This window comes from Medicago sativa, chromosome 3, assembly GCF_051527215.1.
Source record: "Medicago sativa cultivar Bolivia chromosome 3, Bolivia_mono, whole genome shotgun sequence".
NCBI lineage: Eukaryota > Viridiplantae > Streptophyta > Magnoliopsida > Fabales > Fabaceae > Medicago > Medicago sativa.
Genome location: NC_140751.1, coordinates 56,625,522 through 56,736,284, shown reverse-complemented (window position 1 = coordinate 56,736,284; position 110,763 = coordinate 56,625,522). Strand labels below are relative to the sequence as shown.

General features: G+C 34.3%; 13 protein-coding genes, 1 long non-coding RNA gene and 1 pseudogene across 15 annotated transcripts; 9 read left to right on the top strand and 6 right to left on the bottom strand.

Moving 5' to 3' along the window:
* Positions 1-18,769: 18,769 nt before the first annotated feature.
* On the bottom strand, positions 18,770-19,254 carry LOC146938571 (uncharacterized). The gene is made up of 2 exons (XR_015033391.1): positions 19,202-19,254; positions 18,770-19,107 (listed from the first exon to the last, which is right to left on the bottom strand). It is a non-coding gene; the product is annotated as an uncharacterized LOC146938571 (long non-coding RNA).
* A 4,931-nt stretch (positions 19,255-24,185) lies between these two features.
* On the top strand, positions 24,186-28,061 carry LOC146938570 (truncated FRIGIDA-like protein 1). 2 transcript variants are annotated; one of them, XM_085752513.1, is made up of 4 exons: positions 24,223-25,025; positions 26,168-26,331; positions 26,406-26,884; positions 27,953-28,061. In XM_085752513.1, exons 1-3 carry the CDS (start codon positions 24,290-24,292, stop codon positions 26,835-26,837), a joined length of 1,332 nt encoding a protein of 443 aa, XP_085608639.1. In that variant the 5' UTR covers positions 24,223-24,289; the 3' UTR covers positions 26,838-26,884; positions 27,953-28,061. The 2 variants fall into 2 exon arrangements, with proteins under 2 accessions (XP_085608640.1, XP_085608639.1); XM_085752514.1 differs by having other exon boundaries at positions 24,186-25,025; positions 26,406-28,061.
* A 465-nt stretch (positions 28,062-28,526) lies between these two features.
* Positions 28,527-30,416, top strand: LOC146938569 (cytochrome P450 71D11-like). Its single transcript, XM_085752512.1, has 2 exons — positions 28,527-29,440; positions 29,643-30,416. The coding sequence occupies exons 1-2, from the start codon at positions 28,541-28,543 to the stop codon at positions 30,255-30,257; spliced, it is 1,515 nt and encodes a 504-aa protein (XP_085608638.1). The 5' UTR covers positions 28,527-28,540; the 3' UTR covers positions 30,258-30,416.
* Positions 30,417-39,977: 9,561 nt separating this feature from the next.
* Positions 39,978-41,925, top strand: LOC146938568 (cytochrome P450 71D11-like). The gene is made up of 2 exons (XM_085752511.1): positions 39,978-40,916; positions 41,112-41,925. The coding sequence occupies exons 1-2, from the start codon at positions 39,996-39,998 to the stop codon at positions 41,754-41,756; spliced, it is 1,566 nt and encodes a 521-aa protein (XP_085608637.1). The 5' UTR covers positions 39,978-39,995; the 3' UTR covers positions 41,757-41,925.
* A 2,932-nt stretch (positions 41,926-44,857) lies between these two features.
* LOC146938567 (cytochrome P450 71D11-like) lies at positions 44,858-47,232 on the top strand (annotated as a pseudogene).
* Positions 47,233-50,870: 3,638 nt separating this feature from the next.
* LOC146938566 (cytochrome P450 71D11-like) lies at positions 50,871-52,786 on the top strand. Its single transcript, XM_085752509.1, has 2 exons — positions 50,871-51,800; positions 52,033-52,786. Exons 1-2 carry the CDS (start codon positions 50,898-50,900, stop codon positions 52,648-52,650), a joined length of 1,521 nt encoding a protein of 506 aa, XP_085608635.1. The 5' UTR covers positions 50,871-50,897; the 3' UTR covers positions 52,651-52,786.
* A 2,800-nt stretch (positions 52,787-55,586) lies between these two features.
* LOC146938565 (cytochrome P450 71D11-like) lies at positions 55,587-57,901 on the top strand. The gene is made up of 2 exons (XM_085752508.1): positions 55,587-56,579; positions 57,048-57,901. The coding sequence occupies exons 1-2, from the start codon at positions 55,656-55,658 to the stop codon at positions 57,669-57,671; spliced, it is 1,548 nt and encodes a 515-aa protein (XP_085608634.1). The 5' UTR covers positions 55,587-55,655; the 3' UTR covers positions 57,672-57,901.
* A 9,471-nt stretch (positions 57,902-67,372) lies between these two features.
* On the top strand, positions 67,373-72,179 carry LOC146938564 (cytochrome P450 71D11-like). Its single transcript, XM_085752507.1, has 2 exons — positions 67,373-71,053; positions 71,403-72,179. The coding sequence occupies exons 1-2, from the start codon at positions 70,154-70,156 to the stop codon at positions 72,024-72,026; spliced, it is 1,524 nt and encodes a 507-aa protein (XP_085608633.1). The 5' UTR covers positions 67,373-70,153; the 3' UTR covers positions 72,027-72,179.
* A 2,524-nt stretch (positions 72,180-74,703) lies between these two features.
* LOC146938563 (cytochrome P450 71D11-like) lies at positions 74,704-76,835 on the top strand. Its single transcript, XM_085752506.1, has 2 exons — positions 74,704-75,668; positions 76,031-76,835. The coding sequence occupies exons 1-2, from the start codon at positions 74,757-74,759 to the stop codon at positions 76,646-76,648; spliced, it is 1,530 nt and encodes a 509-aa protein (XP_085608632.1). The 5' UTR covers positions 74,704-74,756; the 3' UTR covers positions 76,649-76,835.
* Positions 76,836-79,070: 2,235 nt separating this feature from the next.
* Positions 79,071-81,508, top strand: LOC146938562 (cytochrome P450 71D11-like). Its single transcript, XM_085752505.1, has 2 exons — positions 79,071-80,097; positions 80,579-81,508. The coding sequence occupies exons 1-2, from the start codon at positions 79,186-79,188 to the stop codon at positions 81,194-81,196; spliced, it is 1,530 nt and encodes a 509-aa protein (XP_085608631.1). The 5' UTR covers positions 79,071-79,185; the 3' UTR covers positions 81,197-81,508.
* A 9,131-nt stretch (positions 81,509-90,639) lies between these two features.
* On the bottom strand, positions 90,640-91,353 carry LOC146938561 (uncharacterized). The gene has a single exon (XM_085749652.1). It carries the CDS (start codon positions 91,351-91,353, stop codon positions 90,640-90,642), a length of 714 nt encoding a protein of 237 aa, XP_085605778.1.
* Positions 91,354-91,647: 294 nt separating this feature from the next.
* On the bottom strand, positions 91,648-93,664 carry LOC146938560 (uncharacterized). The gene is made up of 3 exons (XM_085749651.1): positions 93,436-93,664; positions 92,769-93,319; positions 91,648-92,673 (listed from the first exon to the last, which is right to left on the bottom strand). Exons 1-3 carry the CDS (start codon positions 93,662-93,664, stop codon positions 91,648-91,650), a joined length of 1,806 nt encoding a protein of 601 aa, XP_085605777.1.
* Positions 93,665-93,751: 87 nt separating this feature from the next.
* LOC146938559 (uncharacterized) lies at positions 93,752-94,741 on the bottom strand. Its single transcript, XM_085749650.1, has one exon. It carries the CDS (start codon positions 94,739-94,741, stop codon positions 93,752-93,754), a length of 990 nt encoding a protein of 329 aa, XP_085605776.1.
* A 2,274-nt stretch (positions 94,742-97,015) lies between these two features.
* Positions 97,016-99,188, bottom strand: LOC146938558 (cytochrome P450 71D11-like). The gene is made up of 2 exons (XM_085752504.1): positions 98,236-99,188; positions 97,016-97,822 (listed from the first exon to the last, which is right to left on the bottom strand). Exons 1-2 carry the CDS (start codon positions 99,145-99,147, stop codon positions 97,214-97,216), a joined length of 1,521 nt encoding a protein of 506 aa, XP_085608630.1. The 5' UTR covers positions 99,148-99,188; the 3' UTR covers positions 97,016-97,213.
* A 1,223-nt stretch (positions 99,189-100,411) lies between these two features.
* Positions 100,412-107,532, bottom strand: LOC146938557 (ent-kaurene synthase-like 1). Its single transcript, XM_085752503.1, has 14 exons — positions 107,464-107,532; positions 106,750-106,805; positions 106,374-106,659; positions 105,908-106,088; positions 103,788-104,005; positions 103,576-103,696; positions 103,380-103,477; positions 103,048-103,271; positions 102,697-102,809; positions 102,534-102,632; positions 102,025-102,240; positions 101,776-101,917; positions 101,399-101,644; positions 100,412-101,141 (listed from the first exon to the last, which is right to left on the bottom strand). The coding sequence occupies exons 1-14, from the start codon at positions 107,513-107,515 to the stop codon at positions 100,812-100,814; spliced, it is 2,382 nt and encodes a 793-aa protein (XP_085608629.1). The 5' UTR covers positions 107,516-107,532; the 3' UTR covers positions 100,412-100,811.
* Between the last annotated feature and the right edge of the window lie 3,231 nt (positions 107,533-110,763).

Here is a 110,763-nt window from a genome sequence, read left to right as displayed (position 1 = left end):
TGTTATCACGCGCCTTCCAATGTAGACCTTTAGATCTAGGGTTTTCATGGGACTGGATCAATCCAACGCTCCCAGTGCGTTTGGATAGTCCAGGATCCATCAAAACTTTAGGCCTGGGTTTGAGCTTCTGCAGATTTCGTTTCCTCATGCATTTTTGCTATTTCCTGACACTGTTTTGCTTTTTACACCTCTGTTCGTGATCAAATTACTTGAAAAACTCTATAAATTTTTGTACATGTTCTTGTTAATTTTTGTGATATTTTTATGCATTTTGTTTACTCAAAATCTTGATGAAAAATGTTAGTGTATATTTCTTGCTTCATTTCTTGTTTTTTTTTATGCAAAATTCATGAAAAATTGTTTAGTTCTACTTCAAGTTCTTGATAACTGTGGGTGATACATGTCACTTGAATTTTTATGCATTTGTTGCTACTGTTTGTATTTGGTTTTGACTGCATGTGTGGGAATGTTTCTTAATTGCTTAGCTTACAAGTCATTAAGAAATTAAATAATGTAAATATGTTTCAAAACTTGTTCTAAAATGTCAAGTAGATCAAGTAGCCTTAATTCCCATTCCAAAACCTGTTTCTAAACCATTAAAATGTAATTGGAATGTGAGAATTATAGGTCACTTAGTTCTTGCATTTTGTGAACAAATTTTAGCCATGTTTGCACTTATTTTCTACCTTTTACATTCTAATATTTCTCTTACTTCACTTCTTTGATATTGCTTTATGCTACTAACCTTTTCCTTTCATGTCTCATATTCACCATAAGCATCATCATTGCATCCCATTTTCATCTCTATTTTCTTTTCTTGCAACTTAATTTGTACCAAAGTTAGAATGTAAACGCTTAGGAAATTTTGTAATATTCTTTCATATTTCTTGGCAAAGAGGCCATAGAATGTATCTAGGGTATGATGTAAAGGACAATGGACTCTAAAAATGTACACCGACACAAGCACCGACACGTGCACACACATCACTAAGTAGCTAGAATATGCATGTTTAGATGTATGTTTAGGATTGTATGTTAGATGAATGCCTAGGACTCATACTTAGAAAAAACCAATTTTCCTAACAAATGTGAACAACTTCACACAAATCTTTTCCAAATAAACTTTGGGATCCAATATCCCATTGAATTTTCCTTTCGTTTTCTTAATCAAAAATTCAATGAAAATAATCAAACTTTGACTTCTTTTGCAAATCACTAATCCAACCTCACTATTTTCCAATCTCATGCCCTTGAGGCCTCCTTCTATTCTTCAAAACTCCATTTTTCAAACTTAAAATCAACCAACAAAAACAAAAACCTTTTTGAAAGAGAACTACGGTGGATTTGATCCCTTAATCGGGTACGTAGGCAAGGAACAAAATTCCTTCAATTCAACTAAAATAAAAATTCAAACACATTCTTCTCCCTCCAATTCTTCACTTAGAACATTCTTAGGTTTAATAAACATTTTCAAAATAGCATTTAAAAATAAAAGCGCGCGCGTAGAAATTAAAGACGGTTCCTATAGGTTACTATAGTCGTTATGGGTGCCTAACACCTTCCCGTAGCGAAAACAACTCCCGGACCTCGATTCTCAAGGGTTTTGCTTACTTTTTCCCTTCCCAAGAAAAAATAAGATATCACCGGTTTAAAAGGTTCAAACGTAATCAATGTTTGACACCCGAAAACCAAGATAAAACAGCTGGCGACTTCACTGGGGAGATTCGAGAGTTACGCCTAGTCTTTATTTCCACGCTTGCGCTTGTATTTTTACTTGCTTCCTTTACTTGTTTTCCTTATGTGAATAAATGTTTAAGTTCTTGCAAACGTGTGGGGTGAGAATATCAAAAGTCCTGCACCCGGGCTGAGTGAACTTAGGATTTAGGAGGGATATAATCGACAATTCATTCCGGGGGTTGCCTCGTGTTTTGGATTACGCGATCAATCCCACATAGCTGAGGCATTTTGGAGGTGATGTTGTCGGCGCGGGTTGTCGCGTTTAGGCACTTTACTTCTAATTGTTCTATGACGCTATGAACCGTAGATAACCAAACCCATCCATGGCCATTTTCTAGGACGTAGTGCGGAGGCTAAACCGAGTGTCGTCTCGAGTTTTAGTCGTCACGCGATACTACACTCAAGTTAGACCTTCCACGTATAATCATGGAGCGAGAGTTGTCTCGTGACACCATGAGATACGTCGGAGAGGTTGCAACTTGGGAACCTTCTTAGAACCCGGTTACTATTATCCTAAAGCCCTAGATTCACCGGACGCCGTGTCCACCCATGACTCCTCGACTTTGAACTTCAACCCACCATGTTTTCTCCGAACTTGAACATAATCATGCATTCATGCATACATGCATACTTGCATAAACTTTTTTCCATACATTTATCGGAGGACTTAGACAAGTCATCTTTTGAATATCACGGATGTGAACACCAAGTGATACTATCTCAACTAAACTTTTAGTTTTACTCAAGATCTTCAAATAAAACCGTGTTTCTCCGTGATGTTCACAACCACTTTGACAAAGTCCTCTGACAAAAAGAGTCTTTTCGCATTTGCATATCATGCATCATATGCATCATTCATCGGTCACAAATGGCTTCTCGTGCTCATTGCCTCCTGGTTTTGTCCGCCGCAGTCTGAAAAGTGGCCCGTGCTCGTAAAGTTTACCAACCAGATAGAGTTTATCAGACAAGATTGTACAAGAGAAGAAACATGGCTAACCTTGAGGAAGAGAATGCCAGCCCCTCGGGCCAGCCCATTAAAGAGTCTAACTTGGACGAAATTCTGAGGCTTATCAAGAAAAGTGACTATAAGATTGTTGACCAGCTGCTGCAAACCCCATCAAAGATATCCATCCTGTCTCTGCTCATGAGCTCGGAAGCTCACAGGAAGGTGTTAATGAAAATACTTGAGCAAGCTTATGTTGACCACGAAGTCTCTGTGGATCAGTTTGATGGGATAGTGAGCAATATTACTGCCTGCAACAACTTGGGTTTTGGTGATGATGAGCTCCCCGAGGCAGGGAAACGTCACAACTTGGCTCTACATATCTCGGTGCATTGTGGGTCTGACCTGATATCCAACGTATTGGTAGACACTGGATCATCTCTAAATGTAATGCCCGAATCCACGCTAAGGCAATTGAGCCATCATGGAATTTCTCTGAGGGGTAGCAGCTATCTGGTTAAAGCTTTTGATGGATCCCGCAAAGATGTTCTCGGGGAGGTGGACTTGCCCATTACCATTGGTCCTGAGACCTTTCAAATTACTTTCCAAGTCATGGATATCAACGCCTCTTACAGCTGTCTCCTCGGAAGACCATGGATCCACGACGCTGGAGCAGTCACATCCACTTTGCATCAGAAGCTCAAGTTCATGAGGAACGGTAAGGTTGTCACTGTATATGGTGAGGAGGCATTTCTGGTTAGCCAAATATCATCATTCTCTTGTGTTGAAGCAGGGTCCGCTGAAGGGACGTCGTTTCAAGGATTGACTGTTGAGGGTGCAGAGCCCCGGAGGGCTGGTGCTAGCATGGCCTCACTGAAAGATGCCCAGAAGGCTGTCCAAGCAGGGCAAGCTGCTGGCTGGGGCAAGGTGATTCAGATCTTAGAAAACAAGCGTAAAGAGGGCCTTGGATTCTCCCCGACATCTGCCGTTTCAAAGGGAACTTTCTACAGTGCTGGGTTCATCAATGCTATTACTGAAGATGCTGCTGGAGGTGGTTACGTGCCTACCTTTGTTATACCAGGAGGCACTGTGAGAAATTGGGAAGCCATTGATGTTCCTTTAGTCATGCATGCTTCCATGTAATGTGTTTTGTTGCTCATGTCTTTTGTTTTCAAAATAACAATCCTTTCGCTCTGCCCAAGGCGAAAGTGATACCTTTGTAAGGGCTTGTTTGTTTCGGCATTGCCGTTAATCAATAAAAAGTTGTCGTTTTTCTCACGACTCTTTGTTTTTTTACCTTTTTAGTGCCTTTTTCTTGGAAATAATGGTAATGCCAGAAAAAACCAAAACATCTGTATTTTTCTTATTAATTTCAAAAATCTGCATGAAAAACTTTTTCTAAAATCATCCCAATCATATTATGCAGATTGAACCATAATAAACCCGTTGAACACAGTGACCCTATGGTTCCTCCAAATTTTGAATTCCCTGTATATGAAGCTGAAGATGAGGATGATGATTATGAAGAGATACCGTATGAGATCACTCGACTGCTTGAGCAAGAAAGAAGAGCCATTCAGCCTCACCAGGAAGAAATTGAGCTTATCAACCTGGGTACTGAAGAAAACAAGCGAAAGATCAAGATTGGTGCTGCACTTGAGCCAGAAGTGAAAAAGAAGATCATTCAGCTTCTCCATGATTATCCAGATGTCTTTGCATGGTCCTATGAAGATATGCCGGGTCTAGATCCCAAGATTGTGGAACATCGGATACCGACAAGGCCTGAATGTCCTCCTGTCAAACAGAAATTGAGAAGGTCTCGTCCAGACATGGCTCTTAAGATCAAGGCTGAGGTACAAAAGCAAATTGATGCGGGTTTCCTCATGACAGCTGAATATCCTGAGTGGATTGCCAACATCGTGCCAGTACCAAAGAAAGATGGGAAAGTTCGAATGTGTGTTGATTACAGAGATTTGAATAAAGCTAGTCCAAAAGATAACTTTCCATTGCCTCATATTGATGTGCTTGTTGACAGTACTGCTCAATCCAAAGTGTTCTCTTTCATGGATGGTTTCTCTGGTTATAATCAGATACGAATGTCTCCTGAGGATAGAGAAAAGACGTCCTTCATCACTCCGTGGGGAACGTTCTGTTATAAAGTAATGCCGTTTGGCTTGATAAATGCTGGTGCTACCTATCAAAGAGGTATGACAACTCTGTTTCATGATATGATTCACAAAGAGATTGAAGTGTATGTTGATGATATGATTGTGAAGTCAAGTGATGAAGAGCAGCATATTGTGTATTTGAAAAAGATGTTTGAAAGACTGAGAAAGTACAAGCTGCGGTTAAATCCTAACAAGTGCACATTCGGTGTAAGATCTGGAAAGTTGCTAGGCTTCATTGTCAGCCAGAGAGGCATTGAAGTTGATCTTGACAAAGTCCGAGCCATCAGAGAGATGCCGGCCCCTCAAACTGAAAAGCAAGTCAGAGGTTTCCTCGGACGTCTGAATTATATTTCAAGATTCATATCTCACATGACTACTACCTGTGGACCAATTTTCAAATTGCTCAGAAAGAATCAGCCTGTTGTATGGAATGATGAATGTCAGGAAGCTTTTGATAGCATCAAAGAGTACCTGTTGGAGCCACCTATCCTTGTCCCGCCAGTGGAAGGAAGGCCTCTGATTATGTATCTGTCAGTGTTAGATGATTCAGTGGGTTGTGTTCTCGGTCAACAAGATGAGACTGGTAAGAAAGAGCATGCTATCTACTATCTGAGCAAGAAGTTCACCGACTGCGAGACTCGGTATACAATGCTTGAAAAGACTTGTTGTGCTTTAGCCTGGGCTGCCAAACGCCTGCGTCATTATATGGTGAATCATACAACTTGGTTGATATCCCGAATGGATCCAATCAAGTACATCTTTGAAAAGCCTGCGGTTACTGGAAGGATCGCACGTTGGCAGATGTTGTTGTCTGAATATGACATTGTATACAAAGCTCAGAAAGCAATCAAGGGAAGCGTCCTTGCTGAGCATCTTGCTTGTCAGCCTCTTGATGATTACCAGCCAATCAAGTTTGATTTCCCTGATGAAGAGATTATGTATTTGAAAGCGAAAGACTGTGAAGAGCCACTGATCAATGAAGGGCCGGACCCCAATAGCAAATGGGGATTGGTGTTTGATGGAGCTGTTAATGCTTACGGTAAAGGAATTGGAGCCATCATTGTAACTCCACAGGGGCACCACATTCCTTTCACCGCTCGAATAACTTTTGAATGCACAAACAACATAGCTGAGTATGAAGCATGCATCTTGGGTATTGAAGAAGCCCTTGACCTGAGAATCAAACACCTTGACATCTATGGAGATTCTGCACTTGTCATCAATCAGATAAAAGGTGAATGGGAGACTCATCATGAGAAGCTGATCCCGTACCGTGACTATGCAAGACGTCTGTTGACATACTTTACAAAAGTTGAGCTGCACCACATCCCTAGGGATGAAAACCAGATGGCTGATGCTCTTGCTACTTTGTCCTCCATGTTCCGTGTCAATCACTGGAATGATGTGCCCGTGATCAAAGTACAGCGTCTTGATAGACCCGCTCATGTGTTTACTATTGAAAATATGCCAGATCAAGCTGATGAAGGTATGAATAATGGAAAGCCTTGGTATTACAACATCAAACAGTTCTTGCAGAATCATGAATATCCACCTGGTGCTTCCAACAGGGATAAAAAGACTTTGAGACGATGGGCTAGCAGATTCTTTCTGGACGGAGAAACCCTATACAAGAGGAACTATGACATGGTCTTGTTGAGATGTGTTGATAAACAAGAAGCTGAGAAATTAATGCATGATGTACATGACGGTACCTTCGGGACCCATGCTTCGGGCCACGCTATGTCAAGAAAACTGTTAAGAGCCGGCTATTACTGGATAACCATGGAGCGTGACTGCAACAAACATGCTAAAAGATGCCACAAATGTCAAGTTTATGCTGATAAGATTCATGTGCCTCCACATGCTCTCAATGTTATCTCTTCCCCATGGCCTTTCTCTATGTGGGGCATTGACATGATCGGAAGAATCGAACCAAAAGCATCCAATGGACATCGTTTCATTCTAGTGGCAATTGACTACTTCACCAAGTGGGTTGAAGCTGCTTCCTATGCAAATGTGACCAAGCAAGTGGTTGTCAAGTTTATCAAGAATAACATCATCTGTCGATATGGTGTTCCCAACAAGATCATCACTGACAATGGTTCCAATCTGAACAATAGTATGATGCAAGCTTTATGTGAAGAATTCAAGATTGAACATCACAACTCTTCTCCTTACAGACCTCAGATGAATGGTGCAGTTGAGGCCGCTAACAAGAACATCAAGAAGATTGTTCAGAAGATGGTCACTACTTACAAAGACTGGCATGAAATGCTACCTTTTGCCCTGCATGGTTACCGTACTACAGTGCGCAGTTCAACCGGGGCAACTCCTTTCTCTCTTGTATATGGTATGGAAGCAGTTCTCCCTCTGGAAGTGGAGATTCCATCTCTTCGAGTAATCATGGAAGCAAAATTAACTGAGGCTGAATGGTGTCAAAGTCGTTATGATCAATTGAATCTGATTGAAGAGAAACGTATGGATGCTATGGCTCATGGACAGTTGTATCAAGTGCGAATGAAAAATGCTTTTGACAAGAAAGTCCGACCTCGAGAATTCAAGGAAGGCGAACTTGTATTGAAAAGAAGGATAAGTCAACAACCTGACCCAAGGGGCAAGTGGACACCTAACTATGAAGGTCCTTATGTTGTCAAGAAGGCTTTCTCTGGTGGTGCTTTGATTCTTACACACATGGATGGTGTTGAGCTTCCAAATCCTGTTAATGCCGATATAGTCAAGAAATACTTTGTCTAAAAAGAAAAGAACAGCGTGGTAGGTCGAAAACCCGAAAGGGCGGCCTAGGCAAAAATGCGCTTCCCGGTGGATCGAAAACCCGAAAGGGCGATCCAGGCAAAAGTTAGGGACAAAAAAAAATGAATATGAAAGAGCTCGCTGAGATTGTATGCAACTCAGGCAAGAATGAGCGCCTCGATGAGCCGAAAACCCGAAAGGGCGGTTCATGCAAAAATGAGGTTGACAATAAAAGACAAGTAACTATATCTGGCAAATCACCATCACCCCTTGGGGCATCTGCAACTGTCAATGGTCGTCTTCATCAGAAGCTTATGTACTTGTGAATTCAAAATTTCTAGGAAATGTAGCGGTCATCGTGTTCAATGTATCACCAACCAATAAAATTACCATTTTCCAAGCTTTGTAAATCCGTGGGGTCGTGCCCTTGGCTGACTTTCACTCTTCTACATCAATTTGAGCCTTTCTGATTTTTGAAATTCTATTTTTCTTTCTACTCTCAATGCTATATACAAAATATTTTCCTTCTATTTGATAATGTCAATGTCTGAAACAAACATCTTTGAAAATTGAAAAATCTTTTTCTGTCTATTTTGAAAGCAAACCTGAGCAATAGGGTACATTTCAATGAAACATGCATGAATAAATGAATGTCAATGTCTCTTTCAATACATGTTACAAGCAGGTTACCCCCCGGGATGATCTGTGGTCAATGGCAAGAATGAAAAACAGAATGAAAATGAAAAAATGAAAAAAATGAAAATAAAAAGCTCGCTAAGTTGAAAACCCGAAAGGGCGGCTTAGGCAAAAATGAGCACCCCGCTGATTGACAACCTATGAAGGCAATTCAGGCAAAAATGGGGCAATGAAAAGAATATTACTCCCCGGTGAATCGAAAACCCGAAAGGGCGGTTCAGGCAAAAATGGGGTTTTGAAAATGAAAAATGAAAAGAATGAAATATTGAAAAGCATTGACCACAGATGCGAATATCCAATGTTTACCCAGCACTGACACGCCTAGCAACGGCGACCTGTATCCACGGACTTTCCGAAGGTCCCTCTTCTACCAGTTTTATTGCCCTCAGCCATGGTTTCGATACGTCTCCCAACGACGGTATCTCCAAAGAGGTTTTTCCCCTGTGAATATGTTGCAGCACGAGCCACTACGTGCCCAATCTTCCAATGTTTCATCTGCCTTTGTGAAACTTCTCTGTCAAACTGCCAATCAATCATGCATTTCAAGCATCCATACATGCATAATCATGCATTTTATGTGCTCATGCATCCAATGATCTTGCTATACCATACATACATGTTGCACATCCAACTTTCAACTGCCAAATTCAATGCAAGTTTCAACTCTCCAACTTCAATTCCAATCATGTCAACTGTCAAATTCGAAGTAATTTCCAATCTCCAATGTCAATTCCAATCTCAATTTCAATGTCAAACTGTCAAATTCAACTCAATTTCAATTGTCAAAATTCAAAGCAATCTCAACTTCAATAACAATTCCAGTGTTGACATACAATGACAATGTCAATGTCAATCTCCAATTCCAATGTTGACATCCAATGACAATGTCAATGTCAATCTTCAATTCCAATTTCAATCCAATTCCAATGTCAATTTCCAATTTCAATTCCAATGACTATGTCAACGTCAATCTCATATTCCAGTATTGACATCCAATGACAATGTCAATGTCAATCTTTCAATTCCAGTATTGACATCCGATGACAATGTCAATGTCAATCTTTCAATTCCAGTATTGACATCCGATGACAATGTCAATGTCAATCTTTCAATTCCAGTATTGACATCCAATGACAATGTCAATGTCGATCTTTCAATTCCAATGTTGACATCCAATGACAACGTCAATGTCAATTTTCAATCCAATTTCAATGTCAAATTCCAATTTCAATCCAATCTCAATGTCAATTGCAACTTTCCAATATCCAATGTCAAATTCAATTCCAATTTCCATGTCAATGTCAATTTCGATTCCAATTTCAATGTCTATGTCTATGTCTCTGCCAATGTCAATTTTCAATTCAAATCAATGTCAATTTACTCTTGGGCCAACAAAAATGGTCATGTCAATTTTTCAACTCAAATCAATGTCAATTTACTCTCAATTTACTCTTGGGCCAACAAAAATGGTCATGTCTATTTTTCAAATCAAGTCAATAACAATTTACCCTCAATTGGTATCTTGTTAAGCCAGACTTTCAATTGGTATCTCATTGCTGGTCAAGTGCCGGGTTCAATCCAAAAAAGAACCACTTGTACCTGCTTGTATGCCTGTGCTTCCGGACAAACGGCAAGTTCGATAGAACAGTTTGTACCCAGCTTATGCTTTGTTATCGGTCAAACGGCAAGTTCGATAAGAACAGTTTGTACCCAGCTTATGCTTTGTTACCAGTCAGACGGCAAGTTCAATCTGAAGAACAGTTTGTACCCAGCTTATGCTTTGTTATCGGTCAAACGACAAGTTCGATCTAAGAGAACAGTCTGTACTCTCCCACATGATGTGGTGATAACCCAACAAGCAAGTTCGATCCGAAGAAACAGCTTGTATCAACCCTTTTGTCTATGTCTCCAGCCAAACAGCCAGTTCAATCCAAAAGAACAGTTTGTGTCTGCCTATCTGTTTGTATCTTCAACCAAGTGTCAAGTTCGATCCAAAGGACCACTTGTATCTGCCTATATGTCTATGTTTCCGGTCAAGTGCCAAGTTCAATCCCAAGAACAGCTTGCACCTATCTCTTGTTTTGTATTCCTTGGTCAAGTGACTAGTTCGACCCAAAGAACAACTTGTACCTTACTTTCTATCCCTGGTTTGTCTACCCTGCCAATGTTTATCTGAATCCCCAGTAACATGACAGGTTCCATAGACTCCAGTTGTTTGTCTTGCATTCATAATCAAATATTGCATAACATTCATATCTTTGAAACTCTGAAAGTGTATTTTTATGTCCAAAAGCAGTGCAAATGTTAATATTTAAGTATCTTCGTCCCGTCAACTCTAAGACTTCGTCTCTTGACTCTCCGGACAAAGAAACTTAAATAGGGGCAGCTGTTATACCCTAATTTTGGACCTAAAAATACTAATCAAATTCTTCTTTTCTTGCATTATAAGTCATTTGAATTGTCTCTGATCAATTGCACCTTTCTCTGCATTCTATTTCAATGTTATTTGCAAAATTCACATGTAAGGGTATTTTAGTCATTTCCTATGTCAAATTTCTCTCAGTCTTTCAAAATTTTGTTTGAGTCTTTTCAAATAGTGTGAATAAGTCTTTGTTTCATTCTATGTCAAAATCCATTTTAAAATTTGCATTTGAAGTCATTATTGAGTCAGTTTTGCCCCTAGGGGCATTTTAGTCATTTCAAGTGTCAAGTCACTGCTTTAATCCTAAAAATTGTCTCTGAGTCTGTTAATTTTGCCTGTATGAGTCTTTGATTCAATTTCTGTTAAAAATCCATTTTTAAATTTGCATCTGAGTCATTTTCAGTCGTTTTAGCCCTAGGGGCATTTTGGTCATTTCACACGAAATTTCGGCAGAGAGGTACTTTAAAGTACCTCATTTAGGCCATTGGTTCGTTTTAGTCCGTTTTGTCAATTTTATTTGTTTCACTTTACGTTTTTTCCAATTTACCAAGTTTATTCCAATTTTATTATTATTTTCATTTTGGTCCCTAAGTCTTTTCAAAATTGCACTTTGGTCCTTTTTCTTTTATTCTCTTTTTTCAATTTACATTTTTCAGTCCTTTAGAGATTTTAATCATGTTTTAGTCCTTGTATAGTCTTTGCAGTTTGGTCCTTGGTGTTAAAATAATTGCAGGTCAGTCCCTCAAGTGTTGGAAATTGCAGAAAGGTCCTCAAGTGCAAAACTCAGCAAGGCCGAGTTTGTTAAGGGTTCAAATCCAGGTGTCCTTATTTCATTGGTCCAGGAAGCCATGTGTCAGCTTATAAATAGCCAAACAGTGCCAGTGCCATAGAGATTACGCCAACTCACACAAACACAATTCCAATTTCTCTCTCTGATCTCAAGGATCAAAACTCAACAATTTTCCAGAATCCATCAAGAACTTCATCCCCAAACTAAGAACCCTAATTTTCCAGAACAACAAATTCAACTAATTCGACATGAATTCACAACGGTTCTCAGAGATTCATTGAAGAATCTTCATCACTGAACCTTCGTTTCTGCAATTCAAGCTCCAATTCATCACTGAAGTGAGAATCAGAACGATCACAGAGAGAGAAGAGAAGACGAAGAATCAAAGCGAACCGGTACCGTTTTGAACAATCTCACAAAAACGAAGCAAGAGAAGAGGAATACGAAGCTTTTCACCGATTTATTTTCGGTGAAAATACAAAGATCCAAAAACTCACCGATTCAAAGAAGATTTCGAACTCTCCGACGTGATTCTTGCTCCAAATCTCCGATCAAAACTGAGGTATCATCGTTCTCCTCTCTCTCTTTCTTTTGAAAAAGTTTTCGTCGATCCAAAAAAATGTAGATCTAGGTTTTATTTGAGAGTTCTTAAGAAAAAGAGTTTCATATTCTAAGAGAGGAGAGAGAGACGAAGAGAACGATGTGAAAAAATGCAAGATCGGTCAAGTTCTGACTCTCCGATGACGGAAACCGCCACCGGCAACCGTACCAGAGAATTTGTTCTCGTCGGAGAAGAAGAGAAGCATTGCAGAGCTTCTCTCTCTAAGAGAGGTTTAGTGAGAGAAAGAGAAGTGAGTTGTGATGTTTGAACCGGTCTATAGGTATATATAAGAGGTGAACCGGACCGGTTCACATAAACCAGTCTGGTTCACCCTTGGTTCAACCTATCCTTTAATCCTGACCGTTTGATTTACTAGGTAGTGACGTGTATGGCCTGGATTCGTTCCTTTTGTGTACCTAGTCTGTGTTATCACGCGCCTTCCAATGTAGACCTTTAGATCTAGGGTTTTCATGGGACTGGATCAATCCAACGCTCCCAGTGCGTTTGGATAGTCCAGGATCCATCAAAACTTTAGGCCTGGGTTTGAGCTTCTGCAGATTTCGTTTCCTCATGCATTTTTGCTATTTCCTGACACTGTTTTGCTTTTTACACCTCTGTTCGTGATCAAATTACTTGAAAAACTCTATAAATTTTTGTACATGTTCTTGTTAATTTTTGTGATATTTTTATGCATTTTGTTTACTCAAAATCTTGATGAAAAATGTTAGTGTATATTTCTTGCTTCATTTCTTGTTTTTTTTTATGCAAAATTCATGAAAAATTGTTTAGTTCTACTTCAAGTTCTTGATAACTGTGGGTGATACATGTCACTTGAATTTTTATGCATTTGTTGCTACTGTTTGTATTTGGTTTTGACTGCATGTGTGGGAATGTTTCTTAATTGCTTAGCTTACAAGTCATTAAGAAATTAAATAATGTAAATATGTTTCAAAACTTGTTCTAAAATGTCAAGTAGATCAAGTAGCCTTAATTCCCATTCCAAAACCTGTTTCTAAACCATTAAAATGTAATTGGAATGTGAGAATTATAGGTCACTTAGTTCTTGCATTTTGTGAACAAATTTTAGCCATGTTTGCACTTATTTTCTACCTTTTACATTCTAATATTTCTCTTACTTCACTTCTTTGATATTGCTTTATGCTACTAACCTTTTCCTTTCATGTCTCATATTCACCATAAGCATCATCATTGCATCCCATTTTCATCTCTATTTTCTTTTCTTGCAACTTAATTTGTACCAAAGTTAGAATGTAAACGCTTAGGAAATTTTGTAATATTCTTTCATATTTCTTGGCAAAGAGGCCATAGAATGTATCTAGGGTATGATGTAAAGGACAATGGACTCTAAAAATGTACACCGACACAAGCACCGACACGTGCACACACATCACTAAGTAGCTAGAATATGCATGTTTAGATGTATGTTTAGGATTGTATGTTAGATGAATGCCTAGGACTCATACTTAGAAAAAACCAATTTTCCTAACAAATGTGAACAACTTCACACAAATCTTTTCCAAATAAACTTTGGGATCCAATATCCCATTGAATTTTCCTTTCGTTTTCTTAATCAAAAATTCAATGAAAATAATCAAACTTTGACTTCTTTTGCAAATCACTAATCCAACCTCACTATTTTCCAATCTCATGCCCTTGAGGCCTCCTTCTATTCTTCAAAACTCCATTTTTCAAACTTAAAATCAACCAACAAAAACAAAAACCTTTTTGAAAGAGAACTACGGTGGATTTGATCCCTTAATCGGGTACGTAGGCAAGGAACAAAATTCCTTCAATTCAACTAAAATAAAAATTCAAACACATTCTTCTCCCTCCAATTCTTCACTTAGAACATTCTTAGGTTTAATAAACATTTTCAAAATAGCATTTAAAAATAAAAGCGCGCGCGTAGAAATTAAAGACGGTTCCTATAGGTTACTATAGTCGTTATGGGTGCCTAACACCTTCCCGTAGCGAAAACAACTCCCGGACCTCGATTCTCAAGGGTTTTGCTTACTTTTTCCCTTCCCAAGAAAAAATAAGATATCACCGGTTTAAAAGGTTCAAACGTAATCAATGTTTGACACCCGAAAACCAAGATAAAACAATCCCAAGGCATAGTTATTGTCACCCTTGTATAGATCAATATTTATATTTCTTGATTCCAAAATATACTGAATAACGAATAAGTCCAATATCTTATATTGACTTAGTTCGGCATGGCCATGCAATTTTACAGTCATATTTCATCAAGAGGCCTAAAGATATATCTCCTGTTTATGAGGAGGGACAAATCCCATCTAGGACACTCATGTCCCTCAGCATGATTCATCAAGTACCCATCAACCAACGTTATGGTTATCCTTTTACAGACAACGTTAGAATGGCAACAAAGCACTTGAGTCCACATCTAGGGATCATAGTGGTTTCAGGTCTAAGAGCGATATACATTATTATCATTGTGAGAATATCTTATGACATTTTCATAACATACTATGTAGTATTCTCACGGTGGGTCAATCCAGTATAAATATTACCCCTAATATTTATACCTATGTATAGACTTAATATCTCAATATCAATGACCCATGAGATGCGGTCATCAGTCTACATACATAATAGTCTTTATGCTTTATTATTATCCCAATTCATATTAAAGCTTGACTATGGATATGTTTAAGAATAGCGTTCTTTACGTAATGTAATCTCATGATTAAGTCACACTTAATATTCCATTACATGAACTATCTATTCTAGGGACTTTATTATTTTGAAACATAACAAAATCAACAAAGAAATGCCTTATTATTATATATATATATATATATATATATATTCACAATATATATTTATATCAATATCATGATACAAAGCCAAACCCAATCAATATTGATTGGATATTAGGGCTTACTCCAACAAATGTATCAAGTGTGAGTTGACGTTCTACATTGGATAAAATAGTAGATTTTGAACAACATATAATTGAGATGACACATATACTTAATGACTTAAGATTTTTTGTGAAGATGTGGTGTGGCAATCTCACTTATATGACTGCTTTTGACCTAATATGGTGATCTAACTCAATGTAGGCTCATCTGAAAGTCTGAACATTATCCCAAAATTATGATAAACTACTTTGTTAGGTATTGGATGACATTTGTAAATTTTTTATCTTAAATTTTAGTTATTGGTTGTTATTCACTTTCATGCAATATCTTTTATTTAACCTCTATTATTTAAAATTCATTCACTTTTGATCTTTGGTTGGATTTGACAATGAAAAATTGCATGTGTTTTGCTAATTTGACAAAATAAAGGGTTGTTGTATTTATTATTAAAACAATGTGACATTTTTTATTTAGTTTAATTTTTTGGTAAAATATATACTAAAAAATTTCGAACTCCTTCAACAAACTCGTAAATCACCAGGAATTCACTATATTCTATATACTCTCATAGACAAAGCACAAACATTTCTTTTTTCCTTATCATCTCTCTCATGTTTGAATTGCTTTTTTGTCTTCTATCTTTTTCTAATTTACTTTCTCTCTTCTCATGAATGAAAAGAATAAAAACATTCATCCATTAAATCACCACCAACCCTCTTTTATAGCAGTTTATGTTTTCTCTAATCTTATTTGGTTATGTTACCAGATTACAAATGTACAAAGTCTCACACGTAAAGGAGATATGTTAATATGTCATATATGAGTTAAAACTTCATATTGGATGCAAGAGTATGTGGTGAGAAACATATAAATGAGATGACTTATATACCTAGTGCGTTAAAGATTAGGACGGAGATGTGGTGTCAATTTCATCTTTGTGGTTACTCTTAGCCTAATGTGATTATCCATGAGAAGACTTTTGGTATTTGCTGGAAAGTAACCATGGAAAAATATTGATGTGTTACTTGAGCTGATAAATTACATATTTATTTAACATTTTAAATGATGTGATATTTTTTTAATTAAGTAAAAAAGAAATGGTAAAAAGAAACGTCATATTAAACATTCCCTTAATTAAGGGGTGTGATCGTAAAAAGAAGTGGTATACTTATTCAGTCATTTAAATTGAAAATAAATCATATTTATATCAAACTGAAGAAAATATCTATATTTACGATGATGTGTATTATTTTTTTTTATATGAAAGATGATGTATATATACTTGTTAGTAAGCATTCCATTAAAATTCACCAAAAGAAAAATATGCTTGTTGGTGGACATATTCAAAACTACCAAATACATTTGAAAAAAAATAAAAGAATATATTTTGCATTGCGGATGTTTTTCTCACAAAGAAAACTTGTTATTTTTAATTTATTTATTTTTTATAAGTGAAAGTTTAGTGAGTCAAACTCCAAGGGCTCATCTGAATTAGGATTGATTTTGAGATTTATCAAGCTCTAATCGAGATACTTACGTACCACCCATCAAGAAGTTTTCACGTTAGCAGTAAAAGCTAAACTCACGACAATTGAACCAAATCTTCATTGAGCAAGAATATATGTTTTTGATACTAAATGGGAGAAATCCATAAATTGAAAGTTGAATTAGGAAAACATGTTAGTACCACTTGAAAGACATTTATTTAACAAATTAATAAACACCCCCAATTAACATATATCGGCATAACTTGACCCAAAAAAAAAACAAATATAGACATAATTGATTTTTTGTGTAAATGCTGATATAAAAACATTAAATTTAGAATGGTACCATAATCATCATGGACAATTTTAAATATTTATTTGAATATTTTGTTTTATAAAAATGAAATATCATAGCATGAAATGAGGTAGGAAATGAGAGACCGTCATGTGTACTTTATATGTAATGTAAGACAAATGTTTATTATAAAGATAAAGATAAAAATATAAAGATCTGTAGTGTGATTGAGAATGTGCTTATATTGTCGATATATGTTGATTTAGTTGATAATAAATTGACTCCAGCCTCCATTAAAGTGTGAGTACAATTCTCAATACCAGTGTTAGGACATCCTCGATGGATAATACATTGTAATCTCTTTTTGATTCCTGAGGTTTTCTCTTTGGACTCAACTCACCTAAATAAAGAGAGATATTGACAAAAAAAAAATCTCACCTAAATAAAATTATTAAAAAAAAATGTATGTTTTTTTAGGGGAAAAGATAGTATGTTTATATGAGTAAAAAAAGGAACATACTTGTATGGTGCGTTTTTTTCTTGTGCTATTTTTTATTGTTATAAAAACATTAAAATATATTAATTTCCAACTTTTATTCTAATGATATAATTCAATGCAAGGTTTTTCCTAAATAATTCCTTTCCATTTGGAAAATACGTACACTTGATTTTATCAATGTCTATGATTGGCAAAAAAAATGTGAAGACCAAATGTTGATTGCAATTAAATTGAAGAAATCAAATAAGAAAAAGGGGACAATAACCTTTACCGGTTTTCATGGAAAATAATTTCATTTTTTTTGCATAATGAGGAATGCTAGTAACACACATTTTAATATACATTTTTTAACACACTCTTTTGATTGGTTAAAACTCACTTGAGTTCCACCAAATTTATATGGGTCTCACATGATTTGGTGGAACCCGTGCGAATTGCAACCAATAAAAAAGGTATGTTGAAAAGTGTGTGTTGTTATCATTTCTCTTTTTATAATACTACCTTTATAGAGGTTTTGAAAACTCATTTCATTCATTTTTATAGATAGTATACAATTTTTTTCTTAAATGTCTAAGCCTTTCATATTCTATACTACTTTTTGGGGTTTAAACATGCATATACATTCGTTAGCAGTAACAAAAAACAAAATAAAAATTTCGTTAACAAAAAAAAAAAATGCATATTCATTCAATAATAATAAATGGTTTTAGCAAAGAGCATATACATTAATATGCACGGTTTTGATTATATATTTTTTTTTTTGCATTTACTATTATTTTGTTGCATACATTGATATACCATAAAAAAAACTTGTAATATTTGGAAAAAAAAAGAAGAAAAGAATATTGTAGATAAATGCTAATTTTTTTTTACATCTTGTTCCTTTTTAAAGTGTTTGAATCTGTTTGGCTTGGAAATTATCATTGACATATGTTAACATTTGAATGACTTATAATATAAGTGATGACACATATAAACTACAAATGTCTTTTTCTATTATTCATAACACATTCATAATAATATCCTTCATTTATTTGGTCAAACAAATAGCTTCCATATTTATCTTGCATGATTGATGCATTTATGTGTATCATTAATCATTTAGTAACAAAAGACATTTATCTTGCATGATTGATACATTTATGTGTATCATTTATCTTGTTATTCATAGACTTGTTTAAAAATATAGTTGAAAAAATTTAATATGTTTTTTTGTTGTACCCTCTGGTCCCAGAGGAAAAGGACCCGGGTAATTCGAGCAAAGAGGAAATTAAAGTCTTAACAAAAATTATTTTTCTTAAATAATTCATCTTTTAGTAGAACTCATTAACCACTTTGAGTCCAATTAAATGTTTCAAATTTACAATTGTTTAAAACAATATTGGAGTTTTCTAAAAATGGTTGCTTTTTTGTGCTTGTGTAAATAACAAATGATCAAGTTTATCAAAGCCTCATTCTTTAAAAAAAAAAGTTTATCAAAGCCTCCAAATAGATTGTACTACCTCTTTAAGATCGAAAATAATGTTGTGATGAAAAAACTAATCCGAACAAAATAAAACTATTATACATATAAATGACATAATAAGAAACACCAAATCAATATCTGAACTGAAATATCTGAAGGGACACTATTCACTCCGCATAATTTCATTTTTGTGTTAAGCTAAAAATTTTGTTTGTAGTCATGTTTCGTTGTTTGATAAGATCCAAGATTTGTAGCGCAACACCAAAGTAGACCTTTCCTTCCTTCAAATCCTTCTCAAATTTATAGATCATATTTCTTCATACAATAGCATGAATTTTGTTACCCTGAAAATGCAAATAGTTATTTAGAATAAGAAAAAAAAAAGGAATTGTATAAAAAAAAATGAAGGAAAACTAAATACAGAATTTTCACACCTACATGCTATAACAAAAAGCACATAAATACAACCACAATGAAAAACAATCACAAAAAGTATACTCGAAACCTAAATTATGGACAAAAAATGTCTTTTATTTTATGAGAGGAAGATGGTAGATGAAGATAATGAAAAACAAATTGTCTATATATAGGAAAAAAATCATGTCAAGATCAATTTTGATTGGCTCATAAAAAATAAATGAGTCATGATCTATTTTGATTGGTTAAGGAAAAAAATTATGAGTCATGATTCATTCTAATTGGTTGATAAAAATATTAAATGCAATGGATACATAATACATAATTAAGTCAACTTTCTTGATCAAAGGTCTAATGCATTGCAAAAAATTTGTTTGAGGAGCATTAAATGCTAGAAGCAAAATGAGGCGCCACGTGTACTTATGCTCATAGAAGTATCCTTTTGTATTATATAAAGATTTGAATACTGTAATGGAGTGTATCTTGTACCTTTCTAATATAATTTTTATAAGTCATTCAAAAAATACACATGCTAAAATTAATTTCTTATATTTAGTTTACGGGTGATGCTATTTATAGCAAAAATATTTATAACGAAGGCATTGCGAATTGTATATGACCATTAGATCTTGGAACGGAGCGGAATTCATGGGTGGAAGTTTCAATATTGGGAAATGATAGAGACAATACAATTATCCATCGTGATTGTCTCACGTGAGCATTTTTTTTCGCTCAAAGTAGCATTATCCTTAGTTTACATGTGAATTTTTTCATTTCAAAATGTTCAACGCTAGATGAAGAACCCGGGCAATTTATAAAACTTAATTAGAAATTGTTATCCATACTTTGTAAGATATTATGGAAATCAACAACAAATGGTCATCCATTTCAATTCCTTAAAGTTTAATTTTATATCGGACCGGACCTTAGGTACACAATAACATAATTTCAAAACCACACTTTAAATACTCATTTGGGCGTCAGAGCATGTTTGTCGTTTTGCAGGTGCAACCATCCCTCACCGTAACAGTCACTGAAAAACTCATCCGAGCATCTTCTCCACCCTACCGATCTACCATCGAATGGGCATCGCAACTAAATCATCCTTAATAATCTCTGTTCTCGAACATATCATTGGTGTTGGAAGGAGGGGCGATTAGTGATTCTCAACAAATTTCTTCAAATCCTTCGTTGCAACCATCTTGTATCCACCAATAACTAAAGGTTAAGACTATCTAATCTCAATTGAGATCATTCTTGAACTTGTTCGAGTCATTGATAGAGGTGAGCATCCTCACCTACCCTAAGTGTCACGAAATTGTGACATTGTCTTCATCAGTTGGAAGAGACCACATGGAGAATGGGTGAGACTGAATTATGATGGAGCTTATAAGGAGTCATTGGTCAGTGTCTAAAAGGTTATGCTCGAAAGATTGGAACATGTGATGCTCTTTATGCTGTGATATGAGGCATGTATGAGGGCTTAAAGATAGCAAGAAGACAAGGTTTTTCGCAACATCATGGAAAGCGACTCTAAACTGGCAGTGGACATGCTAACAGGTAATTCCAAGATTAATGGGGCTATCCCCTGTTCTGATTTGTTGAATCTAAGATCTCATTGAACTTTCACAGAGGTGCAAATAAACCACACCTTATGTGAAGGAAACAAAAGTTCGAATTGATTAGCGTATAGTCTTACACAATATTCTTTTGTGTCCATTTTTTAAAGTCCCTCCAAAGGAATTACTGAAATGTTTGTTTAATTTTGCTTTTTTTTTTCCTTTGAGCGTTGCCTTTTTTCTTACAAAAAAAAAAAGCATTTTCTTACCACACAATGAAGGATCATTTTAAAATGACTATCGTGACACCTTAACGAATTAAAAGACTTTATTTCACTTGTTCATGTTTAAAACGAGTAAACTATCAATTTGATCCCTGTCTTTGCAAGTAATCTCAAATTAGTTCTTGACTCTATTAATATTTCTAAATAATTTTCGTCTTTGTCAAAAATTTCTCAATTAGTCCTTCGTCATATAAGAAAAACATAGAATTATGAGTCTAATTGAAAAACTTCTGTCAATATTTCAAAATAATCTCTGTCTTTGTCAAAAGTTTTTCAATTAAACCTTCGTTTCTATATTTTTTTTCACATGACGAGTGAATTAATTGAAAAACTTTTGACAAATACTAAGATAGAAATTAATTTAAAGGAAATGTTAATGAGTGCCCCGTGGCACTCTTTAAGCACTTTAAATAGGAAGTTTTTAATGAAAAGTTGTGTTTTGAATGCATTGAAAATTGTAATAGTTGACTTTTTACAAGAATAATTACTAAATTTGGGTTGATTAAAGAGTGCTCCGGGCACTCGTTAACAGGACCCTTAATTTAAAAACCAATTTAATGGTTTAATCCATTTAAAACGGAGTCCTCCTCCAATTTAATCGTTGACTAATATGATAATATTAACGAAGACCTGAAGACCTATGATGCAAGGTTCTTCATAGTAAGTATGGAAGAGGCAAAAATCTTTGAAGTGCTATGGGTTTTCAGCCTTATGACACACCTTTATAGAAACCCCTTGCTGGCATTTGGGAGCAATTCTACAACCACATTTTGTGGTATATTTGAGATGGGAATCATGTAAATTTCTGGTTGGACAAATGAGTTCATTGTAGTTCATCTCTTTTTTCAAATGCTACTAATCAGTTACTTGATATAACTCTCTATGTGAAAGATGTTCTGACGGTTGATGGGTCGTGGAATATTTACTTTCTAAATTCCCGTCTTCCTCCAGACAAGGCTAATCAGGTTTTGGCCCTTCCAGCTCCCATGGACGCTGGTGGTCCAGACACAATTAGATGGAAATGCACAAATACTTGCCACTTCATGGTCCAGAGTGCGTACATTCTTCAACGGGGAAATTATCATCTTATTGATGGGGATTGGAAGAAGATATGAGATTGGAAAGGTCCTCATAAAATACAGACCTTCATGTGGATAGCGGCACTTGAACGTCTTTTAAGAAACTACTATCGAAGTAGATGGGGAATAAGAGTTTCACCCATTTACACTATTTGTGGAAATGGAGACGAAACAATCATCCATGTTTAGTGTGATTGTGTTTACGCAACCCAGGTTTGGATTATGTTAATGGCGTCAAATCATATTACTAATTTCTTTTCTTTGAATTGAAGGGATTGGATCTTCAATAACCTCATCTTTGAAAAAAATAGAGTGTACAAGGAGGACTATTGATCTATCATTCGAGTGACATGTTGGAATCTTTGGAAGTGGATGAACAAATCTATCTTTGTGGAGGACTTTCATCAGTCTATTGATCCTATTCATATCATTCTTGAACTTATTCGAGCTATTCATAAAAGTGAGCATCCTCACATACCACAAGTGTCGCGAAATTATGACATTATCTTCATCAGCTGGAAAAGACCATATGGAGAATGGGTGAAACTGAATTGTGTTGGAGCTTATAAGGAGTCATTGGACATCGCAGGCTGTGGGGGCCTTCTTCGAGACTCTAATGGTCAGTGGCTAAAAGGTTATGCTCGAAAGATTGGAACACGTGATGTTCTTTATGCTGTGATGTCGGGCATGCATGAGGGCTTAAAGATAGCAAAAAGACAAGGTTTTTCACAACTCATCATGGAAAGCGACTCTAAACTGATAGTGGACATGGTAACAAGTAATTCCAAAATTAATGAGGCTATCCTCGCTCTGATTCGCTAAGGCTTTGTTTGGGAGTTAGGAGGGGAAGGGAGGGTAGGGCTTTGGGGGGTTGGAAATATATAGAAAAATGGACAAAAAATTCACATTTTTTGAAAGAACAGTTTTTTAGAGAATGATAAACTAATACTTATGATTAATATACTTTTAACTTTAAGAATATAATAACAACATAGATTGGATTTGAAAAATTCATATAAACCCTCCATAACCCCCCAAAACCCTCCCCCAATACAATTTTTGAGTTCCCCCAAATGAGGGGGATTTTTTATTATGAGTCAAAAATTAACCTCCAAAGCCCTCTCCTCCCAATGTCTTCTATTTCTTCCACTTGCTCCTTCCTTTTTTCCAAAACCCTTCCCTCCCCTCCAAACTCCCAAACAAAGCCTAAATCTGAGATCTCATTAAACTTCCGCGGGAGGTTCAAATAAACCACACCTTATGTGAAGAAAATGGAAGTGCGGATTGATTAACTGCACATTGTCTTACACTAAGATTCTTTTGTGTCCATTTTTTAGAAGTCCTCCAAATGAATTACATTGTATTTTGTTTGAGAACATTTGGGGAATTTACATGACTTAAAAAATTTGTTTAATTTCATAAATTTAGGGTTAATTATGTTTCTAGTTCCTATAAAATAGCGACCTTGTAAGTTTAGTCCCTACTTAATTTTAATAGCATTTTTAGTCCCTATAAAAAAAAATTACTTATAATTTTAGTCCCTGCTAAAACAAAGTTTGATTAATTATCCTTAAACTCTTAAATTTTTGAACGATTTTTTTGAGACAAGATTAAAACACTATGAAAGGTTCGTTTACTAAAATTTAGAATTTTCTGACATGAAATGAATTAAATATGAATTTTTTAAAACGACAAAAGTTAAAGATAAAAAATAATAAAATCTGGATGTAGAAATCAAATTTTGCGATAATTTTTTGCGGACGAACTTTTAGTAATGTTCTAAACATGTCTGCAAAAAATTGTTCAAAAATTTAAGAGTTTAAGCATAAATTAAACAAATTTGAATTGAGTAGGGACTAATACTCAGTGCAGAAAAACAAAATTAGGGACTAAAAATGCTATTAAAATTAAGTAGGGACTAAACTTACAAGGTCGCTATTTTATAGGGACTAGAAACATAATTAACGCTTTGTTTTTTCCTTTGAGCTTTGCCCTTTTTTTCTTAAAAAAAAAAAGCGAAGCATTTTTTTTACCACACAATCAAAGGATCATTTTAAAATGACTACCGTGACTGACACCGTTCAGTTGTTCACGTTTAAAACGGAGTCCTCCTACAGCGGTCTATTCCTTCGCTCGGGGTTATGATTCTTTCCATTATTATCTCAAATTCCCAATTCAAAACCAACAATGGATACACCATTGAACACAATTTCATCAGCATTAAACCTAATCGATTCCAAGAAACAAAATCTCAAAAACGCATTCGAAATTCTTCAATCCCAATCTTCACTTCCTCTCTCATGGCTTCAACTCGATTCCCACTTCACCTCTCTCCAACACTCTCTCATTCACCGCTTCCAATTTCTCCAATCACTCCAACAACAATCCCAATCCAAAACCCTAATTTTAAACCCAAACGACGAAAACTCGAATAAATTGAGGGTCCTGTGCGAGAAGATGGATGGTATAGGGTTAAAGAATTACGTTACCTACAATTTCAAGCATAAACTTAGGGTTCAGGCGGAACTTCGCGATGCGTTAAAGTTTTCACCGGATGCAGGGATGATGATTCTGCAATCGTTGGAAGGGTTTTATGGAGTGAATGGAAGTTTCAAGCATAAGGGAATGAGAGAAATGGGGAGGGTTTGTGTATTGTTGTTGAGGGTTTTGAGTGTTTCTGGTGGGAATGTGAGTGGTAAGGCGAGAGAGAGAGCGTTGAAGGTGGCGATTGGTTGGAAAGTGAGGTTGATGGGTGATTGTGCGAATATTTTGGGGGCGTTGGGGTTTTTGTATTTGGTTTATGCATTTGGTATTGTTGAAGAATTTAGTGTGGATGAGCTTGTTGGGTTTGGTGCCGTGGCTGCGGTTAATGGAGAGTTCATGCAGCTTTGTCGGGATATTGGTTTGACGGATAGAATTCCTGGTAAGGCTGTTGAGTTAGTCTAAAGAGTTGGTGTTGTTTGAGATGTTAATTCTTAGGATAACTCTTGTCTGTGTGTGTTTATGTTAGAATAGGAATTAGGATACAGGTATGAAGCACGGTCACTACTTGGATTAGCCGTGTCCACGACATAGACACTGGTAATTACACTGCATTAAGTGATTTTTTAAAATTATTAGCTGTGTCGGCGTGTTCGTGTCATGTCCGGTGTCTGTGTCCGTATCCGTGCTTCACAGGGATACAGTTGTGTAGCACCAATGCTTATCACCAAAGGCGTGTTTGGTCTCCAACACGTCCCAATGTTTGACACCGACACATGTTTTTTTTTTGGTAGTGGCCGGGGTTTGAACCCCGGACCTTGCATATATTATGCATTGTCCAAACCAACTTAGCTAAGCTCACGAGGACTGACACCGACACGTGTGATTACATTCAGTTTTTTCATTTACACATACTGTTACTATTCTCAATGTGTCATATTGTGTCCGGTGTCTAATTGAAGTTTATGTCAAATGTGCCAATGTTGGGCACATACCTCTTTATAGGCTAGGGGTATTTAATTGTAACCATTGATACTGATCGGTGAAAGAGAGAAAGAAAGACAGAAGAAAAGAAGTGAATTGTAATTGAAGTTTATGTCAAATGTTTTTATGTGCAACTGAGATGACTTACTTTTAAGCAAGTTTAGTAAGATTGACTGGGGAAGGTTTTCCTTATTTCTCTCCCTGCTGATGAAATTTGTTGTGTAATTGAATATACAAAGAACCAAGAGAGAGTACACAGCCAAGAATAATTAAAGGATATAAAATTAGCATGGTATTCATCTCAATGTAAAATTGCTCGCTATTAGTATTAGTCTTTGTCAAATATGTGTATTTTGGATTTCCAAATCGAGTGGTTTTTATCCCATTGAAAACATAGAGGTTAACCAGCTTATAAAAATACATGAAGAGTTACTAGGCTACTAGCAAATTAAGTAATATTTAAAAAGAGTAAATATGAGTATTTGTGATCCGACAGTTTTATGCAACTCCAACGGTATATGTATGCTCACATGTCTAGTATCTAATGTTACCCTTTTAAGTATTTTTATTTATAAGGCAGTGCTTGTTTGTGGTCTGCAGAGATTGTTCAGAAACTTGTTAATAGGGGCAAACACGTTCTTGCTGTTAAGTATGTTTTTGAGTTTAATCTTGCTCATAAGATTCCACCTGTTCCTATTTTAAAAGCATACGTGGAGGATTCTAAGGAACTTGCTAGAAGACTTCACCAGGAAGGAAAGTCAAAGGTAAGTGCGTATCACCTTGATTGATAACATAATGCATGGTGCCACCTCCTTTATTCATTGATGCATTTTTGCAGAGGGAAATTACTGATAGAGAAATGCATGCACTGAAATTGGTAATTGAGATTATTGAGAATCATATGCTGGAATCTGAATATCCACTAGCTAGCCTTGAGCAGCGTGTAGAGCAATTGAAGGGGTCAGATGCAAATATGAAAAACAGAACGCCGGCTTCTTTTCTAACTCAACGTCGTCTGCAACGACGGAAACAAAAAAGAAGTATAAAGAAGCAGCAGCAAATTGGGATGAAGGTTCCTCGAACAGCCACTTCAGTTGGTCCAGCAGACGACACAACAATATGCCAGCCAAACTCATACACGAGGTCGCCAGCCACTCCCTCTGGCATGGTGGCCCTTGCCCCAGCTATGCCTTCTTACACAGGTCTTTCATCTGGGGCATATGGTATTAATCTGCGACATCATTGCCAAGCATCTTATTATCCTCAGTAGATCAATAAATCGCTTCGCTTGTCAATACTATCTCATGCGCTACGCCGGTATTCCAGCTTCTCCCTGACTTTGCACCTTGACTGTTTAGTTTTTTAAAGTGTAGTTTGCTACTTTGTTTTATTGTCTATGATTGAAGGAATGCTTAGTTTCACTTTTTTAATTACTTGAGTTTTTGTGTTTATATAAATTACTTCTAGCTTTTGGTTGATTATGGTCTTTCCTCTCTCGATTTGTCTAGAATAGGATCATATACATAGTTGCATTGCATTTCAATTCAGAATCATGATTTTACTTAACAAATCTATTGTTATTCTTTTTTTTTTCAGAAGATCCATATAGATTAAAGTCTTTTTTGAAGGTTTCTCTTAATGGGCTCTTAGTTATTCTTTTTCCCAAATTAATTGTTTTTTAAATTGTTCCTTTTCATAAAAGATTCAACAAAATTTTATGCTGGTTTATTAATTGCCTTATGCAAATTTATCCAAACATGGTTAGAGTTATATCAGATATGGAAAATTATTCGTTATCATTCTCGGTCTAAAAACTTATAGGACTCAACAATATATTTTCTTCCTGAAAGAGTCATATTTTTTAATAAAAAGTCATGTTGCTACAGATAAGCTAAATAAATCACATGATTAACAACTTGCTTTTGCAATAATGACAAAGATAAACTATTGAAAAATGACGAAAGGAAACTGAAAGTCTTCCACCGTGGAATTTTTGCTATACGTTTTTTGAAAGAATCATAATAATTAAGAACAATAATAGTAATCATGATAATAATAATAAAAAAAGTAAGTAATATAAAATTTAATCCTGAGAAATACTTTTTTTTGGAAAGATTCCTAAGAAATACTTTTAAGATATTTTATAATCTAAACCATATTACAAGATATTTTATAATATTCTAACAGTTTCCACCGCCTAACAATCTTCACAACTCTGCATAACTGCATGGAATAAGGATTATGTTTGACAATCGCATTATATTAGCCTATTTTGCAAGGGATTGGAATGTTTGAATATGGTAAATGTTTGTTCCTGTTTTCTTCCAACTCAATCCTTTACAAAAGGTGGCCAATTATGTTGATCATCAAGTTCTGGATGTATAGGGTCAGCCGGATAGGGAGGCATTGGAATCAGAGGAATAGGTGTGACCAAATACATACTTGTCCATAAACATTATTTAATATTATTAGTTCTTCATTACTCCAACATTATTTTATATATACATGTCATGCATTTGTTTCTTTGGCCGGCTGTATGGTGATGTCAAAATAATATTGTAGAAAGTAGGTATATAAAAAATAGCCATTTTGAAAACTATCTTGTCCCTTTCAATTTTGTCAGTCTTATTGATGGACAAGGTCATCAATTTCAATTTTGTCAAATGGTGCTGTACGATGATGTCAAATTCTTATTTATAAGAAAATGATTTTCATTGGACACAACAGAACCTTTGCATCTGCACTAATAAATCAAGTTCAACCGTTTAAATATCAGATATAGATCCATTTTGGAAAAGAAACCAAACATAGAGAAAAATCTTATCAAACATAGGACAAACTAAAGATAATGACGGATCATAAAACAAACAGAAAATGTACTAGGACGCTGTGGTACTGGAGAGTGCTCAATAGTGTATATGCTGTATATATAAGGACACTAGCTAGTAGGATATAGTTCAAACTATCCTATCCATGGCTCTACTAATCCTCTACTTGCCATATCTTTTCTCCTTTGTCCTCTTAACCCTTATAGTACAAAAGATAAGAAAGAAGAAAAGTTACTTGATTTATAACATGCCACCAGGGCCTAGAAAGTTACCAATTATAGGAAATATACACAATCTGTTAAGCTCTCAACCCCATCGAAAACTAAGAGACTTGGCCAAAAAATATGGACCTCTGATGCATCTTCAACTTGGAGAGGTTTGTGCTATGGTCATTTCATCGCCCGAGTGTGCTAGCGAGGTGATGAAAACCCATGATATTCACTTTGCATCAAGGCCTCAAATTCTAGCTACAGAAATAATGTCTTACAATTCTACAAATATAGCTTTTGCTCCATATGGTAATTATTGGAGACAGCTACGGAAAATCTGCACATTGGAGCTTTTAAGCCTGAAAAGGGTCAACTCATACCAACCAATTAGAGAAGAAGTGTTTTTCAATCTTGTCAAATGGATTGCTTCACAGAACGGAATTCCAATCAACATTACTGAAGCTGTACGTTCTTCAATATACACAATTGTTTCGAGGGCTGCCTTTGGTAATGAATGCAAAGACCAAGACAAATTTATATCAGTGGTAAAACAATCAATAAAGGTTGCAGGGGGTTTTGACTTGGGAGATTTGTTTCCCTCAGCTAAATGGCTACAGCGTATTACTGGTTTGAGGCCTAAGCTTGAAAGGTTTCATCAACAAACTGATCAAATATTAGAAAACATCATCAATGACCATAAAGAGGAAAAGTGCACAAAAGCCAAAGATGATCAAGGTAGAGTTGAAGAAGATCTGGTAGACGTTCTCTTAAAATACGAGGATGGTAACAACCAGGAGTTTACCTTAACAAAAAGCAATATCAAGGCCATAATCCTGGTAAGCGAATTAACCTCCTCCAAACACATTCAAGAAGAAAAACTTGTTTACTCCAGTAAAATTTAAATGAATATTGAAAACCTTCCCACATATTATATGTATTGTTTGTAGCATTGGATGCTATATGCATGTTGTCTTTTTATATATAACTTTAGAGATTCTTGGATTAGCTTGCTTGACCTTATTGATAGCTACTTTTCAGGACATTTTTGGTGCTGGAGGTGAGACATCAGCAAGCACCATAGATTGGGCAATGATAGAAATGATAAGGGATCCAAGAATAATGAAGAAAGCACAAGATGAGGTGAGAGAGGTTTTCAAAATGAAAGGAAGGGTTGATGAAAATTGCATCAACGAGCTCCATTATTTGAAATCAATCATCAAAGAAACCTTGAGGTTACACCCTCCAACACCTCTTTTGCTGCCAAGAGAATGTCGTCAAACATGTGAGATAAATGGTTATCATGTACCTATTAAAAGTAAGGTGATAGTCAATGCTTGGGCAATTGCAAGAGATCCAAATTACTGGACTGAACCAGAGAGATTTTATCCAGAGAGATTCATTGACAGTAGTATTGACTATAAAGGGAGCAATTTTGAGTACATTCCTTTTGGCGCCGGAAGAAGAATATGCCCAGGGAGCACATTTGGTTTGAGAAGTATTGAGCTGGCCCTTGCAATGTTGTTGTATCATTTTGACTGGAAGCTTCCCAGTGGAATCAGAAGTGAAGACTTGGACATGACTGACGAATTCGGAGCCACGATGAGAAGAAAAGATGATCTTTTATTGTTTTCTTTTGTTTATCTTCCTTTGTAAGTCATATGAGCCACAATAATTGATTATTTTTGCAGATAGTTGAAATGTTTTGGATCAGCAATCACTTAGTTAATTACCTACGACTACGAGCCATCTATCTTTCATTCATGCTTTCATGTACTACACATTCTTATAAGTACCTCAGCCTTTCTTTGCAGATATCTTTTATTCATCCTTTTTATGATATTTATTATTTATTTTTTACATCTTTTATGGCCACGAGCGCTTAGATGAGATGACACAAATCTCTTCTAGTTAACCAATATTTCAAATTCGAACTTGAGTTTGGGCATGCAACAACGTGAGAATTCATGGAAAGAATTTATTGCCTAGCTGGGTCCCACAAAACTTAAGAGATTAGTCTCCACAGTCGGACGCAGAGATATATAGTGTACAACAAAAAATAAATGCAAATTACTCATTAGTCTCTATAGTTGGACGAACGTTGACATAAATGTAATTATATTAGTTTATAATTCAAGTGTTTTTAATTTTCAAGTCTTTATTTATGTTTATATCTATTTAAGTGTTTTAATTTGAATATCAAAGCCACGAACATGTACTCGATGGATTGTGCTTGGGAAGAAGATAGACACTCAACTAAGCATCTGAATTGGTTATGGAATCCATTTATGGCTTCCCATCTTGCTCCGGTGCTTGCAAATGTGGGTCATGCCATGCTTACAACTTTGTCTGAGAGGTGGCATGAGGAGATTAGAAACTTTCATCTTTCTATTGGGGAAATGACCATCGCGCCGGATAATGTGACATGTTTTCTACACATTCAAATCGAAGGGAAGATGATGACTCACATGGAAAATATCTCCCAAGACCAAGGTGTTGAGGCGATGATTGACTTGCTTCGTATTTCCCACAATTCCGCGGTAATGGAATGCGAAAAACTGTTTGATGTTCATATTAGTTTCGCATGGCTAAAGTCCATATTCGAGGAGCACCTCACGGAGGCATGCCACTTGGGAAATGAAGCTGGGAGGGAGAGATAATCAGGATTGGTGATCAGTGACGGATCCAGAAATTTCAATAAGTGGGGTCAAGGTCTATTATTATAAATACACAAAAAAAAATACACAAGCGATAAACGGATGACATCATATAACCAAAATGTTAAGATATTATAAAAGATAAACTTACTTGATTATTAATTTTTTCTTAACTCAAGTTTAATGAGGGAAAAACAATGATGTTGCAGTAAAAATGATTATTATATGTTCCTGTGAGCTTAACTCAGTTGGTAGGAACAATGCGTAATATATGCAAGAGTCGGGGTTCAAACGCTGAATACTCCACTTCTCCACATCTAAAATGCATGAGCTTCAATAAAAAAAATTATTACTATGTTTTTCATACTTTATGTATTGTGGCTCAACTCATGCCTTTCCATTTGCCTTTTTCAAGTTATATGAAGTGTGTGGGGGACATCTGTAACACCCCGTTCTCCCAACAACATAATATTAATTAAAATGATCAGAGTAAACAACACAACGGAGTGTCACACTGCTTTTCAAAATTTCATAAATAGAAAATAGCTATTTATTTAAACCAATATTTAAAATATCTTACAAATTGCAGCGGAATAGTTCTTTTAGAAAATATAATTTCAACCAAATCCTACGTCAACGAAATTAATGGCACAAAGGCCTCAACGTAATAGACATTATCCTCAACAATAATAAATCCAACAACGTGGTCTTTTCAAAATATGATACATAAAAGAAATGAAGAAGACATTCGCGACAATCCCCATCCTAATATGTATCAGAGCCCTAGACACTTGAGCCAATCAACCTACAAGTCATCATTACCTGCAAGTTACCCATACGAAGGACAACATTTTCAAGCAGACAGGGTGAGAAACTTATCCAATAATAATAATATATATTTCATCAAATTAATGAAAACAACAAAGCACATCACAACAGGCACCATTAATAATGTATATAAATAAATACATAAGCAACAACATAATTAATTTCAGCAACAAGGTACAACAACAATAACAACAACATTATCCACAACGACACCGATAACTCGACAATTCGACAACGACAACAACTCGACAATGCTACAACGACAACAACAACCCAACAATGCTACAACGACAACAACAACCCAACAATGCTACGACAATAACAACTAATGCATCATGCAGGTGGTACCAATCTACGCGCGTTGAATGCTAAGCATTCCAGGGCATAAGCCCCCAACAAATTGGATGGTTAAAGCATCCCAGGGCATAAGCCCCCAACAGATGAATGATAAACATTCCAGGGCATAAGCCCCCAACGATTGAATGATAAACATTCCAGGGCATGAGCCCCCAACAGATGTGAGTATGCAAATGGACTCAACTTGTGTATATCAACATACAACTTCAACAACGACAACAACAACAACAACGTATGTGCCTAAAACAATTATGACACACTCCCCAACTTCGACAATGGAATGATACAACAACGTCAACGACGGAAAGGAAACAAGATAGCATAATAGAATGCATTAACATCATTTAAGGAATGAATTACATCAACATAATTGTCATAAAACATCATAATATTACTCATAATCAATTATCATCATATATTTAACCACTTCAGACATCATAAACATCAGTATTAATAATCATTTAGAATCATACTATTATCATCATCAATCATAAACAACATCATTATCAAAACATCATCATCAAGACATCATCATCAATAATCATTTATCATCATAACAACTACAACAACATCTACGACAACGACAATGTGCATAATTTACTATGACTCAACGACACAATAATTTTCAACAATGGAACAACAACTTTTATTATACAAAAGTGTTTACACATACATTTCATATAGTACAACCTTCAATAATAATATCCACTTCATAAACATGGCTTAATGAATCAAGGGAACCTATTAAAATAGTTAGAATAGACCCCTAGTGCTCTAAACAAAATTCAGAAAATGGCCGTACAGGACCAGGGACGCTTTCGCGACAGAAGGACGCTTTCGCGTCCTCTACAAAAAGGGACAGGACGCTTTCGCGAGAGAAGCACGCTTTCGCGTCCAAAATGTCGTAACTCAGGATGAGGACGCTTTCTGCACGCTAATGGGACGCTTTAGCGTCCTCAGCAAATGGGTAGGACGCGTTGACGCTTTCGCGTCCTCCACAAAAATTTATGGGTAGCTACAAGGTGTGGACGCTTTCTGGACGCTAATGCGACGCTTTCGCGTCCTGCTTCAGGTTTCAGAAAAATTGCGATTTCAACATAGTTTCACCCCAAAAATCCTAGCTTTGATCCCTTAATCACCCAAATTGGTTTACAAACATGTTTACAGGTTTAGTATACAACATAGGGAGCAAAACAACATACAATTATGCAATTCAACAACATAATTCATCATCTAACATAACTTCTCAAACCCTAAAAACCAAGAACAACAAATTCATCAATTTTCAAATTATATATCAAGATTATTGAAAGGAATCCCACCCTTACCTTATCTCAGCAAATTCTACAGCAAAACAGTTGGATTCTCTCTTCCTAGCTCTTCTCCTAGCTTTCTCTTGGTTCTTCTCCTCTTTCTCTCCAAAAACCAGTTTTTCTCAATTGTACGTGAAAAATGTTTCTGTTCTCACTTTTCTTTCTTTTACTCCCAAAAATATAACTCTTTTCTTTTCTCACTTTACTCCCTTAATTTCTATTTAATTTCTACTTAATTCCCATTAACCAAAAATAAATATTATTTCTACCTATTATTTCCACAAATAATAAAACAATATTCATCAAATAAAACACAACTCCATAAATCATATAATAAAATAGCATCACAACATATATCACATAAAAATCATATAAAAATATTCACACATCTACTAAAAATAATAGAATTAAAATGGGGCGTTACAACATCCATATACTTGTAGTGGGGTCAAGATATATAGATTTATCAATTCACCCACAAATATATCTAAATTACCATTAAATTGTTCAAAAAATATACCAAGTGGGGTCAATTGCCCCCTTTTGTATATATGTGCATTCGTGGCTGTTGGTGACTAAAATATTGGATCTTGTAATTAACACCTCCTTTTTATTAGAAAAATTCATTCTTAAACTCTTTCGATTGTTAATTACAATTTAGAAATTACTTTGTATCAGGGCCGTTCCTAACTTTTTATGGACCCTATGTCAAGGTTGAGAAAATGACCTCTTACACAATACATCGTAATTTTTTTTTTATAAACGATGAATTTGATATGCATTCATTTTGGGGGTAGATATCCAAACTATTTTGACACCAAGTTATTGTAATACGATGTTTAGAAATTTTAGTTATGCTGACATTCCAAATCCTCGCTTGCCGAATGCACCTCATCGTATATATTATTAATAAAAAAGAATAACAACAGAAATAGTTGGGGGGAAAAACAAAACCGAACAAATATAAGTAAAATAATATGTAGGCGTTTCAAATGTATCTCAAAAAAAATCAGTCATAATAAAACTAGGTATATAGACCACCGTTGATAATCTAAACTTGTTTTACAAAAAAAAAAACATCACTTTTATCTGGAAGTCATAAGATTGCATTTCTTAAAGCATTTTGAGATGTAAAATCATTTCAAATGTCATTAACTCCTCAAATAAATTTTTCAAAGAAGTAATTGTCATATCAACAACAATAAGAAAATAGTCGATTATTATGAATTCTTGATCAAATAATTTGCTATAATAAACATTATGTTAATGTAAATGTATTATGAATTTTTTATCAAATAATAAAATGTGTTCAATTCTTGACAATTTGTATTTTGTCTCTGTAAATTGTCACTTTCATTTAAATCATTTTAATAATTTATGTCATTGTTTTGAAAAAAATTTTGTTAATCACAATTCAGATTATAAAATACGAAATTCACAAAATATGCTTCGAATCATAATATCCGAACATGATAAAATGGTCAATTTGGAGGGTGCTTGAGAACTGAGTAGGGTGAGAAAAAAAATTTCAAAAAAAAAAAAGTTGAAGGATTGTTATTGTTTGGGGGCTTTTGAATTAGCCTTGCAAAAAATTGTGAATGGCTGATGGGACTTTTTCATACACTTTACTATGTATACCCCCTTGAAATGTAGCCTTGCTATATACACCCGCACATACAATTTTTTTTGAGCCCCCCACAGGGCTGGGCCCTAGGCCGTCGCACCCTCGGCCTATGCCTATGGCCGGCCCTGCTTTGTATTTATTTAAACGTAGTTTAAAATGTTCAATATTTTATTTATTTGGGTTGATTTGGTCCAACTCTTTTTTTCATGTGCTGACAGTGGAAGGAAGAACCATATTTTCTCCAAGTGGTGTAGAAGATGAATCTACTGTGTACTGTTGAACAATATAGAAATGATTTTGAAATAAGGATAATCTAGTGTTAAGGGTAATTTTGTTAACTTAAGAGTGTACAAATGCATATTTTTAGCAACCGAATAATAATTAATGAATTTAAGAGAAAAACTGATTGAAGGTAAGTTAGATATATCCTTATCTTTATTGTATAATCCTAGCAAACATTCAACCTTAATGCTAACCCTTTAATCCTAATTTTTTTTTTTGAGGGGAACACGCACAACAACCCTTACCTCCGCCAACATTTGATACACCATTTTGACAATATAAGTTTTATCAACAGTTAACTGCCATCTCCAAATATCATCGCTATGAACATGCAAAACAACGTTATACAAAATCGCAAATTTCCCCCCACATTTCCTCCTCCCATGCGAAAAGCCTACAACGCCATCTTCACCCGCCACCCCCTAGACTCCAACCTAAAGAATACATTTCATCCACAACTAATTCTTTATTCTCTGCTAAGTCAAAAAGCCTCCCAAACATCACGCGAAATGCTATCTTCCCCTTCACACATCCGACCAAAAGAATGTGTTGGCTCCATTCCCCACCTTTTGCACCAGATTGTTATCAAACCAACTCCCCACCTCCAACCCATCTCCATGCCTAACTGCTCCCATTTGCTTCCACCAAGCATATGCAAGACAACTACCTTCACCCACCTTACCTCCAACAATCCTGTATCTAGTTGTCAAAACTCTAAACCAAAAACTATCATATTCCACCTGCGTTCTCCAACATCATTTTCATAATAATGCCAAATTAAACTCCCTAATGTTATACACCCCCAAACGCCCACTCTCCTTTGAAAAATAAATGCAATCCCAAGAAATCCAAGGTATTTTCCTAATTTCCTCACCCCTCCCACCCCACCACCCACAAAAAAACTTATCTTAATAAAAATTCAATAGAGGAAATTATACATGTTGGATCCTTGAAAAAGGAGAAAAAAATAAACGATTAACGATTTATGCATTTTTATTGAACACCATTCATCTTGATGTGCCGCGATAACATATCAAATTATTTTAGATTTGTGTAAAATTCTACATGGTTGATCTACGCGTTATAAACTTACGGTCCAACGGTCAAATTTAAAAAATATGTAAAAAGTAAAATGTTATTGTGGAGAGTGTAACGTTAAATCAATATAATTTGATCTCTCCCTCTATATATACACCAACACCCAGGATGCCATTTTCTCGGTTTTGATAATCAAGCAAAGATGCGATTTTAAATTTTGTCAGATAGTTTGTTGTGCAAGTTGAGATTTGTCATTTTCATCTTTAAATTTTGTCTTACGAAAACAAGTTGTTAACCATGTTCCTGTTAAAAAATATTAACTTCTATGTTCAAGTATTTAAAAATGCCTAAAAAAGTATTCTATAATGCTTGAGCGATAGTTGATAGCAACGCAACTTTTTCTTTTTGTTTTTTTAACTAAAACCATTCCTTCTGATATCAAATATCCGAATAATTGTCCTCGTGAGTTTAGCTCAGTTGATAGCAACACTGCATGATATATGTAAGATCCGAGGTTCAAATTCCGTCCACCACAAAAAAAAAATCCGAATAATTTGGGCCTAAGCTTGTGAAGGTGCATCGACGGTAGATTGATCAGATATTATATCATTATTATCCATTTGTTTCTATTTATAAGAATATTCTATCACCATTCATGCATGTTAGAAACACGTAGTGTAATTAATAAGTATAGTTTATAACAAAATTTATATCTTTGTGTACATGTGCATTCAGTGTTAACCTTTTTTTTCTTTCTAAATTTCAAGAGAAATAAATAGTAATACCATCATAGTATTTATAAGAATATTTTTAAAGTGTTACATGTTTTATCATTAGAAGATGCGGCTTTGTTTTGTTGTGTGCTATGGAATATTTGAAAACAAAGAAATAATAAAGTGTGAAAGGAGGTTATTGATGCTCAAGCATATGTAGTAGAACGAGCAAAGTCCATGCTCCATGATTGGCAAGTTGAGTTGTAGAACGAACAAAGTCCATACTCCATGATTGGCAAGCTGCTCGTTTGATACGCAACACATCATGCACATTGCCGCAACCATCAAATAATGTGACGTGGGACAAATCAGCTACGGGGAGATTTAATTGTAATATTGATGTTTCTTTATCCAAATAGATCAATAGAGTTGGAATAAGAGTATGTATAAGCGATGATACAAGTACTTTTGTTTTGCCTAAAACTTAATGGTTTAGTCCAATTTGTGAGGTACACATTGACGAAGCTATGGGATTATTATCAGCATTAGAACCGGTTCATGGTTTTCAGTTAGGACCTACTGACTTTGAGCTTGACGCTAAAATCGAGCTGGATAATACTAGACGGGGGGGGGGGGGGGGTTCAAAGTTTTTCTAAGTGTTTTCACAAGTTTGAGTGCAGCGGATAAGGTCAAACACAAACATAGATAGAGAGAGAGAGAGAGAGAGAGAGAGAGAGAGAGAGAGAGAGAGAGAGAGAGAGAGAGAGAGATTATACTGGTTCCTCCTACAATCCAGGAGTAGTCCAGTCCCCTTGCACTTGCAAGGGATTTTTACTATAATCATTAAAGATTACATATGCTCAAGCACAGAAGCAAGAGAGTTCAAATGCTCGATCACAACTGAAAGAGACTTCTACAATCTAACTTAATCAAATAAAAGATTGTTTGGTTTTGACACTTGATATACAATCAAAGGTGTAAATATTCACAAAACACAGTAAGACTCTTAAGACTTAGAATTTCTAAGATATGAACGTAGTAAGAAATTCTTAATTGTTTATGCGCGTTTGAGTTTGAGAGAGAGTAAGGGCATAATTAATGATTGTTGAGTCTTGTTGATTTCTTCAAGTCTTCAGCTTCTTATATAGGCAAGGATTTGAGAGACGTTGGAGAGGTGCTAGCACATTATTTGAGTCTTTGAGAAGCTTGATCAAGAACGTTGAAATGTTACTTGATATGGATAATGTCTTTGATGGAACATTTGAAATTCCTTTGCTACAACTGGAATTATCCGTTCATTCCTTTTGTCCTTGACGTTCTTTGTTTTTAATTGCACGTGATCAGAAAAAGACAAGTTGTACTATCTGAGTCTGATAGAGACAACTTCATAAGAAGACAAAGTCTGACGTACCTTCAGAGTCTTCTGTTCTTTAGGGTCTGATGACCTTCAGAGTCTAGTAGTCTTCAGGTTCTGGTTGTCTTCTGAGTCTGATGCAGAATTTCATTTTCGCTAGTTTTCAAATGCTCTTGTATATATTCTTCTAGGATCAAAACTAGATTTTATACTATGAATTTTAATTTGTGGTCTTGTGATCAAAACTAGATATTCTTCTAGTTTTCAAATGTCTTCTTGAATATATATTAGCATATCCAATTGTTCTTCAATACTTAGTTATCATCGAAACTTTAGAGATATTTTACAAATTCAATTTTGTTCCAACACACATCATGCACACTGCTGCAACCATCAGGCAATGTAAAGTGGGGAATATCAGCTACGGGAATATTTAAGTGTAATATTGATGTTTCTTTTTTCAAATAGACCAGTAGAGTCGGAATAAAAGTATGTATAAAGGATGATACAAGTACTTCTGTTTATGTTAAAACTGAATGGTTTAATCCAATTTATGCGGTACACATTGATGAAGCTATGGGATTCTTATCAACATTAGAACTAGTTCATGGTTTTCACTTAGGACCTATTGACTTTGAGCTTGACGCTAAAAGGGTGGTGGATAATTTCTCATCTACAAACCATGATTTCACAAAGTTTGGGGTGATCTTATTCAAAATTGTAAAACTATCATCGAACAATACTATGTTAACTCCGTTGTTGAGTTTGTGAGGAGACAAACAAATGAACAGACTATAGGTTGGTTATGTTGGCTACATCTTCAGTTGGTTTCCAGGTTTTGATAGAAATACCAAATCGTATTGAATACATTTTGATTAATGAAATGCTTCAAGCTTCTTTCCTTAAAAAAATAAGATGTATATCATTTGAAGAAAAAATAATGTATCTAAATTTGATCCTTTCACTTACGCCAATCTTATTGATGGACAAGTACATCAATTTCAAACTATTTTATTGAGACAGTTTAATGATTCCATTGAACACAACGGATCTTTTACATCGTACTAATAAATTAGGTTCAACCTTTAAATAGAATATTGGACAACCCAAGATGATGACATAACATAAAACAAACAGCAAATGTGTAAGGACATTATGGTAATGGAGTGTCCTCAACAATGTATACAGTGTGTATATAAATATATCTATAGACACTAGCTAGTAGGATATGCTTCATACTATCCTATCCATGGCTCTACTAATCCTCTACTTGCCATATCTTTTCTTCTTTGTCCTCTTAACCCTTATAGTACAAAAGATAAGAAAGAATAAAAGCTACTCGATTTATAACAAGCCACCAGGGCCTATAAAGCTACCTATTATAGGAAATATACACAATCTGTTAACCTCTCAACCCCATAGGAAATTAAGAGACTTGGCCAAAAAATATGGACCAGTGATGCATCTTCAACTTGGAGAGGTTTCTAATATGGTCATTTCGTCACCCGAGTGTGCTAGCGAGGTGATGAAAACCCATGATATTCACTTTTCATCAAGGCCTTCAATTCTAGTAACAGAAATAATCTCTTACAATTCCACAAGTATAGCTTTTGCTCCTTACGGTAATTATTGGAGACAGATACGAAAAATCTGCACGTTGGAACTTTTAAGCCTGAAAAGGGTCAACTCATACCAACTGATTAGAGAAGAAGTGCTTTCCAATCTTGTCAAATGGATTGCTTCAAAGAAAGGATCTCCAATCAATATATCTGAAGCTGTACTTTCTACAATGTACACAATTGTTTCGAGGTCTGCATTTGGCAATGAATGCAAAGACCAAGAAAAATTTATATCATTGGTAAGACAAACAATAAAGGTTGCCGGGGGTTTTAACTTGGGAGATTTGTTTCCCTCAGCTAAATGGCTACAACATATTACTGGTTTGAGGCCTAAGCTTGAGTGGATTCATCGACAAACTGATCAGATATTAGAAAACATCATCAATGAGCATAAAGAGAAAAAGTACACAAAAGCCAAAGATGATCAAGCTAAAGTAGAAGAAGATCTGGTAGACGTTCTCTTAAATTACGAGGATGGTAGAAACCAAGAATTTTCCTTAACAAAAAACAATATCAAGGCCATAATCATGGTAAGCGAATTAACCTCTTCCAAATACTTCAAAGAAGAAAAATTTGTTTACTACAGAAAAATTTAGATGAATATTAAAAACCTGCTCACATCTTGTATCTCTAATATGTAGCATTGAATACTATCTAAAAGTTGTCTTTTTATATATCGCTTTAAACATTCTTGGATTAGCTTGAACTTGATAGCTACTTTTCAGGACATTTTTGGTGCCGGAGGTGAGACATCATCAAGCACAATAGATTGGGCAATGGCAGAAATGGTAAGGAATCCAAGAATAATGAAAAAAGCACAAGCTGAGGTGAGAGAGGTTTTCAATATGAAAGGAAAGGTTGAAGAGAATTGCATCAACGAACTCAGTTATTTGAAATCAGTCGTCAAAGAAACCCTGAGGTTACACCCTCCAACACCTCTTTTGCTACCAAGAGAGTGTGTTCAAGCATGTGTGATAAATGGTTATCACATACCTATTAAGAGTAAGGTAACAATAAATGCTTGGGCAATTGCAAGAGATCCAAAATACTGGCCTGAACCAGAGAGATTTTATCCTGAGAGATTCATTGACAGCGCCGTTGACCATAAAGGGAGTAATTTTGAGTACATTCCTTTCGGTGCCGGAAGAAGAATATGCCCAGGGAGCACATTTGGTTTGAGAAATATCGAGATGGCCCTTGCGATGTTGTTGTATCATTTTGATTGGAAGCTTCCAAGTGGAATCAAAAGCGAAGAATTGGACATGACTGACGAATTTGGAGCCACAATGAGAAGAAAGGATGAACTTTTATTGTTTTCTTCTGTTTATCATCCTCTGAAAGTCATACGAGCTTCATTAGAAGAAAATTAAACCTCTTGCAGTTTACTTGTAATATTTTTAGCAGAGTACCGAACAGATATCTTCCTTCGGTAGAAATAAGTAGGCTATGTTTGGCTATAAGAGTTAAAATAAATGAAGATTGTGTAACTTATCCATGTTTCCTAGAATCCAAATAAATGAAGATTGTGTAACTTAACCATGTTTGGCTAATATTCGGCAAAACCCTATATTAGTTTACTGGTTCACAGGTAAACTTCTTCTCAGGGTGGTAATATTTTATGAGAGTCCAAGAGAACTACTTCGTACATGTGTGACATGATAAATGAAGTGTTTAAAGATACCTTGGAAATACTTAAACCTTGGAAAAGGGCTAAAACTGAATCCAAGGTTAAATTGAATGGAAAAACGTGGTAAAAAATCCACTCAGCCGTACAAGAATAATTTTTCTCTTAACTAAACTGTATGATCAAGATATTAGGAGGACATATATATTTGATACAACTCCGCCAATAAGGCGAGTTTAGGTTGTAACTTAGCCTACGGGGTAGTTACTTACGTTAGTGATGTTAGTTATGACTCTACACGATGCAATATGGTAGATAGTGGGCCAGAAACGTTACAAGCAACGTTAATGTAGGTTGCTTAGTTATTCTATGTCTATAAATACCTCATTGTAAAGATTATTCAAGTTACACACATCAAATCAAACAAATCTTTACCTATCTTTTTATCTTTTCTTGATCGCTTTTCTTTACTTCATTTTCATGTCTTCTTAGGTAGCAGTTCACCCATCGACACTATACGCTCTTTGGAATGATGTAGGAACATGTAGCAGAGAAACAAAGTCCATTTCTTAGCGTCGTCCCTTGATAAAAAAATAGGATCATCGTCTCAAATGCGAAATCCGCCTACATAACATCTTATTAACTTAGGCATCCATAAATAAAACCAACTGTCATGAACTCGGCTAAACATACATCCACTCGACTGAGCACCAAATTTTGCAGGACAACAACAATAACTACATAAAATTTTGCATGTGTGTATTAAGGAGGAACATAATCATAAACATAATGTCTAGCTTTGAAAATGATGACTTGTGCAATAGTATGAACAACCATAATTGCTTGTGGTTGAATAAACTTATAACCTCAAAGTTGTAATTTGAATTTAAAATACTTATAATCTTAGCTATGATATAATCGCTTGTGGTTGAATAAACTTGCAACCTCAAAGTTGTAATTTGAATTTTAAAATACTTATAATCTTGGCTATGATATAATCGCTTGTGGTTGAATAAACTTAACCTCAAAGGTGTAATTTGAATTTAAAATACTTATAATCTTGGCTATGATATAATCGCTTGTGGTTGAATAAACTTAACCTCGAAGGTGTAATTTGAATTTAAAATACTTATAATCTTAGCTATGATAACGTGCAACTCAGAAATACAATCTGCTCTAGAACAATAGCATCTGCCAGTATTTTTGAATCAATTTTGAATGACACACTTTGCTCTTCCAATTCGACCGCCCACTTCATTGTCTTCCATTAACCAAGAGCTTCGCTTTCGTGAGTTGCAACCATTGGATTTATCTAACCAGTAAGTGTTGAAACAAAGTTACCTTGAGCATCACGGACTCAACATCTTAAACAAGTAGCATTTTTTGCTCGATGAAATTTAGCATCCACGTTACATTTCAATTTTCGGGATCTGGATGATGCCATGCAAATCTGTCACCTGCATTACTCGTGTCATTTTCCCTGTTACGACGTCTACCATTCATGCCAAACACATTCGAGCATTAGAGGTAATCTCTTGAGCATTCAATTGTGTATCATTCCATATCGAGTCATTCCTGCTATTCCAAATGCCATATAAAATCATCATGAATTTATGGTCTGTGACCGTCATCTCTGTTGAGTATGAATTTATGGATACGGACACGGACACCGGACACGACACGGACACCGACTCGCCGACACAGTTAAATTTTTAAAAAAATCACAAAATACAGTGTAATTATATGTGTCGGTGTCGTGTCGGTGTCGGACACGACACGTGTCTGACACGGGGACACGCCTTATCCAAGGAGTGTCTGTGCTTCATAGGTAGATACCAAGTATTACTTCTGGAACCGTAGTATGTTGCTGCCGAAAGACCTCCTTGCTCCCAACACTGTAAACTTGTGGTGCAGTTGAAGAATATATGTCATTCCGACTGTACACCCCCCATACAAAGCGCACAATCTAACGGGTAAGCCACATGTTTTCCATACAACCATTGGCACATAGACAAACAACCACGACACACTCTCCAAACTAGATTCCTAACCTTCCGTGGCACTCTTACTTTCATGTTAATTAATTTTTGTCTTTAATAATTTTTTTAGCAAGTTGAGATTTGTCTTTTTAGTCTTTTAATTTTTTATTACAAGAGCAAGTTGTATTTTTTTTTTATTAGACAAACAAGAGCAAGTTGTTAATCATGTTACTTAACTAATAAGTTCCTAATAAAAAATATTAGTTTGTATGTTCAAGTGTTTAAAAATGCTTGAGTGATAAGTGATAGCTACGCAACTGTTTTATTCATTTTTTAAATTATTATACTCCATTTGTCTCTATAGGTTCATTCAAGACTTTTTATATTCCAAGAGAAATAAATAGTAATACTATCATAGTGTTAATAAGGTGTATACTTGAAGAGAAAATGATGTATCTAAACTTTTGCAAAGGATCTTAAATTTAGGTACAAACAAATATTACTAAAACATCTAATAATTAGGGACTAAGGGAGTGCTAAAGTATATTATATACATGGAAATATGGCAGACATTTGTTTCTTTGGCTGGCTGTATGGTAAGGATAACAAGGGTTCAACTACAGTCTATGATATTGTAGAAAGTAAGGAAAACAACAAAAAAAAAAAAAAAGGCTTTTAAAAATATCTTGTTCCTTTCAATTACGCCAGTCTTATTGATGGACAAGTACATCAATTTCAAACTATTTTATTGAGAAAATTTAATGATTCCATTGAACACAAAGGAACCTTTACATCCGTACTAATAAGTTAGGTTCAACCGTTAAATAGAATATATACATCTAATTTAGATAAGAAAGCACATGGAAGTTAAGTTAATCTTGTCAAATATTGGACAACCCAAAATGATGAAACAAACAAAAATTGTAAAAGGACACTATGGTCATAGAGTGTGCTCAATAATGTGTATGTTGTGCATATACACATTAGCTAGCAGGATATGGTTCATTCTATGTTTCTTTTCCATGGCTCTACTAGTCCTATACTTGCCATATCTTTTCTCCTTTGTTCTCTTAACCCTTATAGTACAAAAGATACGAAAAAAGAAAAGTTACTCAACTTATAACATATCACCTGGGCCTAGAAAGCTACCTATTATAGGAAATATACACAATCTGTTAAGCTCTCAACCCCATAGGAAATTAAGAGACTTGGCCAAAGAATATGGATCCTTGATGCATCTTCAACTTGGAGAGGTTTCGACTATTGTCATTTCATCGCCTGAGTTTGCTAGGGAGGTGATGACAATCCATGATATTCACTTTGCAACAAGGCCTCAAATCCTAGCTACGGAAATAATGTCTTACAACTCCACGAATATAGCTTTTGCTCCGTATGGTAATTATTGGAGACAGTTACGAAAAATCTGCACATTGGAGCTTTTAAGCCTAAAAAGGGTCAACTCGTACCAACCAATAAGAGAAGAGGTGTTCTCCAATCTTGTCAAAACGATTGCTTCGCAGAATGGATCACCCTTCAACCTCACTGAAGCTCTACTTTCTTCAATATACACAATTGTTTCAAGGGCCGCCTTTGGCAATGAATGCTGAGGCCAAGAAAAATTTATATCAGCGGTAAAACAAACAGTAAAGATTGCAGGAGGTTTTAACTTGGGAGATTTGTTTCCATCTTCTAAATGGATTCAACATGTTACTGGTATTAGGCCTAAGCTTGAGAAGTTTCATCGACAAAATGATGAGATGTTTGAAAACATCATCGATGAGCATAAAAAAGCAAAGTACACAAAATCCCAAGGTAAGGTAGTAGAAGATCTGGTAAACATTCTCTTAAAATATGAGGATGGTAGCGACCAAGATTTCTCCTTAACAAAAGACAATATCAAGGCCATAATCTTGGTAAGTGTGTTATAACCTCTTCCAAATACTTTGAAGAATAAAAACTTATTTACTACTGTAAAATTTAAATGAGTATTTAAAACCTTCCCATCTTACATATTCAATATGAAATCATTGAAACTGTGAAATATTTTCCACGTGATTTCCATACTTTTTAGTAATGGATCCTATCTACAAGTTATCTTTTTGAGTGACAGGTTACTTTCCATGTTTCATGTTTTCGTAAACTTCATAAAATATAGATTCAATGTTTCTCTCACCATTTTCTTTTACAAGTTTTAAAAATAGATTCAGTATTTAAAATTTTTTGAAAACATAGAAATAACGTTTTCATTGCTCTGAAAATTTATCATTCTATCTCCTCCCTATCGCTACTAGTTGAGTCTCTTATTAAACATCCTTGGATTAGGTTGACCTTATTGATAGCTACTTTTCAGGACATTTTTGGAGCTGGAGGTGAGACATCAGCAAGCACCATAGTTTGGGCGATGACAGAGATGATAAAAGATCAACGAATAATGAAGAAAGCACAAGCTGAGGTGAGAGAGGTTTTCAAAATGAAAGGAAAGGTTGATGAAAATTACATCCACGAACTCAATTATTTGAAATCAGTTGTCAAAGAAACCCTTCGATTCCACCCTACAGTACCTCTTTTGCTACCAAGAGAATGTGGTCAAGCATGTGAGATAAATGGTTATCACATACCGTTTAAGACTAAGGTGGTCGTCAATGCTTGGGCAATTGCAAGAGATCCAAACTACTGGACTGAACCAGAGAGATTTTAGCCCGAGAGATTCATCGACAACGATATTGACTATAAAGGAAGTAATTTTGAGTACATTCCTTTTGGTGCCGGAAGAAGAATATGCCCAGGGAGTACATTTGGTTTGAGAAATATTGAGCTGGCCCTAGCGATGTTGTTGTATCATTTTGACTGGAAGCTTCCCGATGGAATCAAAAGTGCAGAATTAGACATGACTGAGGAATTTGGAATCGCAATGAGAAGAAAAGATGATCTTTTACTGATTCCACTTGTTTATCAACCTTTGAATGTCACATGATCAGCTTCGCAAATGAAACCTTTGGCAGTGAATAGCTTCACATGATCTTTTATTTTAGGGATTCAAACATCTAAGCCTTGTTGACCATGAAAATCAACATTGTATGGCTTGTAAGTTTCTATAAATCTAAACCATGTTTATATTATCTCCTTTCAGGCTTGAGGAGTTAACATGCCGCGTTATTATAACTTATAAGTATAATATTCACCCAATATTTTGCATCTTGTGTGATGATGGACAATTTATTTTTTAAAACGATATTCGAATAAGTTGTTGTATTTTCATACAGTTAAAATGTTTTGGATCTAAAATCACTTAGTTTTGACTTGATAAGTTAATTACCTACCAGCCAGCCGGCCAGCCATCTATCTTTCTTGCAATTTTGTAAATCTATTCGTATAATCAGTTAATTACCTAATCCATCTTAATTATCTGTAAGCACGCTTCTTTTCCATTTGAAAAGCAAATGGATGAAAAAAAAAGGTGGGTGATACAATCCCTCTTAATGTATTATGCTTTCTTATAAGATTTTCAAAACAAGGATTTGGACGTGATCTATCTTTGAACTGTATTTTATTTATCATGTTACGATCATATTCAAAAGGCTTTGTTTAAATTACGATTTAAAAGTGCACTTCTATGGCTTAAATTTGAAAATGAAAACTTCTAGCTACGGATACAGTGTATTGGAAAGAAAACTCAAGATCAAATATGTATATTTTCTGTATGATATATAACAAGAATTTAATTTTGATACACTTTCAATATAAAAGAATATTCATTGTCAAAACATCACAACCACTCATACTTAGAAGTAATTATGATTAAAGTGAAACATTTTTAAATATTTGACGATTATGATTGATTGTATATGAAATAAATAAGGACTCACGAAAGCACCAGAGGCCATAGCATCTCTTGCATGATTTGATTCTCTGCTTTTCTCGAAATCATCTCAATGCTCTGTTCAATCATGCAATTTTGCTACTCAATGTATGAAAACAGTTCTAAAATATGTGCATCAGAGAAAAATGAGTCACTTTTCATCATCCTCAGACAAAAATACACAATAGGTATAATTCAAATCTAAATCAGCATCATTTCAAATACCCTTTTATACCCAAGAATGATGAGATGACACCGGTCTCTTCTTGCTTAACCAAGTTCCCGAATTCAAACTCTAGCTTGGACATGCAAGAATGTTAAAACTTAAAACTATTAGGGAGAGTTTGCCGTCCATTTGGGTTTCAAAAAACTCAGACATTAATCTTCAGAGTTGGACACAGAGATATCGAAGATATAAACACGATCGTTCATAATTACAATGAACACAAATACCGAAAGCACAATGAAATTGATGAGAACAAAAAATGTTACAAGGTCTACTTACATAAACACATCCTTCATGATTCGTTCAACTGGTGCATTTCTTCGAACACATCAAAAGCAGATTTGTGAAGAACGAGTTCGAGGAATAATGGATAATGCGTGCTTTCACTACACATTACTACTATAATAAAGAAATCTTTGTCTTATGGGGTGTTTGTTTTCACCCAAAAATATTTATGGGATATGTAATTTCTAACAACTCATTAGCGATTTTTGTTTAAACTCGATATTCGACTTAAAATCTGACTAATCCGAGAGATATAATCACACCGTCCACTTTTTAGTATTAGAAAGTTAATTTAGTTTGTTAGTTAGCATAAATTTAGGAGTTAAGAGGGATTACTTATTCAGCAAGTAAACTCAGTTCTTGACAATAATACGATGTTTTGAAATCTCAATCATGCTGACACTCCAAAATATTATGTGTTAAATGCATCTCGTCCTATATATTATTAATAAAAAAGAATAACAAAACAAAAAATATTAATTGGGAAGGCCGAACCAAACCAAACAAAGTTAAGTAAATCGATATAGACATACCAAACTTTATATAAGTTTCATTATCTGATTTGATGATTCAATTGATTTTCTACCTCAAAATTCCTCAAAGGGCTTCATCATCATTTGTCACCCTAAATCCATAATATTATAAAATACACTTCTCTCATACCCACATAAGAAACTTTCACTCAAGTCATATTATATTATGAAATCTAAATACAAATTCAAATTAGCTTCAATCTAAATCACCAAAAAGCATCGTAAAAATTAGCTTTTCTCATATGTGATTTACGTTTTACTTCTAAATTTTGCGCTTTGACTAGTGAAATGTTTGGGTGAAAATGAAGCGTTTGGGGGGGGGGGGGGGGGGGGGGGGGGGTTGAAAATGGAATGCTGCTGGGTTGTATAGAAAAGGATGAAACAGCTGATGGGTTGAAGTTTGGTAATGGTTTGGGCCTCTTTGTACTTAGTTCTATATATACCTCTTATCAACCAATTATATTTCTATAACACCCCCACATAAAAAAATTTAGGCTCCCTACAGACATGGACCCTAGGCCACCGCACCCCCGACCTGTACCTTGAGCCGGCCCTATATGACTCGTAATATACAACTTTCTTCTTTTCATTGAGCTCAATAATGTCCTGATGAAATATATTGATCTCAATAATGTCATGATGAATTAGAAGCAGAAAGTGGTATGATATGACTCATAATAATACTTTCTTCCTTTTATCATGCTCCTTATAGTAATTATTTGAGACCGCTAAGAAAACTTGCACTTTTGAGCCTAAAACGCGTCAACTCTTAGACTTTCACTTGGACGACATTATTTTAGGTGACAATAGTGCATTTTAAATGAAAGAGAATGTTGGATGAATGATTAAAATAAAATATTTAAATGAGAGAGAATGATTGATTAAGAGAGAGATAAAAACAATATATTGACAAAAAAAAAACAATATCATTATTGTACCAAAAAAAAAATATCATTAATGTCACCCAAGGGCAATCCCAACTCATACCAGCCAATTAGAGAAGAAGAGTTCTCCAATCTTGTCAAAAGGATTGCTTCAGAGAAAGGATCACCCATCAACCTTACTCATGCTGTACTATTTTTTATTTTTAGTCTTCCTAAATATTTTCTTCAAACAGTTGTCCCCTAATATTTTTCGTCAAGAAATTTAGTCCTCGTTAAAATCTACATATGTGTCGGTGTACAATGGGATTAAAAGTGAAAGATGAAATATTTGTAGGGACAATATGTCTATATCATCCACTAAAAAAACATATTTATTTCATGTTTCATTTTTAGTTCCTCTATATACAATGTTACTTTAACAATTCCTCTAAAAAAAACATATTTATTTCATGTTTCATTTTAGTTCCTCTATATAAACTATTACTTTAACAAGGATGATCAAAATTGTTGACGAAAAATATTTATTGAACAATTGTTTGAAGAAATTTTTTATAGGGATCAAAAGTACAAAATTATATGTTTATAGGAAACAATGATATTTGGACATCTCAATTTTTCCAACATTTATTTAAGATTTCAATTTCTCTCTATCTATATCTTCACATCACATCATTTCTCTATTTATTTTTCCCTCAAGATGTTGATTAAGTGTTTTGATGTCCACAAAACATTTTCCTTTAAAAATGTTCCTCTCATTTTCTTTAGCAAAATGTTTGGTGGACATTCCATCAAGTGTATACACCTTAACAGAGAGTAATGTGATAAATTGGTGGTGTGGTTGGAAGTGTAAAATAGAGAGAAAAAGGATACTTTGAATGATTGTTGAGAAATATGTGTTGTGCCCACATCATTGTCGTTTTCTTTTGTCTTGTCATGGAAAAGGGTATCAACTTTACTTATACCTTGGTACAAGAGATAAGGGAAAATTTTATTGAGCACGAGGGAAGCATTCTCATCATACAACTTTCTTGTTTTTATTGTGCTCAATAATGTCCTTATGAAATATATAAACAGAAAGTGGTAGGATATGACTCATAATAATACAACTATCTTTCTTTTCCATGGCTTTACTAGTCCTACACTGGTCATATATTTTCTTCTTTGTTCTCTTGGCCATTGTTGTACAAAAAGTAGGAAAGAAGCTCAAGAACACAGACTCAATTTATAAACTTCCTAAAGGGCCTAGAAAGCTACCTATTATAGGAAACATATACAATCTGTTAAGCTCTCAACCACATCGAAAACTACGAGACTTGGCAAGAGAATATGGACCCTTGATGCATCTCCAACTTGGAGAGATTTCCTTTATTGTCATTTCATCACCTGACTGTGCTAGGGAGGTGATGAAAACTCTTGATATTAACTTTGCATCCAGGCCTATAGGCCTATCTTCAAATTTAATTGCTTACAATTCCACAGGTATAGTTTCTTCTCCTTATGGTAATTATTGGAGACAACTAAGAAAAATTTGCACATTGGAGCTTTTGAGCCTAAAACGCGTCAACTCTTACCAGCCAATTAGAGAAGAAGAGTTCTCCAATCTTGTCAAATGGATTGTTTCGAAGGAAGGATCGCCCATCAACCTCACTCAAGCTGTACTTTCTTCAATATATACGATTGTTTCAAAATCTGCCTTTGGCAAGAAATTCAAAGACCAAGAAAAATTTATATCAGCAGAAAAAGAGATATTAAAGATTGCAGCAGGTTTTGACTTAGAAGAGTTATTTCCTTCCATGACATGGATGCATTATTTTACTGGTTTAAGGCCTAAGCTTGAAAGGGTGCATAGAGTGGTGGATCAGATAATGGAAAACATCATCAATGAGCACAAAGAGGCTAAGTCAAAAGGAAAACATGACCAAGGTGAATCAGATGAAGATCTGGTAGATGTTCTCTTAAAATATCAAGATGGCAATAACAAGGAATTTTTATTAACTACAGACAATATCAAGGCCATAATCATGGTAAGAATAATTATTAATCAAATGAATATTTAGAATGTTGAACAATATCCATTACTTTTATTTAATTATATTTCTATTATTTTATATCTGAACTATCCTACATTAGGTTAGGGACATTGCAATATGCAGGGGTTGGGGTTTGATACCCGGATTCCCTACTTATTCATCTTAAGAAGTAAATTTCTAGCCACTAGACTAATTGACGTTATTGATATATATATTTATTGTTCAGGACATTTTTGGTGCTGGAGGTGAGACATCGGCAAATACAATAGACTGGGCAATGGCAGAAATGGTAAGGAATCCAAGAATAATGAAGAAAGCACAAACTGAGGTGAGAGAAGTTTTCAAAATGAAAGGAAGGGTTGAAGAGAATTGCATCAATGAACTCAATTATTTGAAATCAATTGTCAAAGAAACCCTGAGGTTACATCCTCCGGCACCACTTTTAATACCGAGAGAAAATGCTCAAGCATGTAAGATACACGGTTATGACATTCCCATTAAGACTAAGGTGATAGTCAATGCTTGGGCAATTGCAAGAGATCCAAACTACTGGACCGAACCCGAGAGGTTTTATCCAGAGAGATTCATTGATAGTGATATTGACTATAAAGGGAGAAACTTTGAGTATATTCCTTTTGGTGCGGGACGAAGAATATGTCCAGGGAGCATATTTGGTTTGAGAAGTGTTGAGCTAGCACTTGCAAAGTTGTTGTATCATTTTGATTGGAAGCTTCCAAGCGGAATCAAAAGTGAAGACTTGGACATGACTGAGAAATTTGGAATCACAGTCTGTAGAAAAGATGATATTTTATTGTTACCTTTTGTTTATCATCCTGTCAACTGAGATTAACTAGAAGATACTATAGGCAAGATGCCTCTTGGGGCACAATTTGTTTAAGCATGTGCCTGAAAATGTAGAGTCACATGAATATTCAAAACTAAATAATTTACTCCCAACAGATAAATAATTGATCTGACAAGCAGGGCCATTTTGTTTTGTTTTTTTTTAAATTGTTCAATAAACCCTGCTTATCCGGTGGACCCATTGTCTCTGATGAGATGTTTTATTTTCTGGCCCATATCTGCTTATGTGTTTAAGTTTTGGTGAGTATAGTTCACAGGCACTGGTCACAAGTAATGTTCATCAGGAGTCTACAACTCACGGTTATTGCTCGTGTACTGCTCAAGGTTCCTTTTCATTTTCATCGGCACAACTGTTCATTGCGTGTTATTGTTCACAATTACCGCTAATCGCAATTTTTGTATGCCTCTTTCGGTATCTTTTCGCCCTTGTTTTAGTTTTCTATTTACGGATTATGGCTGGTTCGACTTCTCAAGCACAACCATCCACCTGTAGACCTCGTTTCAAATGTAAGTATTGTCATCATTTGGGATATAATACTGTTTATTGATTGGGTACTTCCAAGAGATCCAATTAAACTAGAGGATTGTTTATCATTCTTTGCATGTCACATGAGTCATGACGTTTTCAACAAGAAATTGAAACCTTTGGCAGTATACAAATAATATTTTAAGCAGAGTGCTGAAAAGATACCTTCTGTCGATAGATATAAATGGCTATGCTAAGCTATAAGAGTTAAAATAAATGATGATTATTCAACTTAACCATTTTTTAATTTAATCTCTAATTTATAAAATTCAACTTCGTCTCGGAATTTTCAATAACTTGGAAAGATATCTACACCCTACAAAGGATTGAAACTTACCTTTCCATCTTCTTTCAATAAAAACAAAATATTAACCTTTGCATTGTGCAGGTCTTTTGATTTTTTAACCTATGATGAATTTCCGTCTTTCATTTATAAACAACTAATTTATTTGGTCAGCCCTTTTTGTGAAAGTATCCACAATGTCATGGCAATATGAAAAACATAATTATCCATTCCTTGAATATCTATGATTTAAGGAAACAATAATAAATAGACTAATCATGTAACTTTTTTTACCTTGAGAGTAACTTCAAAAGCATTAAGTTTGAACTGAATGACATGTTGCCTTCAATTCATAAGTTGCTACTCAAGCAATAACTATTGTGAATTCGGACTCAAATCTCACACCAATAAACTCAGAAGTCAGATATGTGGAGCAAAAGGGAAGTAGTAACCAATATCAAAGTTGCCTCAAGAGACAACAGAAATAACAGACCGAGAACTAACAAATTCACAAGAGGGGTTTCAAGCCAGCTATTTCTCCAAAAGAGGATAGATTGATCATCTCCAATTTTCCAAATTGAGTTGTCCTTGATCACTCTAATGTATTTCCATACCATGCCAAATTGAAGACTTTGACAAGATAAGAAATTGAATTGTACTTTATTATCCTAGAGAAATCTTCTAATGCACATTGTAGCCCATTGATCCTTAGATGTAATAAATTTCCGACAGAGTTGAAGCACTACGCCCTCATTGGCATCTTTAACAAATCTGATCATAAGGCCTCCCTTCTCCACTACATGAATTTACCACATTGCTAGAAATACATGCTCTAGTTAATTTATTGTCCATTAGTTGTTCTTTTTCCGCAACGAAAATAACAGTGTAGTGGAACCTCTGCACAAATGCTGAGTTCAAATTTAAAATCATATTCTCGTTTGCAAGTAGTGGAACTGCAAGTTCCATGATCTTTCATCTCCTCCGCCGGTAATTCTCTTAGCTAAAAATTGATTTTACTGACGATAATCAGGTGAACGGTCAATGTTATTATTATTAATCAGAATTTCTATTAGTAATATCGATGGTTAAAGTTTTCAATTCATGGAATAATCACTTTATGATCTGAAAAGTGAAGGGAATTTGTGAATTCGAATTTTAACATTTTATAAATTATCATGGTTGAGAGAATATTCTGCTAAAAAACTTGACACTATGAACGATTTGTTTATTTGTTATTTTTTTTTTTTTTTTTTTTTTTTTTTGTATTAGACTTGATTAGGTTCTTATTCAAACACTCCTAATTGTTGGTAATAGTAGAGTGGAGGATAAAGCATTGATGACACATCATGAACATTTGAGTTAGTTCTAACCATACAATTACAATGGATTATCAGGATTGTTAGATGTAATCAAAACAAATCTTGACAATCCGTATATGATTGTGTTGTTAAATGTAAGCATCTGAGTGTTTGCAGGTACAACGCCATCCTATCGAGTAGCTTCGTTATGGTCCTACGCCGCGCTTCCAAACTACAAGAAAAATACATATTGAGTGCCGACGTCAGAAAATATATTGGCGGCCACCAGGCCTCAGTAAAAGTGTGTAAACTAAATTTGCAGACGGAAAAACCCTTCAAAACGGAAAATAAATTTGCAGATATTCTTGGCAAATTTTGGAAACACAAAACTGTGATGGCCTTTTCTGCTAATAATACCTGTCTGAATAATCATCTTCATACTCCTAACTTTTTCATCATTTATCACTTTTATATTTTCTCTAAATTTCCTCTGCAATTTCTCATTATTATATTCTTTACGTATTCTTATTCTCTCCTTGTTGAGTTTTGATAAGGCTTTCATATATGTTTTATTTTGAATTAATAGAGTAGTGCTAGTTGCTAGCATTATTCTGAATTAGTAACTTCAGTACGTATACGTTCTAATTAAATAACTTTTTTCTTTTGTAATTTTTGACACGTATTATGCTTCCAAAATGTTCCTCTCGTTTACTTTCCATTGAAAAGGACATAACAGAATTTTTTATTGACCTCGAGGGAAGCATTGGATTTGTATAAGTATCTCAGATTCAACCCTTTATTTTTTAACTATATCAATGATGTCTTGATTGTATAACATATCATATGTATTAAGTATATAAACCAGAATGTGGTAGCACATGGCTCATAATACAACTTTCTTTTCCATGGCTCTACTAGTCCTCTACTTGTCATATCTTTTCTCCTTTGTCCTCTTAGCCCTTGTTGTACAAAAAGTAGGAAAGAAGCTCAAGAACACAGACTCAATTTATAACCTTCCTAAAGGGCCTATAAAGCTACCTATAATAGGAAATATACACAATCTGCTAAGCTCTCAACCCCATAGAAAATTAAGTGACTTGGCCAAAAAATATGGACCCTTAATGCATCTTCAACTTGGAGAGGTTTCCACTATTGTCATTTCATCAGCTGAGTTTGCTAGGGAGGTTATGAAAACCCATGATATTCACTTTGCAACAAGGCCTAAAGTCCTAGCTATCGAAATCATGTCTTACAATTCCACAAGTATAGCTTTTTCTCCTTATGGTAATTATTGGAGACAGTTACGTAAAATCTGCACATTGGAGCTTTTAAGCCTAAAAAGGGTGAACTCATACCAACCAATAAGAGAAGATGTTTTTTCGAATCTTATCAAGTCGATTGCTTCAGAGAATGGATCGCCAATCAACTTCTCTGAAGCTGTACTTTCTTCAATATACACAATTGTTTCAAGGGCTGCCTTTGGCAAAGAATGCAAAGACCAAGAAAAATTTATATCAGTGGTAAAAGAATCAGTAAAGATTGCAGGAGGTTTTGACTTGGGAGATTTGTTTCCTTCTTCTAAATGGCTTCAATATGTTACCGGTTTGAGGCCTAAGATTGAGAAGTTTCATCGACAAACCGATGAGATATTTGAGAACATCATTGATGAACATAAAAGGGCAAAGAACACAAAATTCAAAGGTGAGGTAGCAGAAGATCTGGTAGACGTTCTCTTAAAATATGAGGATGGTAGCAACCAAGATTTCTCATTAACAAAAGACAATGTCAAGGCTATAATCTTGGTAAGCGTAGTAGCCTCTTCCAAATACTTAATTACTATTGTAAAATTTAAATGAAATCTTTGAAGCTGTGAAATATTTTCTTTCAAGATTTGTATATTATATTATTAAATGAACCTTAGAAGCTGTGAAATATTTTCTTCATGATTTGTATATTATATTATATAGTAATGGATGCTGACTTGTCTTTCGAAGGGTCCATTTACTTTCCATTTCGAAGGGTCCATTTACTTTCCATGTTTCATGTTTTAGAAAACTTCATAGAATATAATTCAATATTTCTCTCACCATTTTCTATTACAACTTTTAAAAATAGATTCAGCATTTTAAGAAATATCAAAAACGTCAAAATCGAGGTTTATATATTTCTGAAAATATATCATTATATGAATCTTCTCCTTATCACTGCCACATGAATATCTCTTTAAACATCCTTGGATTTGCTTGACCTTATTGATAGCTACTTTTCAGGACATTTTCGGTGGTGGAGGTGAGACATCAGCGAGCACCATAGATTGGGCAATGGTAGAAATGATAAGAGATCCAAGAATAATGAAGAAAGCACAAGATGAGGTGAGAGAGGTTTTCAAAATGAAAGGAAGGGTTGATGAAAATTACATCAATGAACTCAATTATTTGAAATCTGTTGTCAAAGAAACCCTTAGGTTACATCCTTCAGTGCCTCTTTTGCTACCAAGAGAATGTGGTAAAGCATGTGAGATAAAAGGTTATCACATACCAATTAAGACTAAGGTGGTAGTCAATGCTTGGGCAATTGCAAGAGATCCAAACTACTGGACTGAACCAGAGAGATTTTATCCTGAGAGATTCATTGACAGCACTATTGACTACAAAGGGAGTAACTTCGAGTACATTCCTTTTGGTGCTGGAAGAAGAATATGCCCTGGGAGCACATTCGGTTTGAGAAATGTTGAGCTGGCCCTTGCAATGTTGTTGTATCATTTTGACTGGAAGCTTCCCGGTGGAATCAAAAGTGAAGAACTGGACATGACTGAGCAATTTGGAGCCACAATGAGAAGAAAAGATGATCTTTTATTGTTGCCTTTTGTTCACCATCCTTTAAATGTCGCATGAGCTTCAGAAGAAGAAAATGAAACCTTGATAGTGCTAATAATATTTTTAGCAGAGTGCCAATAAGATACCCTCTATCGGTAGAGAGAAATGGTATATGGATTGGTATAAGAGTTATAAAAAATGATGATTATGCAACTTAAACAATGTTTTCTAGATTGTATTTAGTCTGTATTGTTTTCATTCATGCTTAATTTTAATCTCAAATTAAAAAAACCAAATTAGTCCCTCAATTTAATCTGTATCTTTTTCATTCATCCTTAAGCCCTATTATAAACTAAATGCTAACCCTTGTGTTGCACATGTTATCTTTTGAATTTTTAACTGATGACGAATTATTTGATACGAAAAATATAATAGAAAAATATAATAGTATGTATCTTTTAACTGATTTTTTATAAGTTAGAGTAACCCTAAAATAATCAAGCTTGAACTTAATGACATGTTGCCATCCCTTTAAATTTCTTCTCAAGCAATAACTATAACTACAGGATCAAACGCCTAAATTTCTCTAAATCTGGGGGATGTGGAAACAAAACCGAAGAGCATGGGAGGCTTAGGCTTGAGAAATCCCGATGGATTGATGATGGTGATAATAATAATAATAGAATCTAGTCATGTATTTGGAAGTTTAGAGTCGCATGAAAGAGTTAGAAGCTTTATTTTGTTGGTAGTTCATGGTCAGTTACTCATTAATCAAAGGAAATGCTAAACTGAAGTTGGGTGATTCGATGTGCCGTCGTTGTGCGCTGGAGGACGAAACGATTCTTCATGAGTTGAGGGATTGTCTGTCTATTGGTGAACCTATAATTTGGATTCATATGGTTCCAAGATGATAAGAGAGGCTATTTTTCTCCTCAAATATTCATCAATGCATATATTTAACTTGAAGCGAAATGATCCTGCCGAAACGAAGTTTCATGGAATGCTTTGTGCTTGTCAATTGATTTGGACTTTGAAAAATAAAGATATTCATGAAGAACAGTTTGTGCGACATCTTTATCCTTGGTTCGTATTTGAAGAATGGTGACAGAATATGTTAATGCAATGTGTAGTGAGGATTTGGTTCATCATCATTGTTCAGGTACACACCTTAAAGTTATATGTTGTTTGAGAATCGAGGCCAACGATAGTTTATATATATACAATATCCACATTCCTCAATCTGTTCTGCACTTTGCTGCGCGAATACAGCTTTTTTGGGGCATTATTTTCTATTTTTGTTGTGCCGTTCAGTGATGCTTCTTCTGTTGTATTTCTTAACCTAATCCTTCTCGACTTGAGTGGATATAGGGTGTTATCAATAAAAGTTTAGCTGTTAAAAAAAAAATGAGGCACCTTTTATAAAGCACAACCGCGAGGGCTCATTGAACGACCCAAAGCGGACAATACCTTAGAACGTAGAGTGGCAAACTTGAGCGTGGAACGGAACAATCATCATCAAAGAATTATGCAAGTTATGATTCTATGGAATTCTCCATCCATTGGTTGGGTAAAACTAAATACTGATGAAGTTGTGGGAGCTTAATTCGCGGAATGAAAGGAGAGTGTTGGCTGGCTTCACGAAAAAAGTGGGCTATTGCAAATTGCAATGCATATATGGCTAAAATTGTGGGAAATATTGAAGGTTTGAAGTTTGAAAATAATAAGGGTATCAATTTAATGGTGTTGGAGGTTGATTCTAATGTAACGGATCAACCAAATTCTTCTTGATTGGAAGGTGAAGCAAATTGAAATAAATTTGTGAAGCAAATCCTTCCAAATTACTCACATGTATTGTGAAGCAAATTTGTGTGTTGAAAAGCCAGTTAATATGGGGATGGACTTGCATGATGGCTTTGTGGTTTTTAACTCTTGTTTGGATCAGCTGAGATCATTTTATTTTGCTTATATTATTGGAGTTGTGACTATTACAGACTGAAGAGAATGATTAGTTTTATGATGAGAATGATTAAGTTTAGACAATAACTTGCTGCACAAGTAATAGAAGCTAGGGCTTGGTTATGATATTGCATGCACATACTATGATATGATGCTCCTTAGTTTGTCTATATAAACCTATTGTAATCATTCAATGATTAATGAGAATTCACTTTCATTCATTTTATCTTGCTTCCTGATATGGTATCACACGCCTTCTCTCAATAGGAGAAAGGTTGTTACGATCCATAACGGTTTTGTAACCGTTTTCTCCGCTGCACTTTCTTCTTCTCCGATCATCATTTTGATCGTTGATTCTTGCTTTTCCGGTGTTGATTCTTGTTTATCCACTGTGATTCTTGCTTTTTGTGGTTGTCTCAACCTTGCTACGCCATTGTTTTTCACTATTTCACTTTTTCTTCATCTTCTTCCTTGAAGATTTTCCTACTCTGTTTTTCTGAATTTTGAAGCTTTCTCTGCATTTCCATGGCGCCTCGTAATTCCTCTCCAGATACTGAGTCTGTATACTTTGTTCATCCTAGTGAGAATCCTAATTCTCTTTCTATTACTCCCAAACTCACTGGTTCCAACTATATTGCATGGAGTCGCACAGTTGAACGTTCTTTGGGAACAAAGAACAAGCTAGGGTTTATCAATGGATCTATCCCTATGCCTGATGAAGATGATCTGAACCGTGCAGCTTGGGAACGTTGTAATCATTTGGTGCAATCTTGGCTCATCAATTCAGTTTCAGAATCAATTGCACCAACTGTTGTTTTTTGTGACACAGCTCTTGAGGTTTGGCTTGACTTGAAAGAACGTTTTTCCAAAATAGATCGTATTCGAATTGCAAATTTGCTTTCATCTATTAACACTTTGAAACAAGGTGATAAAAGTGTTTTGGATTACATCACTGAAATGAAATCCCTTTGGGAAGAACTTTCTTCACATAGACCTATACCAAACTGTATATGTGTTCATCAATGTCGTTGTGTTGCTTCTAGAACTGCAAAGATTCATAGGAATGAAGATCAAATCATGCAGTTCCTTACTGGCTTGAATGATCAATTCTCAGTTGTTAGAACTCAAGTGTTGCTTCTTGATCCTCTTCCTTCTTTGAACAAGGTTTATTCTTTAGTTGTTCAAGAGGAGAGTAATCATGCCTCTATTCCTTCTCTGAGTGTTACTGATGATACATCTATTCAAGTTAATGCTTCTGATACTAGAAGACCTCAAGGGCGTGGCAAGAGTTATTCACAAAGCAAACCTTCTAGATTTTGTACCTTTTGCAATCGTACAAATCACACTGTTGATTTCTGCTATATGAAACATGGATATCCCAATGTTAATAGGGGACAGCCTCGTGCCAATGCTGCTTCTCATGAGGATTCAGATGCTGGTGCTTCTTCTTCAACTGGTTCTAGTGCTTCTTCAAGTTCCAATCTCAGTTTTTCTCAAGAACAGCTGTCTCAACTTGTATCTCTGCTGCAACAATCAAACTTAGTTGTCTCTGCATCACCCACCCCTCAAGCAACTTCTAACCATATTGCAGCCAATCCTACTCTTTCTACCAGCATCTCTGCTACTGAATCCTCTGCAGGTATACCTGTATCTATCCCTCTTTCCTCTTCATTGAAACCTTCTTTTTGGCTTGTTGATTCAGGTGCTAATGAGCACATATGTTGTGATTCCACTTGTTTTACTTCATTCTATAAAATTAAGCCTGTCCATGTTTTTTTGCCCAATGGTAATATTGTTCTTGTTCATTATGCTGGAACTGTTGAATTTAACTCTAAATTTTACCTTAACCATGTTCTCTATTCACCACATTTCTTACTCAATCTCATTTCTGTTGCCAAGTTGTGTGAATCCTTGACTTGTTTCTTTCACTTTTCCATTGACAAATGTCTCATACAGGACCAACAATCTTTGAAGATGATTGGTTTGGCTAAGCAAATGGATGGCCTCTACAAATTTTATCCTTCTAGCAAAGACTGCAATTTAGAATTGTCTAGTTCCAAAAACATTTCTTGTAATGCTGTATTACCTCCTCATTGTAATAAATCCCATACTTTTGTTCCCAATAATGCCTTATGGAACTTCAGATTAGGGCATTTGTCTTCTCAAAGACAACAAACTATGTCTCTTTTGTATCCCTCTATCAAAGCTATAAATAACAAAGATGCTTGTGATTTGTGTCATTTTGCAAAACATAAACATTTACCTTTTAATACTAGTACTTCTCATTCTTCAAATTGTTTTGATCTCATTCACCTTGACATTTGGGGACCTATATCTACTGCATCTGTTCATGGACACAGATATTTCTTAACTATTCTTGATGATCACAGTAGATTTCTTTGGATCATTCTTCTTAAAACCAAATCTGAAGTATCATCTCATGTTAAAAACTTCATTACTATGATTCAGAACCATTTTCATATTACTCCTAAAGTTTTGAGAACTGATAATGGTCCTGAATTCATGTTGTCTTCTTTTTATTCTTCTCATGGCATTGTTCATCAAAGGTCATGTGTAGAAACTCCACAACAAAATGGTCGTGTTGAAAGAAAACATCAACACATTCTCAATGTTGGTAGAGCATTGCTTTATCAATCCAAGTTACCTCCTTCATATTGGTCTTATGCTTTACAACATGCTGTCTTTCTCATTAATAGAGTTCCTACACCTATTCTTCAAAATCAATCCCCATATTTTGTTCTTCATCACAAAATCCCTGATGTTTCTTTGTTCAAAGTGTTTGGCTGTTTATGTTATGCTTCAACTTTACATTCTCACAGAACCAAACTAAACCCTAGAGCCAGGAAATCTGTCTTCATTGGCTATCAGTCAGGTTATAAGGGTTTTACACTCTATGACCTCAATTCTAGAGAAATTTTTATCTCTAGACATGTTACCTTTCATGAAAACTTCCTTCCATATCCTCATACTTCTTCTTCCACCTCTCCTTCTTGGCAATACTTCTCTCATTTTCATTCTTCACCTGCATCTCCTGATTTCCATTCTCCACCTATTATTGATGACATTATCACTCCCTCTCCCTCATTACCTGAATCTCCATCCTCTCCACCACATATTCCACCTATTACTTCTAGACATTCATCTAGAAATATCCATACTCCTGCATATCTTCAAGATTATATCTGCAATAATATTGCTGCATCTACATACCCTATTTCTAATTACATTTCTCATCATCATTTATCTAACAATCATTCTTCTTTTGTCATGTCTTTACATACTCAACCTGAGCCCAAGACCTATGCAGAGGCTAGTAAGCTTGATTGTTGGAAACAGGCCATGCAAGTTGAACTCCAAGCTCTTGAGAAAACTGGGACTTGGAAACTGGTGGATCTGCCACAAAATGTGAAGCCTATTGGTTGCAGGTGGATTTATAAAGTGAAATTTCATGCTGATGGGACTGTTGAAAGATACAAGGCAAGATTGGTTGCTAAAGGCTACAATCAAATTGATGGCTTGGACTATTTTGATACTTACTCTCCAGTTGCCAAGCTCACTACTGTGAGACTTGTTATTGCCTTGTCATCTATCCATAATTGGCATATACATCAACTTGATGTTAACAATGCCTTTTTACATGGAGATTTACAGGAAGATGTGTACATGGTGCTCCCTCCTGGTATCAAATCCACCAAACCAAATCAAGTCTTCAAATTAACCAAATCTCTTTATGGTTTGAAGCAAGCTAGCAGAAAGTGGTATGAAAAATTGACATCTGTACTGTATGATCAACACTACACTCAAGCTACCTCTGATCATTCCCTTTTTGTTAAGAAAACTCCCACTTCCTTCACCATTCTTCTGGTATATGTTGATGATATCATCCTTGCAGGCAACTCTCTTACTGAGTTTGCTCACATCAAGTCTATTCTGGATTCTTTATTCAAAATCCAAGACTTAGGTGTTTTGAAATATTTTCTGGGCATTGAAGTTGCACATTCAAAGCTGGGCATTTCACTTTGCCAAAGAAAATACTGCCTGGATTTACTTGAAGATACTGAGAGTTTGGGATCTAAACCTCTATCCACACCTTCTGATTCCTCTCTTAAGCTTCATTCAGATTCAAGTGCACCATTTGAAGATGTTCCTGCCTACAGAAGATTAGTTGGGAGACTGCTTTATCTTAACAATACCAGACCTGACATTACATTCATCACTCAACAATTGAGTCAATTTTTATCTAAACCTACACAATCACATCATGCAGCAGCTCTTAGGGTTCTCAAGTATCTCAAAGGCTGTCCTGGTAAAGGCTTGTTCTTTCCCAGAAGTTCTTCCATCACATTACAAGGGTTTTCAGATGCAGACTGGGCTGGTTGCCTATACACTAGAAGGTCCATATCTGGACAATGTTTCTTTTTGGGCAGTTCTTTGATCTCTTGGAGAACCAAGAAGCAAATCACTATGTCAAGATCTTCTTCAGAGGCTGAGTATAGGGCTTTAGCATCTGCTACTTGTGAACTTCAGTGGATCTTATACATTCTCAAAGATTTGCACATCAATTGTTCCAAATATTGCCAGTATTATATTGTGACAATCACAGTGCTATTCATATAGCAGCTAACCCTGTCTTTCATGAACGCACTAAGCATCTTGAGATTGACTGTCACCTCATTAGAGAAAAGTTACAAGCAGGGATCCTTAAGCTTCTGCCCATCTCTTCCCAGGATCAAGTGGCTGATTTCTTTACCAAAGCTTTGCTTCCCAAGACTTTTCAGGCCTTTTTATCCAAGTTAGGGTTGATCAACATTTATCAACCTCCAACTTGTGGGGGGCTATTACAGACTGAAGAGAATGATTAGTTTTATGATGAGAATGATTAAGTTTAGACAATAACTTGCTGCGCAAGTAATAGAAGCTAGGGCTTGGTTATGATATTGCATGCACATACTATGATATGATGCTCCTTAGTTTGTCTATATAAACCTATTGTAATCATTCAATGATTAATGAGAATTCACTTTCATTCATTTTATCTTGCTTCCTGATAGTGACTCCATGTTTAGTTATTTTGTAGTTTTTTTTTTTTTGAGCTTAGACTCTCTTGTATTCCAAAAATAATAATTTAGATCAAATACATAAAAAAATTATCCATTTTTATTTATAACTAGGGGCAAATGGAGTGAATCTATTACAATTGCTATTATAAAATCAGCCTGCAAAATTATTGGAATTTAAATTACCTAAATAGAAAGCTACAACTTCAAGATTTATTTTCTCAAAAAAAAAAAAAAAACTTCAAGATTTATATATAGTGCCAAAATCAAAGATGCTGTTTTTTTCATTTTTCATAGTCAAGCTAAGATGCGATTTTCAATTTTGTCGTTAATACTTTTTTGAGTAGATTGAGAAGGTTTTTTTTTTTTATTTTTTTGAAAGGTTGGAGTAGATTGAGATTTGTCTTTTCTATTTCTTTAAATTTGTCTTACATGATCAAGTTGTTAATATGACCGACTTTTGTCTTACTCTAAATTGACTCATAAACTATGCCAAAAACACTACATGACTGACTTCTAAGTGTGACATACTTAAAACAACTTATAATTTAAAACAAAAGGAGTATTTTAAAAAGAGCCAGCATAATTATTGGGATATAGAATTTCAAGTAAGAAAGCTACTACTTAATTGGGTGGATTCTAGGGTGAGGGTTCAATCAAGTCCCTCACCGGTGGAGCACTAAAAACTCACCATTAGATTGAATCAATGGTTTAGATTATTTAAAAATAAAAGAGAGAACATCTATTTCTTTTCACACACAATTATGCCCATATCTCTATTCTCTCCAACTTCTTTTTTTCTTTTCACGCATATCCTCTCCATGTTGAGAAGTTGCAGCCTTGCAGATCTAGTGTGTGGTTTTCTTTCTTCTCGGTGAGACCAAGTGAGAACCATTATCATCAAACAATAATACATGATTATAATTGAATTGAGGGTGAAGAACAAAACAAATTCATGTCGATAGCCACTTATAAAAACAAATCTTAGTCAAAAGCCCGATCGCATAATCATCCACAATCATTCAAATTAACTGCATCATTCAATTAATTAGTGATCATTTTCTTCTCTAGTCATGGTGGTAATGATTGAAATTTAGTTGAAGCAGTTGGTCCAATTTAAACCTATATTCTACCTTGGCTATTAAACCCGATCAAAGTAAAAAAATAAAAACAGAAAAACAAAAAACAATAATCATCATTCAATTGAACCATGGGAGGGCTAATTTTTAATCATCACGGGTTCCATTTAACTTTCAACAAGCATCTGCATTTTATGGTGAATTGAAAATGATGCAAATGAGAAAGAAATAGGGTTGTGTGTGGAATTGAATAAATGTTCTTATATTTATTTTCTAATAATCTGGACCATTGATTCAATCTAATGATGATTTTTTGGTGCTCCACTGGTGAGGGACTTGATTGAGCCCTCACCCTAGAATCCACCACTTAATTGATCTATTTTTCCAAAAAAACAAAAATTCATGATCTATATGTTCAGAAATCTAAGATGGTTCTCGTGAGCTTAGCTCAGTTGGTATGAACAATGTATAAAATATGCAAGGTCTGTGGTTCAAATCTCATTTCTTTTTCTTTTTTTATAAGCGAAGATGCGATTTTGTCCTTAGCGTTTTTTTTGAGCAAGTTGAGTTTATCATGTTTGTCTTTAAATTGTGTTAATCATGTGATTTAATTGTACTATAAGTTCCGAATAAAAAAGGTTCGAACCCCGATCCTTGTATGAGCTATCACATACTCAACTAATATTAATTTTCCTTTATTTTATGAGAAGTAAGATATCGATACACTTCTATTTTCAAGTAGGACAACTATATATGCCGTTAGTATTTTTCGAATGACTATCAAATATATTCACCATAGACTACTATCGAAGTGATCCACGGTATAACCTGCCATAGTCATTTCATTAAATTTTGAGTATTTAATTTGTTTTATTTTTTATATTTGTTAAGGGGTTAAAATATAAGATTAATTTATACGCACTAAGGATGTAATAATTTTTATCAAATCACACATTGTAGGCTAAGTCCTAAAATATCTCACCATACATATATATATATATATATATATATATATATATATATATGTGTATATATATATATATGTGTATATATATATATATATATGTGTGTATATATATATATATGTGTATATATATATATATATGTGTATATATATATATATGTATATATATATATATATGTATATATATCTGTGTGTATATATATGTGTGTATGAATGTATATGTATGTATATGATTTCTATTCCTTATAAAATTTCAGTGTTAGTCCATCTAACATTACTTTTTCATCTCTGTCATACCCCAATTTTGGACCAGTTATTTCTTTCTAGTCGTATTTTTTTAAACGTCTCAAACTATTTTTCGCTTTAATTATTTAAAGTCATTTAGTCGTCTTTTTTAAAATTTGGAGGCTTTATTTTAAGTTCAAAGTGAATTTCTTTTTGTCCAAGTTTCGTGTAATTATTTCTTTTGCGCGTCAGCTTTTTAAAATATTTTACGCGCTCTTTTTAAGTATTTAGCGTCCTATTTTTAATTTCCTTCAAAAGGCTTTTAATTCAAAATTTCTGCTTCGCTCGTTCTTAAACCGCTTTAAAAGAATTTTGGTCGCACTTTAAAACGCCGCTTTATTTCAGACATTTCAGTCAAAATTTCGGCAGAGAGGTATTTTAAAATACCTCATTTAAGATAAAGTTTTTAGTCTTAACTTTCTTTATTATTTACCTTTATTATTATTATTAATTTTTTTTATTTATTATTATTATTTAATTAGAAAGGTCACGTGAGTTTTGAAGACTCACATTTTATTTTTATTTTCTTTTTTGTTTTATTATTAATATTTCTTTTAGTTTTTGTTTTAATTTTGAGTCTTAAGTCAGGTCCAGGTGTCAGTCTGCCATTGGTCATTCAAATGACTTGGTCCCCAATTATCAGATGAGATGCTGGCATTTGGTATCAGACCCAATTGAGGGTATTTGCGTCCTTTGTATCTGTCAGCCTCAACCCTAATTTTCTGTCAGTATAAATAGTGCATTTATTGCACTGTAGAGGGAGCCCCAATCATTTCTGTAGCCGCCGCATAGGAATTATCACAAACACAAAATTCCTTCTCTCTCTTCACTTTACCAGATCAAAAACTCAAAGAAATTGAAAACCATATGAACACATCATAAGAACACCAACAACTTCAATTTTTTCCAGGATCGTTCTTCATACACACAAACCACAAATCATCCATTAATCACTAAAATCAATACTCAGTTTCATCATTTAAGGCTTCTAACCGTTCAAAATTAACAAAAAAATCAAATCTGATCCATTAGCTACGTCAGATCGAATTTTAGCAAGAGGAAAGAAAGAGTAAAGGCCGAACTCAAATCAACCTTAACTTACAACAACAAGCAACAAAGGATCGGTTTGCAGCAAGAAGTTTTCCCGTCTATAGCTATTTCTCCGACTTACAAGAGGTAACCGATTCATATACCTCACTCATCTGGCTTTAATTTAGTGTGAACATGTAGTTGTTGTTTGAGCTCTTTAAAAAGGATTTGTTAAGTTTGAAACCGAATTTAAAACGTAGATCTGGACATTTTTACTTTGATTTTGAAAAAACTAAGGTTGGATTCGAACTCTACGTGAAAAAGTATGCCCAGATCTATGCTTGAAATTTAAAAAGGGTAAAAAAAAAAAAAAAAACCGACGCGGCGGCGCCGCCCGTTTGGGCTGAGCACCACCGCGTCGGAGGAAGAAGACTGGTCGGAGAAGAAGGCTGCATAATTGCAGACCTTCTCTCACTAGAATGGTTGTAGAGAGAGAGAGGGGAGTAGTACAAATGAAAGAAAACCGGCCTTATGGCCTTTTATAACTCCAGCGAACCGATTTGGTTCAGTTGAACCGAACCGGTTCACTTTTGATTCTCCTCCTTCTCTCCTGACCTTCAGATCAGTATATTCTTTTAATCCAATGGCTCTTGTTCATGTTTTACTGTGTGCTTTCATGTATTGGGTGCATGCTCCATTGTTGTGGACCGTCAGATCTATCATTCTGATGGATCTGACGGTTCCTGAAACACACCATATATTCTGTGGTTTTACTTGTCTTTTGCTTGTTGTACATGCTCATTTTTCAGCCTTGTGATCAAACAATCCAAAGGCCAGGATCAAATCCTAAGCCAATGGATCAAGTGAAGGCCCAATCCTAATTTTCTCTACTTTTTTACTACTGGAACCCCCCTGTTGCATTATTTACACCCCTGTTTCATCCAAAACTTCTCTAAAAAAATTTCTAAAAAAATATGTGTTTATTTTATCTTTTTATTTACTGTTTTTACTGTTGATATTAATATTTTCACTATATTTCATAATTTCATATTTTAAATTTCTTTCATGCATTTTTATCCCTTTCCATTTAATATTGTCTCATCTATTTTAAGACTTTGATCCCCATATTTTATCTTTTTTATGTTCTTGGCTTTAAAACTTTATGTCATGCATTCTTTCTAATGTCTTGTGCATTTTTTCACATGTGCACCTTGCTTTATTTTATGCCTTGTTAAAATTCTCTCAATATCCTTGCATTGCATTTTAGTACATGATGCCTTTAATTTTCTCTATATCTTATTTGATCATGTTTGCTTTAATTTTTGGTATCTATTCATTTTTTTCCTATTGCAAAGCCTCATAATTTTTTAGTGTGTATAATTAGGGGAATGATGTAATTTGTTGTGGGCTTTGCATTTAGGAAGGGTATGTAATAGCGTAGTAATTGCACCCACCGACTCAAGCACCGACACTTCACCATTTTATTCGTTGCTTTATGCTTTATTATTCGCATCGTTACGTTAGTTTACCGTTAGTTTAGTAAAACCTTTTTTTACCTCAAAAATCAAAATAAGCAAAAGTCAAATTATTTTTCTTAATAAACCTTGGATCCAAATCCAAGTTGTTTTCCCTTTTTATTTTCTTAATCAAATTCCTAAATGAATCTTAATTAAACTTAGACCAAATTTCTTAAATAAAAGGAAACAACCTCACTTCTATTTTATTCTTCTATACCTTGAGGTCTCGCAACCCTTCTTAAAACCATTTTCAAAAGCAAATTAAAATCAACCTAACCAACAAAAATATTTTTATAAGAATGAACTACGGCGGTTTTGATCCCTTTTAAGGGTACGTAGGCAAGGATTTATTCCTTCCAAATCGATCAAATAAAAATAACAAAAACTCCTACTTCTTCTCCCTCCATTTTTTCACTTAGCTTTAAGCAACAAATTTTTCAAATAAAAATAAAGTTAGAAAGAGGTTCCCACGGAGTACCGTGGACGATGCGGGTGCCTAACACCTACCCCAATCGTAACCAACCCCCGGATCCAAAAAGGGTTTTAAATTCATCTTTTCCCTTCCCACGAGTAAAGATCGAAAAGTCCAATCGATTGAAGGTTCAAAACCAATTAATGGATTGACACCCGAAAATCATGGTCTACAATCTCCATGGCTCTTCAGATCACACTTTTCACCATTTTTATGTTCATGATCATTGCATTAAAAATTAGGAGTTATTACAAAAAATATGATTCAAGTACTAAAAATATACCTCCAGGGCCATGGAAGCTACCCATTATAGGAAATATTCTCAATCTTGTTACAACAAACCCACCTAGAAAATTAAGAGATCTTGCCAAAAAATATGGACCCTTGATGCATCTACAACTTGGTGAGATCTTCTTGGTTGTTGTTTCCTCACCAGAAGTTGCTAGGGAGGTCCTGAAAACCCATGATATTATCTTTGCATCAAGGCCTCATCTTCTGGTCCTAGAGATAGTATCTTATAATTCAACCGATATAGCTTTTTCGCCTTATGGTGATTACTGGAGACAACTTAGAAAGATTTGTTCTATTGAGCTTTTGAGCACAAGAAGAGTCAAATCTCTTTGGCCAGTCAGGCAGAAAGAGATTAATTTTCTCTTAACAAGTCTTGTTGCAAATGAAGGTTCAGAGTTCAATCTTTCTCAAGCTGTTATTTCATTGATATATACATTCACATCAAAGGCTGCATTTGGTAAGAAATATGCAGAACAAGAAGAGTTTATATCAATTGTAAAACAACTTATTAAAGTCGCTGCAGGTTTCTACATCGGTGACTTGTTTCCGTCATCTAAATGGATTCAAAATCTCTCTGGAATAAGGCCTAAGCTTGAGAAGTTAGGCCAACAAGTAGACAGGATACTAGAACATTTCATCAATGACCATAAAGAGGCAAGGTCAACAAGAGCTAAAGAAGGTGTGACTAATACAGACGAAGATCTGATATATTGTCTCTTAAAATACGAGGAAAGTGGAAGTGACATGGACTTCCATTTAACTTCTGATAATATCAAGGCCATAATCTTGGTATGAAATTAATGTTTCTGTAGAAAAAATTCAAGCAATTATTTTTGGCGTGTTATTATATCAAGAGATGTTAGTTTTGAAGGCATAAATAAATTTTGTTGCTGAAATATGGTGGAATTTTTATCAAGTAATGTGTTTTCTGAATTGCTCAATATTTTTTTGATACTTCATCAAGAGTGAAATATAGGAAAAGTGATGGTTAATAGGTCACTATATGTGGCTAAAAATTTAGTTCACATACATCAACTTTTCAAATTCCCTTTTTGCTTATATTTCATTACGGCAGGAGTATATACTATTCGTCTTTGAAGTTTGAGGTAAGTTAGATGACAAGTTTTTAAATTTTCAGGATGTCTTCAGTGCTGGAAGCGAAACTGCAGCAACTACCATTAATTGGACAATGGCGGAGATGATAAAAGATCAAAGAGTTTTGAAGAAAGTACAAGCTGAAGTAAGAGATGGATTTAATAAAATAGGAAGGGTTGATGAAGCTGCAATTGATGAGTTCAAATATTTAAAAGCAGTAATCAAAGAGACACTAAGATTACACCCTGCTATTCCTCTCCTTCTTCCAAGGGAATGTGGACAAGCTTGTGAGATCAATGGCTATAAAATACCTCTCAAAAGTAGAGTCCTAGTAAATGCTTGGGCCATTGGAAGGGATCCTAAATATTGGAATGACCCCGATAAGTTTTATCCTGAAAGGTTTATTGATAGTTCTTTTGATTTCAAAGGAACTAATTTTGAGTATATTCCATTTGGTGCTGGAAAGAGAATTTGTCCAGGTATCAACTATGGTTTGGCAAATGTTGAGCAGGTTCTTGCACTTTTATTGTATCATTTTGATTGGAAACTTCCCAATGGAATGAAAAATGAGGAATTAGAGTTGATAGAGGAGTTTGGAGTTGCTATGTCAAGAAAAGGTGATCTTTCCTTGATTCCCATCACTTCTCATCCTTTATTTGTAACATAAAAGTTGATGTTCTATCTAATACTACGTGGAAGTGTGTTCCACAACTCTTAATATTATATATTTGATATTATAAGCTTCTGTCTGCTACTTCTTGTTTCAAGTTAAATTGTATGTTATTTCACTTTAGTTAATCATTATAGATTCCACTTTTATGAATATTCTTCATGTTTTATTAATTTCAATGTATTCTCTTTATACAAAGGGGACCATAATATATAAAACTTGAATTTCTCTAACATCATATGGGTTGTATATGTCTTAAAATCATGATTTAGAGATATGCCCAGGTGAGCCTGTTTATAAATATGTGATTTTCTAGTTAATTTTGAAGCAGAGGTGTGACACAAATTAGAGTTCATCGAAAGGGGGAATACTTAGGGTTTCAAAGCTAATAATTGAGTACTTGTGGATTATATTCTAGAGTGGGTAACAACTAAAACACCGTGTTGAGTGAAATCATCGTGTCCCTTGATCACGGGAATAGATTCAGGAAAAGGGTAGAAATTTGGGTTTATCGTCGGAAGCTAATTTCTTGTAATATGTACATCTCTTTGTAAAAACTCTTTGATAGCGGATTGGAGATCTGGTCTCTTCCTCAGGAGTAGAACAACTTTGGGGTGAATTGGGTAAAAAAAATATTGTTGTACTCCTCTCATGATTCTAAGATGTTGAGTTTCTACTAGTTGCGCGATCGGCAGAGCAACTTGCACGATGAGTGGGAAACACGTATTTTTAGTACCATCGATATTGTGTCTTGTGCAATCGTCAAACATGTACCCTTGTGTGATTTGTAGGTATGTGGCTTATTTATAAAAATGTGTTTTTCATGTAAGTTTTGAATCAAAGTTATGAGGAAAACTCATCAAAATGGGGAATCTTAGGGGATTGATAGCTAAGAACTGCATATTTTTGGGTTTATATTCTAAGGATGGAAAACAATCAAAACATTTTGGTGAGTGGAATCATTGAGTAGCTTGATCACGAGAAAAGATCTGGAAAAAAGTAGAAATTAAGGTTTATCGTCAAAAGATAGTTTGGTAATTTATATATCTCTTTGTAAATTGCAAAGCTACTCTCCGTCCAAGATGTAGGTCAAATTTGGACGAAACTAGGTTAGCAAATATCTTGTGTTACTCTTCTTTTTTATCTATTTTATTTTTTGTGATAACTTTGGTTTGGTTGTAGTTTATTTTTTCCACGCATCAAAGTATAGGTGTGAATTTTGATTTAAATTTACAACAATATGTTTAACACATAGAACGTGTTGCATGGTCATTTTACCAAGATGTTTTAGTTGAGTTTTGTTATAATTCAAAGAAATGATCATCAAAAGAAAAAAAATCATAATAAAAGACCTTGAAACCATGTCAGATCACCCAAATCAGACAACCATGTGGACGCGTTTTGCTTTTTTCAAGATGTATCAAGTGATGTCTTGGGGCTAGAGGTTCTTGGGAGAGATGTTATGATATTTCTATTAATACATGGAACAATGTTTTATATGTGGAACTTGCATCATTACGTGGTAGGTTACTTAATACTGACGAAGTAACGCTAAATAATGATAGAATGGATTATGATCATTTGTTGGTTTCTACTACTATTTTGAAAGAATGAATGTGGTTGAAGATGTTTGGATTGAAGAGCGGAAAGACGGATACATAGTAGTAATAAAATAAATTCTAATTAATGTGTTAGAGGATATTATTTGATTATTGGTTAGAGCAAATAATTTCATATTCAATTGCACGATCATAGTTAAATACTTGGAAATGGTAGGTATATAAAATTCAAATTCTTTGCAATTGTGCATATACATGAGTAGAAGATTATTTATTTATTTTATTTGAAAGAAGATGAGTAAAGTTATATTCTTATAAAGAAAGTACAGGAATATTCTTTTATTTCATGACTCATTTTGGGATATCCATAAGGAATCTAGCTTTTAAATTGACATATAACTCAGAGCTCCAAAGTTGACATATAATTGTTTAAAAAAAAAAATAGTTGACCAATAACATAACTGCCGGCTTCATAAAAGAAAAACATATAACTGCAACAATACAATACTCTTTAACGTACTTTTTAATTTTGTTTATTAACATCATCATACTTCTTAATTCACTTCCTATTAGTAGAAATTTAAATGATGTTCGCACATAAGTGCAACAATATAATGTAGAAAGCAACCGATCAGAAAGAGTAAGTCTTGTATGGAAGCAAGATTTAGTCACAACATATAGATACACATAAAAAAAATAAAAAGGTAGAGAAAAAAAAAACTTAAATAATGTGTAAGTTTTTTTTTTTTTTTTGACAAGAAAATAATGTGTAAGTTTAAAATAGTTAAATGATGTGTATTTTATGTGTGCGAGTGCTAAAATAATGTTTATTTGGGGTTGTGACCAAAGTATTTCTCACATAGGAATAACTTGTTTCAATACTCTGTCCCCGTGAGCATAGCAAAATTGGCAGGGACAATGCATTATAATATGTAGGGGTCGGAGTTTGAACCTCGGACACCCCACTTATTCACTTTAAAAGGTGAGTTCTAGCCACTAGACTACTTGACCCAAAAAAACTTGTTTCAATACTCCACAATGTGTCTATACATTTTCTTTGAGAGAAATGTTTCTATATATATGTGTACATAGAATTGATGTTCTTCACTAAACAAGAAAACAAAATAACAATTATTCCATCTTATTTCCCTGTTTCTTTTTCATCAACATGGATCTTCAAACAATTTACCCTTTAACCATTTTTTTCATTTTCCTCCTCTCCATCATTGTGACACTAAAACATAAGAAAAAAATCAAGAAAATTGACCTAATTCCAAATATACCACCAGGGCCATGGAAGCTACCTATCATAGGAAACATACATAATCTTGTTGGCTCTCCACCACATAGAAAATTAAGAGAGTTGTCAAAAAAATATGGCCCTTTAATGCATCTTCAACTTGGTGAAGTTTTCTGTACTATTGTTTCCTCAGCAGAATATGCTAAGGAAATAATGAATACTCATGATATTATATTTGCATCAAGGCCTTTAACTCTAACCTCAGAGATAATATTTTATGATTCGACTGATATAGCTTTTGCACCATATGGTGATTATTGGAGACAACTTAGAAAGATTTGTACCGTTGAACTTTTAAGTATAAAACGTGTTCAATCTCTTTCGCCAATCAGGGAACAAGAGATGAATAATCTCGTTAAAAGGATTGCTTCAGAAGAAGGAAGCGTCATCAATCTCTCTCGACAAGTTGTGTCATTGATATATTCAATCACTTCAAGGGCTGCATTTGGCAAAAAATACATAGAGCAAGATGAGTTCATATCATTGGTAAGAGAAGTGATGCAAGTATCTGGAGGCTTCTCTATTGGTGACTTGTTTCCTTCGGTGAATTGGCTTCAAAACCTTACAGGGAGGAGGCATAGGCTTGAGAAGTTGCATAAAAATGCTGACAGAATACTTGAGAAGATCATCAATGACCATAAAGAAACTAAGTCTGGAACTAAAGAATGTTCAGTTGAAGGAAAGGAAGATTTGATTGATGTTCTCTTGAAATTTGAGGAAGGTAGCAGCAATGATCTTGATTTTTGCTTAACTAAGAGAAACATCAAGGCTATAATCTTTGTAAGCATTATAACTCCTTTTCAAAATTGTATGCTTGTGAATAATTATGTTTCTATGTGTGAATATTTCATAAACGGTTTATATTAATTAAATTATAACATATCTTTTATAGCTTATTTCGATAAGCTTGATCTCTAGGTTAGCTTATGAAAATAGCTTATAGCTTATGTGAAAATAATTTGACTTTACTTTATCTTTTGTTCACAAAATAACTTTTACATTAAGCTTTAATTAAGTTGTTTATCCAAACAAAGCTTTGTAGTCCATAGCATGAAATTGAGTAGACCTTTTGTTATATGTGCTTTGGATGTATTTGAAGTTTGCACCAGTTTAATTTTATATGGTTTTAATTTATTTTTTAGGATATTTTCATTGCTGGAAGTGACACATCTGCAACTACAATTAACTGGACAATGGCTGAAATGATAAAGAATCCAAGAGTTTTGAAGAAAGCACAAGCTGAAGTTAGAGAGATATTCAAAAAAAGAGGAAAAGTTGATGAAACATGCATTGATGAGTTAAAATACTTGAAAGCAATCATAAAAGAGATATTAAGATTACACCCTGCTGTTCCTCTTTTAATTCCAAGGGAATGTGGACAAAATTCTGAGGTTGATGGTTATCACATTCCAATCAAAAGTAAGGTGATAATCAATGCTTGGGCTATTGGAATGGATTCCAAATATTGGACTGATCCTGAGAGGTTTTACCCTGAAAGGTTTATTGATAGCTCTATTGATTACAAAGGAACTAATTTTGAGTACATTCCATTTGGTGCTGGAAGAAGAATTTGTCCAGGCATCAACTATGGTATGGCAAATGTTGAGCTGACTCTTGCTTTGTTATTGTGTCACTTCGATTGGAAGCTTCCAAATGGAATGAAAAATGAGGATTTGGATATGACTGAGCTATTTGGAGCTTCTGTTATACGAAAAGAAGACCTATATTTGATTCCAATTACTTATCCTCTATTGAAGTAGTTATGAAAAATGAAAAGTTTCCATTGCATGGAAAGGTTTGAGAATTAAATTTGTATAACTTGTTTGTGGGAGCGGTGGCCCAAATTTCATGTTAACGCCGATATATGTAGCAAATATGTTAATAATAATTTGCTCTCTTTTATGGTTCTTCAAAAAATTATTGGCTTAAATGCACTTTTGATACCCCTATTTTAAAATTCAGCTTTTTGGTCCCCTATTTCAATCTTTAATGACTGTTGATTCCCCACCCCCTCTACAAGAGGCTTTACTTTAGAGACAGTAAATTTCCGTAGGTAAACATTCTTTTGCCGGTATATTCCTATGTACTTTTAATATCTATACCTATGGTTCAAATCCGTAGGTAAATCAAATAGATAGTTTTGTCCAATGATTAAAATCCGTCACTGTTCAAGCTCCGTCACTCTTTTATTCCAAAAAAAAAAAAAGATAGTCGTCCTTCTAGAGTATAGCAACGGACAAACATCCATGGGTATAGGTAGTTGCGGCTAAACCTACAACAAAAGGATTTTTATCTACAGAAATTTACTGTCACACTAAAAGTCAAGTTTTTTTGTAGTGGGGGACGGGGGTGGGGATAAAAAGTTAGAAAGAATTGAAATAGTTGGACCAAAAAGCTAATTTTAAGATAGGGATGGGGTACCAAAACATTAGAAAAATGAAAGTAGTGGGAGTCCGCCCCCGCTATAACATTTGCTGCTCAACAGGTGAGCCAATTCATGGCAGCACCAACAAAAATCACCATCTTGTAACTTAGTACCAAGGTTTCGTAAGAGGTCACCAAGCCATGGTTTGTTCTTTCCCAAATCGTCTAATTTACAAATATTTCGCCTCAGTGATGCATATTGAGGAGGGTGTGTTGATACTAGAAGATCCATTTCATAATATCATTTTTTCATTAGATGTTTAGTAGTAACATGGATATCAAAGACCTAAACAATTTCATGTTCATCTGCAACAACAAAATATACAGCCTTACCCTCAACAACTAGGGAATTAAAATGGATTTATTTCTTGCTTCACGATTTAAAACAAAATCGTTCAAGATTTCCAACTCTATTGTAATTAATAATCAAAGTGCATTATTCGTCTATCAATCCTGTTTCACAAGTGAACCAAGCATCTAGACATTGTTTGTCTTCTTGTTCGTGAGAAAGTCCAATCCGGAGTCACGTGCTTGTTTCCTATTTCTTCTCAAAATCAAATTGCATATGTGTTCACTAAAGCTACTTGGCCTCGATCATTTCATGATTGTATTCTCAAACTTGAGATGTTAAACATCTACCAACCTTCAGCTCGTGAAGGGGAATTAGAATTAAGTGAAGCATGGACTTAACATAGTTAGCTTGCACTAGAAGTTAGCTTATATTTTACAATTCATTTGGAATTTGAGTTTCATTTTGCGCTCTTATAGTTGGTTAAGTAGATATGATGAGCTGATATGAATATAAACACAAACAATGTAGTTCATCAAAATCATTAAAAAATCATCCATTTTTCTAGTTCTAGAAGTTTCTTCAATGTGTGATTAAGAGAGTATTGACAAAAAAAATTGGCGAGATTCAACCATATCTCAAAGTGTATATACTGTCGAGTTGGAATCTATAGTAATAAAAATAACTTCTAATTAACCTTTCACATGCTGTTATTTAATTATTAGTTAGAAGAAATAACTTCATTTTCAATTGCACGATCATAGTTGAATAATTGGAAATGGTAGGTATGTTTTGTAAAATTCAAATTCTTTGCAAGTGATCATACATAAGTCATAAGACCTTTTTCATGAATTATTTTTGGATATCCATAACGAATCTAACTTTATCTCAACTCAAAATATGTAAGTTTTGATTTAATACTCTTTTTTTGTATGTCATGCTTGCTTACACCCTAATATAAAAATTACATAGAAGGACAGAGCTCATAAGTTAACATATAATATAATTGCCGGCTTCATAAAAACAGTCTATGTACTGCCGAAATAATACTCTTCAATACTATTTCTCATATTTATTTTTTTTGACATCATCAAACTTTTTAATTCACTTTCTCCTATTAGAAATGTAAATGCGACACCCAAGAGCGCTTAGATGAGATGTCGCGGGTCTCTTCTAGCTCAACCAAGATCAGTTCGAATTCAATATTGCCACCCATTTGGGTCCCACAAGGCTCGAAGGATTAGTCTCGCAGTTGCACGCGGAAGATACTTGATTTACGCAAAAAAATTAAATGCAACCACCAAAAAGGTTCTCACATAAGTTCGGTGCAATTCATATGAATTTTAACCAGTTAAAAATAATATTATGTAAAACATTCATGAAATATAATTGAAAATATGTCACAACATAGTTGAAGTACAGAAAATATCACCACACAATATAAAATACATGAAACCAAGGAGTCACTTGTTTCAATGCGCTACAATTTGTCTATATGTATGTGTACATAGAGTTGATGCTATTCCCTAAATTAGTAAATCAGAAGTTATTCCACCTTGTTCTCTTGTTTCTTTTTTTATCTACATGGATCTTCAAACAATTTTTTTTTTCACCCTCTTTCCCATTTTCCTCCTTTCCATCATTGTGACACTAAAACTGAGGAAAAAGATCAAGAAAATTGAATCAATTCCAAATATACCACCAGGGCCAAGGAAGCTACCAATCATAGGAAACATTCATAATCTTATTGGCTCTCCACCACATAGAAAATTAAGAGAATTGTCAAAAAAATATGGCACTTTAATGCATCTTCAACTTGGTGAAGTTTTCTTTACTATTGTTTCCTCAGCAGAGTATGCTAAGGAAATAATGAAAACTCATGATGTAATATTTGCATCAAGGCCTTTAACTCTAACCTCAGAGATAATGTTTTATAATTCAACAGATATAGCTTTCTCACCCTTTGGTGATTACTGGAGACAACTTAGAAAGATTTGTACCGTAGAACTTTTAAGTATAAAGCGTGTTCAATCTCTTTGGCCAATCAGAGAACAAGAGATGAATAATCTCATTGAAAGGATTGCTTCCGATGAAGGAAGAGTCTTTAATCTTTCTCAAGAAGTTATATCAATGATGTATACATTTACTTCAAGGGCTGCATTTGGCAAAAAATATATGGAGCAAGATGAGTTCATATCATTGGTAAGAGAAGTGTTGATAATAAATGGAGGTTTCTATATTGGTGACTTGTTTCCTTTGGCAAAGTTCCTTCAAAACATCACTGGGAGGAGGCCTAGGCTTGAAATGTTACATCAAAAAGTTGACAGAATTCTTGAGAAGATCATCAATGACCATAAAGAAACAAAGTCTACAACCAAACAAGGTTTAGTTGAAGGAGAGGAAGATTTGATTGATGTTCTCTTAAAATTTGAGGAAACTAGCAGCAATGATTTGGATTTTTGCTTAACCAAGAGAAACATCAAGGCTATAATCTTGGTAAGCTTTATAACTCTCTTCCAAAATTATATGCTTGTGAATAATTATGCACATGTGAAATTGCTTGGAAGAGCTTATCGAAAATTATATGAAAATTGCATATATCTTATATGAAAATAATTTGACTTGACTTTATTTTTTGTAACAGAAAATAACTTTTACATAAACACATGATAGGCGTTTATGCTGTAAATTTAACGAAGTTGTTCATCTAAACAAAGCTTTGTAGTCTATAGCATGAAATTGAGTAGACCTTTGTTTGATATGGTTTGGATATATTTGGATAGAGATTACTTGAAAAATTATTTGCAAAAATAAAGATCAAAATTAATTTTAAATTACGGGTGGTAAAACAAATCAAAGTCATCAAACCAACCCGTACAACCAAAATGGGTTGTCTATGATGGCTCTGATTCATTTTTATCACCCAAGTCTATTTACTAAAAAAGTTTGCACCAATTTATTTTTACATGCTTTTCAGGATGTTTTCATTGCTGGTAGTGACACAGCAGCACATACAATTAACTGGACAATGGCTGAAATGCTAAAGGATCCAAGAGTTTTGAAGAAAGCACAAGCTGAAGTTAGAGGGATATTCCAAAACAGAGGAAAAGTTGATGAAACAAGCATTAATGAGTTAAAATACTTGAAAGCCATCACCAAAGAGGTATTAAGATTACACCCTCCTGCTCCTCTTTTAATTCCAAGGGTATGTGGACAAGATTGTGAGGTTGATGGTTATCATATACCAATCAAAAGTAAGGTGATAATCAATGCTTGGGCAATTGGAAGGGATCCAAAATATTGGACTCATCCAGATAAGTTTTATCCTGAAAGGTTTATTGATAGTTCTATTGATTATAAAGGAACTAATTTTGAGTACATTCCATTTGGTGCTGGAAGGAGAATTTGCCCTGGTTTAAACTATGGTATGGCAAATGTTGAATTGGCTATTGCTTTGTTATTGTGTCACTTTGATTGGAAACTTCCTGGTGGAATGAAAAATGAGGATTTGGATATGACTGAGCTGTTTGGTGCTTCTGTAATAAGAAAATATGACCTATACTTGATTCCAATGACTTATCCTCTATTGAAGTAAGTGATTCCAATGACTTGTTGCTTTAACCATTTTGTTGGTTATACCGCTTTTTTATTGAAATCTCATGTCGTTCGAAGAAAAAAAAAAGTAGTGCGGAAAAATGAAAAGTTTTCATTGCATGGAAAGGTTTGGGAATTAAGTTTTTATAATCTTGTTGGTGGGAGTGGTGACCCAAACATGATGTTAATGGCATTATATGTATATGTAAGGCAAGAAAACGGTGCCTTTATGATTATTTAAGTATGAGGACTGCTATATGTCCCGATAGAATTATTCAAGAAAGGATCACGAAAAGCATTTTGTCCAATAAAAGCTTATGCTGGCCGGAATAAAAGGCATTATTGGTGTGATTTAGTTTTCAATAAAATCTGATTGTTATTTAATCATGATGAAGCGGTGGAAAATTAGTTTTGGATGAAGTGGTCAATCATTTACAACAAAATCTGACGGATGATAATTGCCAAATCTCTCGGGAAGCTTTCGGGAAGTTCCGGTTCGGGACATTCAGCATTATTCTTTAAGTATTGTCTGCTTAACCTTTACATTTTGCAAAAATGTTAATAATAATTCGTTCTTTATTATGTTTTTTTTAAATATTGGTTTAAATGCACTTTTAATTTTTCTGAAATTTTGTTACGAATATATTAAAATTCAGCTTTTTAGCCCCTCTTTTCAGTTTTTTATGACTTTTGATCCCCCACCCCCTACTACAAGAAACTTAATTTCTAGTGAAAGTAAAATTTTCTAGATTAAAGTCATCTTATTGTAGGTATTGCCCAAAATTTTTATAAGCTCTATACCTACGGTTACCGTTTGTAGGTCAAACAAAAAGTTTTGGCTCGTCACTGTTCGGGCTTTGGAGCTCTAGTATTAAAAAATAAAAAAAAATTCCGTCGTGGTAGACTATAGCAACGGCCAGAATCTGTGGGTATAGGTAGTTAGAGATATATCTACGGCAAAATGACTTTTTACTACGATAATTAAACTGCCATTAAAAGTTAAGTTTCTTAGTAGTCAAATGGGGATCTAAAATCTAATTTTGAGATAGGAGTACCAAAACTTTAGAAAAATGAAAATAGGACTACCAAAAGTGTGTTTAAACCAAAATTGTTTTGGGTGGAAATAAAAACAAAATATTTAATATTAATTAATAATATTATATAAGTTATCTATAAGAGAAAAAAAAATAAGTTTCTCCAAAGAATTGTCATATTTTGGTAGAAATATATTGCAAATAAGATTTTAACCAGTTTAGAAAATTTCTTAAAAAAAACTGTTTAGAAAAGTCTTTTAACAAGTACAAATACAACATTAACAAGAATAATTAATATTATTATATAAGTTATCGAACAACAAGAGAAACAATTAAATTTCTGCAAAGAAATGTCATGTTTTCAAAGATATAAAAACTATAAAGTAGTTGTGTTTGTTAAGAGGAATTTATATCATAGTATTTTATTTTTTTTTTGGACAGATTTGCCGTTTTTGAATTAACACACATTCAATCAATATTTAAATGCAATTTGTGTTGAATTGGCTTAGCTTATGTTACTATGACGCATGTCCGACACCGAGATACGCCTAATATGAGTGTCCGTAGTGTTAATGAATGTGTGTGTGTAGAATTGGGCTGAGCTCATCTTTCTGTAAGTGGCTGTAGCAAAGGGATTTAAATCCCTAATTTAAAAACAACAAATATTGCGGCACCTGAATATGAATATCTGAAGCTCATATGAACAGAGCAAGAGCGTGCAACGGTAACGTTAATGGAGAAGCTGAAATTAATTTTGGTGGTAGATGATTGGGTAGCAAACATCCTCAATTTTTCATACAACTTCATTATGTTGTTCCTATCAATAAGCAAGTAATTTTGGTATATTCTATGAATAATTTTACCTTCTCTTTAGGTTGTTTTCATATAAACACTTTTGTGTAGATTTTCTTTTATTGATTAGTTTCCAAAATTGGTGATCGTCGTCGTATAGCATAAATCTTACGCTTTAGGACTACTACTCGCATTTTTTTCCTTCGATATGCTTAATATACCTCTACCTTGAAGGCGTTAAAAGATCCCTTGTGACCTTTGTAATATGCCACATTGACAACTAGTCTCCCTGTATCAGGACATTTAAGTCGCAAAGGAATATATATATATATATATATATATATATATATATATATATATATATATTAAGATGGGTAGGTCTCATACATGGTTCTTTCAACATTGCATGTAAGAGTTTATTTGTAAGCGTAAATGTGTTTGTGGTAGGCGCAGTTTTGTAGAAAGAAAATGAACTCCTTTGGGTGGAGTTTGAGTTTACAATTTATGGACAAGAAGTTTACTAACTTTTACGTTACATGCATGCCATGTGTCCTTAAAATTCCAAAGGAAAATTCTTCCGTAACTTCTCTTTTGAATTTGAATTTTTGACACTTCGAGGTGGATAACTCTTGGTCTTGAAACTTCCTAGGCAATCTTTAGATGATAGTTTTCGAAGGTTTTAGAATTTTCAATCTTTCGATCAAGACTAATACTTATCTTTGACAGTAGAGCCCATGTCATTAACAAGCCTTTGCTTTGAACCGCTCCTTCGCTCAAATTGCTTTCCGCTCGAAACACGAGTTAGAAATTCCAGTGTTACAGGTGCACCCAAAATGTCAAATTTGAAGGCTTTTGAATTTTGACATTTCAGACTTGAATAAACGCGGGTAAATTAATCAAATCATTTCAAGCGATCCCATCATTTCACATTTTATTGTTGAATGGAAGTAATGATTAATACAGATTATATCAAACAGTTATATTTACCTAAATGTGAGTAGACTTGACGGTTGGCATTTTTAGTTTGTCCATAAATCTTTTATCAAGATTTTAGCCCTTTCTAACCCCTTGTGAACTTTGTCAGAAATCTAACTCATCTATTTATTAGAAAAAAATGTCTTCTTTGTCTCATCCTGAACAATTTCCCCTTGCCTTTTCACCTTTTCAAATATAAGGTATTATAAATCGTGGTTGGGCCTAACACAACCCCACAAAACCGGCTTGTGAGGTGAGGATTGCCCCCACTTATAAACAAATTGTCAGGCCAACTCCTAACCGATGTGGGACTCTTAACACACCCCCTCACGCTCAGGATTAGACATCTGAAGTGTGAACATAAATGACGGGTGGCCCGATAACGGAAACCTGATAGCCCGATAACGGAAACCTGATAACAGGTGGCCCAAAGAATCTTGAAGAGGCTCTGATACCATATTAGAAATGGTGGTTGGGCCTAACACAACCCCACAAAACCGGCTTGTGAGGTGAGGATTGCCCCCACTTATAAACAAATTGTCACGCCAACTCCTAACCGATGTGGGACTCTTAACATAAGGAACTTATCGCACATTGGAATGTCAGATAAGTTTATGTTACAGAGATCTTGAGTAAAATGGCTTGCACAACCTTTGAATCATATGAAACAAATAAAAAAGTTAGATGTTTTTACACTACTTTGAGCTTTATATTTAAAAGCTATTTAAAAGTCTTTGGCTGTTTGTTTTCCCATACCCGCTGATGACGTTTCTTCTTTGCAAATTGGAGAACCTCAAGCAAAGAGCTTAGGTACACATATCAATGGGATTATTCGATTTGAGAAATATTTTAAAACATCATATAATTTTAAACAACTTACAAACACCGTTTAAAGAATTATGCGAGTTTGGAGGGAATGGGAAGTGAAGGCTTTGAAGGGCGGAAAATATGAGGGAAAATGGAGTAATCTTTCAAATTTTTGAAAAGAATAGTTTTTTAAAGAATGATAAATTAATGCATAATATTACTATATTTTTAATTTTAAAATTAAATTTGAAGAATTCATATAAACCCTCCAAAACCCTCCCCCAATACAATTTGTTAGTTCCCCAAATGAGGAGAATTTTATATTATGAAGAAAAGTTAACCCCCAATGCCATCCCCTCTCATTTTCTTCTATTTATTCCACTTGCTCATTCCTTTTTTCCCAAGTCTTCCCTTCCCTTCCCCTTCAAACTCGCAAACAAAGCCTTAGGGTATCCAAATGAATAATGGCTCCCGAATATATAGTTTGATCCCGATAGAAATCTTCTACCGTGAAGTCAGGAAACTGACTTTTTTGGAAAAGTTATTTTGTTTAACCAATAGGATAACGGTTGATGCCATGTCAGCTAGTGTATTGATGGTGTACCAGTGTAAGTTTAACCAATAAGTTATTTTGTTTAAATTACAATTTCACTAAGAGTAGGTAATTGTATAGGAAGAATAGAAGACGCGATCGCGTTTTCTGTGACCCTAACGTTTTTCTGCGATCGCGTTTTTCTTTTTTCTGTATTCTCGAAGCTGCTATGTGCGATTACCACTGTGTAGTTAAGTTAAACTGGAATGATTCTTGAATACTAAAATTGACAACCAACAACATATAAGTATACTGTTTCTATACAATTTGTTGGTTTTTAATGTTTTTTCATCTAACTTGATTTCCGTGCTTACCATTTTGAATAGAGAAAGGCATACGTTGTTAATACATTGTCAATGAATAGGGATGTCAAAATATCAGCCCTCTACTCTCAGACATGCCGTCAAAGTTTTGATTACCAAGGATATGAATTAACCCAGACCGAAGCCTGAATGAAGCCATGGTCAACAAAGCTAAAAATGGTATCTTGATTCCACTATTTGCTTTGGATATTGCGGCACCGTTATACTATTCACTTTGTTTGCGAGACTCTTAATGATCAAGACGATATGGTTGGTGTTTGAGCTGATGAATTTTGGAGAAAAAGGGATGAACAAAATCGATCAGGAAAAAAATATGATAGGGATAATGAAAGTTGGAAAGTTTTGCCCAATTTTGATGCATAAGATTTATGATTTACAAAATAAAATAATAATAAAAATGTTTAATTTTGATTTAACCAGGGACTCAATTGCAATAAGTAAAGATATAATGATACACCTTATGAGCAAATGTGCAATATACCATATAATCTGGCATTGCATGGATTAAATACACAAATGCTCAATGATTGGTCATAGGGTTAACTTCACCAGAAAAGTCATTCTCATACTTTACCATAGACTTTTCCTTTCACATAATTCTAAATCGAAGTTGAAAAGAAAGTTGTTTTTTGAACAGATTAAAATAACGGATTGCAAATATAAAGGAAAATTGTGTTGGGATTATACTTTAGTAACTATTCATTCAATGGGTCCTATTGCTCGATTGTATATTTTTCACGATTCATATAAAAATTCATCTATCCCTCATTATACGTTGACCTGGCTGCCAAACTTCGTGAAATTCTTTGTATGAATCGACTTTTTTTTTGGAGAGAAAATAGCTTATAGCTTTTTGATTATTAATCAATGTCAAAATACAAAGAGGTACATCATTAAAAACTTGGGGACTAGCAAAGAATAAAGCCTCTCTAGCAAGAGTATGAGCGACCTCATTCGCTTGTCTCCGACTAAACTCCACCTTAGAGTTTTCGAAATAAACATTACGCCATCTTTTGCATTCCTCCAATATTGCTCCAAATTCAGAAACATTGTTGCTGCCTTTGTTAAAATAATCTACAACTAGTTTCGCACCCATCTCAAAATCTAAATCTAAATGTTTCGCGATCTCAACTAATTTTTGAAAAGAATAGTTTCTTCACCACTAAACATTTGTGTTGAATTGGCTTAGCTTATGTTACTATGACGCATGTCCGACACCGAGATACGCCTAATATGAGTGTCCGTAGTGTTAATGAATGTGTGTGTGTAGAATTGGGCTGAGCTCATCTTTCTGTAAGTGGCTGTAGCAAAGGGATTTAAATCCCTAATTTAAAAACAACAAATATTGCGGCACCTGAATATGAATATCTGAAGCTCACATGAACAGAGCAAGAGCGTGCAACGGTAACGTTAGTGGAGAAGCTGAAATTAATTTTGGTGGTAGATGATTGGGTAGCAAACATCCTCCATTTTTTATACAACTTCATTATGTTGTTCCTATCAATAAGCAAGTAATTTTGATATATATTCTACGAATAATTTTACCTTCTCTTTAGGTTGTTTTGATATACACACTTTTGTGGAGATTTTCTTTTATTGATTAGTTTCCAAAATTGGTGATCATCGTCGTATAGTATCAATCTTACGCTTTAGGACTACTACTCACCTTTTTTTTTCCTTCGATATCCTTAATATACCTCTACCTTGAAGGCGTTAAAAGATCCCTTGTGACCTTTATAATGCCACATTGACAACTAGTCTCCCAGTATCAGTACATTTAATTCGCAAAGGAAAATATATATATATATATATATATATATATATATATATATATATTAAGATTTGTAGTTCTCATACACGGTTCTTTCAACATTGCATGAGAGTTTATTTGTAAGCGTAAATGTGTTTGTGGTAGGCGCAGTTTTGTAGAAAGAAAATGAACTCCTTTGGGTGGAGTTTGAGTTTACAATTTATGGACAAGAAGTTTACTAACTTTTACGTTATATGCATGCCATGTGTCCTTAAAATTCCAAAGGAAAATTCTTCCGTAACTTCTCTTTTGAATTTGAATCTTTGACACTTCGAGGTGGATAACTCTTGGTCTTGAAACTTCCTAGGCAATCTTTAGATGATAGTTTTCGAAGGTTTTAGAATTTTCAATCTTTCGATCAAGACTAATACTTATCTTTGACAGTAGAGCCCATGTCATTAACAAGCCTTTGCTTTGAACCGCTCCTTCGCTCAAATTGCTTTCCGCTCGAAACACGAGTTAGAAAATACAGTGTTACAGGTGCACCCAAAATGTCAAATTTAAAGGCTTTTGAATTTTGACATTTCAGACTTGAATAAACGCGGGTAAATTAATCAAATCATTTCAAGCGATCCCATCATTTCACATTTTATTGTTGAATGGAAGTAATGATTAATACAGATTATATCAAACAGTTATATTTACCTAAATGTGAGTAGACTTGACGATTGGCATTTCTAGTTTGTCCATAAATCTTTTATCAAGATTTTAGCCCTTTCTAACCCCTTGTGAACTTTTTCATAAATCTAACTCATCTATTTTTTAGAAAAAAATGTCTTCTTTGTCTCATCCCGAACAATTTCCCCTTGCCTTTTCACCTTTTCAAATATAAGGTATTATAAATCGTGGTTGGGCCTAACACAACCCCACAAAACCGGCTTGTGAGGTGAGGATTGCCCCCACTTATAAACAAATTGTCAGGCCAACTCCTAACCGATGTGGGACTCTTAACACACCCCCTCACGCTCAGGATTAGACATCTGAAGCGTGAACATAAATGACGGGTGGCCCGATAACGGAAACCTGATAGCCCGATAACGGAAACCTGATAACAGGTGGCCCAAAGAATCTTGAAGAGGCTCTGATACCATATTAGAAATGGTGGTTGGGCCTAACACAACCCCACAAAACCGGTTTGTGAGGTGAGGATTGCCCCCACTTATAAACAAATTGTCAGGCCAACTCCTAACCGATGTGGGACTCTTAACATAAGGAACTTATCGCACATTGGAATGTCAGATAAGTTTATGTTACAGAGATCTTGAGTAAAATGGCTTGCACAACCTTTGAATCATATGAAACAAATAAAAAAGTTAGATGTTTTTACACTACTTTGAGCTTTATATTTAAAAGCTATTTAAAAGTCTTTGGCTGTTTGTTTTCCCATACTCGCTGATGGTGTTTCTTCTTTGTAAATTAGAGAACCTCAAGCAAAGAGCTTAGGTACACATCAATGGGATTATTCGATTTGAGAAATATTTTAAAACATCATATAATTTTAAACAACTTACAAACACCGTTTAAAGAATTATGCGAGTTTGGAGGGAATGGGAAGTGAAGGCTTTGAAGGGTGGAAAATATGAGGGAAAATGGAGTAATCTTTCAAATTTTTGAAAAGAATAGTTTTTTAAAGAATGATAAATTAATGCATATGATTACTATATTTTTAATTTTAAAATTAAATTTGAAGAATTCATATAAACCCTCCAAAACCCTCCCCCAATACAATTTGTTAGTTCCCCAAATGAGGAGAATTTTATATTATGAAGAAAAGTTAACCCCCAATGCCATCCCCTCTCATTTTCTTCTATTTCTTCCACTTGCTCATTCCTTTTTTCCCAAGTCTTCCCTTCCCTTCCCCTTCAAACTCGCAAACAAAGCCTTAGGGTATCCAAATGAATAATGGCTTCCGAATATATAGTTTGATCCCGATAGAAATCTTCTACCGTGAAGTCAGGAAACTGACTTTTTTGGAAAAGTTATTTTGTTTAACCAATAGGATAACGGTTGATGCCATGCCAGCTAGTGTATTGATGGTGTACCGTTGTAAGTTTAACCAATAAGCTATTTTGTTTAAAATACAATTTCACTAAGAGTAGGTAATTGTATAGGAAGAATAGAAGACGCGATCGCGTTTTCTGTGACCCTAACGTTTTTCTGCGATCGCGTTTTTCTTTTTTCTGTATTCTCGAAGCTGCTATGTGCGATTACCACTGTGTAGTTAAGTTAAACAAGAATGATTCTTGAATACTAAAATTGACAACCAACAACATATAAGTATACTGTTTGTATACAATTTGTTGGTTTTTAATGTTTTTTCATCTAACTTGATTTCCGTGCTTACCATTTTGAATAGAGAAAGGCATACGTTGTTAATACATTGTCAATGAATAGGGATGTCAAAATATCAGCCCTCTACTCTCAGACATGCCGTCAAAGTTTTGATTACCAAGGATATGAATTAACCCAGACCGAAGCCTGAATGAAGCCATGGTCAACAAAGCTAAAAATGGTATCTTGATTCCACTATTTGCTTTGGATATTGCGGCACCGTTATACTATTCACTTTGTTTGCGAGACTCTTAATGATCAAGACGATATGGTTGGTGTTTGAGCTGATGAATTTTGGAGAAAAAGGGATGAACAAAATCGATCAGGAAAAAAATATGATAGGGATAATGAAAGTTGGAAAGTTTTACCCAATTTTGATGCATAAGATTTATGATTTACAAAATAAAATAATAATAAAAATGTTTAATTTTGATTTAACCAGGGACTCAATTGCAATAAGTAAAGATATAATGATACACCTTATGAGCAAATGTGCAATATACCATATAATCTGGCATTGCATGGATTAAATACACAAATGCTCAATGATTGGTCATAGGGTTAACTTCACCAGAAAAGTCATTCTCATACTTTACCATAGACTTTTCCTTTCACATAATTCTAAATCGAAGTTGAAAAGAAAGTTGTTTTTTGAACAGATTAAAATAACGGATTGCAAATATAAAGGAAAATTGTGTTGGGATTATACTTTAGTAACTATTCATTCAATGGGTCCTATTGCTCGATTGTATATTTTTCACGATTCATATAAAAATTCATCTATCCCTCATTATACGTTGACCTGGCTGCCAAAATTCGTGAAATTCTTTGTACGAATCGACTTTTTTTTTTTTTGGAGAGAAAATAGCTTATAGCTTTTTGATTATTAATCAATGTCAAAATACAAAGAGGTACATCATTAAAAACTTGGGGACTAGCAAAGAATAAAGCCTCTCTAGCAAGAGTATGAGCGACCTCATTCGCTTGTCTCCGACTAAACTCCACCTTAGAGTTTTCGAAATAAACATTACGCCATCTTTTGCATTCCTCCAATATTGCTCCAAATTCAGAAACATTGTTGCTGCCTTTGTTAAAATAATCTACAACTAGTTTCGCACCCATCTCAAAATCTAAATTTGTAAGTTGTAGTTCGTGTACCCATTGCATTGCATAGAGCAGACCCAATGCTTCCCCAATCTCCGGCCAACATATGGGATTAGACCACATCATCTTTGCCTTCTTGAGCTTACCTTGCTGCGGTTTTTTCCACTTGATCTGTGATTGCAGCAAGCTTGATGCTCCTGCAGAATGCCTACTGTCATCAGCTTGCAGCCCTGCCATATGTCCAGCTGCATTACACTTCTGTTTCTTTATATTTGCTTCTCTCCACTCAACTAACACCTGCTGTGCGCGGGCAGAAATAGCATGACATGTTTCTGAAATATTCTGCCATATTCGAAGATTCCGACTCTTCCATAAACTCCATAAATTCATCGCAAATTTGTCCGGCTTTCTCCTTCGTTAATTCTTGGAGTAGAGGAAAGATGATTTCAGCCGCTGTGTTATGATTACGCATCACCGAACTCACTTTGTCTACCAATGAACAATTCAGCTAAACATTTCTTGCTTTCGGACAATCAAACAGAACATGAGTCGCGTCCTCGTAACTTTCCTCACACAAAGCACATGTAGATGGACAGTTCACCCCCTTGTCCAACAACCTTGCACGCGTCGGTAAACATCCTCGACAAATCCTCCACAACAAGTTTTTCACTTTCGGAGGTACCTTCAGATTGCAGACCAGTTACCAGGTCGGTGTAAAAATGAATTATCCGCAATACCTTCCATACACAGCCGGTATGCACTTCTAACCGAATAATGACCATTTTTCTCCAATTTCCAAATAAGTTGATCTTCCATCACTTGACTAAACAAAGGCGTTTTAAGGATCTCTTGGATCACATCAACATCGAAGTAATAAGTGAGCAAATTGTGATTCCAACTGTTACTCGCATGATCAATAAGAAAATGAATTCTTGATTGTTGGATTACTTCACTAGACTGCCCCAAACCTGAAATGTTTCCACCATTGTATAACCATGGTGCCTCAAAATTTGGAATACTCATACCATTACCTATTTTCCATCTAGCACCATCTCGAACAATTCTCCTTGCACTAAAAATGCTTTTCCATACAAAACTTGGGTTATGACCTATTTTCGCACCAAGGAAATCAGTGCGAGGACAATAGCTAGCCTTGAATAATTTTGTCACCAAGCAGTCAGTATGAGTTTGAAATTTCGACCCCTGTTTTCCTAACATAGCCAAATTAAAAGCTGTTAAGTCTTTAAACCCCATACCTCCATATTTTTTGTGCACAGTGAGTTTGTCCCAAGATAACCAATGAATACCTCTAGCATGATTTCCTCCATATCCCCACCAAAACACATTCAACATTTTCTCAATAGAATCAATTAGGGAAGATGGCAACAAGAAAATACTCATCACATACGATGGTATAGATTGCAATACATACTTTACCATTACCTCTCTACCCACCTTCGACAAACATTTAATACTCCAGGAGTTTATTTTCTGCCAAACTCTATCTTTGATGAAACTGAAGGTAGCTTGCTTATTTCTTCCTATCATAGACGGTAAGCCAAGGTATTTACCTGTTCCTAGCACTGCCTGTACACCAAGAATTGAATTAATCGTGTGTTGTACACATTGGGTAAGCTGATGGCTTGACCCGATGCAGACTCGTACGTTGTCAGAATATTCTTCATAGTATGAGCTTCCCCCTATGTAGCCCTGAAAAATAAAAAACAATCATCGGCAAAAAGGAGGTGAGTTATTATAGGTGCATTAATCCGACATATTTTAGCTCCATGCAATTCACCCCGGGCCTCGGCTTGCTTAATAAGCGCGGACAGCCCCTCGGCACATAAGATAAACAAATATGGGGATAGAGGGTCCCCTTGACGGAGACCTCTTCCTGGAATTATGGGGCCGACATACTTCTGATTTACAAGCACCGAGTAATCAACCGTCTCTATGCACATCATTACCCACTTCACCCATTGCTCACAAAAACCCATATTAATCATGACTTCTTTTATATACAACCAGTCAATACGATCATAAGCCTTACTGATATCCAATTTTAGAGCCGCATTTCCTTTCTTACCAGCGGTTTTCAATCTCATGTCGTGAACCAGCTCAATGGCCACCATTGCGTTATCCAGAATGGACCTCCCTGGAACAAAAGCGGATTGATTATCAGAAATACATTTGTGAAGGACTGCCTTTAATCTATTCGCAAGCACCTTTGATAGCAATTTATACAAAACATTACAAAGTGCTATTGACCTCCAATCCTTCATCGTCCGCTGTTCGGTACCTTTCGGAATGAGCGCAATATTAGCAGCATTTAACGAAGCCGGCAATTGTCCACTTACTAACCAAGACACACAGTCTTTAAAGATGTCAGGACTGCATATTTTCCAGAAATGCTGATAGAAGCCTGGATTGAAACCGTCCGGCCCTGGACACTTATCTGATTGCATTGAAAACATTGCTTCCTTAAACTCCTCAATTTGGAAAGGTGCTGAAGTTGAATATTGTCTTCATCTGTTACCACTTGTCTTAGCGCCTCCAAAACCGGTGCTCTCATGCTATCTTTCGGTAAAAACAACTCTTGAAAATAACTCTTTGGCACTTCTGCCATACCAGCTTCATCTGTCACTCTTGTACCATCATCTGTTTCCAAAGACACAATTTTATTCACCTTTTTCCTCGTCATAGCTGAAGCGTGGAAGAACTTAGTATTTAGATCACCTTCCTTATACCAATGCACTTTCGCTCTTTGTCTCCAATAATATAAGTCTTCCTATACTAACAGATGTGTCATTCGCCGTTGCAAGCCTTCATAAAAATTAATATCACTCGAACCACGAAATCTAACAAGGTCCCTTCTACAATCTTCAATGTCGCTTTTCAGTTTATTACAATGAGACTTGCTCCAATGTTTTAGTTCTTCGGCACAAACCTCCAATTTCGACACCGTATCTCCTACATTGGATTGCAGCCAACAAAAATGAACCACATCACTCAAACTTGGTTCAATCCTCCAAGCATTTTCAAAGCGGAAATTTTTCGGAGATCTAATAGGGCGCTTAACAGCCATACGATTAAGTAATATAGGATAATGATCTGACACCCGAGCCACCAGATTACCAAGCGTAGCATTTGGGAATAATTGATGCCAAGCTTCATTGGCTAGTGCACGATCAAGTCTCTCTTCAACAACTCTATCACTTCCCAAACTCTTGAACCAGGTAAACGGGTAGCCATCAAGTGTGATATCAACTAATCCTGCATCCTGAATCGCTTTACGAAAGCCATTTATTAACCAAGCTGGCCGAGCAGCCCTTCCTTTCTTCTCATGACCATGTAAAATATCATTGAAATCTCCAATGATACACCACGGAAGAGAGTTTCTACTTTCCAATTGTCGTATGAAATTCCATGAATCTCTTCTTCTCCTTCCTTTCGGGAAGCCATAGTACCCTGTTAAATTCCACCTGCCTTGAACACCTTCAACAACCTCAACATTTATGTGATTTTGAGAATATTTAACAATGTTACAATTAAAAGAATTACGCCAAAAGAAAGCTAGGCCACCACTGCGACCTTGTCTATCAACAGCAAAACAATTATCAAAGCCAAGAATATAACGAAATTCCTCAATTTTATTTTTAAAGACTAATGTCCCACAAAGGAAGAGGGCATCCGATTTATAATACCGAACTAGGAATTTCAAATTAGGAATTGCACTCAAGCTCCCTAAACCTCGGCAATTCCAGCTGATTATGCTCATTTGTCTCGGCAGTCCTGGACATACCCTGGATCTGCCGTTATTTCATGATTTTCAAACAAAGGATTTAACTATCTCTTAGTGTAAATATTCTTTTATTTTTTTATGAACTCTTGGTGTAAACAAATGGTTAGTCTATCCAAAGAAAAGGCTGGAAGATGCTTAAAGACACCTTTATAAAAGTTGGTGCGTCAATTCTAACAAAATTCCACATATACATATGAATTATATGATATTGTAACTATTTTTTTAGATTAAGACAAAAAATAAAAATTATGATATGATTGCGGACCACCTAATCGAAATAATTATTTAAGAACAAAAAATTAAGTTGAAGTCACACTTCACTTATGACTGACTTCTCCAAAGAATTAAAAACACTCATCACAGCATCTTTCAAAAAATTATCATAGCGTAGCAGTGATTCTTTTGCAGTGAGATTTTTTTAATATTAAACGTGAGATATTTTAATGTTTAATTGAGAGGGAGAATATTAAAATTTTGATAGAAAGAAAAGGATATTCTTTTTTTTTTTTGGTGGCGAAAGAAAAGGATATTCTAAAATGTATTCTTATATCAATCTCAGAAAGAGGTTTAATTTAATATATATATATATATATATATATATATATATATATATATATATATATATATATATATATATATATATATATAGGGTCTTGCTACAAGCCACCCTTTGGTGGTGTCTTTTAGCAAGTCACACCTCAAGGTGTGATTTTCACTTTTTAGTTATAACTTTGCTAAAAGACACCTTCATAAAAGTAAGTTGGTGTCTTTTCGCAAATGCTCATAGAGTAACTTGCTAAAAGACACCTTCACAAAAGGTGTCTTCTAGCAAAACCCTATATATATATATATATATATATATATTGCTTAACCTAACACTCTTCAGCAATTTTTGATACTTGAACACATAAGCTAATTTTTTTATTAGAAACAGGGATAAGCTAATCAAATCACATGATTAACGCTCTTGTGAGGAAAAATTTCAAGACAAAAACGACAAATCTCAATTTGCTCAAAACATTATTATAGACAAAAAACGACAAATCTCAATTTGCTAAAAAAATTATTAGAGACAAAATACAAAATAGCATCTTGCTCGATTTGCTCAAAAAATTATTAGAGACAAAATACAAAATAGCATCTTGGCTTGACTATCTAAAACGGGAAAATAGCATCTTGGGTTTTTGACTTGTCTAAGGGCATTTCTTATTAATTTTTAAAAGGCTAAATTACATCGATGATCCTTTAAGTTTGAGGTTTGTAACTGATTGATCTTATTTTGGTCACACATAAATCCTTTAAGTTTGAGGTTTGTAACATATTTGTTCTTTAAGTTATTTTTGGCACAAATAATCCTTTAAGTTTGTAAACGTTTTTTATTTAGTCATGCTGCCACATCATCGTTGTTGTAATGTTTGGTTAACAGAAGGACTAAATTGAAAACGTTTACAAACTTAAAGGACTTCTATATGACCAAAATAACTTAAATGATCAATCTATTACAAAGCTAAAACTTAAAAGACTTATGTGTGACTAAAATAACTTAAAAAACCAATCTATTAAAAACCTCAAACTTAAAGGACCCTTATGTAATTTAGCCTTTTTAAAATATATTTGACAGTCTAATTGTCTTGGTTTTATTAAGAACAATTGTTTTTTATAGATACATTTGAGCTTCTGAACTATCGCTTTTGTTCAATTTCGGTTGAGTTTTGATTTAGAGCCTGTTTTTTTTTTTTTTTTTTAGGAAGAGCCTGTTTGTTATAGCCTTTAAAAAATAATCACTGTTTAACAAAATAATAATCACTTTTAAGAGTAATGTATCATCTTGTTACGGTTTTTTTAATCTAGAAAAATCTAAAAACAGCTTCAAATGAGAAATTGCTAGGAGCATCTTCTCAAAAAATAGAATTTTTTAGAGGAGAGAGAAAACATGGATCAAAAGATTTAACTAATTTTGTAACAAAAAATCGATTTTATATAGCTATATCCAAACAAACTAAATTATTTTTTAAAAAAAGTGATTTTTTTTTTGTATAAAAAAAATGATTTTTATTAGAGTAAACAAACACAAAATAGATTCTCATTTTTCATAAAATCGTTATAAAATAATCTCTAAATTATTTTATATCAAAATCACTTTTATTTTAATCACTTTTGTTTACCGTAATAAAAATAACTTTTTTTAACAAAAAAATATAATTTGTTTGGATACAACTATATAAAATGGATTATTTATTACAAAATTAGTTTAATCTTTTGAACATTATTTTCTTTCTCCACTGTTTATCCATCTAATAAAAATAAATTACAATTACAAATCCTATGCACGAGTTGAAGTTCTTTTAGAAACAAAGAAGGATAAGTGAAGTTTGAGTCACCAGCAAGAGTTTACAAAATTATTTCTAATTTTTTTTTCATGGAATGGAAACATGTAATTTTTCAGCACTACTCATAAATGATTGGAATCAAGTACATATCATCTTTTCTTACAACAGCTGCTCCAAATAGCTCAGTCATATCCAAATCTTCATTTTTCATTCCATTTGGAAGCTTCCAATCAAAGTGATACAATAACAAAGCAAGGGCCAATTCAACATTTGCCATACCATAATTCATCCCTGGACAAATTCTCCTTCCAGCACCAAATGGAATGTACTCAAAATTAGTTCCTTTGAAATCAACAGAACTATCAATAAACCTTTCAGGATAAAACTTATCTGGATCAGTCCAATATTTTGGATCCATTCCAATTGCCCAAGCATTGATTATAACCCTACTTTTGATTGGTATGTGATAACCATCAATCTCACAAGCTTGTCCACTTTCCCTTGGAATTAAAAGAGGACCGGGAGGGTGTAATCTTAATACCTCTTTGATGATTGCTTTCAAGTATTTTAACTCATCAATACACGATTCATCAACTTTTCCTCTTTTTCTGAATATCACTCTAACTTCAGTTTGTGCTTTCTTTAATACTCTTGGATCCTTCATCATTTCAGCCATTGTCCAGTTTATTGTACTTGCTGATGTTTCACTACCAGCAATGAAAACATCCTGAATAGTATAAACCATATAAAATTTAATTGGTGCAAACTTCAAATATATTCAGGCCGCATCGAACAAAGTTCTACTCAATTTCATGCTATAGACTACAAAGCTCTGTTTGGATAAACAATTTAATTAGATGTCTATAGCATAAACACTTATCATATACCTGCTTATGCATAAGTTACTTTCTGTAACAATAGATAAAGTTAAAAAGTCAAATTATTTTTGTACAATCTACAAGCTATTTTCATATGCTATTCTGGAGAGCTTATGAAAATAAACTATTAGCGATATAACAAAGGTTATATCCATACACTCTTCCAAACAAACCCTAAATTAGTATAAACAATTTATGAAACATTTACGCAAGGAAACAATTATTCACAAGAATATGATTTCGATAGAGATATAATGCTTACAACGATTATAGCCTTGATATTTCTCTTAGTTAAGGAAAAATCCAGATCTTTGCTGCTAACATCCTCAAACTTCAAGAGAACATCAATCAAATCTTCCTCTCCTTCAACTAAATCATCTTTACTTCTTGATTTTTTTTCTTTATGGTCATTGATGATCAGCTGAAGTATGCTATCAATTTTTTCATGCAGCTTCTCAAGCCTAGGACGCATCCCAGTAAGATTTTGAAGCCATTTCGCCGAAGGAAACAAGTCACCAATGTAGAAGCCTCCAGCTAGTTGCAAAACATCTCTTACAGTCGATACGAACTCATCTTGCTCCATGTATTTTTTGCCAAATGCCGCTCTTGAAGTGATTGAAAACATCATTGACACAACTTGTTGTGAAAGATTGACAACTCTTCCTTCTTCCGAAGCAATCCTTCTGACAAGATTATTAATCTCTTGTTCTCTTACTGGCCAAAGAGATTGAACACGTTTTATACTTAAAAGTTCAACGGTACAAATCTTTCTAAGTTGTCTCCAATAATCACCATATGGTGCAAAAGCAATATTTGTTGAATCATAAAGCAATATCTCTCCGGTCAGTGTATAAGGCCTTGATGCAAATATAACATCATGTGTTTTCATTATTTCCTTAGCATATTTTGCCGAGGAAACAACAATATAGAAAACTTCACCAAGTTGAAGATGCATTATAGGACCATATTTTTTTGACAATTCTCTCAATTTTCTATGTGGTGGGGAGCCAATAAGATTATGAATGTTTCCTATGATTGGTAGCTTCCATGGCCCTGGTGGTATATTTGGAATTGAGTCAGTTTTCTTGATCTTTTTCTTTAGTTTTAGTGTCACAATGATGGAGAGGAGGAAAATGGAAAAAAGGGTGAACGGGAAAATTGTTTGAAGATCCATATGTAGATGAAAACGAAACAAGAGAATTTTTCTAGTTTAGTGAAGAACATCAATTCTATGCTCACATATATATACACATTGAAACAAGTGATTCCTTGTATTTTATATTGTGCTCTGAATTTTTCTTTTGTACTATAACTATGTAGCGACAATATTGTTAAAAAAATAAAATTATACAGACATATTTTTAACTATATTTCACCTATCTATTACATAATATTATTTTATGATATATTTTCACCTGTCTTTAATTACATTTTAAGATATGAATGATATATTTTCACCTGTTTTTAATTACATTTTAAGATATGATTGAATCTCAGTGGAAAACATTATCGATACACTTTTTATTGATATATTAATACACTCGTAAACACACATTTTTTAATGAATTATTGAGTTGGTCACAATTAAACATCAACCAAGTCAACGAATTAATTTCAAGATATAAGTCACGAGGGAGACCCAAGAAAACCACATTATGCGCTTTGAACAATCATATCAGTGAGTAGACTACATTTTAATCCAAAACCTTACACCATGGATTTTTAGGTTTTCTCACATATAAAGTGCTTAATAATGTGAGACTCTTACTCATACTCCATCCGTCTCATATTAGGTGTCACGTTTAAGTTTTATACGGTTATTTATGAAATGATTAATAATGTTGATCTTAATGGTAAAATGTGTATTATTTACCAAAACACCGTTGTTAATTATAGTTAGTGGAATAGTTATAGATGATTGAAATGCAATAAATAAGGATATATTATTGGAAAAAAATAATAAATATTGTATTGATATTATAAAATGGACAAAGTATTGTAACCAAAAAAAAAATGGACAAAGTATTTGAGACAAAGAAAAATAAGAAAAAATATTTCACTCTTTCCCGAATACTCGAGCTAAAACATGAGCGCTAATACAGCGATAATTCCTATCCTGAAAATTCCACGAAGTGCATTTATGCTTTAATAGAACGTGGCTAAACCATTCAATAACCTCAATACCGGATTTGGTGGAAAAAAAGGTAGCTTGTACACTGTGCAGTCATGAAGCATTCAAGATAAAAGTTGTCGCAATATCAAGCATTACGCCTAAAATATTCTTGGATTCGATGTTTGTTTATTGGCCTCTAGGGCATAGTGGTCACAGGAGAATCCAATACTTGGACATTGGGGTGTCCATGAAACATTAATGTAAACATATGAGAAACATTTAGTGAAAAATAAAATAAAAGTAAGAACCGTTGGAATTCATAGTATGAGAAAGAACCCTTCAAAATTAATTCATTCACTAAAACAAATGGACCACTGTTTATCATGAAACCAAAACACACAAAAGAAGAGACTTCCCTCCTCTTTTTTTTTTTTTTTTTTTTGCCAAAAACAATCACTACAAGAATTTTCCATTTTCCTGGCGAAAATAAACCCTCAGTGATGTAAAAAATCCCTCGGTAATACATATTACTGGCGGATTGATGACAAAACATATCCCTCAGTAATACTGGCGTTATTATGTTACTGGCGGATTTTTCCCTTAGTGATGGAGAGGTAGTTATGACAAAGCATTACAGAGGGATTATTCCCTCAGTAATTATTGATAGAACAGTCCGTCAGTAATTACCTATTGAACTATAGTATCACACCAGCCACTAGTGCTTTTCAGAAGGTTTGCTTAGAACTACTCAACAATTCATTAAGAAAGATTGGATCTTTCATTACTGCATTAACTGTAGAGTACATCTCATTTAATGTAAATTCATCATTCTCATCGTAAAATAGATACGACGCTTTCATCATTTTCCAAAACAAATCCTTGCAAGGCCTTGGAACTAAGCTTCCTTTTTCCTGCAAAACTAATCTCAGAAGTTCCGTTCTGTTTTCCTCAACAACACCCTTCAACTTATCAATGGCGTCTTCGACAGTAACAACTCCATTACCATGAATCATATGCAAAGTCACTGCATTCAGTTTCCCTTGCTCGAATTCTCTCTATAGAACAGCAGAGACAAAATATTAGTCACCATGCAAGACTCAATACCAAATATAGAATCACAGAGCAGGAATGGACTTTTTTCTATTAAAAGAAAAAGGTAAAGTGGTAATGATTGTTAATTAAAGTGACACTAATGAACATGTTATGACCGTCACGAAGGAATTTGAACTTTGTCCCTTGAGAATGTTACAAGATAAAACTCTTACGACTATAAAGCTAACTGTCAGGAACAGAACATGAATGGGCTATATACCTTAAAAGTTTGAATATCATTCAGAAGACGACCGCATATACTCGTCGTCTTTAAGATATAATTCAATTCCCTATTTGTAGCAACATCATCTGAAAGCTTAGGTCCAAGAAGATAGAGTGCTGGAAGAATAATTTGTTCAAAGCCAAATGTTTCACATGCATTTTGCATATAAGCATCAATTGTTGGGATGGTCTTGGTTCTTGACCACTCAGCTTCTATAAACATAGACTGCATCCCATTTAACCACTGCAAAGAAAACAAATTCAATTACGCGTTCATGATACAATGTATATTTTCATGTCATTTAATTTTCCTTTTTTATTTTAAAGATTTCATCCCACTTAACCACTGCAAAGAAAGAGGAAGAAATATCTCACAATCTTGATAAGATTTTCTGTTACATTGCGTCCTTGCCGCTTGACGGATTTCTCTCCAAACTCACAAATTGTGCTACGCATTGCAGAAAATATTATCTTAACTGGCTCAGAGCAAGAAACAGTATCAACATCTACATCCCACCTGCAGTTCCATTTCGACAGCATTACTAATTGTTCTGAAAATTTGAGATAGAATTGCAAAGGAAATCAAAAGATGGACATCTTTAACTAAGAATAGAAATATATTACTTCTTAAATAGTTGAATAAGGTTCAATTGCTCTTCTTCAGAACTCCCAACATCAAAGAAATCATCAACAACTGTTACGAACACCGAACTTTTTGCCCAAGCTAAGCGAGAATCAGATAGTTCAGGGGAAAAAAGAGTAGCTGCACCGGAGAAGTAACAATATGCTTGTTTCTGCCTTGCAAAGTTTAATTTGTCTAGTCTATTTTCAATAATCCACCTGCATTTGATAGAAAACCGTTATATATATAGCTCGGTAAATGGCATTATCTCGACGATACATAATTGGATTAACTTTCTAGAAAACAAATCATGTACAGGTTACGGCACTAAAAGCTAAAAGCTACTTTAAAATTGAAACTAAAACCAAGAGCTTTAACAATAAAGTTAAAGTTGTTTGGTAATTTTGGTTATGGTTTGCACTACAAAAACGATAGTAATTTTTCTTTATTATTTTCCAGTGAGACATATGTAGTTTGTAGATTTTAAAAAAAATAAAAAAAAAATATTTACCTTTCAAGTTGTTTCAACTCTTGATTGTGTATTGATTGGCAGAGATTAAAGTCTCCTACTGCTAGCTTCAGAATTTCTTTGCTTGCAAGATTGCAAGATCTGTGCCATACAAACATTAAAAAATTTGACCACAAAAAAGAGAGGAATGAAAATAAAGGCACACCTGTATGATGTTTTCAAAATCCTTGTTTCGTTTGCATTGTAATGCTCTACTGATCTCTTGTTCAGCATACGCTCCAAATTTTTATGTTGTGGAAATTTAAGAACATCATTGACCTATAATGTGCAAGAACATTGCAGTTTTCAGGATAGATTGTAATATTGTCTACAGTGATGCTATTATCGGCAATATAAACATTTCATTGTGGTCTATGGCCGTATGGTGTGGCTCCATGATGGACATCCCTTTACACATTGTCTATGGATGTTGTAAAAAAATCCACCACGCCATGGCCGCGATTTACACCTACTGATTGTATATATGTTATTATCAAAGATTGAGACAATAAACTACCTCATTATCAATATAAATCCGAAGTTTATCAGCGTATAATTGGTAAGCGGAAGAATCTTGCTCCAAAAAATGTTTTGTCCAAGAACTTTGTTTAACCAAAATTGATTCATCAGGATGTATAATGACTTGTGAAGCCTTATATAGCTCTAAAACAGCACTAACATCCTTCAAATACCCTTTCAAGGAATTGGCAAATTTATCTTCTGAATATTGATAAAATGGATCTGCAAACACAAGTACACAACTTACAATCAGCTTTTTTAGTTTTTTTTTTCCCTTTCTAAATAACTGAAATTCTAAACATGCACTTAATTGTTTACAAATGATCCAACCTGAAGATACATCATAACCATTGAGACGCAACATTCGAAATGCCATTGCACAGGTTGTTGGGTCTAAAAATATATTTTCTTCTCCTTGTAGCCAATATCTGTTTTTTTCTTTCAGAAATTAATGCGTGGAGAGATCTAATTGATGAAAAAGATAATTGCACAAATGTTTGAGTGTCTTCAATGTATTATTAATTACCTGTATGTTTCACCCAATACACTTTGAATTTCCTCTTCGAAATGACGATCAATGCCCAATCTTTCAAGACTATCAATCATATAGAGACGGCCATATATATCTAGAGGATAAACTGTTGGAACTGATATTTATTGTAAAAGGAAAATTAAATCAATGCGCAAAAGGTTAATAACTAAGTTCAATCTAGAGAATAAATAAGTTTAAAATTGTACCTGCATTACCAAACTTTTGTAGAACTGATTGAAGGTAACTAAGACAATCGGCATTGTTTAAGCGCTGAAAAACAGCTGCCGTCGTTGCAGGTGAATTAAATAAAGATCCATTCTTTCTTTGATACTTTATGATTGTATTCAAGTCTATTGAGTTCAATATTCCTTCTGATACATATGCTAGATATGCTTTCCGCCCTTCTGAATTGCATTCAAAGCCTCTATATTAAGACAAATGCAACATAAAAAAAGTAAGTTTGGAGGATTTTTGTTTTAGTTTGAACCCCTTCGGTTTCTGGGAGAAAGGGAGTTCGATTGGCGGCATGTGGTAAGTAAATTCTGGATAACGATTGTTCAAGCCAGATGTTTTTACTCGATTTCTTCCAATCAATTCAAATTTACGAATATTACACTACTACAATAATGACATTTAGTAACAATGCCGCTGTAACACGTGACGCGTAAGGATATTTCAAAACGCCTAGAGGAGAGCAAGTCAAAATATACTCATACTAAGGTAGCATGTCTATATTTATGTTTTGTTTTTACTGCAGACTAGTTGATACTTTTGAAGGAAATGTAGTATCTGAAGCTGAGGCTACTTTATGCTTAAAACTTGATCAGGTTTATCTTAGGCTTGTTTATCATATTGAGTGAGGTTGATAAGTTATGAGATACAATAGTATTTCTCAACTTGGCTACTTTTAACATAAATTTGATTTGATTATTGGCTAGATATTGCTCTGTTCTCTTTTCTGCTGAATTTTATTGGAATCATCATATTCAATTGAATCACATGCATCACTTTTGTTTTCTTGGATAAAACAAAAAACAAAAGAGATGCACATGCAATATGACATGTTTTACAAAGTTCCAAGATGTTTAAAAAGTCTTGTTTCCACGATTGTTTTATTTATACTTGCTCCCACTTAAAACTCATCACTGATTATTAGTTAAGGGTTAAATACTTCTGATTTATAAGCAATATTAAAAAGGGCAACCCGGTGCACTGAAGCTCCCGCATATGCAAGGTCCGGGAAGGGGTTAAATACTGCTGAATTTATAAATACTTCTGATTTATAAGCAATATTGTGTCTGAAATATATTTTTATTTCAATGGCAACTCTAATAGTATTGCTTGCAGTTGATAACAAATGGTAATGTCTTTTCCATTGGGAATCAAACTTCCTCTGTTTAGAAAGTAGCAACACTAAAATCAATAGGATTTTGTTGCATGCTTCATCTTTAGTAAAGATAAATACTGATCCATCTTTTTATCTCAATTTTTTAGTGATTATCGGATTTGGTTCAATCATTTATACCTCAAGTTTACTTTTATTTTGTTTTTATACCTCATGGCTAGTGTTTTTTATTTGTTGAAAATTTTGGTGGAAAACGTTATTAGTAGGTTTAGTTAGGATATCTTATTTCATTGTCTTGTTATCCAAAATTGTAGATCTAAATTTTGATCCAAATGCAGTATTGTGATTTACTTGGATCATGTAAAAATATTTCGTGTGATTTCTAGATAATTAACTTTTCTTAATCTATTTCAGTCGGTAACAATTTTTGGTAGATTCACATTTTTTACGTCTATAAAGTTTTGCGACACTTTTTTCAACTTCTCAAAAATTATAAATGTAACATTTTTTTTATTGTTACAACTGATAGAAAAAGTGTTACAATAAGGTAACATTTTGCGACACTTTTTGAATGTTACGGAAAATATTATAAAATGTAACTAAAACTCTTTAGTAACGGGACTTTATCTAACAATTGTTCAAATGTTACTAAATCTAATCAGTAACATTTTTTATGATTTAGTAATATTTTCTAGTGTTACTAGATCTCAATTATGTTGTAGTGTTAGTTGGCAGTTGATTAGGAACAATTAATTGCAGTTAGAGTTACATAAACTAGTTAGACGGTTAGTGCTTCCTTAGCACTATAAATAAGACTATAAATATGATTTTATTTGGGATTTCCATTTTCCTATCAAGGTGTAGTTTCATCCTTTCTCCTCAATCCTCCCAATACTCAACAATCTATCTACTTTTTAATTCTTAGAATCTGGATGTTATTTAAAGGATCATGAAACATACACAAGACAACAAAAATACTACCTTTGAAGTTCTCTGTCCCTCTTCTGGATCATTGCATCCAAGGTTGTAGCTCTAGTTGCGATGTTAATCCCCAAAGTGTGTGCATATTCAATCAATGAAGGAAAAAGTATATCAAATCCTATGGGATGGTGTTGCTTGTCATCATTGATTAAAGCAAAATTTGACTCAATGAATTCAAGTCCTGCAAAATATCATGAATCCTCATCTATCTATACTATAATATAAATAGATTTTCAAATGTCACTAACATTGACAGAAGTTTAACAACACAATTTTTTTTAAACTCAAATTTTAATTTAAAAGATACAACATGAATGTAGAAACTAAAATCTAGATAAGTTAAGATCATATAGATATTATAAAACAAATGAACAAGAATTAAATTAAAGGAAATATTGTATAATAATATATTATAAAATATAAACCCAACAAACAAATAAAGATGGCTAGGAGACGAGTAAATTACCCTTATTTATCTTATCTTCAGAAATATTCCATTGCTTTAATGCAAGGATACATGCTAAGGTAGACAAGAGAGAATCATTCATCAACAATGGATGGCGATCGGTAAGACCCCAAGAGCCATCCACGAGTTGATTATCCAGTAACCAGTTCAGGCACTGAGGGAAATATGGGGCTTGAGGTGACGTGGAAGAAGGAATCATTGCCAGCCATGCTGTATCATATGAAGAAATTGAAAGTTCAACCTTATTGAACATGTTCTTGATTCTGTCTTTGGTGTCTTCAAAACTCTAAAAAGAATAAAAGTCATATATTTGATTTCCTAACATAAAAAAATAGATTATATTTAAGAAAAAACCTCAAAAATATGCATGTCATACCAAAGTTGTAGAGTTGTTATAATTCTTCTTTAGAGCTGATGCACTCATAGAAGAATCTGTTATGAAGTAAAAACTGTCAAATTAACCTATATAAAAAGATATGAATTGTTTCTTATGCATATAGAACAATAAAATATATTGGAATAGAAATTGAAAGCAGTACAATGCCATGCCAAAATTTGTTGGCAAAATGTCTACAGAGAATTTTCTGCATTAAACCAGATGATAAACTTCCTTTGCAACACTATCCTAGCAAGCAGGAGCAAATTGTTGATTATTGGCGCATACTTATCGGGCACGGTTCATCCCCCCGCCCACCAGAAGCTTGCTTCTGTGTGCGTGTTTCTTCCGGCAAGACTTTGTGCTGATTTTGAGAAATGCAGGAGCTGGAAAGAACTTTCCTAAACTCACTACTGCAATTTTGGTTTTTTATAACGCTACTTTAATAACGCTTCCTCGTAAACGTTATTATAAAGGCAACACAGAAATATAATTGTACTGAACCTCTTTCAACGTTTTTAATGCAGAATTAAAAATAAAATTAGTTTATCCTTTTCTTCTTATCTCTTAAACACTAACTCTATGAATAGTGTAGTAGCACTCTAACAATTGTTCATTGTAACCTTCACTAATATTTCCCTCCAAAAATAGTAATAAAATCTAAAAGAAATAAATAGTAATCAAAAAAGAGTAAAGCAGAAAAGAGAGCTCAACCTGAAGTTGAAGAAATGCAACGAAGATGAGTGCTGAAGTGTGGAAGAGACATGATGCTGTGTTGTAAATAATTCCAAGCAGAACATGGTACGGTCTTTATAACCTTAAACTTCATAAAAAATTCCAAATTGACTGTATATTTAGTGTAGTATATATGTTATTGAATAGATATAAAATTGGGATATATATGTACAATAAGAGACAAACTTTCATTGATGTACAATAAGAGACAAACTTTCATTGATTAAGTTTAGAATTGTTGATTAATATAAGATGAACTGTCTTGCAAGATTAACTGTCTTAAATTTTTTTTGCTTTTAGTTCCTATGAAAATATTTTTATTTTATTAGTCTTTGCAACTATGATCCGTTTGCTTTTGATCTATGTTGTTATGTTTAGTCTTTAAAAAATTTATTCATATGTCAATTTGACCCTCTAATATATATGTTGTTATATTTATTTTAGTCATTTATCTCAGATATATTAGAATATAAACAAGGAAAATGTTTGGTAGACACTCCATTAGATGTATATATCTTGAGAGAGAGAGAGAAATGAGAGAGAGTGATGTCATTTCTACACTGATGATGCGGTAGGAAGAGAGAGGTATAGATAAAATAAAATATTGAATGAGTATAGAGAAAAAAAGTTGTACAAATGTTATTGTTTTATAAACAAATGTAATATTGATTCAAATGTAATATTGATGCCTCTTTTTTAAGTCTTCAAAATAGAATGGGTATTGGAGTTTGTATTTGAGATGACTAATGTTAATTTGTGCTTCCTATATCAGAGTAGTTCTCACTTACTCTTGAAGTGGGTAGAAGTGAAACTTTAGGTCTTTTATCTACTCTACATTGGGTCCTTGACTTTGAGTTGAGCTACAAAAGAGTGGCGGATAGTTTCAACAATAATCAGGTAGACGTTTTGGATTTCAATGACAATATAGCATAAGGTAGACGTGTGTTCTCTAATAATTATAGGAACTATCATGTTGAGTTCATTAACAGACAAACGAATGAGTTTATGTATGCACTTGTTATTGTTGAAATATGATGCACATTTCTAGATATTTCTAGAATACATTAGAGAAAACTAGAATAAGCTTAAAGTTATTATATGTTTCTAGATTGTTCCATTAATGTCTAGGTTAAGTTGTAGCCTAGAAACATCCATAATATTCTAATGTAGAAAAGGCAAACAAAGGTCTAGATTATTCTAGTTCTAGAAACATCTATAAGCACCTATAAATAGACTTATATGGGTGCAATTGTATTCAAGCCTCTAAGCCTTTGAGATGCAATGTCAATAATATTGAAGGCTTCACCATATCACTAATGTGTCTCCTCCTACATATCACTAATGTGTCTCCTCCTACAATATGCTCATCACTAATGTGTGTTCCTACCACTAGCTCCCTCACGCTCTATATTTTCCAACAGTGGTATCAGAGCTGCGTTCGGTCATTAACAGGGCGTAGCAAAATATGACCTCGTGTCACCAACTATATGTTCTTCTATAACACGAATTCTTCAAAAGTAGAAATTCTCAGTCTATGACTCAAACACAAAAGGAGTACATGTAGCCACAAGGCTCTACTCTGTTTGAGTTCAAACAAAAACTAAGAAGGCTATAGAGGAGTTCAGGTAGCCTAACAGCCCGATCCTCTAAAGTTCAAGTCCGACTAATGTCGAAGACCTATGGCGAATAAGACACTCAAGTTCGAATAGAGCACAAGTCCAGGCAATAAATATAAATGGAGACCTGTGACCTCTGATGCTTAACTTGAGTACAAGCATAGGTAACTACTAGAGCAAGAATGAGTCCCTGTCAAGAATCTACTACATGAGTGACAAGGAGACTCACAAGCAACTATGAACAAGAAATTCTCCCTGTCAGAAATCTTCAACAATGTCGACAAGGAGATTCACATGCAACTAAGGAGGAAGAATGGTCCATGCAGAAGTCTTCAACAAGACTAGCAAGGAGACCAATAACAAATATTATGGCAAGAGGTGGCACAAATTTTCTATCATGTCAAATTGATCAACTATGAAGAGTATCAATGCAGGAGGAGATGATAGCACAAATCTATGTTTGAGCAACTACGTACTACATTTGAAGTTTTCGAAATATGCATCAAGGAGGAGTGTTGAAATATGATGCACATTTCTAGATATTTCTAGAATACATTAGAGAAAACTAGAATAAGCTTAAAGTTATTATATGTTTCTAGATTGTTCCATTAATGTCTAGGTTAAGTTGTAGCCTAGAAACATCCATAATATTCTAATGTAGAAAAGGCAAACAAAGGCCTAGATTATTCTAGTTCTAGAAATATCTATAAGCACCTATAAATAGACTTATATGGGTGCAATTGTATTCAAGCCTCTAAGCCTTTGAGATGCAATGTCAATAATATTGAAGGCTTCACCATATCACTAATGTGTCTCCTCCTACAATATGCTCATCACTAATGTGTGTTCCTACCACTAGCTCCCTCACGCTCTATATTTTCCAACAGTTATTATTAATGAAATGTTTTTGGTTTTTTTGTCAAGTAGGCTAGTGACAAGAAGTTCATCTTTAAAAGTGAATAGATAGATTGTTTGGGATTCAAACGTCGAACTCTTCTTATTACAATGTATTGCCCCTATCAATTTATCATACAAAAAACATAACAACAATGACCAAAATACATTTTTGTTTTTGAAGAGGATATTTAAACCTTCAAATATATATTAGGAAATAGTGTATGGGTTTATAGAGATAAAGAAACATAGCTACACTGCAATATCTAGAGGAAAGCAATACAGGTACATTCCAAAACGAGGTACCTATATTTTTTACGTCTTTTTATAGAACTAAAAAGCAATATGACCATTGTAAAAAGAGTTGTGTTATTTGAACAACCATTTGATTGACAACTTTTGGGACAACCATAATTTTACAAAGAAAAAGAGGTATTGGCACAAACACCAAATCAGTAGAGAGAGAAAGTAAAAACATAATGTGTGTATCAGAGAAAAAGCTGTCAAAAAGTGGTTCTACAAATATCATTTCTATTGTAAAAAACATAGGTAGATTGAAAAAAACAAATGGCATGTTGTTTTGTTTTTTTTTTAATAATGCTAGATACGTAGGACAGCCAAAAAGACGAAACTATGATGATATTACTTTTTTTAGGACACAGATATTCTTATTATTTTTAAGATTATCAGTATTTTAAGAATAATTGTGTCCTTCAACAAAAAAAAAAAAGCAATATAACCGTAATTTTTTTTTTGTCCTGCGTAACTA

Coding starts and splice junctions, on each gene's coding strand:
- LOC146938557 (XM_085752503.1), bottom strand. CDS start 107,515: ATGTCTCTTCCACACTTCAGCACTCATCTTCGTTGCATTTCTTCAACT. Junction 101,645..101,775: donor CAGAAAATCTTATCAAGATT/GTGAGATATTTC, acceptor TTTTCTTTGCAG/TGGTTAAATGGGATGCAGTC. Junction 101,142..101,398: donor ATGATATTCAAACTTTTAAG/GTATATAGCCCA, acceptor GCTGTTCTATAG/AGAGAATTCGAGCAAGGGAA.
- LOC146938559 (XM_085749650.1), bottom strand. CDS start 94,741: ATGAGCATAATCAGCTGGAATTGCCGAGGTTTAGGGAGCTTGAGTGCA.
- LOC146938569 (XM_085752512.1), top strand. CDS start 28,541: ATGGCTCTACTAATCCTCTACTTGCCATATCTTTTCTCCTTTGTCCTC. Junction 29,441..29,642: donor ATATCAAGGCCATAATCCTG/GTAAGCGAATTA, acceptor GCTACTTTTCAG/GACATTTTTGGTGCTGGAGG.
- LOC146938566 (XM_085752509.1), top strand. CDS start 50,898: ATGGCTTTACTAGTCCTACACTGGTCATATATTTTCTTCTTTGTTCTC. Junction 51,801..52,032: donor ATATCAAGGCCATAATCATG/GTAAGAATAATT, acceptor TTTATTGTTCAG/GACATTTTTGGTGCTGGAGG.
- LOC146938558 (XM_085752504.1), bottom strand. CDS start 99,147: ATGGATCTTCAAACAATTTTCCCGTTCACCCTTTTTTCCATTTTCCTC. Junction 97,823..98,235: donor ATATCAAGGCTATAATCGTT/GTAAGCATTATA, acceptor TATACTATTCAG/GATGTTTTCATTGCTGGTAG.
- LOC146938562 (XM_085752505.1), top strand. CDS start 79,186: ATGGATCTTCAAACAATTTTTTTTTTCACCCTCTTTCCCATTTTCCTC. Junction 80,098..80,578: donor ACATCAAGGCTATAATCTTG/GTAAGCTTTATA, acceptor CATGCTTTTCAG/GATGTTTTCATTGCTGGTAG.
- LOC146938564 (XM_085752507.1), top strand. CDS start 70,154: ATGGCTCTTCAGATCACACTTTTCACCATTTTTATGTTCATGATCATT. Junction 71,054..71,402: donor ATATCAAGGCCATAATCTTG/GTATGAAATTAA, acceptor TTAAATTTTCAG/GATGTCTTCAGTGCTGGAAG.
- LOC146938568 (XM_085752511.1), top strand. CDS start 39,996: ATGCTTCATACTATCCTATCCATGGCTCTACTAATCCTCTACTTGCCA. Junction 40,917..41,111: donor ATATCAAGGCCATAATCATG/GTAAGCGAATTA, acceptor GCTACTTTTCAG/GACATTTTTGGTGCCGGAGG.
- LOC146938560 (XM_085749651.1), bottom strand. CDS start 93,664: ATGACGAGGAAAAAGGTGAATAAAATTGTGTCTTTGGAAACAGATGAT. Junction 93,320..93,435: donor GAGGAGTTTAAGGAAGCAAT/GTTTTCAATGCA, acceptor TGTCTTGGTTAG/TAAGTGGACAATTGCCGGCT. Junction 92,674..92,768: donor CGCTTATTAAGCAAGCCGAG/GCCCGGGGTGAA, acceptor TTTATTTTTCAG/GGCTACATAGGGGGAAGCTC.
- LOC146938565 (XM_085752508.1), top strand. CDS start 55,656: ATGGCTCATAATACAACTTTCTTTTCCATGGCTCTACTAGTCCTCTAC. Junction 56,580..57,047: donor ATGTCAAGGCTATAATCTTG/GTAAGCGTAGTA, acceptor GCTACTTTTCAG/GACATTTTCGGTGGTGGAGG.
- LOC146938563 (XM_085752506.1), top strand. CDS start 74,757: ATGGATCTTCAAACAATTTACCCTTTAACCATTTTTTTCATTTTCCTC. Junction 75,669..76,030: donor ACATCAAGGCTATAATCTTT/GTAAGCATTATA, acceptor TTTATTTTTTAG/GATATTTTCATTGCTGGAAG.
- LOC146938570 (XM_085752514.1), top strand. CDS start 24,290: ATGGATACACCATTGAACACAATTTCATCAGCATTAAACCTAATCGAT. Junction 25,026..26,167: donor TTTGACGGATAGAATTCCTG/GTAAGGCTGTTG, acceptor TGTGGTCTGCAG/AGATTGTTCAGAAACTTGTT. Junction 26,332..26,405: donor ACCAGGAAGGAAAGTCAAAG/GTAAGTGCGTAT, acceptor GCATTTTTGCAG/AGGGAAATTACTGATAGAGA.
- LOC146938561 (XM_085749652.1), bottom strand. CDS start 91,353: ATGAATTTATGGAGTTTATGGAAGAGTCGGAATCTTCGAATATGGCAG.